The 121,896-nt window shown below is 36.4% G+C and overlaps 3 protein-coding genes and 1 long non-coding RNA gene across 7 annotated transcripts; 2 read left to right on the top strand and 2 right to left on the bottom strand.

The window, feature by feature from the left end:
* Window positions 1–971: 971 nt before the first annotated feature.
* Window positions 972–20,968, top strand: LOC6646155 (RNA-binding protein fusilli). Of its 4 annotated transcripts, XM_023177957.2 has the most exons (12): window positions 972–1,187; window positions 8,031–8,330; window positions 10,185–10,461; window positions 10,525–10,614; window positions 10,677–10,731; window positions 12,960–13,070; window positions 13,264–13,534; window positions 13,598–13,921; window positions 13,988–14,134; window positions 14,204–14,444; window positions 19,834–20,093; window positions 20,154–20,968. In XM_023177957.2, exons 1-12 carry the CDS (start codon window positions 1,059–1,061, stop codon window positions 20,655–20,657), a joined length of 2,709 nt encoding a protein of 902 aa, XP_023033725.1. In that variant the 5' UTR covers window positions 972–1,058; the 3' UTR covers window positions 20,658–20,968. The 4 variants fall into 4 exon arrangements, with proteins under 4 accessions (XP_023033725.1, XP_023033724.1, XP_046866301.1 ...); XM_023177956.2 differs by having other exon boundaries at window positions 13,598–14,134; XM_047010345.1 differs by lacking the exons at window positions 19,834–20,093; window positions 20,154–20,968 and having other exon boundaries at window positions 14,204–15,552.
* A 2,431-nt stretch (window positions 20,969–23,399) lies between these two features.
* Window positions 23,400–75,685, bottom strand: LOC111519070. The gene is made up of 5 exons (XR_002724231.2): window positions 75,615–75,685; window positions 54,670–54,730; window positions 40,843–40,886; window positions 32,593–32,668; window positions 23,400–23,683 (listed from the first exon to the last, which is right to left on the bottom strand). It is a non-coding gene; the product is annotated as an uncharacterized LOC111519070 (long non-coding RNA).
* On the top strand, window positions 61,773–62,540 carry LOC111519072. The gene is made up of 2 exons (XM_023177901.2): window positions 61,773–61,908; window positions 61,970–62,540. Exons 1-2 carry the CDS (start codon window positions 61,845–61,847, stop codon window positions 62,434–62,436), a joined length of 531 nt encoding a protein of 176 aa, XP_023033669.1. The 5' UTR covers window positions 61,773–61,844; the 3' UTR covers window positions 62,437–62,540.
* A 43,888-nt stretch (window positions 75,686–119,573) lies between the features above and the next one.
* LOC111519073 lies at window positions 119,574–120,429 on the bottom strand. Its single transcript, XM_023177902.2, has one exon. The coding sequence runs from the start codon at window positions 120,427–120,429 to the stop codon at window positions 119,623–119,625; it is 807 nt and encodes a 268-aa protein (XP_023033670.2). The 3' UTR covers window positions 119,574–119,622.
* Window positions 120,430–121,896: the final 1,467 nt, after the last annotated feature.

The raw sequence follows: 121,896 nt of genomic DNA, 5'->3' as shown, positions 1-121,896 counted from the left end.
CTGTCCCCCACACGTAGCTCCCTCACCTCACCCCAAAAAGTTTCCCCCATAAAAAGCATAACAGCGAAACCTCTTGAAAAATTGTCACAGAGTTTTTTTGTTGTTGTTTTCTTCTGTTTTGTGTTCGCTTAAAGTGCTTTTTGGTTTGTCTTAATTACAACAACAATGAGCAAAATAAAAAAAATGGTATTGCTTAGCTTTTGGCTGTGGCCTTTTTGCACGTATATGCATTATTTTAAAATTTTAATTACAAAAGCAACAAAAAGTCAATCATTAAACGCGCTCAACTACAACGACAACAACGAAGACGCCTGCGGACCTCCGATTAACCCTTTGAGAGCCATTTTGGTTGAACTCAGTCTGGCAGTCAGTCAGTCAGTGATTTAGTCAGTTAGTCAGTTGGTTCGTTGCTTTTGTTGTGTTTTCATTAAAAGTAAAACTTTTCACATTAAAAATGCTCATAAAATTCCACTTTAATTTTTCATCCATTGCGTCCATTGCTTTGACGTGTTTCACTTTTTAAATAACCACCAAAGTTAAGCACTGCTTTTAGAATTTAGAATCTAATTTTAATTTAAATCATCCGATTGATTATACATAAATGCAGTTTCATTGACATTTTCTGTGGGTTTTTTGTTTTATTTCACTTCATAGAAATTGCATTTTGGACTTTAGCTCTTTGACTTTGGCAGAAATTCGCTTTGTTTTGACATTTCTTCAAAATGCACTAGTAATTAGTTTTTGCCAAGGTTCAAGTGCGCAATATTGTGCAATCATTTTTGCTAAACATACGTTTTTTTCTCCACTTTGCTTTGCAGGCATAACCAAATGGCTTACCGGCGACCGTAAGATGCAGCTCTGAACTCCGCCTAAACACAAAAAAAAAGGTGCCCTCTTGTCGTCTAAACACGAACTACGGAACGGATCACGGAACTGAACGGAACGAAACGAAGCCGCCTAATAATAATTAGATAGAGAGTGAAAAATCTAAACAAAGATCGATAAATTATTAAACTAAATTACACGCTAACATCATCATCATAATCATAATCATCAGAATGCAGGTTCCAGAGCGCATTGTATCACTATATGTAGCCACATGTGGTCAGAATGGGCCCGGTTTGGGTTCAGACGAAAAGGAAATTATATTACTCGTCTATGTTTTGCTGGATGTGGCAACTGGACAGGTGAGTAAACAAAAAAATGAAGAAATTTAATTGCAATAATCAATTAGCTAGTAGTAGTAGGAAGTTTATGATTTTTATCCCCATCTAACGCTCCATTGGACTAGGCACCGCCCCTCGTAGCTTGTCCACCATTTTGTCGACTCTTAATTAATGAATGCTGTGCCCGCGATAACATACTATATATACATATATATACATATGTATATATATGCACTTTCAACTCGTTGTGCCAGCGTTTCGTTGATTATGTTACAAAAGACTCGACACAAATTTTGATTCGCCGAAAGCACAAACAAAAAAACACAGAAATGAAAAACGAAAGCTGAGGAGGGCTTCTGGGATTCGTTGGGGGTTTTTGTGTTGCTTTTTTTGCGCTTTGTTTAGTTGTATCTGTGTCTGGTTTATGCATAGAGGGTTTAGGTCTTTGTGTTTATGGGGTATCTACTCCTCCTTCTTCTCCTCGTTTTTGCTCCACCTTCTCGATTCCTAAACCTTTTATAATGTATGTGCATATTTGCATATTTTCAGTTTACCCAACGATTGACACTAATTGTTTGAAAAAAAAAACATTCGAGAGGAAGATGGGCTTAGGGCGAAACCCATTGGCCCATTACCTAATCCCTTCTCAACAAGCACACAAAAACACAACAACAACAACAAAAAACTCTAAAAACAAGGCGTAAAGTTTCATCTTGAGAAGTTTGCCCATAAAAATGTATTTACTTAGCTGAAAAGCATTGAATTTCCAAGAAAATGCAAAATGCAATAAAAAAACTAGAGATCCAACTTATTGAAGCTTGACTTGTGTATGTAAAATCTAGTCAGACCTTCAAAGAGAACTGCATATCAATCTGGCAATTACAATTCACCAACCATAAGAATTTGGTGGTAGACAAAATGAAGCTGCCTTTTTGTATATATTTCGCAATTATTAATAGCAATTTTAGAAAAGGTTCCGCCTATTGGCGTTTTTTCAAATAAACACTATTTGTTTTGGAAACAATACGATATTGAATCTTAAAAATTTTGTCAGTTTAAATGGTAAAATATTCTTTTCTGAACCTCTCCGAAATGTCCTCACATTTTGTTTATTTTCTTTTACTATGCCTAAGCTTATATTTTGGTTGACTTCCCTTCGCTTCACCTCAATAACTTTTCTTCGAGATTTATCAACTTTCTTTAGAATTTTATTTATTTAAGTTTATTAAGGCGTTTCTAGCAAATTATATAGACGCAAGCTTTAATAGAGGATTGCCAACTAATAATCATGAATTTATCAATAAAGATATATTGTCTGTGAAATCACGTGTATATATAATGTAATCGAGTCATGACTGTAAACTATGGAAAAGCCCCAAAAAAAATCTAGGCTAATTTTGAAGTTTAAATTGATTTTCTTCTTATCTTGTATTGTCTTTCTTGATTTGATTTGTCGTTCTGTATTTAAAGTCAATAATTATTTATTCCAGATTTCTTTAACTTTGATTAGTTCAAGAATTTGTGTTTTCTACTTAGTGGATTTTTGAGATTGTTTAAATATATTGTCGATTGTGTGATATATATAAAAGAATATTACTAAATCATCAAAACCTAATGTGAAATGTGGAATCAAACAGTCTTAAAATGATAAACAGTGTCAATATTCCTTTTCAAGTCTTATAAGTAATCAGCTGTCTGATAGCAATCATTTAACATTGATTAGATGTGATTTGATTTATTTCATATAAATTAAAATATAAATGGGTACAGCCCAAAGTACTTTGGATTTCACGATTTAAATTCATTCTTTAACTTTAATATTTAGTCGAATATATTAATTATATATGTACATAAACTTCCACAAACTCTTGGAAAGTTTTTTAAGTACAACTTTGTATGGGGAAAAAATATAAGTTTGAAAAACATTTGTTTGTCAGGAAAATCCATCAACTGGAAATTTCTGTTTTTTTTTCCCAAAGGGCAAAACATATTTTAAATGTCTTTCATAGTAACTAATTTGGGATTTGTCTATTTAAATTTAAATTCTCCAAATGAAATCGGTAAACAATTTCACTAAAAAATGATTGACTAGACACTATTTAGTTTTCTATTGTATTCTTGAGTTTTTCAATATTTGCAGTAGATTCGTTTGTATAGCTAGAGATATATATGTAAGTATTTCCCAATTATGAACTAAGCAATCTTAATATAGCTATTAGCTATGGCTATATACATCTGAGTTTTTTTTAAAAACAAAACACAAAAATTTCCTCAGTTGTTGCTGTTTGCATGCAAAATGGCAAAAATAAAAAATAAAAATTTTTGTTCAATCATTATCAATATACGCAATTTTATTTGCCAAATGCTTGACAATTGTACACAAAGTCCATGGTTACGTCGTTTTTCAAGCTGAGGCTTAGGCTTAGACCTGTATATATGTTGGACACACGAGAGAGCTTGACTGATTGACTGACTGACTGACGGACGAAGTGACATACCGACGACTTACTTACTGACTGTCTGATTGCCAAGCTGTTTTCATACTTAGTAGACCTGAGGAAGAAAATTGTTTGCCATTATTAGAGGTTTATACACCCAATGCAATAACTCTTCCCCTCTTTCTCCATCTCCCTTCTATCATCTGCCAATAGATCCCATAGAGATAGATATAGTATACATATTTACAAATGTATTTACCTCATATTTGCCTGTCTACAATGAGGGTTGACATTGTCTCAGCCAAAACACGCAACATTTTCGTGAATGCATCTCTCTTTAAGAAATCATCCGAGACTCGTACACTTGATGGTGATGGAGGGAAAGAAGTTGGCGGGACACAGGTCGCGGTCTACGACTTATTTAAGTGGCATTTAATGGCTAACCGATTACGTTGAGCACCAGAAACCTTCAATAGTTAAGGTTCGTGGGGTGTCCGAGAGTAGGGCACTTTAGGCAAATTATATTTCTATAATTAATTTTATTTTCAAGCAAAACGAAACGCAAAACGATTTAAATATTTTTCCTAATACCCTCTACAAACAAAAGGTGAAAGGGTATTGTAAGGTTATAAATTTGCTTATAAAAGAGATTAGGAAGTGGCGACTTGTTAAAATTTTTTCTTCGAAATTCGATTGTCCGTCTAATCTTACTAAATAAATCATAAATTTGCTTATAACATACATTTTCTTATAACAGACATTAGGATGTGGCGATTTATTTCCACCTTTTCTTCGCATTTCGATTGTCCGTATAATCTAACCATAGAAATCTCAGGATCTATCATAGGTAGAGCCAAGTAATTCGGGATCTGAATACATTAAGTTTTTGAGCAAATTAAGTTTATTCTACATTTTTGTCATTTTCTCCTTGGCCATATTCCATCTAATACTTCTTTTAATATTTTAAAAATCGCAATCTAATTTTGATATCTCGATATATATGGTCAATTGCTATAGCTGTACCAAATTTCTTAAAAATCTGAATGACAATATGTGAGTTATGCCTGGAAACAATGGAAACTTAATGCTAATACACCTAACAGGTATTGCAAAGTGGTTTTGTGCTGAAAAGTTCATGGGAAACAGCTCAATATCCATGATATGCAGGGTATCCTCAAGTTGAAACCACGATTTGCTTAATTTATGTTGGCCAATTTTTATGCTAATGTTTTTTCGGTGAGTCCCCGCGCTGAAGATTGTCATTAAATTGCTAGACTTTGACTGCTGAAATCTGTGGGGGGGAATGGGAGGAGGGTTCAGTTAAGTTCAGGTCAGGTCACAAAGCTTTTGCTGCTGCTTTCCCAAATGATGATAAATTTGAATTTTGTTTTCTTAGTAAGTAACTAATATTTAGAAATACATATATATATAGATATGTAGGTATATGTATTAATTAAGACCAGACCAGTCCAGTCTGGTCGTCCAGACATTGGAAACTTTCTGTATAAAATTAAACAATATAATCCATATGCATATTGTATACTGTTACTTAAAAATAGATACATAGATGCCTTGAATTTTTTGTGTTTTGTGGTCTGCAAAATTTATGTTAATGTTTGTGCAAAAAAAAAAAAAAAAACACAAATGAAACACACAATAATATACTACAAATATATAGCAGCCGGACCTAACGGTGAACTATGGAAAGTGGTTCATCGTAACAAACGAGAAATATAACATAAATTGGCTTGAATATGTTTCAAATTAGAATTGGGCTTTTAGATGGAGCAGAGAATCATCATTTACCAATGATGATTATTCTGGCACTCATCCATAACGTCAAGTTTCGTCACATAAATCTGTATTACTACTGTTTTTTTTTTTTTATATGTGGGTACTTTTATAATTTAGGCATGCCCCGGAGAATGTCCATGGGCCCCTCTTCCCACAAAAATAAAAAAATAAGAGTCATATGCAAATTATAATTGGATTTTTATTTTATTTTTTTCTGAGCGACGTGCGGCATTGACATGACTTCTGATTCTGAGCACCGAGTTGCAATTAACCTGCCTAATGGAGCGCAATTCATATCATACATGTACATATATGAGTCTATGAATATGAATATGTTTATATGTGTACATATAACGTATTTCTAATGTCAACCAAAATGAGTTAAATGTTGATTAGAACTCTTCAATTGTCAAAATGATAAAGTATCTTAGGTATACATAAATACAGGGTGACCCAAAAGTTCTTTTTAATATAAAATTAGAGATTTCATTTAGAAAATTTTTTTTTTTTGAAACATATCGGTTTAGCTTAGCGAGTTTTTGAGTATTTGAAAGTATTTTTAATATCATGAATAATACTCTTTCATAGAGTCCTGAAGCTCCCAATTTTTAGCAAAGGGTCCCAGGAAACTTGAAATCACAAGCTTTTAACTCCAGACTTTACATTCGAATGCGATTTTGGAGTTTGTCCTTCTTTTTTTTTTGTGTGTTTAAATTATATACACATTAAGGAATGGAATTTGGAGTAGTTTTAGAAATAAAAAAGCGTTCTTGTGAGATGAAATTAAGTTTATTTCTTTCCCCGAGGATCCGCCGATGTCTAGATAAAATTTTCGGTCTGCACTTCCCTCTCTTTATGGACTCACATATCATAAAAACCCAGCACTCTCAGCGAAAACTTCCCTAAAAAATCGAACACTCTTAACATAAAGACATAAATAAGGTATAATTAAGTGCTTTTAGAGTAGGAAATTACCCGTGTTTTATGCCCCTTAGATCCGCAATTGTAAATATATTATAATTTTAAGGCACAAAATATCTTTGGAATGCCTTTTCTTGATAAGCGAATCGGTGAGAGGTAATTTAAAGGCACTTTATGGGTAATTGTAGATAAAAAACACTAAGGGAAACCTTTTTATTTCAGAAAGATAAGTATCAAATACATTTTTCCCAGATTTATCAGAGCATTTTAAAGTTTGGCCAGATTTTATGGTAAACCTAAAATCTAGGTTAAAAAGCCTAAAAGTTTGCTAATCAGGTTAAAATCAGAGAAAGAAAGCAATACAAAAAAATATGTTAAAATTTTATGCCCTTTTGAGCGTAAAAATTAGTTGCTAAATTTCAACAAATTTCAAATTTTGATCAAAATCTAAAGATCAATCAATCAACTTGTTGAAATGTTTTATACTCCAGCCCAGAGATTAGTCATGGCAATTTAAAAATGCCCAACATTCTAAAACGGCTAAATTTGAATTTTAAATTTTATTAAGCCCTTTTAAACTAAAACGTTATATTACACATTCCTGCAACAACAATCAAAAACTTTTGAAAATTAACCCATAATTTGATTTTAGAAGGGAAACACTTAAGTTTAAATCACACAATTTAAATGGATAATATCCTCATGGATGACTTTCTATTACACTATTATGTATTGAGAGTTTTGTTTCCTTTCCATCAGAATAATAATGCACACAAACCACATACATTTCCATTTTGCAGTTGCAAATTGAGTTTCACTCGTTAAAAATAAATTTCTTGAACGAAACAAAAAAGCCGTAAGAGAAAAAAAAAACTCACTATAAAGACAACGACAAATAATTGGCATGTTAATTATAGGATAGTTATGACTCGAATGGCAACAATTAAAGTTAATTAACATTCGAATGTTGCTCTGTCGGCTTGTATACCTGCCTGCCTGCTCCAAATCTCTTTTCTATATAGAACTCGATCGAGATCTCGAACTTGATATCTCTGTCTGTCTCAAACTAGATTTGTATTCGATTCTTAATTTCATTCATGACTAGAGATTAAGATTGTTTGTGTGGTTATATTGTTGTCGATTGCCATTGAGCTACATTTTCTACTGTTTTTTTTTTGTTTTTGTTGATGGAAAACTTTTCTTCTTTTGTTTCGCATAATTATTAACTTCTTCCCCAAACCCCTCCACCCCTCACACCAATTGGGTAGTTTTTCTTTTTTTTTCCTTTGTTGAATTTAACATGAAACTGAAGGCTCTCAAAAACTCATAAATATTTCATTACCTACATATGTACATCGACAAAAAGGAATGAAGAACAGGGCTGGGGCTAAGAAGGAAGAGGTTAAGGGGGGGTGGCGGTAAATGTATTGTCTAGCTATATGTATATATTCAAAAGGTATGCAAATCAAATGCCACAAAAAAAAAAAGAAACAAAAATCAGCAAATCAGAGAAACGCTTTAGTTTTCTTTTGCTTCTACCCTTTCAGAGACCCCTTCGAGAAGGGTATGAGGCAATGGAAGGTGGTGTGGGTTCATCATTTGCATAGCCCTCAACACAAAAACTACCTGTAGTTCCTATACTCCTATATATAGCTTCCGTTGACGCAAGTTTCAAAAGTCTCACCCTCTCTCTCTCTTTTTCTATTTCCAGATAATTGGCACCAAACAAATACTCGTCCGACCCGAAGGTTATTTCATCAAAGATCGGACCATATCCAGCTCATCGGATAACTCGAATGCTACCACAAATCCGGCCTGTTCACCCACAAATAATACACCTGCTCCCCTGCTGGCCATTACGGGGGATAGCAGCCAAAGCAGTGGGAATGGTGGAACAGCTCAAAATGGTAATTCGATTATTAGCACCACTTTGGAAAATAGTAGCGAACTGATATTACCCATAGCCGAGGCTCAAGCAAATGGCAAACCCCTAACGGAAGCCATCGAAGAGGTGAGTCAAATGCAAATCTCTTATAATCAGGTGGAACCACCAACCACCATAACCACCAACCAACCATAAACGATAAGATTAGTCTTGCTTAGAGAGTGTGAGGAACGGAGGAACTGTCGGGGTGGCAGAGAGTTAGAGGGGCCAACATGTGCTCTACTATTTTTAGATTGCTCATTGCCCCCATTGAACCCCAACCCTTGACTCTCTCAATCTTTCTCGTTCCCTCTCTCTTTCGCATCGTATTTTCCGAGATCAATGATAACTCTGATAAGGACTTTTATTGGTGGGGGCGAGAGGGGTACTTTTATTTGGTTTTCTGTCAGTCATGACAATTGGACTATTTTTGTATTATGCTCAGTCATCCAGAATTGCACTTACCCGGGGGGGCACCCTTTGAGCCAGAAACCATAGTGTCACATACGTCTTAAGGTTTCCCCTCTCCCAACAAAAACCAAAACGTACCATTTTATTCAATCTTATCTGTAACTCGGTTGAGCCGATAAGACGACGCTACTTGAGCATATTTGGAGACAAGCCTCATCCCGAAAATTTCTTCATTCTCAGAGCACATGTAATAAGTGTGATGTATTTGACACTTTTCTGGCCAGATAAAACAAAGATGATGAAGTGGAAAAACCATAAGGTCGACTGATTTATACCCTGCAGTTTAAAAAATAATGAAATATTCGAAAATCACTTTTCAAACATCTTTCTTTACTTTAAAATTTTTGAATTTCACAATTTTTGATAAGGCTACGTTTAGTGGAAGGCTTTTTTTTAGAATTTTCTCGGCTATTTCTTATTAAATTTTAAAGAAATGCTGTGATCTGTGATAGTTTTTATCACTTTTACTATTGTCTAAAGTTTTGACAACAATTCCTTGACTTTTAGGAAAGTTGTTCTTGATCTTCCGTGATAATATATCACATCATATACCAAGATTTCTACCTCTACCTCTTAGAGACACTGAGATATTAAGAGTTATGACAGTTCAACAGGAAATTCTTTATAGACTCGCCTTTCTCAATTGCCTCGAAATCTTTATGAATCTTTGCCCGAGACTTATAGAATAAAATGTATATATTTTGCTTTTTGGGGATAAGTGCCGATTAATCCACATTATAATGCATTCCTAGAAAAACACAAAGAAAGTGAGGAAGAGAGAGAGAGAGAGAGAGAACAGTTTTATTGCCTTGAGGGTAATTACATGCTATATTATATATGTATATTGGTAAAGTGCATCTTTAGGACTTTGTCCACGTTAAGATTACTTGAAGCAGCTTTCAAGTGACGTAATCCCTAAGAGGTGAGGAGAGGCGAGCACATCTACTTGACCACCTGTCTGGCATACTAATTTGTTGGGTAAATAGAAAAATCTAAGAATGAATGGGACAAGGTCTTTCTCCTCTATCCTCCTCATCCTACCTCTGACGACATTAAGCTTGTAATGCGCGACATTAAGCCGCCTGTATTTGATCATGATGACTTGGCTAAAAAAAAGAAGAAAATAAAAAAACAGTGGCAAATCCATTTTGATTATTCTATATCTCTCACTGCCTCTCTTTCTCTCTTTTTATCTCTGTTTCTGTCCCTCTCATTTAATTGACAATAATTACTGACAACTAAAACGGGTTTAAAATACACACAAATCACAGCATTCGGGGCGTTGTTATATACTCGAAGTCGAAGTCGTAACCTACAAAAATGTTGCATTAACATTAACCCGGCAAACCTTTGTGGTCGCCCTCCACCTCCCCCGTTACCACTCAGCTCCTCTGTCTCTCTCTCTTGAGACTAATTGCCATCTTTACAGTCACTTCTATAGACAGTTTTTTTCCCTCTTCTTTGTTCCAGTTTGATGCCTATTTGAGATCTCTGTCACTTCATGATACTGAGATCAAGATAATCACCGATGGCCAATTGCCATTGCGTCAGTGTCTACATCGTGAGGCCTGTGCCAAAGATGTCGAACTTCCATCATATTATAATAAATTCAGTGATCTGCGCAAAGAATTTGTGCGCTATAAATCGGGAGATCTATCTAGAGCTCTTGTCCCGGTTAAGGATATTAAAAAGATGCTCCAATCGCCAGTTATGCCCATGCCGCAATCAATTGGTGAAATGCTGAATGGTAAGTAACGATTATATAGATTGTATATTCATTCATTTAATTTATAATCTATAATTTTTGTAGAGCTCAATACAACCTCTGTGGAGGATAATGACTTTTATATACGCGAATCTCGCGATATGATCACTGTGATTCAAACATTGCTCCAGGCGGGTAAGTTCAAATCTAATCAGTTTTAAATAGATTTTCTAAAATTAGTTTATATATTTTATTAGGTCATGTATTTGCCACAAATGAATTGGTTAACTTAGTACTGGAACCTGGAATTTGGTAAGTTTATAACATTTTGCTAAAATTTGTCTCTAGAAGATGAATTGATGTCCCAAAAGTCAGTTTGTTAGCAGTGTTGATGTCTCAAAGTTTTGATTTAATTCGTAATAGAATAAAAAGTAAAAGAGTCTAAAGGGTTAGAATATGACTACTTATTAAACTCTTCTTATGAAGTGCGTTTTCGGTTTGAAGTCTTTCAAATTTTTCTGGAGAGATTAATAGATGGATCAGATTATTGTTCTTTAAAGAAGAAGGAGCAGTTAGAACCCAATAATAGTTCTTAGTTTATAGTTCACAGTTCATTATAAAGAACTTATAATATCACATAAAAATTCAGGTTCCGATCTAGGTGTTGATGTTCATAGAACCCATAATATCATTTTAAAAGTTAGTTTCCGATCTATGTAGGTGTACATTTTGGAAGGCAAAATCGATCATTAAAGTTTAAGTTTTTAAGTCGGTATTGGATGTCAAAATTTTAGAAGATTGGAAGGAAATTCAATATAAGATCGTTTTTAGTAGATCCACAAAGTATCTAGAAATGTCTCCAATAAGTTTTTATTAGGTCTAAGAGTATTAATAGAAAGGGTTTAAAACAAGGCTTATAGAGCAAGAACATCGAATGAATGAATTAAGATTTTCACTAATTTAGTCAAAAGAATACCGAGAATATGCTAAGAAACATACAGATAAGAAGATAAATATTTTAAAATGAACTTTAGTCTATTTCATTGCCGTACAGGACTTCCTTTTGATTATGCCAAGTCATTATCACTAAAAGCAACTGAGTTCAATAAAACTAAAATAATGTAAAACGAAAGATTTACAATTGTTTATATCTTATAGTACAACATAGCATAGCATAGATTTCATAACAGGTCGATTAGTTTTCTAGAGCGAAAGAAACCGAATTCAATGAAACTAAAATGACTTTTCGTTCTTTATTATTGAAGAATTTCCAGGAGATGTATGCAGATTTTAAAGGCTCTTACTAGGACTTTACATTGCTTATAAAGTTTATAGTCGTAGCATTTTGAAGAGATCTTTCAATACGTTTAGTTTCGTGCTACGTCCGACTTTCAATTCTTAAAAGTATTCTCTAGTAGATCTAATAAACACTTTGATTTTGTTTCTACTAGAAACTTCAATTCTGCTTATTGTTCATCACGTCATTTGGTTATGATTTCAAAGTCTGCTTTTCAACTCAATTTCAAAAGCCACTCAAAGTATTCGCAATTTGTCACACACTTGCATGTACTCCATATGTATGCTCCAATTCTTGACAAGGTCTGCACTATTTTCGAGTGCCCCAAATGTTTAAGAAAGAAATCGAGAGCTCACTCAAAAATATATGGTAGAATACCAAAAAAACACTACAACAACAACAAAAGTGGGAATGGAACGCGCTGAATCTCAATCCCCCAGAGCTCGTGTTGTGTCGTCGGGTTTGTCGTCAGTTTACTTTTGGATCGAAAGGCGATAAGAACAAATTCACTGTTTGAGCGCATCTTTTTCCCTTTTCACGTTCGGTTGTTCGGTTGGTCGTTGAGTTGTTGTTTTTATGTATTGTTGTTGTAGTAGTTTGTAAGACGATCAGTGGAAACGTCGACGGATCGTAGCACGGTTTCATATTCGTCTGGATGAATGCATTGGCTGTGTGTTCTTGTTATCGCCTTTTGCCTTCTTGCCTTGAAAACTTTACTTTGCTTTACCTCTGTCTATATGTACATATATGTATGTATATACTGTGGCGAAACCAACAACCAGATCGAGGCATATAATAATTAATTGCAATTTGTGTTTTCTGTTTTTTAAAAAATAAAGGTAAAAGCAAAATTTGCTGCCAAACTTTTTTGCCCCCTCATTTCGTTTGCCAAATGTGATTATTCATGTTTCTATTTGTTGTTTTGTACTGAGGCGCGGAGGAGTATCTACATATGTATGTATGTGAGAGGGGTCTTATTTGTTTGTGTTTGTATGTGTATGATTGGCAACAGTCAGCAGAATGATTGAAACGAACTTTGTGCGAAACGTGACTTGGACGCCTTTTTGTGCCAAGAAAATGAGAAACAAAGACTTGACTCCCAATACCGTCTCAGTCGTCACGTGTTGCATAATCGACCACCACCCTAATTTCAATTGAACTAACTTTATCCTCACTAATCCACCGTCCATTGTCTTTTATTTTGTTTATGTGAAATTCTTATATGGGTTTATTTTTCTTTTAGCTCAATTGACGACGAAATCGACGGGAATTGCATTGTGCGAGCTCGTGGTTTACCCTGGCAGAGCAGCGATCAGGATATAGCCAAATTCTTTTGTGGTCTAAACGTTGCCAAGTAAGTATGAAAGATGAACACGACGTAGTAACCCATTGATAAGAGACAAGAGAGCTCTCTCTCTGTGATACTCACTCTCTGAGTTCAGGCGGCAGGTCAATCAGAGATTACAAGCGAATGACCCACTTTATCATCTCCTATTCTCTCTCTCTCTCTTTCTTCTCTTCTCTCTCTCTCTCTCTCTCTCTTGTAGGGGCGGCGTTGCTTTGTGTTTATCACCGCTGGGCAGGCGCAACGGTGAGGCATTGATACGTTTTGTCTCTCAGGAGCATCGCGATATGGCATTAAAACGCCACAAGCATCACATTGGAGCACGTTACATTGAAGTGTATCGTGCTTCTGGTGAGGATTTCCTTGCCATAGCTGGCGGTGCCTCCAATGAGGCTCAGGCCTTTCTTTCCAAGGGGGCCCAAGTGATTATAAGGATGCGTGGTTTACCCTATGATTGCACTGCCAAGCAAGTGGTAAGTTGGCCCATTAGACTAATGGCATAATGTGACTTTAACTAATTCTCTCTTTCCGTTTAGCTGGACTTCTTTACCACGGGCGATTCACCGTGCAGTGTTTTAGATGGCACTGAGGGTGTATTATTTGTCAAGAAACCTGATGGAAGAGCTACAGGAGATGCATTTGTTTTGTTCGCTTTGGAGGCAGATGCCCCCAAGGCATTGGGAAGGCATCGAGAGTCGATTGGTCAGCGTTATATAGAACTGTTCCGTTCGACTACGGCCGAAGTGCAACAGGTACTTAATCGTTCGATGGATCCCAAGACCTATGAGGCCAACAATAGTCACAGTCAGCCACCGTTGATAGCCCAATTGCCGCAGATGCAGTTGCCTTTGCTGCCGCAGGTGGGTGCCATAGCCATTGCTGGCCATGGCCATGCTAATCCACTGTGCCCCATTCCACCTCCGCAGCATCTCATCACCTCGGGCACAATAAAGAACTGCATTCGTCTGCGGGGATTGCCCTATGAGGCCATGGTGGAGCACATTCTGCATTTTCTCGATGACTTTGCCAAGCATATTATCTATCAGGGTGTCCATATGGTAATCAATGCCCAGGTGAGTGTGTTGAACAGTTTCCCCAACCCTCTCATCATCTTTAACTAATGTCTCTTCTCATGCTAACAGGGTCAACCCAGTGGCGAGGCTTTTATACAAATGGATTCCGAGGATTCGGCTCGCCTGTGTGCCCAGAGGAAACATAATCAATTCATGGTCTTTGGCAAGAAGTTTCGCTACATCGAGGTCTTCCAGTGCTCCGGCGATGACATGAATATGGTGTTGAATGGTGGCCTGGCATCGCCAGTGGGTGCCCCACAGCCCACTCATCTCGGCCATGCCCACAAGCAGCCGTCGCTGCTCTCTCCGGGTATGTTAGCTCAGCCGCCGCCGCCACCAGCCGGCGCCCAGTCGGCCATCTCCAGTTCCCACTCACACACTCCACATTCACACTCACACTCACATACGCATGCGCACGTTCACGCTCAGGCCCAAGCTCAGGCCCAGGCTCAAGCCCAGGCTCAAGCCCAGGCTCAGGCCCAGGTTCAAGCTCAGGTTCATCATGCCCTGCAAACGTCTCCAGTGGCTTCCGTTCTGCCTCCTCTAACGGCTTCGTCATCGGCCAATAGTTTGTCCCAATTCATTCAACCTCAGTCCGCTGCTGCAGCCGCCGCCGCCGCCGCTGCCCACTCTTCGCTTCAAAATGCTGCAGTTCAGGCCATGTCTCAGGCTCCACCTGGCTATCCCTTCAGTCATCTATCACTGCCGCCACCCACTTCTCAGTCCATGGCCACGACCAATCCCGTACTGCTAGCCCAACAGCAGGCTCAATTTATTGCCCAGCAGAGTCTGTTGGCTCGCCAACAGGCGGCAGCTGTTGCCGTTGCCGAGCAGCAGCAACAGCACCATCAACAGCAACAATTATATGCGAATGCAATGTTGCAACCTTATCCCCTCTATGCCATGCAACATGCTACCGCAGCAGCTGCCGCTGCGGCGGGTCAACCACAATTTGTGGTGATGCAACGACCCTCCTATCTGCAGCCCTTTCCCCTGGCGGGATATATGCCGGCAGCAGCAGCGGCATCAGCTGGTCAAGGCTATCCATTCGCAGCCGGTGGAGCAGGCGGTGCCGCCGCTGCCTCAGCGGCTGCCGTTGCGGCCGGGGGAGTTGGAGGTACGGCCGCCTCGTCGGGAGCAGCTGCTGCCTTGGCCCAGTCTATGAAACGATCCTATGATAATGCCTTTCAGCAGGATCATGCTGCAGGAGCAGCAGCTGCTGCCAGTGCAGCCAAAAGAGCTCTCACCCGACCACAAAGTAGTGTCTATTCCTACTACAATCCCGGCATTTAAATAAAGAGGAGGGCACATATCCATAGACTAGAATAACGACAACAAAAAGTCGCTAAAATCAAACTCCAAGCACTTCAAGCACATTCCATTCAAAACGTTTCGCAGTGAGTGGGCTAACAGTTTTACATAGAAACCATATGCATATACATTTACCACAAACACAAACACACACACACACATACCAGACATATATATTTCTAGTGCTTAATATTGTGAAATAATTATGAAAATGGATTATGATGAACTTTTCTTTGAAAAGAAAAATTATCATCGGGATGGAAGTACTTTTGCCCTAGATAAACAAACAATTGGGTAGTACTCTTAGTGAACTAAGTATATATGTATGTCTTAAGGTTTAAGCATTATCTTTATTTTATATATACATATATATATATATTTACATATATGTATATATCACGCACAAGTACACCCACACACACAGAGACACACACATACACATACAAGCTTATAAACGACTAAATTGGTCACAGTACAAGTCTAAGCAATCTGGAAAAACTAGATACAAGAAATTTAAATTGCAAACTGAAAAATATGCATTTCAAAAACAATAACAACTAATTTGAATACTTGAAATATGAAAAAATTATTTAAAAAAGTCAAATTCAGTGAATGATCAATGTTTTATAAATTTCTTGTACATAGCTTGCTTTAGTTTTATTAGACTTGTGCCTTAAAACTTTGAAAATTTTGTCGCATTGTGTAATTCATCATTTTGTACATCACTTTACATCATCAGCTATTGCAAGTATAAGGTAATAGTGACTGATGTTAAAGATGATGAACGGAGTTCGTACATTCTTACCATACTCACACGCACACACACACACACACACACATACATATGCACTTAAGCAAATAGCTAACCCTATAAACTGAGGAAAATGCCTTAACAAAAATTGTACAATATGTATGTAATTTCTATGTGTGTGTGTGTGTGTGTTTTTGGGTGAATGTATGTATGTGTGTGTGGGTGTGTGGAACATTGGAGAGATTGGATAATCCTTTCTGCTAATTTTCTTGGCAACAACAGAGGCTAACGTCATTGATAAAGCGAGTCAAAAATGGTCGGTCTACAGTTTTTTTTCCCCCTTCAACGTGCAATTTTTACTCTAAACATTTTATTTTGATCATTTAAAACTCTGCTGATTCGGCTGACTCTCTTCATCAATGGCGTCAGGTGTTGGCTCATGTCAGAATATTTAAAAAATAATAATTGAAGTAATTGGCAAAGCAATCAAAAAACGCAAAACATAAAAAACAATCTGTTCTTTAAGACATTTTATATCTTACAATCTATTTCTATTTTTAACGGAATTAGAAACATTAGCTAAATAAGAAGAACGTACAACAAGTTGTAAAATTACTTCTTTTGGTTTTGCATTATTATTCATACATTAATTAATTAATTTCGAAAACTAAGAAAACTTTTCCCTATGTCTCTCTTTCTCTACTTTTCTTTTGTGCTTTAATTCGTTGTGTATGTGGAGACGAAAAAGAAAATTGGTTGAAAACTTTATCTTAACACCAAAAAACAAAAGAAAATCGTTTTCTGCATAATCTCATTTATATTGAATTTGAATATCGTATCTATATATATATACATATATCGTATTTTAAGTGTGCGTAAAACTGGTGTTAGTCGCAACATTTTTATGGGAAATTGATGCAATATTAGTTCTCTCTTCTTTCTCTCTTGTGTTTGTCGTCTTAAAATAATAACTTGGGGATAACTCTGCTTAATATATATAACTTCCTTACCACCAATCTATCCTTTTTCCCTTACACCCGACCCCCTCATCCATCGACTGTAAAGAATTAATTACATTTTTTTTTTTTTGGTAATTGGTTTTAGCTTTTGTTAAAACAGTTTAAGCCTAACTAGTTATTTGTCTGTCCAGTGAGTCTCGTATTTGTCCACTTGTTTTGTTGGATGGGGCTTAAGCGAAGCGGGAAAGGGTTTGGGGATGAGGGGAAATCTTTTTTTCTTGCGTCTAACACTTGAGTTTCGCATTTCGACTTCTTTCGTCTCTCTCTCTCTCTCTCTTTTTGATTCGGCAAAAACAAATTGAAATTGAACATGGGAAAGATTTTCATAGCTTAACGGAGAAAAAAACAATAATAATACCTTTAGCTTAATTGTTTTTAACTTTAGTTTTATAAATTATATATATATGGAGTTATTATGTGTGTGGTGTAGCACCCGAGAATGGGTTTTGGACTCAACAAAAAATTTCTCATCAAACGCGCAGCCACTTTAAAGAAATCAATAATTAAAATTTAGAAACATTTACTTAATTAGTTTTTAGAAAAACAACAAAAAAAAAAAAAAAAAAATAACGCACAAAGCAAAACAAAATATTTTTGATATTCCATTTTTTGATACTTAAATAAAATTATACATAACTACAACTACGCTCGACCTCGCTATCTCTCTCTCACTATTAAAATTACGCCTCTTTCCCCCTCTCTCTCTTTACACATCAATATTACATTTTTGTCCGAATCATTCTTTAAAAAATATTCGTTAAATTTTTCAAAAAAAAGTTTTAAAAGATTGTTTTTTTTATACTAATCGCCAAATCATCTGAAATTTAAAGAAATCTTTTTCTCATAGTTTGCCCTATTTCTCATACCTTTTTTCGACCCTCTCTTTGGTTTATTTATTTTTTAACTATATTTAATATATACTATGTGTAACATTTGGGGTTTATTTGTGGGCTTGGTTTCAGCTTTTCGTACGATACTTATGTATTTTTTCAGCTCATCTTCCCACTCTGGCTGCTGCGAATTGGTTCGGAAAACAAAAACAAGAAAAATTGGAAATTGGCTAAATAAAACGAACACACCATACATTTGGGAATGTAACTTTGGTACACCGAAGTTTGGTATATCCTTGCATTTATGTAGTTTAATAAAGTCTCACTGGTTATCCAATATATTGTCGTCCGTTTTGAACATACTTTGTTATCAGTCAAAGTATTTGGTTTTTAGTGTATAAATCTTTAAAAATCTTTATATTGATCGCTTAATAGTTTCTACTAAAAGAAAATTTGTAACTAACTGTTTTCCATTCATAATAGTAATCTGTATTTTTCGGCATTCTAAAACTTTAAGTCACTTTTAATCGAGTATTTTTAGTTTTTCCATAACTTAAAGTTACATGAAAGGATATTTAATCTATAAAACCAAGTTCTAAATCAAGTTTTTAAAACTTTTCTCACACAATGTAATTTATAAATTTTTTCATCATCTTACATCATTGCCTATTGCAAGTGCAAGTGAAATGTAAGTGATGTAAAAAGTGATGAACAGAATTCATAGATTTATTGTGAACATCTATGTACCAACTTGAGTTGAATTATTCCAGTTCCAGTTAAACATTCACTTCTTTTTAACAAAAGTATCGACTTTGACTGCATTTCTTATTTTCTTTCAAATATCAGCAAAGAGTTTTAGTTAATATGTTTAAGTTATTTCATCACTGCAAGGGTATATATTTCGATATATTAATCTGATAATTGTTGGTTTCTATCTGTTGTCGGGGATTGTCCATTATATAGCTATTAAATATATAAGTATATACTAGATAATGCATTTTGTATGTAACTCCTGTCCGCTGGAAAGAAGCAACAACTACAACAAATTAATTTAATTAAACTAGTCACTTGGCACAGCAATAGCAAAAGCAACAACAACAACAACAACAACAACAGCAATAAGAAACAACAATAAACAATTAGTTGTCTTTGTCTATCTCTACCTATCTTACTCGCTCGTTCGCTCTTTGTGTTTATCTCTCTGTCTCTCACTCTCTATTAAAAATATAAATACATCTTTTAATCCCTTTTGCATACTCAGATTTTATTTCTAAAAGGTTGGTGTTTGGTGAAAAAAAAACCGGTAAAAAAAGCCAATTTGTTTGTGCGCCAAAATTGTTTCATGGTCTCTGGGTAAGGTGGTAAAAAAAAACAATTGCAAAAAAAAAATTAAATATATATGTATGTCTCTCTCCTACCATTATGCAAAATGTCTAAAATCAAACTGGTGAGTGTTTTTGAATACGATTATACTTTCTAATCCAATACCAAACCCCGCATTAAACTGTTTTACTCCTCCTCTAACTAACTAACTAATGAATCTAATACTAACCACAAACGAAAAGCAATAAACAATCCACAGAAATCCAATGTATATAGGTTTATAGTTATATATCTAACATGATTCTAGTCCCTCTTGATCTTTCTCTCTCTCTATCTTTCTATTCTCCCAACAAGTATCAAGCCATACTCACAACACTGACCTGTGACCCATGCCACGAATTTATTGTTTTTAAGCTATTTTATTGACAACTAATTGGAGTTCGTTTTCTTGTCTCTTTTGTTTAGGTACCACTGTGCTGGGCGCCCATTTTGGTAATCCTTTCGCACCGCCTACGCCGCATTCACCGCTTTTGGCCACACCACGTCCGCCACCGCCACATCATCATAATGGACATCATGGGCATCATGCCCATGCTCATCACCATCATCCGCATCAACAGGCTTTTTATCCTCCGCCACTTGTCTATTGGCCATATCCCAGTCCGCCGGTCTCCCCCACCACCTATTATAGCCAGCCGGGTGCTCATTCACCATCACAGCCATTGGTAAGAGAGGACAGTGAGATTATATAGAATTTTTGGCTTACAATTTTTTTCCATTTATAGTATCCTTTGGATTTCTTTCCCCCCTCGCCGCTATCGCCACCGAGTAATGGCCTGATACTCACCACAAGCAAAGCGGCAACAATGTCCTTTGTGCCGCAACCGCCGCCAAGGCAAATCTCTCCAACAACAACGCCCAGTGCGAGTGGTAAGCCGCAACAGGTCGCCATAGTGAGTTATTCGAATCAGACGACAACGACAATTCAGCCGATGCAGCAACCAACAACAATTGTCACTGTAACTCCAGCAGTGGCCATACAAGCAGCCACGCCCACACTTACAGCGGAATCCTCATCATCAGCATCATCATCGGCTTCATCCGCGTCATCAACTTCATCGACATCATCATCTTCCTGTTCCTCTACATCTTCTTCGGAGTCGCAAAGTTTGATTAGTTTAGACACAAACCAGTGTGCCAGTCCGACGCCTACGCTGAAAAGTGGTAACCAAGGAACCACAGCCACATCCTTAGTGAGCAACTCCTGTGTGGAGCTTTACTCTCTTTGAAATGCTCTCTCTCTCTGTTTCTCTCTTGTATCCCCCCTCTCCTGCACCAACGCAAAGTTTTTGTCTTGCCAAAACGAAGAAACTTGTCTGTAGTTTAGTTTAGAACCCAATTGCTTAGTTGGTACACAAACCATTTTTGATTGACAGCGTGCTAAAAAGTCAAACACTGCAAAAAAAAGGACCTCAAAGGAATCTCGCCGCTGTCTAAAAGTAGCCGAAGAAGAAGAATAAGGGCAAGAGGTCCACCCAGTGCAATTCATATATAATAATAATGAAAACTAAACTATTTCTATTTATTATTGAATATTCCAAAAAATATTAATATATAACTTTCATTAGCAAAAGTAAAAGCAAAAAAACAAACAAAAGAAAAAAACAACAACAAATATACCCCTAGTCAATAGTAAAATTATTTATACAATTCTATATACAAACATACATACCATGACATATATATATATATATTTAATTGTTATTATGCAAATTTTTTGTGTAACGATTTGTCAAAAACTTTTCAATTGTTGCGACTTAGTCAAGCGATTTTCATTATATTCTTTATGTTTTTAGGCTAGGCCATCAATTTATGAAAATATTTTTGTTATTCTCTGAAAATTCGTTACACCTACACACGCACACCCACACAAACACACACACACACACACTGCAATATTCGAGAAATTAAACTTGGAAAATGTGTGTGTTTGTATTTGTTATATCCCCATTTTCAAAGATATTATTGATTGTTTAAGCAAAACAAAAAAAATTATAAATAAATAAACAAATATTTAAATGTATTCAACAAAAACCAAAATGACAATAATTTTATTTCAAGTTTCAAAATTCTTGAAATATAATTGCTGAATTAAGTCAAGTTACAAACCCAAGGTGACAAAATTGCTTAGTCGCGACGCAAACCATGTGCCATGAATTTATGGGTTGGCAACAAAATCAAAAATTATTTCAGAGTTTAGAAAACACGCTACAAAAGGTAGCAGGCAGAGACTGTTTAAAATTAAATTGATATTCCCAATTTTTCAATAAACGTATTGACGTTAATATAATAATATGTATATATAAATATACTTATGTATATATATATAAATAATTGGAACCTCAACAAATTCTCAGCCAACACATAAACCTTTTACATTTGCTTGCTTCCAGCCAGTTCTTTAATATTTCGGATACCGTTTTTATGGAATTATGAGCTGTTGTACCAACTGTTAGTCAACTCTTTATAAAATTGAACAATTTCTCTGGCAACTTCTTAAATGGTTCTCTGTTACTATAAAGTATGCAAAATGTAACTATCTTTTTGAAAACCATAAAGAACTTTTTAAATGTTTGGAAGCTCCAAAAATTATCCTCGTTCCTAACATACAATTGAGATCATTCTACAAAAAGAGCACATTTAATAAGAGGTGACAAAATTAATTCGAGAGCCGTTTGCTAATTCGGAAGAAAAATTTTCCACAACTTTACTTTCTTAGATTCTGTTTTGGTTGATTTCTAATACAAAAGAAAAAAGGAGATACACTCTTCTTCTTACAGAGTACCTTTCCTACAGCGAAACGACAATGCTTTTTTTTTGATTCATTAGACTCTAATGATTAGAGAAATCATGGTAAAAGAAATGAAAAGACTATACCTTTACTTACCATTTTTTTTTTTTCATCCCATTACAATATTCCGTACTTTATTTACGAAATATTTGGATTCACCATAACATCGATCTATTAAGCCTCGAAAGAAATGTCTGCACTAACGCATTCTAACCACACAGAAAAAAAGAAATCAAAAAACAAATGCATCCAGAATATTAATATACTTTGCAAATTTTTCTTTTAATTTTCTGCTTTTTCCTTCTTATATACATATGTATATTTTACACAAAACTTTTTGAAAAACAGAAGCAATTTAATTGCCAATAGTGTTAAACGAAAGTCGATTTCTTGAACTTTCAACTAATCTGACAGGATTGTATTTTCCGCAATTTTTAACAAATAAAAAACAAAACTTGCAAGTCAACGAGCTAAGAAAAACTAAACAGAGTTGCCATAAATATTTAGGTTAGCGATGAGCGAGCTAAACTATTTGGCTTGCCGCTAATTTGTACAACTCTGTAGAGTTCAGCACAGACAGATAGAGAGAGAGAGAGAGAGAGATCGGAATTACATCTGTTAGGTAGACAAGTAACAAAACTTAATCTTCCTCATAAATTTTCGGGCCAAATTGTGTAACCATTTTCTTATTATTTTGGTATGCCATTTGAGTGGTAAGAGGTAAGAAACCTGTTTATTTATAGGAGAGATTTTAAGAACTTCCACTCTGCTGAGCCGTTATTTCTCATTACTACTCGTTACTTTTTTGATTAATCAGGTTGATCAACTAGAGGAACAATCCGTCCCGGAAGGCATTGACCCGGTGTTTTTTTCCCAATAATTGGGAATTCACATTGAGTTGATCTCCTTTGAAAACTTGGAATTATATGTACATAGGTATTGAATAAAACAATTAATTAATTTATACACAATTAAAATGAAATAAAATATTACATTTATTTGTTCAGTTGGTTTCATTTAGTCACATGACAAACTGCTTAATTTATTTCACTATTATAAAAAATCGTACAACCTAGAGATTATGATAAATCGTTGACAAATGGCGTTACAAACGGACGAAAGTCCCACCGACCAGTAAAATTGACACGGTCGTTGTGAACCGTCATCCGGTCGCACCGTACCATTACCATTATGGGGGATCTCCCCTTATTTTTTTTTAACTCGTTACACATTTAAAATAGATTAAAAATCTGTTCTGTGGGCGGTTGGGTTGAGTCGGGTTGGTTAAACAAGTGGCTTAGTTTTTTTTCCCTCTGTTTTTATGCACCGTCAACATCATTTGCTGCACCTGCCAGCGGCATCCTCACATGATAATTTATCAATGGCTGCTGCTTTGGACATTTTCGTCCAGCTCCTCCAAAACCCGATTATCAAAAGGACATTAGAAACTGTTGACAAGTTGGCCTGCAAGCAAAAAAAAAAGAAAAATATTAAAAAAGAGTTGTTAAAGTGCTGAAAAAAATTGGACAGGAAAAGGTGATGCATTTGCATTCATTTTTTATGGCCTCGCAGCCGCATTGCATTTGCCAGGGAATGGCTGATACATAAATCTCATTGGTTATATCTCACTTGATCGTACGATATATCTACGGATGGCACTATTTTATAATAATAATAAAGAAAGTGGTAAAGTTTTCTGTATGCAAAAAAACAAGTTTCTTTTCCCGTCGTTCAGCCACTCGAAAGTAAGTCAATAAAAATCTTTCTTTTTGTTTGGCATCGGCATATTTTATTTTTTGCTGGCTTAGCCAACTGTCGCCATAGTTGCCATAGAATGAAGTATGAACGGGGCTTTTCCGGTGGAATTTGTGGTTACGTCTCAATTGTCTAGTCCTTCTTCTTTTTCTTGTCGCACTCCTCTTTCCTCCTCTAGTTGCAATAAGCAGCTTTTTGTTTGATTTTTTCTTCTTCTTATAATTCCTCCATTAAACTTTCTTTTTTGCGCCGCCCTAAAGTATGCTTTAAACAGATGAAACACCTGCGCTTTACAAAATTTTTGATGGCTTACAAATATTTATCTGCCCCTCGTCTTAAGACCCATTTCAATTGTTTTCTTTTGCTGTCTTTTCGTCAACAAAAATCAATTTTCGGCACATTACAAGTACACACACACACACACACACACACATACACAGAGAGAGTCTCAGCAATAAGTTGATTTTATTATTTACTCGTATTTGCTGTTTGACAGATTTACTTGGCTGCCCTTTCTTAAAAATGAAAGGGGCGTGTTAGGGTACGGTGTGGTGGGGTGGGGTTTGGCTTTAAAATTGCCTCCTGGGGGAAAAAAAAGACTGCAGTGCGACGTGGCTGGCTGGCTGGCTGGCTGGCTGGTTGGCTGTCTGTCTCACTGGTCTGGGCTGGGCATGGCAAAAGGGATAAAGAGATAAATCGAAATAAGGCAAAGGACTTCTACTCCCAAGCCCCATTGTGCTTCACTTCTGTGTCTCTTTCGTGCATGTTTGCTCAGAAATCTTTTGGGCAAATAAAACACGAGTGAGCCAAAGATTTTTACGTTTTCATTAGAGACATAGAGACGGAGAGGGAGAGCGAGAGAGAGACAGAGGGAGATGGCAAGTTTACTGCAACTTTATCTTATTTTACAAACTACTTTAGGCAATTGATTGTGAGTGTATAAGTGCCTCATAGCACCAGTTGTGTGCTGTGTTGTGTGTGTGTGTGTGTGTCTGCTAAAAGGTGGCGGCAACTGATTCAGAGCTTTTTGATGTCTGCTTCAGTTTTTTCCTCTTTTTTTTTTGTGTTTTTTTTTATCGTTTCTCTTTTTCCATTTTCTTTTGCATTCAGCACAAAGCCTAAGCACTTTATATATATGCATGTATGTGTTAGGTGTGTGTGTGTGTGTGTCTCTGAGGCAATGAAGTGCATTTGAAGCACACTTGATGCACGTACAGCACGCAGCGCCTTTTTTAGACGTATTGTAAATGACTGCAAAGAGCAAGGAAAAGAGAGAGTAAAAGAAAAGAGGCAAAAGGGGACACGCGGTTCGTTAGTTCACAGGCACAGGACATAGAATAGGACACAGGACAGTTAAGGACAGACAGGAAGTGTATCTGTATATGTGTGTCTGTGTGTGTGTGTGTGGTCGTCTGTTTGATAAGTGGCAGCAATTTTTTGTACTCAGTTGCTTCTGTTGATTCTTCTGCTGCTGCTGCTGCTGCTGCTGCTACTGTTGCCTAGTGTCACACTACGTCATCTTTTCGCTTGATACATTCTTCATTCAATTTTTTTTTTGTCTGTTTCTACTCTCTGTGTGTGTTCTCTAATGAAATTGTTAATTTTTGTTAGCAAAGTCACGTACACGATGTGTTGATGAGAGCTGAAGAGCCACGTTGCTGTTGCCCACTGGCAATTGGCAGAGTACATCCAACCAAAGACAAACTAGAGAAGCTTATGCTGATGTATGTATGTATGTAGGTGTTCGTTTTTAGGCTTCAAGATGGTTCAGTCACTCAGTCAGTTTGTCCTGCTTCTTCTGCACACTCATAAGTTAAATGGCCCTTGTTGTTTTTATGGCCCCGTTTTTTTTTTTATCCCCCACCCACGCCCCATCTTCGACGTATTTATGAGAGGAGAGCAACAGTTTCAGTTTCAGTTTTTGTATTGAAAAGTTGAGCGTGATTTGTCTATGCCATCACTTCTTGAAGGCATAATGTTGTTGCTGTTGTTGCACGTGCAACGTGTAACGAAATGAACCAAACACATCAACACACAGACCGAAAAGGGAAAAAATCGAAAAAGTCGCATTGCAGCAAATTTTTTCTGTTACGCTTGCCAAGAAAAAAGGGAGAAAAGTAAGAAGAAGCAGTTCCCTGGTTTTGGCCATTAATACCATTTACCCCTACTAGCCACCCCTCTCTCTGCCTCAGGTTTTGCCTGGCACGTAGCCCATTCTCGTTTGCTATGTGTAGTAGTGTAGTTTTGCCCAAAATACATATTACGTATACGCCAAGTGGCTCGCTCGCTAGCTGAACTGACTGTCGCGCTTCACTCCACTCCACTCTTTGTTTGGAATTGCATTTTATTCAAGTTGCTTCATTTTTTTTTTGGTTCCTTTTTCCTCTCTCTCTTTTATTGTATTTATGCACAAGGGCAGAACGAAACAAAACTCCAAAAATGGCAAAATGTCTGCGTGGCATGCATATTCTTTGCTCTCTCTCCTGTTTGACTCTCTCTCTCTCTCGCTCTCACTCTCTGTTTTCGTTTATTTTTTGTTGTTTTGCATAAATTAAATTGCCTGAAAATTTCATTACAACAACAATTAAGTGGAGATTTGTGGAAGAATTTGAATTTTTATGGCAACGCAAAAGACCAAAGAACCAAAAAAACCAAAGAAAAGAGCTCAAATGGAAACCAAGCAGAAAAATAAAATAAATCCTTTAAAATTGCTACAAAATTAGTTAACATTATTCTACTAACTCTACATCCTTAACCCCACACACCTCTTTTATGCCCTTCTCTAGGTTTTCATTTCTCTAGGACAACCGAAATACAAAAAAAAGTGTTTTCAATAAAGGCAGAACACACACACACAACACCCAACAAAACCCCATCATCAGCTTTCATCTTTGACAAAGGTACACATGGCGTATACGTAATCTGTTTAAATACACAATAAATAATCACAACAACAACAAGAAAAGCAACAAAAGGGCAGCAGCTGCTCCATATGCAGCAGCAAAAAAGAAATTTACATAAAAACCAAAGCCGGAACAATGTGCGATATAATGCAAAGTGGATTGGCCAAGGGTGGAGATGTTGGAGAGAAGAGAAAGGAGCTGCACGTTCTCTAGATGTTTGAGTGTATGCCAGCAAGTGTGTGTGTGTGTATTTTGGGTGGGCAATCATGAACATGCCATAATGTTCTGTGACCACGACTATTAAATCAACACGCGGCGCCAAGGCTTGCAAAACTCTGGCCACACTCGGGTGCGGCACGCACACACACACACTCACACACATACATGCCTCCCCTGCCTCCTCTATACACATACAAACACATTCACACACACATATTCTAAGGGCTGGCAAAAATATATATTTCCATATGATTTATTATTATTTCGTGCGGTTTTTACGCTATTATTTAAATTTTAAATAGCTGTAAAGTGCACACATACACACACATATATAATACACGCGCGTTCTCACACGCACAGAATACACAAATACACACATATAGACAAGCAGTTACTGAGAGAGTCCTACATACACCCACTAAAAAAATGCTTTATAGAAGTTACGATGAGCGTTTGTTGTTGCTGTTGTTGCTGTTGTTGTTTTTGTTGTTGTGTCATTATTATTATCGTGCATTGTTTGCTTGTTGTTGTTGTTGTTGGTGCTGCTGTTGTTTGGTAGCCATTTTGTGGTAAATAGAGTCGTTTAAATGCATACACAGAATGCATCCACTCATATCCTCCAATCCCACCATTTGCTCTTTCTCTCTCTCTCTCTCGCCATCTCTCTCTTTGTTTATTTGTTTGTATGTGTGTTTGTGTGTGTGTGTATGCGAAGTAGCGAGATTTTATAATAACATTCATAATGCAACGTTTGCATGTCATTGGCAACAAGCAGCGTCAGTGGCAGCAATAAAAGCAACAACAATGAAGACACGCAAATTGCAATTTTTACATAGCATACTTTTCAGGGCTGCTTGCTGCCTGGCTTCCAGCAGCTCCCTTCTTTCCTCATTCGCTTGCTCGCCACTCTCATCATAATAATGTAATAAAAAAATAAATAAATAAGTGAATGGCTCCCTACATCCCATTACTCCCCTTCGCTAGCAGTTAGCTCCAGCTCCAGTTCCATCAACAACAAACTGAACAATAACTAATGGAAAATTTACCTAAAATGTTTTTCAATTTAATTTTTTCTTTTTCTTTTTTTTGAAAAAGTTCAGCTGTAATATTAAGAACCTTTCTATGAAGACGTTAAGTTTTTAAAAGGATTTTTCATTCGATTTTTGCTTAATTTATTCAAGTTATCTTGGCTAAAGGTAAAAATATCACCTCAATATTATAAAGTTCATCAAATTGGTATTAAGCTGTTTCTTTTAAACTTAAAGTAAAATTGGTATATGTAGACCTAAATCAGAAATCTTACTCATTAAAGCATTTGAAACCTTTGTAAAACTCTAGATAAACCAAAGGAACCAAAAAGAAATAGGAAAATTGTGTATTTATGTATTGACCTCGAGCAGGCATATGAAAAGTTTGATATAAAATTATTATACTTATTAAGAAATTAAATGCAAAACTTTGTTACTAAAGCATTTGAAATTACTTTAGTTACACTTTTATATTATTAATCAAGAAATAGCTAAAAAGTTACTATCAATATTATCAAAAACAAAAGAATACTTTTCCAATAAGTTTACCCTACAAATATAATTCCAGTCAATAGAAATCTCACCTAACATGAACTTTTCTTTCAATATTCTCTGCATAAGCAATAAGATTAAGGAGGAGGAGGAGGCATAAACATGTAGCCAGTTGTTGGACTTAGCTGCGAATAATCCCATGCTTAATGAAGTCTCTGGAGGTCGAACAAGAACGACAATAAAAGGCGGTCTCTGGCTCACTTTCTAAACCATAGCAAATGGCATATAAAATGTTAGATCAAAACAAAGTCCAGTTGTAAAAGCGACAAGTTATTTTTATGCCCTAATAATAAAATTGGTCAAAAAGTGCGTAAGTGCAGAGAAAGAGAAGAAAAGCTGTTTTTTCTTTCAACCCCATAAAGTACATAATTTTCTCATCAGCGTTTTAGCCAAGTTAATCGACTGTGGTCTGCATTTTTCCATGTTTCTCTAGGTTGTTTAACTTAGGTGTCAGTGATTGAATTGAAGGATATATCATTGGTTAGTGAAAAAATTCTAAGGAGAAAGGTATGTAGTTCTATAGAAGATAGTAAAAAGAAAGGTGAATTAACTATTTACTTCTTTTAGTTTTAGAGAACAAAAGTATTGAATAGTATTAGATCTAAAATGATTTGAAATATGTTTTATCTGTTTGTTAGCTTCAGTCAGAGCTTAGGCCGCCACGGGGTCAAAATTGGGCGTTATTTGGCCAAGACAAAGGAAGCCAAGATTGCAACTAACATTTTATTTTCAACTTTAATCTAAATTTAACAATTTTTCTACTAAAATTAAAAGTTAAATTTAATTTCAAATTGAATTAGATATAAAAATGAAATGATAATTGATATTTTCTAATCAAGTGTTATATCTCTATCTTGTATGTTGTTTAACTGCCATCAGTTGCTTTCCTCTGTGTGTTCAAATATGTTGGCTACTATTCCCATTTTGGCCATTATGGGTTAAAACATTTCATGTTCGATTCGAATGGCCAAGTTTCTGGCTCAAGTTTCAGGCTCATTACTTGACACAGCTCTCACGATAAGCGTGTGTGTAGAGCTCGAATTGCTCCTCTCACTCTTCGTCACTCTACCACTCGGTGTGTCTTTGGCGCTTAGCGGATTTTGTGACAAGCCAAGGCAAATGGCAGTGTTCCGCCCCACATTTCAGCTCATAGTCTCCCCCTCCCCCCCCACTCATGTCAAACCAATCATTTGTAATGTGGCTCATGTTGAGCTCTATTGATTTTATTTCGTCTTCGTTTTTCCTATTCTAGCCAAAAAGACAAAAGTTATTAGCAGCTGAAAGACATTAAGTGACAGAGATAGAAGATAGAAGACAGTCAAACTGAATGATGAAATTGAAAAATTCCGCATACAAAAACAAAACCAAAAAGAGAAGAAAAAAGATCGGCACGCGGCTATGCAACCGAACAAATTAAGCAAATTAGCTCCGCGAAAGGAAGCTGCCGCATAAATGTTACTCAATGTCAGCATGGCGTATACTTAATATTACAAATGTGAGTGGAACACAAGGGGAAACTTTTCTTGCGGTTGGTTTCGGTTTTTTTTTCTTCTGTTTGGCCTGCAACATAAAGCAAATAAGAAATTTTTATTGTTGCCACGCTTCGCAGGCATTCCACGCTGTGTTTCATATTTGTGGCAACAAAATATATGCAAGACACACCACAGAGAGGGCTAAAAGGAAGATGGAGGGAAAACGCAGAGGCAAGTCCTGGTAAAAGTAAAACAAATAGAAATTTATTGCCTGGAATTTATGACAATTTATTTTTGGCATTCCTGTTTTTGTTTCCATTTTTTTTTTTGTTTGCTTTGTCGTTGTTACTTTTGGTTATTGTTTCTTATGCAGTTGGTTGCATGTGGCCAAGTTAGTGGCAAGTGAATGTGGCATGTAAAATCAAATACGAGAGTAAATTGATTCAAGTACAAGTTATTGCATTTAGTTTCTTCATAAAACTACATGACTTAAATGAATAAAGGAATTTGACTTAAACTGTTTAGTCTAGTCTAAAAACTATTTGAAATTCAATTAAATTTTGCCGCAGTAAACTTTTTTCAACTTTGGCAACTTTTGTTGTAGCATTGAAGAAATTTAAGGACCCAAAACAAAAATTTTAAACGGAATGTCAAATATTTTTTCAACTAGGTTGAAAAAATGAACTGAAAATCTGTAGTTTAGTTAGGCTACAAACTTGGCTAGGCGCAGATAACCAAACTATACCCTTTCTCGTTCTGTTTTTTTATGTTTGGGGCAGAAAAATGTTTTCGATATTTTATAAGAAAGAGGAAGTAGCTATTGGGAAACTTTAATGCAGAATTTTTTCTAGTGGAACTGAGGAGAGACCTGCAGAGTATACGAAAATCGGTTAGCTGACTTTATTTTTCACCGCACTAGAAGTGTGGGAAAAAAGGCTACTATATCCATTTTTTCGTTCACAATGGCTAAAAACAAGGCCTTAAAACAATCCTCCATCTGTCCTCTTCTCGTTTTTTATGCTCTGCTACCACCTGCCACGCCCGCTCCCACCTAAGCCTCCTTTCCATTCGTTCCCCACCCATCGTCGAGCTGGATAGTTGGTTAGGTTTTTCTAATTCTTTTTTTGTTTTTTGTTTTCTGTGTTCACGAGGCCAACAAGCAATGGCCATGGCAAACATTTGTTGGCACATGTTCAAAAATACAAGCTACGAGCCCTTTCTCTACCTCTCTCCCCCTTCTCATTGATATAACTTCTATCTCTCTATTTCTCATTTCTTTCTCTGTGTGTGAGTGTGTATGTGTATTATTTCTATATGCATTTATTTTTTTATTTTTCTTTTTTTTTTTGTCTTTTTGCCGTTGGCACTTACGATTGCCAAAAACTTTGCCAAACGCTTCGAAACGTCGACTGCAACACTTAAAATACATTTTACTTTTGGCCCAAAAGTCCTTAGGACCATCTCTTCCTCTTTCCCCTTGTTCTGGTCTGCGTCTAATTCGATTAAAATGTTGTAAATTATTGCACTCACATGGGGTGCAAGTGTGTGTGTGTCTGTGTGTGTGTGTGTGTGTGTGTGTGTGTGTGTGTGTGTGTGTGTGTGTGTGAGGGAGAAGGATTCTTCTGTTGGCCATATTACATAATGCTTTATTGAATTTGCAATTCTTCTTCTCACTCTCTTCCCTCTCCTCGCTCAAGCTCTCTCTCCTTGTTGAAGTGGTGGCAGGAAATGTGTTTTCAATGAACGTTTTGTGTGCGTTTTTCGGTCATAAATCTCTGGGCAAATGCCTTGAGTTGAAATTGAATTGCAATTCCTTGACATTGCCAAAAAAAAAGAAAACGAAGAAGAAGCGTTTCAGCATACTAAAATTTTCTCCAAAAATAAATGCGTATACGCCTTGTAGTACCTACTCCGACCCAAGCAGGCGGCGTCGGTAAGGCATGCATAATGGTTTCCATTCATTTAGTCATTTACGCATTCAAAGTATGACAGGACTAAAGAGGCAGAGACAGTATGGTATCCTGGATGGGGCATGCCACATGGGGAATATCAATGTGCAATCAAATGTGGTAATTTAATTTATTGTTTATTTGCCATAAATCGAAGCAAGTCCAAGTAGTAGATGGAGAACAACAACAAGTAAGATGGAGCGAGGAAAGATGAGGGATTTTGGTTGCGGCGGTAGGAAGGAAGGTTCGGTAGAAGGGCAGAGGCAACATCTGCCTGCAGGCAAGTAAATAAATAATTTGTGTCTATGCAAATTGAAATTAATGTTTATGCCTCCAGTTCCTTCTGATTTCCTTCTGTTTGTTTGTTTGCTTCCTTGCTGGCCCACCCCCTTCCCACATATCCTTCGCCACCACTTCGATTTCTGCTTGCCATCTTCTTCATGTCCATTTTCCTTATGTCTTTGCCTTCTAATTTCTTATCCTGAAATCACTCACCTAAGAAACACCGCCCAGCCCAGAGTCACTTCAAGAGTGTGAGAAGTCTTCTCTGCCTGGTTCTTCTTGTTAGTTCCTGAAATCAAATTAAAACCGAATATTAGTAGGAAAAATCGTTAGTTGATTTTTTTTTGTCTGGATTGTACAACTTAATTAAAACCATATAAATAAACCAATTTTAATTAAAAATCAATCAAAAGAGGCGCGAAAGCGCAGTAAAAAAAAATACACAATGGGCCAAAAAGCGTTACCAATTGACATGTAAATTAAATTTTCTCGAAACACTTAAAACTCGATTCGATTATGCATATTTCATTAAACACAATGTGCAAAATGAATGAAAAATGGCCAGAACACACACACACACAGGCACATACAGACACACACATCTGCATACATAAATCATTTAATTGTTTCTAGATTTTTGCACCTGCCCAATTTTCACACACGTCGAAAAAAAGTTTATGTGGGTGTTTAAGAGGGAGGTGTGTGGTGGAGGGGAGCGACAGAGGTCACTATGTGTGTGTGTGTGTGTGTATAATTGTATGCGTGGACAATATTTATTATTTATGGTCCTTCGGACAGGAGCTCGTTGTAACTTTTAATTGTAATTTAAAATGCAGTTTCGAGTGCGTCTCTTTTTGTTTGAGTTTCGTTTTAAATTAATGACTTCTGATTTGTGTTTCGTTTTTCTGTGTTTTTTTTTTCCTTTTTGCATTTACGCAATGTTAAGTTAAAGCTCAGTTAGTGACTTATGCCCCATTTTCACGACCTCTCTTCCTCTCTCTCTCCTTCTCTCCGTTTCTCAAGCGAAAACAATTGAACTAATTTCCCACTAGACTCACGAAATGTAACTAGCAAAGGGCAAAAGGGCTTTTCGTATCTAAATTGCAAACAAATCAATTGCAGGAAAAGCCTGAAATTACATTGTCTGCATATGTGCGTGTGTGTACACGTATGTATGTGTGTGAGTGTGTGGGTGCGTATGACTCTGTATGCCATTAAATATGCAATAAATGTTTTTCGGACTGCAAAGTGCAAATGAATTTGGTTTACATACACATTTTGCGTTGCCTTGACACTGCTTCTCCTTTTCTGCCTCTCACTTTGTCTCTCTCTCTGTCTCTCTCTCTGACTCTGTCTCTGTCTCATTTGAAATTCTAATTGCATTGGCCGTGTCTCTGAATTTCAATTTGTGGATAATAAACTGTCAATAAATTAAATTTTCCTCTATTGTTGTTAAGCTGATTTTAGACTGAACGCCCACCTCCTATCTACCTGTATGCAACACATTTTCTAGGCTAAAAAGTTTGTGAGGCTCAAATGTCACGCATTTCCGTATGCGGTTCCATGGCTTAATGGCCGCAGGATCTAGTATCCCCTCCACCCCTGACACCAAATCCCTGTCCCAGTCTTCAAAGTTGACAGTTTTGATGGGCGGGCAGCAAGTGTTTGGTTATTAGCACGAAATCATGGCGTGTTGCATGCATCCAGGCGTGTAAGTATGACAGCCCAGACAAACGCCTTTAGGGAACAGAATAGTGAGAGAGAGAGAGAGAGAGAGAGAGAGAGCGAATACAAAGACAAAGAAGAGAGGGGCGGTGATGGTTGGTGGTGCCACGCCCATGCTTTTGATGGCTATAAATCAGCTTCCGTTTCCTTTTTGCCTTGGCGCATACCAAAATGCTGGAAATCAACATTTAATCAATGACGATGATGACGATGATTTTGTTGTCGTAGTTAAACCATGCGTAAGAAGCATTGAAATTTTCTTTGGTAGACACGCCCACCTAAAGGCTCCCTCATTATTTATAATCACTCACATCCGGAGGCAGTTCCTTCAGTAAAGACTGCCTGCTCATTCACCCCTCTTATGCTTCAATAGAGAAAAAGCAAGCAAATAGGCAGAAAAAGCAAATAACTGAAAGTTAACTTTGATTTTAAGATAAAACTTGTATTCTTCTCTCAGTAAGAGGCAAGTTTTAATAAAGCTATCTATATATCGCAAAAGTATGTTGTGTGTTCCGATTTTGATTTGTTTAACAAAGAAGCAATAAACTTTTATGTAGCATACTTTTCGTGTCTCGTATGCTATAGAGGAATAACTTAGAGGACTTGTAAAGGTAAATTAAAAAGTATTATCAATAAAATCGAGTTGATTTGCTTTAATTATAATCAAAGATTGGTAGTGCTTAACAGCAACATTAACAACTAGAAATGTTATAAGATAAAATAATATTATAGAATACTTATTGGATCATATATGCTTTCAACTGTCTTTGAATCAAATGTATTTATCGTGGTAGTAACTAATAACAGTAAGTTTCGTATGAAATAAGTAAAAAACAAGCAAGAAATCTAAAAGTCCTTTATGTATGTAGCATACTTTTACGATCGAATATTCTTATTAAACTTCGCTAGATTAAAGCCTTTACTCTATTTAAAATATTTCAGTACAATTAATGTCATGTCTTATGAGATCTTTAATATGTTTCGCTGGTGTAGAAAAATATAACAGAAAATAAAATATATCTATAGTATACTTTTTTGAGCACATGTGCTCACTAGACTGTACTGAAATGAAATCTCGACGTCAAGATATACACATTTTTGGTAAAGTTAATATCGGTACGCAACATTTCCTCCTGCTGAAACCTGAAAGAGCAATCTTTTATTCTGCTTTCGTAACCAGAAAAGGAACCCCAAAATGAAATCTTTATTGCCTACTTTTGTGGACTGTCGACAGAAAAAAAGGGAACCTTTTTTTTGCAACAAGAAAAAAAATAAGAAAAAAGGAAATACATGCGGTTTGTTTAGCCTTCTTACTTTGATTTTGTTTAACTTGAGTCCCAAAATGGGCAAATAGCCTTTAGGGTTCTTTAATTTGCCTGTTGTGCCAACGAATCTCACGGTTAATGATGCGACCCAAGACCAGATCAGCAGAGCACAGAAAGATGTCAAAGAGGAATGTTCTGGCTCATTACAAAAGGAAAAAAAAGTTATCTTTCAAAGGGAGATAAAACTGATGGAGGAGTAGGGAGGAGAGTGTGAACGAGCTGTCGCCAGCAAACGGCGCCAGGACTTTATGCAATTATCATAATAACAATGAAGGCGCTCAGCTTACAGCTCACACAGCTCTCAGCGTCTCGTTCAAAGTAAATTGTAGAAAGCAAAGCAAAGTAAAGTGAAATGAGAATGTTGCACAAACTTTTCGAGTGCATAATTTCTACAGTTTGTTTTTTGTAGTCTCGCACACACACACACATATAATGAAATAATTGCTAAAGGCGGGGTAGAGTAAGAGAAGTGATGAAGAGAAAGAGAGTGCGAAAAGCCAAAAAAGATTGCCAAGAATTTTCATATTTTTGCTTGAAAAGCAAACTTTTTACTTCGTACATAATTTAATAAGTAATCTGGTTGTGCACAGGCTCCTTCCATTGCAATTTATGCGCCTTGCAGAATATTCAATTTTCACACACACACCCAAGTACACACACACACTAGCAGAGAAAACGAGAGAGATATATAGAGACTGAAATAGTTAAAGTTTTCTTGTAGTAAATTCTTTTGGCTTAGCTTAGCTTAATTGTGAGCATAAACTTGGGCTTATTGGCAGGCCAAAAGATAAATTTCGAGCCTTGTAATTGAGACCGACCCTGAAGCAGAAAGAATCGCAAAGACCATTTGCAGCTAATAAATTGCAACACACTTCTCATCCGCCTCCCCGTTCCCATCTCACACATACACCCTCTTGTATTCACTTTTTACATATGTATTACATGTGTAATTTGTGCTGAGAATGTAACGAAATTAGAAGTTTTACAGGCTCAAAGTACATACATATAGAGAAATGAAATGGATAGAATAAAGAGCAAAAGATGTATCAAAGAAGATTACCACGAGGTGTATATACCCTTTCAAATAGTTGATTATTATAGGAGTTTCATTTGTTTATTTACCACACCTTCTTTTCATATCTCTTTTACAACTAAATCGATTAGGGAAATTCTATACTTTGATTCAATCAAGTAATCAAACCTTAAGAAGTCCTTTGTTAATCACTTAGTAGTCACACATAGTCTATCTCTTTCGCACACATACTTCTTATGTAAACCATATAATGTAGTGGCCATTTCTAATTAACCTTAAACATTTAATATTTGTAATAGAAAGCGAGAATTTCAGGGTTATAGAAACAGAGAGACATATCTTAATATTAGTGTAATAGAAAGAAATTGACGAATAACAGAAATAGTCAATCTTATAAACCTTTTTTTCACTTTAATATCCCCATTCACCCATTCAAGTGCAGGGTATTAACATAAAAAAAAAAGAAAAAAAGGAAAAAATAAATAAGTATAAGAAACTTTTTTTGCAAATCTCTGGAAAAGGAAATGAACTGCATGGAGCAGGAAGAGATGCATGCCACCAGGCGAATCTACACGTCCCTCCTCACTCACTCTTTTGGTTGCAACTTTCACCCACACATTGAAGATAGATAGCAAGTTGAATCTCTGGGCAGATTAACTTGTAGCAGAGAACACAAACATCGTCGTCGTCGTCGTCTTCATGGCTCGCTGAATGCCGCACAAAATGCAGTTGAAGAAATTGAAAAAGTTGTCTCCCCCCTTCCGCACCCTCTCTCTCTCTTTTCCTGTCTGTGTGCAAAAGGAAAATTGCTGCATGCACACATCAACGCCCTTGGCCACGCCTTTCTGCAGCTGCCCCTCACACATTCACATACATACACGCTGGCAACATGTGTTGCTTAACGCCCTCCGCTTGCTGGGCATGAACTGGAATGGAATGGAATGGATATCCTTTTGCCTTAAATTACACAACTTGACTGCTATAAAATTCAAATTAACTCTCTCGCTTGGCAGAGGCCAACAGTGTGTGCAAATGAACGGGATGAAGGGAGGCGTAAGAGGGGTGAGAACAGGCTTACTCTAATATGAAAAACGAAAACAAATCTTAATTAAAAATTATTGTTGACATTTTGGCACAGCCTCGCAGTAGCAGCTCCGTTCCCTCCTCTCCATCCCCTTGCTCTTCTCTGAAGTTGTGCAGTTTTTTTATGCACTCGGTCTGTCGGGTTTTTTTATACATTTTTTTATAGCCAGCGTGTGTGTGTGTGTGTGTGTACTTGTGTGGGTGTAAATTTGAGTGTGTACATATGCGTAATTCGCATGAGTAGGCGACTAACGAGCCAAAGTCTCGGAACTCGGGTGTGGCAATTAATACAAGTAAAATCCAACTTCAACAAGTGTTTAAATGTTTAAAAAACAAAATGAAATAATTTATACCTTCTCCCTTAAGGCACACCCCTTTTTTGTAAGGGGAGTGTGTTAAACAAGAACATTTAGCAAATATTTTGCTTCTATATGGCTTTTTTTCAAATGAAAAATGAAATAGGACTTCAGTTAATATTAACATTAACCCAATTAACAAATCTTATGAATAGAGTTACTAACACTAGAGAAAAGCAAGCAGTCCTAAAACTACCTAATACCTAAATGGGGTGTTTACCAACACTTAAGCGTATGAAAAAGAAGGTGAGTAGCAAGTTTAAGCCTCAATTTGTTGTGAAATTCCTCTAAGTAGTTATAAACGGTGAAGCTAAATAAATAAATAGAAGACTTTAAATTTGAGTTTTGAAAACTATAAATTAATAGAACACTAATAGAAAACTAATTAACAGTGTTTATAGAGAGAAACAGAAGAATTGATAAAATAGAAGTAATCCGTAATCCTTAAATTTCCTACTTCAATTGCTTTTGGAAACCATATGATAGTCAACGAGAGTTAGAAAAAGGAATTTACTTAAACAACAAATTCGACTAATTAATGTTCGATAGAGTTTTCTTCCGTTTATAAGAACTCACCCAGTAGTTTTGTCTCCCAAAGTAAGTAAAGTCACATTTATTTTTGACAGTCGCACCAATTAGTGAATATCTATTACTTTATCTGTGTACCTTTTCGAATGACTTTACGAAAGTTTTTACGCTTCTGAAGTAATTTCAAAAAGTTGAGCATGAAAAAGTGAAGCAAAATTATCTTTTGCAGGTGACAAAGACATTTTCACTTTGCTTTCGCAATTCGCAATGCGGTGAACCACTTTTGCCGCAGTTAAGTGACTCTGACTCATATTTCTTTGGCCTTAATCAGCTACTTGAAATGCTTTTCGTACTCTTGTGCAACATGTACACACACACACTCACATTGGGGAAACACACACAAATTGCCCAAGTTTTTGTGGACATAACAACAGCAAGTAAGAAAATTAAAAGCATACTTTTCGGCGACTTTGCTGCAAGCAACCGCACGACAATGCAATAAAAGTAAACTTACTTGTCGAGCGCAAACAATTGAGCAACTCATTGAAGAAGAAAATCAAAATGCAGTGATAAAAACCAATTGAAAATGCAGAAGACAGTAAGACATAGAAGGCGAGAAAGAGAGAGAGAGAAAGGGAGATAGATAGATAGCGACAGAAACAAAGGAGAAGTAGAAAACTTTTGCCCAGAGAAACATGTTTGTCTCTTGTATATTGAATGTTTATTTGCATGCGACAAGTAGAAGGAGAAGCGTGTGTGTGTGTTTAGTGTGTGTGTGTGCCACTGGTGAAAAACTTTTGCCAGGAGGTTAAAAACGGAAAACGGGTCGTTGTTGTCGGCAACAAGGGGTTAAACGCGTTCTTAATATCACATAAAAAAAGAAAGTAAAGTGGGAAGGAAGCAGGGAAAAAGCTAGAAAGAAGAGTAACAAAGTTAAACCAAAAACTTTTAGCTGCAACAAAAGTTTGGAGTTGGCTCACTAACAGAGCGAGAGAGAACTCGAGACTGAGGGAGAGAGAGTGGGTTGGGGGAGGGAGACCAACTTTAAATTTCAAAATGGCCGTTCCCACAATTGACTTTAAGTAAACTTTAATAGAAATTTAAAAAAGAAATCAAATTTCCTTTACCACGGTGAATTGTTGCTGTGGCACGGAGACAGCAGGGTCGAGCAAGGGAAACACCGTTGCCTTGGGGGAAACAAACGACTTGGGGGTGAAGTGCTCCCTGCCCGGCCTGCAAGTTATGGCCTAAAAGGCACTTATTCTAATGCCTGGCCATAAAATATGCATTTTGTGTAGGTGAATTTCATTAAAATTACATGGAAAAATCAAAGAAAATGCGAGCGGTAAATGCAAATCAAAGGAAAACAAAAAAATGCCTAACAAGGCAAGGCAATAACTAGAAAGCAGTTTATTGAAATTTATATGGCAGTTTTTTGAAAGGTTTCCACCACCATCAGCTAGACTGTTGGCTGGCCAATAACCATTTATGCATATATTATATATTCTTGTTCAGCATCGACTTGCTACAATTTATTGCTAATTTATCTGTTCTTTCTGTCTCAGTTTTTCCTTTTCTAATTCAATTAATTGACTTTTGCCTACAGAATATGTTAAAGTCGAAAAGAACTAGAGTTCTAAGTCATTTAAGTCTTATTTTGTTATATATTTTAATGGTAATATTTAAGTATTTGTCGTACAACTTTATCTAGAAATATTTATGGTATTTTCTCACATTGATAATGATGATGAATTGAAACAACACTTTAAATCATTTAACTAAACAAAAATACGACAAGATTTTCCTTGAAACATCTGTTTTTCGTTTTCGTTCTCAAACTTGGAGTTCCTTCATAAAACTTAACTCATTTAGTCATTAATAAAAATTGCATTTCCTAGTATTCTTTTTTGGCTACTTAAACCATATCTTAGCCCTCAATGACACTAAACAAAGAGTAAAGAGTACACTGGCTATAGACATTTAATTTAATTCATTTAAAAGTTAAATCTCTTGCCATATAATGACTAAGTGGACGGGGGACTGAGGATAAGGCACGTTGCAAGCTCATAAAATTAGTGAGAAACTTGTTTTAAAACAACCAAGCAAACAAATGAAACATTAAAACCGAAATTACTATACAAAATAAAAAGAAAAATTGAGGCAAACAGAGATTGGCTTGATGGTAAAGAGAGGATAAGGAAGGGGCGTTCCCCTTTCCGTTGAAAGGGGACTACAGGGGTTTCAAGTGTCTGGCCACGCACACGCAATTTCAGTAATTAGCTCGTTGAATCTGCTAAAGTTTTATTTATATTTAATTCGTTTTGTTTTGGTTTTTTGGTTTTTAGTGCGAATTTCCTAGCTAATTAAAACTAATTGTGAAATAAATGTGAAATTTTTGTATATATGTATTTACCTGAAATAAAACCATAGAAAACTCTGGTTTAGAATCATCATCATCTGCAATAAAAGAGAGGGAGAAGCATAAATATTAATAATTCCAAAATGCATTTGCATAACCAATTCTTGGTATAATAATAATTTTTAGTTTTTTTCAAACATCGACCATATGACTTTTGGTTTGAGTTTCGGTTATTCTACGGGAATATTTTTGTGTTGTGTGGCTTTTTGTCTGTTGCCTGCTGCCTCGAGGCAGCTGGCTCGACCTTCAGTTCAGTTCAGTTTTGTTCGTTTCGTTGTGTGTGAGAAAATGTGCACCTTTTGCCAAGAAGTTTTTTCTTTGCAACGAGGCACGCAAAAGGAACGAGGTTAAGGAAAAATAGGCACAAGGCGAAAACGGAAAATGCCAAGGAGAAAGAAAAAAAAATGGTGAAAGCAAAAAAAAAAAAAATACTTAAAGACGCCATAGGTAAAATATAGTTTTCCCTGGTTCGATTTAGTATTATTTAGAGCTTCGGTTTTTCGGGGGGTAAATAAATAAATATAAATGCATTTTTGTTGCATATTTTACATAACAATTGGCAATAGCTTCAGCTTCAGCATCAGCATCAGATCCGCTTCTACATATCCCTAAGGGGGATCCTTCAGGCACAATTGATTTAAATGTTTGCGCACATGTTCAGAAGGACGACAAAAAAAGAATATATATATATGTATACGTGTATGAAAACGAATGGTTGGAATTGCAAAGAATTTCATGTAATATTATGCAAAATGGTAACCAGAAGGCGACAATGCGGATGTGGATGCAGATGCAGATGCAATTGTCGCAACATGTCGCCCAAAAATTCCCGATCCAATCCCATTTTGGCCCCCCTCTCGCCACATAGTCACGGCGACGGCGTCAACAACATTTTTCCAACTCAATTACCAGGCAGAATCCAGCCAGCCAGCCAGCCAGTCAGCGAACGAGCGCTGCAGAACGTGTGCGGCATTTGAAAAAAGGCAAATCTCAAGCGGCAAAAGTTGCACAATATTGACAAGGGGCAGAGGGATTTTGATGTCAGAGATCCCCTCCAACCGCCGTCACCATTCTCCTCACTCTCAATCTCTTGAGTAAGCTAAGGCACGTGCTGGTTGTCTGCTAAGGTAGCTTTCGTTTCTTATTTGCCTGCCACAAATAGAGAGAATGAGAAGGAGATGAAAATGCGGACTTAGCCACACGAGTTGTGGATGCAGATGAAGAACAAAAAAGCAAACAACACCTTGCACTAATAAATAAACACTGGAACGAGCTGCAGCACAAGGTAAAGCTGAGCTAATCACTCATATAAATAAAATTCACCCCAAAAACCAAACAACAAAAGCACCAGCCATTGCCAACCTGTCATGCAGCTGCAATTCATCTGCCTCTCACCTTTTCCTCTTCCTGCTCCTCCTCATCATCATCTGGTTGCTGGTGCTGTTTGGCATATGTAAATTATGCCAGTGCCAAGTCAGGCACTTAACTCGAATGTGTCTGCCAGTCAGTCAGTGAGTCAGTCACTCAGTTAGTCAGTCGGCAGCCTTATATCCTTTTGCATCGTTTGCATCCTTTACATCCTGCTGCTGATTACAAAAGTCAACTTGCCCCACTCATACGGACCTTTCTCTCTCTCTCTCTCTCGATGTGTTTTTCTGTTTGCTACTTGCAGTCGAGTGAGCAAATACTTTATTAACACAATTTTTCAGCCCTCATACTCTCTCCTGCTTCCCGTATCTCGCTCTGGCTTTTTGGGGTTTTTGGCCACAATTTACAGTGGACTAAAAGTTATTGAAGTTTTGAAGTCATCAACTGAATAGTTTGCCTACTGTCTTTGGGCTGCTGGGCCTTGGGCTGATATCTAATGAGCAGAAGACATCATCTAAGCCTCTTTGCATATAAATATATCAGGACGAGGTTGGCTCAATAAACTTTAAAAGAAATATTCTCTATAAATCTCATGAAAATTTTCATCACTTCAGATGCAAGAACGAAGTTTAGCTTGATACATTTAACTTTATTTCTTAACATTTTCCCCTCTACCTAATAACAATCCTGATTACAATCCTCAATATTCTTTCAATTTCTTAAACTGCTTTTGGAAAAATTTAATAAAACTCAATTTCCATTTACAATTTCTACTATTAAACAACTCCAACAATTTTAGTTAGCTGACTTTATGTAAAATTAATTGAATAAATCTTTACTGTAAACAAAACATTTTATAATCTTGAAAATAAATGATTAAATATGTAATTAAATATTAAACTATTACTTTCCTTATACAAGAAGAAAGGCACTCGTAGTATTATGTACGGTAAGAAAAAGATTCTATTTACCTGATTTGTGAAACTAATAAAACCTCCCTCGTTTATATATGTACATTTGTGTCACTAGACATACTTGTTTTAATTTTGGTTTACAGCACAAGTGTTCTTTGGCAACTTAAATATTATGTTCTCAAATCTCTATCTGTCTTTTTCTTCCTCTCTCTATTCCTCTCTCTTTCGAACAACATGACGTATGAGCAATGTGTAAGCGGAAGCTGTAATTGATATCTGAGTAAAGATAGTTGAGTGGGGGAATGAAGGACTAATAACCATATTATGTTGCCCTGTTGTAGCAAAATGAACAAGTCAACAAATTTCAGTGCAGGATACATAAATAGATAGATGGATAGATAGATAGATAGATATGTATTTGACTGGAGGAAGAGTCAGTGTCGTCATTGTTAAAGTATCCTGGCAGTAGGGGGAAAGAGTTTACTTTGTGCGGTCTAATCCCCAGTAGAGCTGTCAAATGCAGCTGGAACGTGTCATATTACTTCTGTCCCTCCCCCATTTCTCTTTTCGTTTTTTTTTTGGTTCCCTATCAGTCTTTAGTTGAAGTATTTGTTATTTTTGATTGCTATTTAAATGGCCTGAGTTTCATTTTTGCATATGACCACGCCCTTCCTCTCTTTTCGTTTGGCATTCGTGTCATTTTTTTGGTCGAACATTCTGTTTACTGTCGAAGGGCGAAAGTTAATGGCAGGAACATTGCCTGACTTAGTGTCGGATGTCTATCTATCCATCTATCTATCTATTCATTCATCCATCTATCTATCTAAATATCTATCTATCTATTCGCCTGTCTGTCGCGCCTTCGTTTTTTTTGTCTTCTTTCTGCTTTTTGGTTCTTTTCTTTTTTCGTCTTTCATTCCCTATTTTTGGCCTTCCCTTTCATATGTCAAACACTCTCATGTTGATTTCTGACATAATATTGACAGCTAAACAAATCCAATTATGCCCAACTCCTGCTATGGCCTCTATCCCTCAAAAAAAAAAAAAGAAAAACAGCTAACAAAATATGCTAAATGCTGTTAGAATGTTGGCTTAAAGTTCTCTGCTTAGCCAAGCGCTTTAAATGGTTGTCAGAGATGAAGAGGATGGTGTGGGAGACTGGAATGAGAAGAGCCTTTGCTGATTGCGTAGGTGTGCAATTGAATTATTGCAGTCAATGCACACACAGAAACACACACACAAAAATACAACTCTCTTTCTCTCTCGTTCTGCTCTGACTTCTCCCTCCTACCCTTTGACAACCATAAATATGAAATTTTCAGGCAACCGACTGTTCTGCATTACTCGAATGCAACATTGCACAGTGGTTTAGGTGTGGCAAAAAAATCCCTTAACCGTTTCAAGTTTTGGTTGGAAATATTCTTTAATATTTATAGAAACCTTATTACATAAGAAACGTGATAATGATTGGATGGTTATTCAGGCAGACGATCTGCCAAATTTTTGTCAATTTTTTTTTTAACTTCTTTGTAAGATTCAGCTACATCTAAGTTTCTTCTCAAACGTCAAACGTTTTCATTTCAATTGTTATTATAAAAGGTAAAAAGTAAGATTTACTAAAAATAATCCACTTCATACTTGACTCTAGCAAGACCATAAATTCTCTTATAGAAAAAAGAAAAACTTTCTATTAAAACGAATCACTTATTACAATCTACTTGTATTGAACATTCGGCTAAAATAAAACCACTGTGCATTCTGTGGTTCTGAGTCTAGGAGCCTTCTGCTACTGATACTCATTGGTTTTACTGGATCCCTTCTTGTTACTGCTGCTGCTGCATTTTACGGTTTATTTTTCGGGCATTGAATGCAAATATTGGCATAAATTTGGTCAGTTGTGGTTGTTGGCAAAAGTTCAGGCGGAAATGTGCCTGTCTGCCTTTTGCCTCTTTCTCTAGCTATCTCTTTCTCTCTGATGGTGGGTGTGTCTGACAAACAATACTGACTACCAGCTAGCCGTTTTACTTTCTGGCTATGAAATCGATTGGCTTTCATGAAATTTACATAGGCCACAAATTTATTATCAAACACACAACACACACACATAACAGAAAACCTGGCCGAGAAGCATCAAGCTCGGAAGATAAAGCCCAAGCCGTAGTCCTGTCATTCCCATATGTAACTTTAACTTCTTCTAACCAACATTTCCCACTACACACGGCCACCCCATCCTTTATATTTCTTGTGTGATTTATGTGCTTGTTTTTGGTAGCTCTGTCTCTCTCAGCTGGACATTTATCAAAAAATAAAAATAAGAAGGCCAAAGACAAAAAAAAAGCTTAAACAAAGGAAAAGTTTTTCTGCCTCAACATTTAAATTTTGTTGCAAGAGCGCGGTGGTGGGTAGGAGACCCTTAACGATTTCAGTTTCAGTTTACAGTTCAAAGTTCAATTAAACCTTTTGCACTAAATATTTTCTGTTTATCTTTGCGGCTGACCCAAATCAATAAATTCAAAATGCCTTCAAAATGAGAAAAACTTTTCGGCAGCCCTTGGGTAACGGAAATTTTTTGGCAAAAACAGCAGAAAACTTTTGACGAAAAAACTATGCTAATTTTTTTAGCGCCGTCTTGTCCTAAATAAACCTTGAAAACGAGCAAACCAAAGGAAAATTTACGCTAGCAGCATTTAAACACATTTTAATTAGCCAAATTCACAATCAGTTGCCAAGGCATTGGGGCAAACAGCCTCAAAGTAGGCTATAGATTTTGTTTTATTCCTCTTTTTCTTCATTGGGGTTCTTTATTTTGCGTTGGCCCAAAAGCTACTTATGCCAAATGAAATGATGAAAAGGCATTTCCCATTGATGTTTAGTTGGCAAAACAATTAAGCTGAAAGCAAAGCTGTGTATTGAAGTGGCAGCATGAGAATGAGAGAGCAGTGGAACGACCTACCGCCCCCCTCTCCGAAAAAATAGGGAATAAAAGTGAATAAAGGAAATGAGAAACTCGTAAGTGCCTGACAAATGCAAAAAGAGAATGATGGGTCTTGGCTTCTGACATTTCTCTGTTAGCATTAATAGTTTGGCATTAATTTACGTAGTAGTTCCATGGCAACCAAAAAGGAAGCAACCTCTATTAATTTTGCAAGTCCCTGCTGTACATGGTGGGTGTGGGGCGAAGGGGTATTTAGGGGGCATTAGGCTCACGTTTAAAATGTATGTACACATAAACGCATTAAGAATGTCTGTCATTCACTTGAAGTCCCCCTCTAACCACCATCTTCATATTCCTTATGCCTAATGTTTGCATATGTCTCCTGGTTTTATCTAAGGAGGGAAAGAGAGATCACATTCTCAGCCACTTCTTACCTTCTTGCATAAATAATTAATTTAAAGCATCCTTTTAGGCACTGCTAAAACTGTAGACAAAACTGCTTAAATATGCATAATTACCTGGCCATGTAGAACAAGACAGAGAGAGATAGAACAAGAAGAAGAGGAGGAGGGAGGACAGCAAGTCAAGTAAAGTCAAGTCAAGCCTTAAGATTCAAGTCCGGAAATGTGTGTTCTGCATAAATTTCACTTGAAAAGTCATTGAGAAGGAGCAGTAGCTAGGGGAGCGTCGTTTTGGCATTTCAAGGAAATGTTTCTGGAATTTTCCACAATTGTTGCATACTTTTAGGCCAATTCACCAGCTAAAACTAATTGCCACGTTAAAATAATAAAAATCAGTTTAATGTGCTGCTAATGCGCTTTAAGTCGCCAAGTCAACAACTCGCTACAACAAAAATAACACGCAACATTGTCATAAGGCTAAAGCACACACACACACCCCAAAACACACACAACGCCCTCCTCCCCTTCTCTCGCTATGGCACATACTTGGGCTGGCTCTGAGGCCGGCAGACATTCCCATAAATATAATTACAAATAATAAAGGAAATATTTACAACAATTGTAAATACCTCAACAGCTCGACACGCACGGCCCTCAAATTAATAAACTCGAAATTGGCCCTCCTTCCATCCTCAACCCCTCCCATCTATATCATAGCACCCCGCCCGCTCTTTTCTTTGCCCTCGCATCATTTCAATTTTCGCAAAAAAGGGTCTCCGGGTCTAATTGCCGGGACGACTTCCTGATGATGAGCCGACTCCTGCCTCTCATGACTGCTGTGTATGTGGTGGGAGAGAAAGAGCCCATAAAGACTTCCTGCTTCCCTCTAGGCTGTGTGTGTGTGTGTGTGTGTGTGTGTTTGTGTGTGTATGTGCGTGTATGAAAGCGTGTGAGCCTAAAGAGAGTCACTATGGAAAAATCACATCAAATGTTTATCATAAAGTTATTTTTTCCTTCATAATTTATTGTTAAATCTACAATACGATTTTTAAACAAATAACAAAGCCCAAAATATGCACCAACAAAAAAATAATTAACAAGAGTGTGTTTTTTTCTCATGGAAGTCAATCGCCCTTCGTTTGTTCATTAGGATAATGGGTCCTTAATATGAGATAGTGTTTGAAAAAGTATCAAAAAAGAAATTGTTAATTTGGGAAAATAAGCCTGAAGCTGATGAATATTTTTTTCTTGGTGAATAAGAAAGTAAATATCCCATTTTTTTTATTGCAGCAGGATAATAACTCCAGCATTTGGAAATTCTTTCGTTTGATCTTTAGTCAATTTTTGTTTAGAGAAATAAACTTTAAAGTAAGCCTTTTGAGCTTCAACTAAATTCAGAGTAAAGAAGTTTCGGAACTATCCCGTCGGTAGACATTAATTTAAATTTACTTTACTATGAAAGTATCTATCCACATAAAGACAAAGAATTGTTCATATGCCAAAATATTTGCCTGTTTTGCCCATAGTACATTGAAAGGTCTAAACCACTCATAGGTGGCCAATAAAAAGGCCATGTGACATCTTTTTAACGCATTAGGAAATTAAAGTGTGTGCCTATTTGCATCTGACTTTAACTATTTGATTACTCTATAACCATCTGCACGCAATCGAGTCATCATCAAAGACACCGAGAGAGAGCTTTAGTGAAATGTTAACTCCACTTGACTGGCCAGAACAAAGAATAAATGCACGCCACTTGAGTCCGAAATGAAATTTATGATTAAACCAGACAAAAAAGGACTCAAAGTCTTCGGCCAGAAAGGTAAATCCAATGCAGATCATCTCGGTAAGTAACAGAGTGAGACTGAGAGGGTAACCAACAATTGGGACAGCCATGAGAATGGGCGCAAACGTTTACCGCAGGCCAAATGCCACACTTAAGTGAATTACAAAAGCAGAAACTCTATAGGAGTGGTCGGTCGACCAACCGGGTCGGGTTGGTGGCGGTTGAGCTGGGTTGGATGGGGGGCGAAACCAGTCAACGCGTTGACAGCCACAACAAGCGGCTTAATCGCATTAGTGTAGCGCCAAGCCACAGTCAGAGACCAGCGGCCCAGGTCCCAGGACTAGAGAACTGGAGATTCAAGAGGCAAGTGCGAAACTGCGATTGTGTGGAGGAGTCATTCCAGTCGGCGGCTTCGTCGTCGTCTCCAGCTGAGGTTGTGTGTCACTACCACCACCACCACGTGCTAAGCTCAGCCATTGTGAATGCCACTATTTATACAAAAAGCCGAGAACGAGAGGCAAACGGTAGGTAAGTAGAAAGAGAGAATTGTGTGGCAGGACCACCTCCGGGCTAAAAGTTCACAGTCGAGCCGTGGCCAAGGGTGGGGTGGGTGGTAAAAAAAAAAGAAAACTAGTATTTATATTACACAAAAATGTGCTCAACCATTTTTTTTTTGTGTGCCTCACCCAAAAATACAAAAAAAAAGCAATTAATCTACGACACAGCAGCAAGGACGAAAGACCTAGCAGCAGCAGCAGGAGCAGCAGTTGGGGGCAAAAGTGCTTATGCCTGCTTCCTGTGCCCCAGCAAATCCAATAACTTATCTTGATTTTATGGTTATTTCAACAAAGGCCGGAAGTTGTAGGTGCAGCCCGGCACACGACAAAGGACATAGAAGGACGAAAGCAAGGAGAGCAACGTTTGCAGAGAAAGAGAGAGAGAGAGAGAGAGAGCAAGAAGGCAGACGGTTTCATTTCGCAATGTGTTTTTGCATTTTGCACTTGACATGTCATTGTGTGTAAGGACACTACTAAAAAAGGATAAGAGCGACAGAGGGAGAGCGGTATACTGCCCACAGGATGGGATTGTCTGGTTGCTGCTGTTTGTGACTGCAATTGACATATGGTTTCTTTTCATTTTCATGCTTTTGAATTGTAAATTTTCAATGAAATATTTTATTTGAAATGTCCTGTCCAATTCAAATCACCTCATCTTACCTCAACCCTCTCTATTCGACCACTATTTGTCTCCCTTTCTCTCAAAGTCAAATGTCAAGATTAATTGTCTTAAAACCACCTTTTAGCAGGTGTATATCCTTCTGTTTATGACATTTATAAGACAATGCATATAAATCTTTGAATAACATAAACTCTAATTGATTTTGTCATAAAGAACAGACACAAAAGGATTCCCCTTGGAGCATTTATACAGCCCCCTTCCCCCATCAAAACACACTCACAATTCTTCTCTCCCCTTCTCGAGGGATAAATTGTGTGAGATTTTCAATTAATATTTAAATTCCTATGGCAAAAAAGTTAATAATCAAATTATTTTTTATGCAAGAATTTACACTTGACTTGCCCGAAGGGAGAGAACGAAAAAACAAAGTTAAAAGAAAAAGAAATAGGCATGACTAAAATACGAAGAGGTGTGAGAGAAGGGCGTCTGGTATGTAAGAAGGAAATTGGAAAGTTTTCTTTCTTTTTTTTTTCTCCTTTTTTTTCGTATTCTGCGCCGCTTACATATTCATTAAATTGTGCGAGAATGGGCAAAAAAGCTGCTGCTGTTGCTCAGTCTCTCTGGCTTACGGCATATAACCATTTTATCTAATTGGTAATGGGGCACACACACACCCCAACCCACCCCCAAACTGCCAACACAGTTGCCCCCTCTGCCCCAGCATAGCTATTTGCTTTTGTTAAAAGTTGAAACACGCTCAAAACTCGTTTATTGGCAAATCTGTTTCAAGTAGAGAGAAAAGCAAAAGCAAATCAGCCTGAAATGACGCAATTTCATCTTTTTTCTTCTCGAAACTACCAAAAATAATAAAGTATACAGTTTTATGAAATTTGAGATACAATTCGTAATAGTTTATAATTTGGCTCCCAATTTCCCACTAACAAGAAGAATTATCGAATGCAACTGTATCTTTCTTTAATGTTATCTTTATCGTTTTTCTTTTTCTTTAATCTTGTTGATACTCAAAATCTATTCCCTTTATGATTTACCGAATGTTATCTCCCTATCTTTATACATCTCTTTGATTTTGGAACAAACCAAATACATGAACTTTAACATTCGTGTAATGATAGCTATAGACTTCAAAGGCATAAAAATCCATCTCTATCTGCCTAAACTCCTTTCGTGACTATAGTAAAAATATTTATTTTTTTCAGAAAGCCAATTTCAGGGTATGCCATATCTGTTGTCATTTAGATGAAAATCAATTGTAATATTATCTAATTAAATCAATTAAAATAAATTGGCGATAATAATTTGCATATTGCCTGCATGTTGTTTACTTGCAATTTGATATAAATATTTTATTGCGTGTGCAAAGGGGCTTAAATGAAAATCAAATAAAAATGCAAATAATATAATGATATGACATGCAAATGATTTAAATGCTCGATGACGAAAAATCAGCAATGCTAATTTGTTAACCAAAGAGAGCAAAAAAAAACAAAAAAAAAACAAACAACAATAAAATATATATTTTAAATTATATATACATATATGACAGGATCAAGCGGAAACAGTAAAGCAAAATGGCCGCAATTAAACAAACACCAAAAAGAAGATGGATAAAGAGAGATGGGAGAGAGAGGAAGGGAAGCATCAATTACAATTGGTTGATAGGAAGTTGATATCGCTGACAATGTTCAGTTAGTTGGCATTAATTTATTGCATTCTCTCTGGCAATTAACTTTTCAATAAACTCTATGACAATTGTTCCAGAGTTTAAAGGATTTATGATGTGCATACACATACATCACACACGGACACATCGATTCGCATACATTCATTGTTGAAATTGCTCAAATGTTTGCACAATATAAAAGTATCTGTATCTGTTTGCCATGATTGATATGTTAATATAGGTACAACATGGCCACCACGACAAGAGAAAGGCAGAGACAGAGAGAGATCATGGAATGGGAATGGTTGGGGATATGAAATGGGACGTCATCTTCATTTCCTCTTATTCACATTTGCATATAGACATAATATGCAAAGTATCTGCCAACTTGTGAGAATACTTATACCCGTACAGTAAGTCATAAAAGTATTTGCCGTTTGAATATGCTACAAGTTATTTTAAAGATACGCTCATACATATAAAAAGTAAGCCTGGTATTTTATGACTGAATCAGAGAGTCTCTGATTTGGCTCGTTTTCGCTCAATCGAATAAAATTTGTTTTCAATGTTTTAGATTTTGCAACATAAGATCCATATGTATGTGAAAGAGATAGACTTGTTAACGTTAGAATTGATTTCTAAGAAAACTTTTACCATAATTTTCACTTTTGTTCTTTAGAAAAGGAAGCCTAATGGACTTAAAAAGATTAGAAATGAACACTTTTAAAAGTTCCAGGTTCAAGTTAATAAGGTAACGGCTTACTACCCGTAGTTCTCTAAAAAATCTTGCACAAGATGATATAAAAACCGAGTGATCACACATATGAGAGTTCCAAAACTTAATGGCTGTAATCTTTTCAATAGGTCCTAGTTTTTATGCGAAATGCTTTCTAGAAGCAAAGTAGAGGCAGGACCTTGCAACAAGCCATTTGAATTAGCATAATGTTTTATGGACCACCTGCATGAATACTTTTGTAACTGACTGTATATCTGCATGAACATAGTTGTATATTTCTGTAAATTTATGCATATGTTTATATGTGTGTGTTTGTGTATCCACGCATATATTTTTATATTCTCTTTCTTATACAGCTTTTTTCCTTTGGAAAAAAATTGGTTTATTAGACATGCGAAATCTTCTCTAACGAGCTGCCTCTACACTATACGTTGGTATACACAAACTTAGGTACATACATGTATGTGTATCCCTACAGGTCCCTCTTGCTTTGTTTGATGTGTCCTGAAATGTTGTTGTTGACATCCTTGCAGGTGGCAGGCACTAGGCATAGGCACAAGAATATATGAATGGCAGGATGGGGATCCTTTGTTTGTGCGATTTGTGCACTGATTTGTTGCCTTGCCTACATCTACAACCATCCATCTATCTGGTCCTCTCTACTCTTCTCTCTCCCTATCTCTCTGTCTTACATTGCCTTGTTTTTTCCGGCCTGGCTAACAACGGAACAGGTCCAGGTCTTTGGGTCAGCCACACACACACACACACTCCCTCTCTCTAACATCTATGGCAAACAAAAAGCCAAAGCCAGACATCATTTTTTTTGTGTGTTAACGTTTTTTTGTTAGCTCCTTTTTTTGTAGCTGCTGCTGTTATTGTTGTTGTTGTCCTCTTTTTGGCATATGTCCTTCTTTTTGTATCAATTCTTTGTCATGCGGCGGCAGCGGCGGCTATTGGCCTTTTCTAAGCTGATTTTATTTTGCTTTTCGGGTTTTATGTCTATCTTTTTGTCATTTGTTTGGGCTTTTTCCCTTTTTTACGTTTTGCTTTTTGTTTGTGATTGATTGAATGATTGATTGAGCGTTTTGTTAAGTGTTTGTCAGTGGGTTAAGCTCAAACTAAAGTTCTTCTTAATCAAAGCAAAAAGGGATGAAAAATCTTTTCAAACAAAAAACATAACTGAAGGGATTATGATTTTTTCCGGTTACAAAATGTGCAAGTATTGGCATTGTAGCATTAATATCTAGCCTTTTTCCGCCGCTTTGCGTTTTTCAACACTGGTGTTTTGAGAAATACCCATTGATGGAATATTCTAATTAATACTCGATTCTTGGGATTTAAAAGGGATTCCTTTAAGGTCCTCGAGGTCTTTCTTTACATTAAAATTAGTTTTTACCTTAAATCGGTAAAAAAAAATTATGATATTTTGTAGAAAAAACTTAATAAAGGGTTATGAGAATATGACCTAATAATAAATATAATAATAAAATGATCTAAAACCCAAGTTGACTGCTCATATAACACTCGACCCACACAATTGGTCGACTGGTGAAGTAATCAGGAGAAGAAATACAGTAACCCACACCCAGAAAAGGCAAAACCAAAGTAACTTAAGGCAGACATATGTACTCGAATCGAGTTGGTAGTCGTTGGCACTTGAGTTTAAGACAAAGAAACTCGACTCCTCTCCACCACTTGCCACTCGAAGCGGATTTCCTTGTTGGGCACACAGTGACTGAAAGAGAATGAGTGGAGGAGCAACAAAAAAAAAAAAAGAAAAGCCTTGCAATTAGCACACATCAATAGACACGCTCTGGCACTCTACTATTACTGGCAGAGGAAAGCTCGGGGAAAATGCTAATCAAGTGCCTCACACACACACTGACACACACACGCCAAGTGCCATATATCATAGTCAGTTGCAAATGGCCAACACAGAGGACAGAATGGCTAACAAATGAGTTTGGCAGTAGAAGCAGCAGCAGCAGCAGGTGCCCTGTGGGAAGGGCGATGTTAGGTAAAGTAAAACTTTTTTGCCCCGAATATGTTTAATTGTTGAGAGTACAAAAAAGAAATAAGGAGTCAAGAAAATGCTGCTGCTGCAGCTTTTTCATCGTCCTAGTGCTTGCCTCTTCTATATTTCCTGTGGGAAAACTTTGGTAAAGTTTTCTTCTAGACTCTATTTTCATGCTTATAAGCATAAAATCATATAAGGGAATACAACGATGCCTGCTTGGTAAGTGAGTGAGTGAGTGAGTTTTCTTGGTCCTTTTGTTCGAAACTGTCCGACACATTTAAATGCAATTTAATGCAATTTATGGCTTACACCGCAGAGAGATGTGTGGATGGAAAAAGGGTAGAAAGCTGGCTCACAACAAGCTCTTATTAAAAGCGGAAACAATGCGCACTTCCGCTTCAATTGTGCGTGCGTGTGTGTGTCAGTTTATGTATGTGTGTGCATGTGTGCATCTGTGTGTTTGTGTATTGGTGTTGTGGCTTTTTGCCTCAACTCGATGCCTTTTGCAATGGCATTATTATTCATATTGTTGTTTTTGCTATGGCTTCTGTTTCTGCTCTCTCTCTCTCTCTCTCTTTCTGTTTCTGTGCGGCTGATAAAACTTAACAATTTATAGCCCGTTCCCTCCTTTTTACACACAGAGTAGGCTGGCTGGTAGTCAGGACAAGGCGTGTCTGGTTGCCCATAAATAAGCACAAAAGTTCAATTAAAGCTGGTCTCAAAGCAAAAAAAAAAAAAAAAGAAAATTTGCCAGAAAAAGTTGTCTTCAATTCAATTCACAAAAAAAAAGCACACAAAACTTACCTCATTTGGGCCACACACAATTTTCTGGTAAACCCTCTTGTCTGAGAATATCTTGTTGTATCTGCAAGAAAAAAACCAAAGAAAAGAAGAAAATTTATGAAAATCAAGTTGTATTACTTTTTGTAACCATTTACTTAGCATAAATAACACATTTGTCATCCCAAAAAAGAGGAAGTAAGAAAGTTTCAACTTTAAATCCATACATATTAGATAAAATATGATAGATAAAGTAGAAGGTTAACAGATGAGTTCCTAACAAACTCGCTCATAATATCAGCCAAAGCGACGGCTAATAAAACAACAATCAGGAAAAGAAAAAGATTTATCAAACTTGCTGTAGAAAAAGGAAACTATTTATAAAACAAACATAATAAGTCAACTTTAAAAAAACTCAAAAGTCAAGTGCGACTTTAACATAGGAACTACTCAAGAGAACTATTAGTAACAGAAATAATCTATTCTGAATCGATTAATTTTTGTTTTGTTTTGTTTTAAATATTAGTTATTTCGTATCAACAGATAGGGATTGAGAATCAATATGTTCATATACATATAATGGGTTTACTTTCCTATATCATTCTTTATTTTAAACCAAATGTTGCCAATTTTGTAAGAAAAATATAATGGTCGTAACCAAACTCTTTTCTTTGGATAAGTTTTCATTGTACTCGGGGGTATAAACACTTTGGCTTAGCTAAAGTTTATATTTAAATGTCATTAAAGAATTTGCCATTTAAATATATTTTTTGTTAATTATCCGTTTGTCATTCGCAATGTTAAATTTAAGCAAAATTGATTTGGTTATATCAAAATTGGAAAAAAAGCGTACAAATTTATTCGCCATTTTCATTAAATAGAAAAATTTGTTACGACAATTCTTTCAAGCTACAGTTATCCTGCATTACTAGCATTCTTCAAGGAACCAAGTTCCTGATATGCTGAAAATACGATAAACATAGCCAAGAAACAAAGAAACAGAATATGGAAAATAAAAATGCGCTAACACAAAAAGAAATTAACTCCAATTTCTATAACATAGCTTCAACTTTTGAACTCCTAAGAGTATTTATTGAACAACTCATTAAAAAATTTTCAAAAACACAAACGGCCAAAGCCATTTCCTTCCCAAAGAACGCGCCCATACAAAACTTCATAAACAAATTTTTTGGGAGTACTTCTCTCCAAGTGTATAATAATTTTGGAAAGATGATATTCCACATGGAGAGCTTTTCAAACTTCTACAAAACATTCTTACTTAATTTTTACCCGTTTGAAACTTTGTAAAAAGTTTGCATTAGTATTGATTTAACATTACAAACACTCTTTAAATCATTTACTTTAAATGAAAAGCCAGTGGAGCACACCAATTCATCGCCCACATATATTCTATATACACATACATTTACAGGCCACGCCCACTTGTAAACCCATTGCCATGGCATTTGCTCTCCCTGTATTTGTCTGTCTATCTGTCTGTGTGTGCGTGTATGTGTGTGTTGTGATTTATTTGATATATTATTTCAGATCAAAGTGTAAGAGGGTTAAAGGGCAGAAGAGAAGAATGATTCGTATTACAAAGCCGAGAGGGGTTAACTACGACTGAGATGTCTCAGTTACGAAATTTATTTTGTTGGTTGGCCAGTTTTAATGCCATTTTAAAGACAAGAAAGTGACACATGACCTCCCCAACTCGGCCCCCTCTCCAACCCACCGCAGAACAACAAGAAGAAAAAACGGAAACCCAGCAAAACTTTTCAACCAAAGAAGAGAGAGAGAGAATGACATAGGGTGAGAAAGTGGGAAGCGGCAGAGGAAGGTCACAAAATATGCTGTCATCACGATTATCCTTAACGTTGTCCTCGTATGGGGGCAACTGCCAATGCCAGTTGTTTCCTTTTCCGTTATGACCAAAGCCAACACACACACACACATACACACACTCGCACACACATATATGCGGATGTTGTACAATTTGTAAAACGAGTCAGTGAGAAGAAAAACCAACAGAAGACACAAAAAAAAAACCCAAAAGAAGAGAAGAGAAAAACACAACGCACAAAATATTCTTCGATAAAAGTCAAACAGAGGCACAAACAACAGAAGGCAAAAGGCATCTCTCCTTCACCCCTTTCTCTCCCTCTATTTCAAGAAGGGTGCAAAAAAAAAAAAAAATAAAATGGAAAACTCTTTGTTGTCTGCCTCAACTAATTTAACCAACTTTGTTCAGCAAATTGAAATTTAAATTGTATGTAAATTTTCGCCCTCTTATTGTGGGTATTTTTTTCGTTTTTTTTGTTTTTGTCGGTTTTTGTGTGTAACTTTAATTTGATTTGATTTCAGTTTTAATCGAAATGTAGATTCAACCCCATTTTACAGGGAACCACGCCCAGTTTGTTGGTTTATCTGCACAAAATCACCACATGGCATGCCTATGCAGTAACTAGTTACCCACAGTCTCCCCTCGCCGCCACCCCCTTCCACATCCTAGTAACAGTCGCTTAATCACTGTCCAGCACGCAGGGCCCAGGACTCATGTGAAGTCTAGCGACCATCGCAATGCCGCGTGCAATTAATTAAAAACAAACAAATTTCAAAATGCACGACACACACACACACGGAAAAGGGAAAGAGAGGACCACGGGTCCATTCCCTTCACCAAAAAACTGTCAATGGGAACACAATGTCCAGTCCTAGCCGAACAGCGAATCCGAGAGTTCTGTCCAGCCGCCTGCCAGGCGACAAAGTTGCTGCCCTAAGCGTTTTTTAATGCAGAGCACAGATTTCCTGCAGTCTCCCGCCACGGCCCCCTTCGCCCAACCAACCCCTCCTTTTCATCTACCTCTCTGCCATCTCTCTTGTTGAGTCCCCAAGTGTCTCTGGTAATTTCGTTTTATTATTTTGCAGTTTTCTCTTGCTCTACTTTGTAAATATTAAATTATGAGAGCACAAAAAAAAACGCGCCTCGAACTTCTGAAATTTCCCAAATGGAAGAGACAGGAAAGAGAGCGAAAAAAACCGAGATAACCGTTATGCTTACGGCCATAATAACTGCAGTCTACACGAGCACAACAGCAGAGGACCAGGTGAGCTTCAGGTAAATGGCCAGCAAATGGGTATACTCAGCCACTTGGAATGGAGAAAAAAGACATCCACAAACTAATGCAAATAACACATGGACAATACTCTGAGTCAGTAGGAAAAACTTATACCATTTGATTTTATCTATAGTTCTATAGAGAAATGACAGTTTGGTGCATCTTCAAGGGAACGAAAGTTTGTTAAAAACATTTTACATTAACAAAATGGAAAGAAATTTTCAGCTATACAGCTAATTGGTGAACTTTAGAGACATTTCTTTCTTCTCTTATCCTTATACATTAATGTAAACTCTTTTTCTATGTCAATAAAAAGCTCTATGAAGCGAGAGATTACTATAGTAGTCAAAACTGATTTCTAAAGGGTATAAAGAACTTCAAACATTTTTTAAGAAGGGAGAAGCATAACTTTTATCCAAAAAAATGTTAGCTCAGGAATTGAATTATCAACTAAATAAATCGAAATCAATCCGAATATAAAGATCGTATCCAAAAACCAAAGATTTTATTCACATCTTATCTATATTGGAGTTTATGGAAATTAATTTTTATCTATCTTCGGTATCTTGGCAAACTGTTTCCTTCAAATTACTAAGAGCCAACTGAGTAATCTTGGCCATATCAATTTTACTTAATTGTTTTTCAACAGGGTATAGATAACTTCGTGTATCCTGTTTAACTTTTCAGCTATGGTCTTTCTCTCTTTTTCAGTACCTCCATCTCTTTTTGTGTTTGTTTTCTGGCTTCACGGCCGCTTAGGCACTACTGTGAAAATCCTGAGGACAATGCTGACTGCTGCGTATACGTAATATGTGTAGGGTAACGGCGAACATACATATGGACCGTCTGCTTTTGGCTGCTGCTGTTGCTGCTGTTCCTTTTAACAATTACGTGACGGGGTTTCTCCTCTCTCTTCCTCTCTGTCTTTGTCTCTCTGCAATCCTGGCGTCATGTGCAGCAAATGGCACTAAAGAGAGAGAATGCCAGGGTCTGAAATGTTGAAGACGAGGAGAAGAGGAGGCTGGAATTCATACATGGATATGCCAATGATGGTCATCGTGCTAACTGCTTTAAGTGTTGAGCCACATACACATACTCACAGTTCAGGCACTTCAGTGGAAAAATTGAAATTGAAAAAACGACAAAAAAAAAAGGAAAAAGTTGCGGCCGCATGCGGACCAGAGGGAGAAGGAGCATGAAAGAGGGATAGAGAAAAGTCCTCGTTTCGTTTGTCGTTTGTCGCATGCAATAAGTGCTAGTTGAGTGGCAGCACTTGAAACCAGAGCCAGCGACAGAGTCACACATTCAATTGGCCAGCTCTAGCTAGAGCTCTCTTTCGCTCGCTTTGGATTTCACTTTTTGGCCCTGGGTTTTTGGTCGTTCTGGCGACCTGACGCCACTATTTCCTGTAGCCTCCACTGCGCTGCCCTGCTGTAGCAGCACGGAAGTGACCCACCTCAGACCCACCACCAACCGCCAACTATCGCTCCTCTTTTACACATGCTTCTTCTTTAGCGGATTTGGCTGTGGCGGCCATTGCATACAAAATGTGTTGCATACATTTGAGGGCAGCAGTAGCAAAAAGAAAAAAAAAACCGACCAAACGAAACGAATCCGTAGAACGAAACGTCCAGCAATCAAAATGGAAATAAAACGCAAGAGAGCCAAAACGAGTGAAAAAAAATGGCAAAGAAAGAAAGAAAATGTTGTAGGTATAATAATGGGCAGGACAACAACAGGCACGAAACAGGACACTGAACAGGAGGACATCAAGCGCTTAGGAGTTGAAATGCCGCTTTATATGCATATATATATGTATTTGCGGATTCTACCTATATAGAAATATATATAGTAGGTACTAGTAAAGAGGAGTGTAGTGTAGTTTTGTAATGTCCTTCGCCATTTGCCAGTTGCGGCTTCCGTTTCGCGTCCCTTTTTATTTGCTTGAACGAGAGACGGCGCAATTTCAGTTTTAGTTGAGTTTTTAGTGGCAGCGGCGGCCATTTAAGCACATTTGTCGTTGTCCTCCTAACAGTCGTCTCCGTCTCGCAACCCAACAACCATTGTCCTGACCACCGCTGACAGTGTGCTAATTAGAAGTCCTTGTTGCTTGTGGCCACAACAAAACAGACATCGTTGCACATAAAACTAAGGCAGGGAAAACAATGAAAACTACTTTCAGGCCAAAGTCACACAGAACGAAGGCAGCAAAAGGGACGACAACTAAGATGTGGGGGAGAGGAAGAACTTGTAGGATGACCATAAAATGCATGAATGTGTCCTGGGCTACTTGAATATACTCGGCACGTTTTTGCGTCAACTGCACATTTTTGATTCCTTTTCGTTTCGCCTTCATTTCATTTCCTTTTCTGGTTTGCTAGCTGCCCCTTTTTTAATGTGTGACTTTAATGTGGTGTTGGTGGCTATTAAAAGGGGTGTGCCCGAACCTCCCGTCCACTGGCCATTCCCGAAAAATCCACAAAACACAAAAAAATATATAAATAATTGCCTTGCTAACTCAACTGTATAAAACACAACAAGAAGATGAAGAAGAAGCAGCAACCCAAAAAAGGATATAAAACTGTTTCATGTGGCTTGGTTTAGCTTGACTGGGCTTCAATGGGGTTTCTCCTCTTGGTATTCGGTTTGGGGTTTGGGGTTTTCGGGGCTTTTCGGTTGCCTCTTCCAGTGCAACGCACATTAGTTTACTCCATGTGAAGAATGAATTTCCATTTCTACATACCAAAAGCCCAGTCGGTTTATTATGAAAATGCAACGATGCGAGGATAAGCAAGTGCCAAGCAGAATAACAACTCTTGACTGACTTCCCCCACCTCCTCTAAAAACTGTGTGGAGTCTTATATTGTTAATTGCTGTGGTTTTAATGCCTTGGCCAAGAGTCTCACAGAGTGTGAGAGACAAAATAAATGCATTTATTTATTTTCTGGCCAACTCTTGCCAAGTTTTCAGACACTTGTAAGTATTATCTATGCGTCGTGTATTTCGACAAAACAAATTATGCATTTTGCCAAGAAAACCAAAATAAGAGCAAGAGAAATGAGAGTGCAAGGGAGTGAGGGCGGAGGCCCTTTGAAGGAGCATACTGAGTAATTGCCCAACACATAAATAATGGCTCCAAGTGTGTGTGTTTGGGGGTAGGAGAAAACTTCTTTTGATAACTTTATACATAGTTTGCAAAAAGATTGGCAACGGAAATATCATCAAGTTATCGTAGCAATTTGTTACCATTTTTATGGCTCTTTAAACAGTTTAATCAAACAAAAGAAACCAATTTGATTTATCTAAGTACATATATAAGTACATACATATACATGTATATATTAAAATAAGTAATGTGACAAACACTTAAAAATTTACCAGAGATTCCCCTGGCAGTTCTTAGACTGGCTTGACCCTTACTTTTGTAGTCCAAAAGTGTGCTTAAAAACTAATTTGGGGTTTACTATAAGACTTTCCTTAACTGAATTTATGGATTCCATAAGAATATGTACGACATAGACAAAATAAGTGCAATAGCAACAGTTTAGCTCCTTAAATATTTGCTGTCCCAAGTACTAAATATAAATTCTGTTTGCATGTAGGTTTATGTTTTTTCTAACCTTTTAATGAAATTAAAGTTTTAAACCTGTTTGAAGCAATAAGAACCTGACAGGATGATTTTGCAAAGAAGAACTCGTTGCCTTCTAATGGTATAAATATAAGTTCTATGTCCTAAATTATAATTTAGAAGACTGTGGCTACCAGCATTCTTAAACTAAAAAAATAATTTGATTTAAAGTATTCAATAATTTAAAGTAATTTTAAAGCAAGGTTAGATCCAGCCCAGATTCCTTTATCTTAAGCATGCCCAGATCGACGTCTAATTCAATTAGTTACTAATAGTCGCTATTAGTGTGGCCAATTGCCCTTAAAGATGCCAACATAAATTTATTCAGCAACAGTGTTGGTTAACTTACTTATAGTAATGTTCCCTTGACAGTTAGACAATTAGTGTTTGATATAAGTATTGTCAACATTTTTTTCATAGGAAAATTGAATATTAAAAAAAGATCTAAGAACATGCGAAGCTTATTCTCAAATCGCTATAACAAAGATCGTATAATTTTCTATGAGCGCTATGAAGGTAAAACAGAAAATTAAATAAAACACATTTCAACTAATTTCCTTTTTACTCTGCTGAATAGCCATTCGAAGGCAACATCCTAGCCTACCCATGTACGAACGACCCGTTGAGCCAACACAATTGGAAGTCCATGAGTTTTATAGTCGTCGACGTTATCGCAGCTATCGTGAATTGGCCAAACAGACTCGCGAACAACGTGAAAATGAATCCTGGTTAAATAGTGAACGTATTCCCATAACTGTGCGACGTATAATTGAGGAACGATATGATCGTGAGATTATGCCATTATATAATTCAGAAACTGCTCAACATGTCTTTAGTCATAATGCGAGACCCAAACGACGAGGACGTCGACCTGCAGCGACCACAGAGGCAAAAATAGCTGCCGATTTTGCCCTACAGGTAGGCGCTTACAATCATAAGAATATGATAAATAGAAAAGAGCTTGAAGAAAACCAAAATGCAAGTACAGAAGATGTGGAAAACGAGAAGTCGAATGCGAAAGATGATGATCAGAAGGAAACATGATAATGACTTTAACTTAATTTTGCCATTTTTGGCAACTAAATAAATTGAATTTCTAAACGCTTTAGTAGAAGAAATAAAACATTATTTCTTGAAGAAAGTGTTGATGAAGGGATACTTCAGATTAAAAATATAAATATACTATTAAACAAACAGATAGAAAAATAGATTTGAGTAACCAAAGGAAACAGCAAAAATTGCAAATCAATTTGGAATACAAATGTTTTATCTTCCATCAGTTATTCAATATTTCAAGTGCAAAAGGAATCTTCAAAGTCCTTCAACTAAAACGAAGTAAAAGTTCCTTGATGCATATCAATTTGTTTGCTTGCAATCTTTTCAACTCGAATTCCTATCAATTTATCTCAGCTTGAAATTTGCAATTTGTGTTTAAAGTGCCTAGTTTTTCTCTGTCACTCTTACTTATTTTCTTATTTCTTTTTTTACCGATAGTCTGGTGAAATTTATGACAAGACATAACTCTCTTTTTTCTTGAACACACAAATAACTAAAGACGGTGACACACAATGTGCATTTCATTTGCAACTCAGCTGCATCTTTTTTGGGAATAAATCAGATAAACAATATCTTTTCAGAAACGAGAGAAAGAGAGACACTGAGAGAGAGAGAGAGAGAGAGAGAAGATATTCAGCATTAAAGCCAGCTGCTGCTATACTGACATTTACATGTGACACATGCAGAAGGAATTCTTCCCTCTTTCACTTTGGGGCTGCCATCAACGTTTGCTGTTAATTTCATTCATTATTTATGGCTTACCTCAAAAACGCATTGGTGCAGTGGGGCGACAGTTGGTAGACTTCTCTTTCATTCTCTCTCTCTCTATCTCACTGAGTGTTATTCCTTGCACTTTTAATTAACAAACGCACGAAAATGCTATTTTACATGTCATAAGGGAGGCCGCAGCAAGATAAGGTGGTGGGCGAGTATGAGTGAGAGGTGAGGGGAGAGGAGAAAATGTGGTTGGCTATGCAACAGACAGGCAACAACAGCAGCAATGAACCGCATTTCATATGCAGCCACTCACATGTTAAAGCATGACTTTGGTTTTAGTCTCACATTACGTATACGCCAAGTGTACGATGGCACAATTTTGCCATAGCATACTTTGTGGCGTCGTGAGAGTGAGAGAGAGAGAGAGTAAGTGCTGAGGGAGGAAAAAGTGCATTGTGTTGTGCTCTTATGCAATTAAAAGCTAGCATTAATCAACAGGCAAAAAACCCCTCAACAACCACACTCCTCAAGAAGCTGCTGCCCCAAACCTCCACCCCCCTGCCATTTAATTTATTTAGACCAAAAATACAAAACGCAAGCGAAAAATGGCAAACGACAGAAAATTTATCTCTTGCACGCCTTGTCGCATAAATTATGTCGAAGAAGAAGAATAACGCCGCAGTCGACCCCTTCCCCCACCCAGCTCCTCTTGCAACCCCCTTGGAAATTGCGGCGCCTGGACGAAATTAATGAAAGACAACAAAACAGAGAGAGGGAGTCAGAGAGGGAGAGATAGAGGAAGGGAATGAAAAAAAAGATGCCGAAGCAGCGTAAAACAAAAGACAAAAGACAGTTAAAATGAACTAAAATCAAATGAAATGTAGCTAAATGGTGGAAGGAAGAAGAGAGGGCTACGGGTGGCGACTAATGACAACCACAATGAAGCGAGACAGAGAAAACGGAAATGAAAGCAGGCAGAGAGAATGAGAAATGACAAGAAGGCGTTAGACAGAAGGAGGCTCGCTTTCCGCCCTCTCTTTCTCTCTGTGGAGTTGCAACAAATCACACGAGCTCACTCGCTCTCTCTCTCTCTCCCCCACTCTCTCTCTCTCTTTCCAGCTAAATGCAATTGTCAAGCAATGACCTCATTAGACGCATGAGACAGAGTAAAAAGTTAAAGCATCCTATAAAACCAACGACCAAGTATAACTAAGGGCCCGCAGGCCAGCAGCCTGTCAACAAGCATTCAAAGTCATATACGTCAAAAACGAAAAAAAAAACGAAGCAAAAAAAGGATAAAAGGTAGAAAGAGAGAGAGAGAGTGAGATATAATCAGTGTTAACAAAAAGCGACAAGATCAGCCCTAGAGCCACGCAACAGAGAGACATAAAGGTGACAAAATGTGACAGCTTGCCGCCAGCAGCAGCAGCAGCAGCAACAGCCATCCTACAGGACAATGACATTCACCCACCTGGCTGGCATCATACGCCCACCTGTCAACCGCATGCAACTCTCCGAAATGTAAACTGTCATATCCGCTTAAAACCGAAAAACAACTAAAAACAAATTATGGCGCATTTAAGTTTCGTAATATGCTTAAAATTATAAAATTTGCACGCGTATGCACAATGAATGGAAAAACTAAAACCTCAACTTTTACCTGAGAAGAATACCTAAAATGCACCGCACTTTCCTTTCCCTTCCGTTCCTTTCTCCCCCTTTACGTTTCTTTGACTGCTTTTTGTCTAAAAATAAAAGCAATGTTTTCTTTAGAAACTAAACCAAACACAAAAAGAAGAGAAAGGAAAAAAGAAAAGAGGAAACCAACCAAAAAGCAGCCAAGACAATGGACTGCCAGGAGTCTATAAAAACTTTAAGGGACGTCATGTAGATGGGGGGCAAGAGAAAGACCTGCCCCCAGACACCAAAAACTAGCAAAACTTGCAAATGCACAACACATACACAGACCTATACACACACATATAACTTGGAGTAGAGAACAAGCAATGCAGAACAATAAGAAAAACCGCATGCTCAACATGGACAACAACAACATAAAACATACAACAGACACACACACACACACAACCAACACACCAACACTAAGAAGCAAGCAAACAAACAGTCAGTCGTCAGACATTTTCTGCCACAGAATTTGTGGCAAAATGCTGTCCATATATATATGTGGGTGACTGTATGTGTGTGTTAGAGTTTGGTTTTCTTTTTCAGTTGGTTGCATTTCAAAAGAGGTGACAGCTGGAAGTTGGGACACTGCTTGATGCTGCTACTGCTGCTATACAAAAAATAAAAATCCTGTCAAAAATTATATTCGATTTAAATGAAATGAACTTAAAAGTTTTTCAAATGTAATAGAAACCTTGCAGATATCATAGACAACGTTTAAAAGAGGAAAAACTAGTAGCAAATTGCTAAAAATAAGAAACTTTAACACTTGCTTAGTTCAAGATGTGACACAAATATCAAGCTCTTTATTAAACACTGCTAACATCATAGTATTTAGTATGCACTAGAGTTGAAGTAATCATACTTTATCTATTATTGTTAATTTGTAATAAATAACTGCTGAACTTAGGAGGTGATCTAATAGAATGCTAAGAAAAGAATTGTTCTAATTCTTTCAAATTCTTGATACCTACAGAATTATTTCTATAAAGATTAGAAAAGCTTCCTCCGTTGATGCATATTTGTATGCTTTATGGGTATTCAACACTCTCTCTGACGCACTATAATTTGATTGATAGAACTCTTATGTTGTCACAGCGTTTGACGTAATCCCTCACATAACAGCTGCTTAACTTAAACAGGTTACGTAAGCAAAAAGGATGTATATATGATTATGCTACTTTTATTACGCAAGCAAATGTGTGTAAGGGCATAATAGTCATACATACATAGTTATCACACCCTAAAAAATAGTAGACAATAAAGAGAAAATAGTGATAACATTATTATCCATAAAAGAGTTAGAGGGTAAAATAAAAAACAAAACGTTGTCTAATCAGTTGTTTAGTAAATCTTCGCTAAGCTTTATGTAATTTAAAAACTAAAGGCTATTTAAAAATGTTCTCCGAAAAAAACAACCTCACAAAACTCTTTTAAATCCGTTGAACTCTTTATTCAAATAATTACTTCTTTTTAACCTAATTCAATTGTGTTTCTCATTATTGTAAGTCTTACTAAGCTAATATTTTCTTCGAGTTCAATGCGGTCAAAGTCAAATAAATTTATTTATGCAATTTTCCAATTATTTCACTGGACAACTTAAAGTTTCCCATGGAATCGCATATATGTGTATTCTAACGACCCATTTTCCTAGAAAATCGATAGCACCTATAAATCAAATGGCCACATTAATACTGGGCCAAGTTATCCTTTAGTCTTAACCTTTGGGCGGTTAAGAACAACTTGGCCAATTCGAAATGTTGCTAAGAACTTATCAGTCTTTTAGTATAGGACTTGTTAATTATGATAATGAAAATAAAATCAAATCTATTTAAATGTAATTTTCCATCTTTATGTATTTACTTTTAACTTGAGGCGTAACAAAAATAATTTCTGGTTTGTTAGATTAATTAATTTTAGTGCTGCGGGCCAAGAAATATTCATAAATAAAATGTACTTTGAACTTTTAGACGGTAATTTGAGCAGGGGCTGATGATAGTAAATTAAAATTCTTGTGTACTTATTGCCCAGGTAACTTTGAAGGAGGTGGAGTAGATGGCACAAGTTTGGAAATAAAAACAAATTATGTATGCTTGTAGTTCCAACTATAAATCATCAGGGAAACTCATTGTGGGCGTGGTCCATTGAATATCCTTTTCTTTCTACATGTTTGTGACCACATGCTGCTTTTGGCTGTCTGCTTTTGCTGTTGGGTCACTTGGAAATTATGACAACTCGGGAGAATGCAAGAGAGAGAGAAAGAGATCCTCAAAAATCCTTGCATTTTTTGGCAGTTAGCCCAGGTTGCTTGAGTTTGGTTTGGTTTTTCGTTTGGTTCGTTGCAAACAGGAACAACAATTGAAGCAGCAGAAGCAGCAGCCTACGCCAATTGGCAGGAAAACAAAGCAGAAGCAGCATTTGTAGACTGAGAAGGTTGAGAGGCAGGTGAAATAGATTGCCAAAACTGCAAAAACCCTTCTATTTCTCTCCCTCTCCCTCACTCAATTCTCTCACCTTTACCTATGAGAGGATGAGAGGAATAGAGCGAGAGAGACAAAGGAGCTTGGCACAGTTTTTGCCAAAGATTTCTTGCTATGCTTCTCCCAAAGTCTCTGGCTGTTGTTGTTGGTGCTGCTTTTTTGTTTTTTGGCAATCAGTTTGGTTGCTTTCCTCTTTTGATGTTTGCCAACACAAAATCGGAACTTTGGCTCGTTAATATTTTTGCACAGCGGGCGTAAAAAGGATTTTTCCTTAGCCGCCAAATACACAAACAAAAGCTGTAACAGAAATTTTCTTTTAGATCTACAAGATTTCTTTTATTTTTTGAGCCCAGCTGTTGCTATTATTGCATAAATTCAAAATTCATTTCAATTGCTGCCGCCCCCTGAAAAGTAGGCAATGAAAAATTATATGCCCAATCATGCTAAATAGGGAAAGTCGTCCTTCCGCCTTCCTTTTGCGTTTAAGGGTAAATTTAAGGCTAACAAATATAAAAATACGGCATAAAATTTTAATGCATATCAAATGATTCAATTGGCAGACTGACCCCCAAACAAAAAAAAAAAGTAAATGGAAACGAGAGATGTTTGTTGGGTGTGGATTAAGTGGGCTAAGTAGGATTTTGGTAGGGTGGGGGGAGGGTTAGGCTTGGCCTGCGTGTTTTTGCCCAGCGTCTCGTAATTACTTTGATGAAAAATGGCAGTTTCAGTGATTAAAGCGTGAGGAGTGTGGACTGTTTGTTGGGAACGGTGAAGGGAGGGGTACAAACACATGGCTGGCAATTCACTTGATTACACATACGCCATGTTGCTGGCAGGAAATTAAGCCTGGTCCAAAACGGAAGTAGAACAAGAACAAGGCAATACACACACACACACATGTGATGGTGTGTGCATGCGAGTGTATGTGTGTGCCACCTAATGATGTCAGCTTTATCAACAGCAACAACGACACGCAGTTGCCACATTAGTTGTAATTGCCGTTCACTACTTTTTCTCCTTCACTCTCTCTCCACCAAAAGCTTTCTTACTATTTTTTGGAAAGCCTTCTTTTGGGTATTTTTAACTAAAAATGTGAAATATGCCATGTCCACGACGATGACATGAAAAATCTTGTGAGAAAAAGTTACCCATTGCCACATAAAGAATGCAACCAGCCAACAATGACAATAAATTGCAACAAAAATGAGCTATGAGTAATTCATATTGTGGAGACAGAAGCTGAAACTCACAGGCCCCAGCGAGCTCCATCGAGCGCTCCAGCAATTCAACGGACCATCAATCTTGACTGGCTACCCCCCTCTCTTCACATCTGCTTCTTTTTTGGTCTCTCCGGCGCCGCAGAGTCTACATCAATTTGGCAGGGACCACAAGGCATGCCACGAATTGTGGCAGAAAAGTGGGTTGACGCCGGGGCTTGTGTGTGGGGGGAGCGCGGACATGACGCGCTTTTATGTGGCTAGTGGGAATTGTGAGTTTTGTGAGTGAGCAGCAGCATCAGAACGTGAGCGAGCCAAGGCAACACCAGCAGCGCCAACAGCACAAGGAGCAGCTTCAGCATTGAAAAACGAAGCGTTTGTAATATGCTTGTAAATGCAATAAATTTTCCGAAAATTTCTTCTCTCACTCTCTCTCTCTCTCTGTGTGTCTTCATCCTTTATCATGACGCCGCCTTTGTTCTTCGCTCTTGCTAGTAGTGGCCAGTAAACCATAAAACGCGTTTTTGATTTGACCTCCTCCTTCTACTTGCTTTACTCTCCTCAAGCTCCTTTCTAAGGGTTCAAATTTATGTGAGCACATTAAATGGCAGAAGCAAGAGTCATGAGCAACCAGCAACAGCAGCAACAGCTTGCTCTTATCAGTCTTGACAACAATCAGCGACAGGTGTTGTCGTTATGCTCCATAATCTTGCATATTAAAAAAAAAAAAAAACAAAACATCACACACACCGCATCCTCCTCTTACTACACACCCACACCCACACCCACACACCTACACACAGCAAGTTGACAACGATGACAAGCTGTTGCTGCTGTAGCTGATTGTTGCTGTTGCTCTTGATGTTGTTGCTGCTGGTGGCTGCTGGTTGTTGATTGTTCCTGTCATGCGTTTATCTTCACAATTCTTATTTCTGTTTATATTTTCACTACCTCTCTTTGCATCTCTCTCTCTCTTTTTTCTAGTCATCTTTGTTGCTCTTTTTTTGTTTATGGCAATTTTTGGGCAATTCGCAATATGCAAAAAACCAAAATGAGAAAAAAAATCGAAACATCTGTGTATATATTATACGTATATGTATGTACTCAATGTTAGCTGTTGACGTAATACGCATGAAAATAACCAAAAAAAAAAAAACATTTTTACGCATTTTGTGTTATTTATCTTTATATTTCTTTTTATGGCTTTACAATTGGATTTAGCGATGTGGAATACGAAATTAGTTTTAAGAACTGACCTCAGGCGATTCATATATATATATGTATGTATGGACCAATCTGAATTTGTTAAAAATCTACTTAACCAAATGTCACTACACTAGAAATTCTTACCATTGTTATTTCAAGTCAATTTTTTTAAAGGAGTTATAAGTTATTGTAGGAGATTATTTTTATAGATAGTGCTAGATTAGGTTTAGTTGAAGAAAACTTTAAAAGGACTAAATTTACTAATTTTTATAATAAATATTTGAGTATATAGTGAAAAAATTCCCTAATTTAGGTCTCTGTCAAATGTTAAACGGATATACATAGGTATTCTCCAATATTTTTGTATATAATTTGGACATCCCTTTTTTCTTGGTTACCAAGTAAACCTTATCTAACAAGAAGTTCTATTCTGATAGTTTCCTTGAAATCCTGTTTTCGAAAGAATATTATTATTATTATTATTAAAGTATAGGATATAGTTGTAAACTATAAACCTAACTATATTTTACAAGCACTGGCAAACTACGGCCTTCGGCTTAAAATTAGACGAAAACTACATCCATACACTAGCCTGGGATTCGAACCCGGATCCTCGTTGTTCAGTTACTAAATGTCAGGGCCACTTAGACAACTCATCTACCGACGACTGCTTTCGAAAGAATAAATTATGTTTAAGCAGAATAAACTGAAATATTGCTATGAAATATGAAAATATTGGTCTAAAATTCCCCTCTCTTTTATTTTTGCTATACATAAAGTCGATTAGGGTCAATTACTTGTAAGTAATAATATGACAAGTAATAAAATTTGAAATTTAAATAGGCGTGACTTTATATATCTATAGTTATTTTTGAATAAAAAGGCAACCCAAATAAAGTCCAACAAATTATTTCTAAGCAATTGATTTTTGGAAAAAACGTTTAAGTACTGTAGTAAATAAAGTTGATGAACAATTTAAAAATATCAAATATTTGTATACATATTTTTCAATCATTCATACGAAATGCTAGCTCGTTAGTCAAATATTTTTGCAACAACAAATAATAAATTGTGGAATAGAAGAAACAAAACAAAAACTTTATATCTATGCATGGATTTTGTTATTGAAAAACTTCAAAAAAGTAAAAAAAAAACTAACTAAATTGGTAGCTAAAAGAAAAAAAATCATACAAATTGTTCCAAAAAAATATATATTATACGATTTTTATATATATATATGCTATATATGTAAGCCCAAAAGGCAACGGAATTTGAATTCTGGTCAGGGCAATAAATTGCAGCCGTGGCATCGGGGACGAAGGATTTTGTTAGCCATAAATATATGTAGCAGCCATTACACACACACACAAGCGCGCACACACACATAGAGAGAGAGTGGGAAGAGGTGCAGGGGGGCGGAGTAGTTGGAAAAATGAAACTATGAATGGCACAATAAATAAATCGAGTAAAGCAGCGCATTTTTCTACTGTTTTTTGCCTTCTTTTTTTGTTAAACAAATAGAAGCAAAATGTAAAGAATGAAATACACAAAAAAATGGCGAAATAAAATTTGCATTTATTTCATGTTGTTATTGTTGTTGTTGAGTCTCTTTTTTTTTGTATTGCTCTTGTTGTTTTGAAGCAACGTATCAGCAAACTACGAATATAAATACAAAAGTCAAAGTCAGCAAAATAAAAAAAAACACCAAAAAGAAAAGAAGAACAGAGTGAAACGAAACAAACGAAGCGAAATGTTATCGGTTATTGAACAAGTATCATGACAGTCACAAGAAGAATGGGAGACGGTGTGTTGTAGGAGTGAGGGAGGGGGAGTAGTAGGTGGACAAGTCTATATATATATATATATATATGTATAGGTGGTTAGATGCCAGACCGGGACCGGGAGCGGTGCTAGGTGTTGTTAAAGATGCTTTTTATGTGCATAATTTTGTTTAGTCAAAAAATAAGAGAGTGCCGGAGAAGGGCAATAGAGGGTAACAGTGAGGGGAAGAAGGTGAAAGAAGAACCTCAAGCTCATCTATATGTATATATATTTGTGTAGGTGCGGCGCATGTTGAATATTTTTTGTTTGGCTTTTTTTTTTGGAGAAGGGGGCACCCTATAAACCAAAAGGTAAACAGGGTATACTCTAATTTAACTAAGCCTAGACATAAACATTGCATGGAAAAGGATATATTTTTTTCTATATCTATTTTAGAAAAGGATTTGCTACGCCCACCACTTAAAATAAGCAAAACTTTATGTAAACTGGAAGTGAAATTATGTCAATATGTAAAAGTTGATATTTTTTGCCTATGAAACTTGGTCTAGTTTGCATCGGAAAGGCAAAAATGCAAGCTTTAAGCAACTAATGAACGCTAGGGGCGCACAAGTGCCTAATATAACAAACAAAGTGGACAATATTGGCCTAAAAATTGCATTTGTTTCATCAATTATCTATTGTAAAAATGAAAATCTATTGTAATAATGAAACCTTTGTTGCCAAAGCTGTTAACTCTTGCTGACTACCATTTCTCCCTTTCTACCAATACTAACTTGTTAAAACCAAAACTAGCCCTCTAATTACTTTCATTGTAAGTTAATTTTCTTACAGGGTAACTTAAAGTCGCTTGCTTAAATACTTGTGCTTTACTTTTCACTTCTCGGCAGCTTTCCACAGTTGTTTGTCTTTGTTCTTTATTTCGGCTTCTTTTTATACGCTTTTAATCAGATACAATACGAAAGCACAAAAAACAAAAACCAAGACAAAAATAAGAAAGAAAAAAATTGTTCGTTTTGCCTAAGTAAATACAGAATTTATTTTGTTTTTGGGTTTCTTCTGTATTGTATGACAGCTGACGACAACGTTGCGTATGAGCAATATGAGCCAGACTATGCACCGAAAATGACTCACACAACACTGACCCACCACACACACAGACACAAGCACACACACACAAACTCCATGGACTATTATCTTGCTATGTGTATCTGTATCTCATCACATTACAAATCATTTTATGTTCTTGCTTTTTTCATTTCTTTTCAACTTTGGCGAACTTTTTGTGCAATACATTTGATTAAATCGAGACTGTTCTAGCCCCTCCTACTCACTCCTATTCTGTCTCCATCATCATGACGACGACGATGATGATGATGATGAAGATGATGGTCATCATTGATGATGGCCCTGCTATAAAACGTTTATCTCCTACACTAACCTAGAACTTCTGTTACCTCCTCCTTCTCCTGTCTCCTTTCCTTATCGTTGTATCAATAAATTAATTCAAAAACTTTGTCGCTTCTATTTGATTCTTGATTCGGTGATCTCCCTTATCCTTCTCTTACTTCTCCTTTCTTGTCTTTCACTATGTGTCTGCTTCTTTTTTTTAAATTTCCTTTTTTTTGCAAATTTTGTCTGTTTCAAATTCTCGTATCTAAAAGTCTCCTCCACATCTCTTCACACTCTTTCTCTGTCACTCTCTCTCTGTCACTCTCTCTCGCTCTCTGCTGTCATTTTCTGTCCTTGTATGTAATTTGGTTTTATCTTCGCTTCAGAGTTCCCTGCCGAACAACTAGGACAAGTACAAGGCAGTTACTCGACAGGCAGTTAACATCCATCACCTTCCCTCTCTTCAACCTAACAACCACCTTCTTTTTGGGCCCTTCTCCTCGTTTTTTGGCTATTGAATTGGTTTCATGCTCATGCATTTTATATGAAATTGTCTGCATGTCTGTCTCTCTCTCTCTCTCTATCTCTCCCTCTCTCCTTTTCTCTCTTACACTGTCTGACTGAGTTTTTTTTTTTTTGTTCATGCCACGCCTACTCTACCAACTGCAATCCGGAAAAAAAACGAATAGAAAGAAAAATTTACATCGCTTAATTTTTACACCCGAAAATGTTTTGGCGCCTGCAATTAGTGGACAACATTTGTTAGCAAACTGAAGGAAAAGAGGCTCTGGCAGAGGGGGAGGGGAGTAAGTGGGTGTCACTGGGTGGTGTGGGATGTAATAAGGCCATAGGCAATGCAGGTAGCGGTAGCTAAAACTCTTATCTTTATTACAAACGAAAAAAACAAACGAAAAACGAACAAAAACGCAAAAAAAAAATGCCAAAAAGAACGAAGGAAATGAAAGAAAATGTGGGCGAGCAAAAAAAAAAGAAAGAGAAAGAAAGAAGAAGGAAATGGGAAATTTTATAATCCCCCTCCTACCGCCTTACTCTCCATTTCGTGGACTCGTATGGTTCGGCTTTTTATTTGAAGTAGAATTTTAATCCATGGTTTTTTAATGCGGGCGATAAACTTTTACTACAATTGTCGACGGCATTAGCCATGGCAGCAGTTGGGAGTTTTTTTCTCCCCACTCCTAAGGCCAGGAGGAGAAAGATGGGGATGGCGTAGAAGAGGAGCCGGGGTTGGGGGGTGGGTCGTCAGTTTTGTTTTTTTTTTTCGCTAACTCGTTAGTGTCATTCAGGTGCTTGACAACGAACACCGAATAACGCTTTACATACAGTTTAATTATTGCTCCCATCGACGTCAGTTTTCGACGCTTTTAATGCTTTAATTAAATGTTTCATTAGCACGCTCTTTACCATCATTGGGGGGTAGTTGCAAGGGGTTTTGGGACATGGTCGTACTAGGATTTCTCAGTTAGGCCTCGTGGGAGGGAATAGTTCACACATGCGGGTCCTATATAAATACATATAGATGTATATGTATATGAACATGCAACTGAAACTAGTTGTCGTGAAAATGTTTAACATTTGCGTTAAAAAAAAAAAGAAAAGAGAAAAAACTGAAAGAACAAAATGCAACTTACCCAGTTAGAGTTAGAGTTAATAAACTAGAATTAATTGTTTCAATTACCAGAGATTGGGGATATAAAATGTTTTTTATGGTGCATTTAAGAAAATATATTGATTTTATATAGAAACACAATTTCACCTTAAGAACTTTCATTAAGTTCTTTTTGTTTATAAAAGGATTATAAATGGTTGAATTTAAGCTTAAATTTGATTCACTTTTTGAAGCTGATGATTAAAGTTTAATATAATTAAGACTGGAAAACATTATCTCATGGCTGATTAAGCCATTTCTTACAGAAATTAAAATTTTGCTTGAAATAGTTTATATTTTTTCAGAAATTTTAAAATTTGATATAACATAGAAAATATTGGGATTTCGTGTTTAAGAAACTCTTCGAAATTCAACTTGATTACCAATTTAAAATCTTAGCTTATTTTAAAATCATTTATAATATCTCAAAGAAACATATTAAGTTATAAATATGGTTTAAATTTTAATACTCAAAGATCCATTCAATCTTGGGCTTTGTCATGTAATTTATTAAGTCATAAAATGTGACATTTATTTGATAAGCAAATAAAAATTAAGAATTCAATTTAAATTTTCTAAATTGTCATTTTGATAACTAATTTAGTTTAATTAAATATATGACGAATGTAGTCTTGTTAAATGATTTTTAATACACGTTTTATTGTAATCTGGAAAATATTTCAAAAAAGTTTGGAATCTTGATTATATGATTGAATCATTTCAAAATGTTCGAAAATTTAAACTTATTTGTCGTGAGAAATGATTTAAATATATAGTCTAGTTTGTCCAGTTAACAATTGGTTGTTAAAAATGTCAATATATCGCATTATATTTGAAAATTGAGATAAACAAGAATGTAATTTTATATCTCAAGGATTGCCAATATGTCTCCCATTTTATAAGTGTGTATTTCATATATGCGATAATGGAATAACAAACTCGTATGTCTTATTTCCATTTTGTATAAAATCTTATGATCTAAGCTGATCTATATTTTGTTTATATGGAATTTGATTTAATGCTTACCAAGAATACTTGTTCGATCATTATTTGAGCTCATTTCTGACTTTAACATTTTTCGTGTGTCTCTCTCTCGTTTTCTCATTCCATTCACAATTATTTTGAAAATTTTTACGCTTGATTTTTTTTTATTGTTTTTTTTCTTGGCATTTGTTTCTTGTTGTTGTTATATTTAAGCCATAAAAATCCATTTTTTTTTTTTGGACGAAACCAGTCGCAGAGCAAAAGAAGGAGATAGAGAGATGTATTGGCTCTTTTTTTGCGATTTGTTTTATCTTTCTGAGTTAGGCCAGAGTCGCCGTGTCTAGCGCCGAAAGAAGAAGAAGAAGAAGAAACAGACTGAGACTGAGACATGGCGAATCTTGCAAGATGGAGATACATTGTATGAGTAGTTGAGATGTGTCAAAGATGGCTGCTGCTGCTGCTGCTTTGGCTGAGATTCATCTGAGTCGGACTTGGTGCAAGACAACATCCGGTTTGCTTTTTGCCATATATTGCATATATGAAATATAAATACACAGACACAGAGATAGAAAGAAAGAGAGGGAGAGCCAGAGACGTCCACCTCCTCAGACTGTTCCCCTATGTGTCCGCTGTCTGGCGTTGGCATTTCTGATAACTGTAGACTCACTCGCCGCCGCCGTCGCCATCGCCGCCTTTCCCTCCATGGATTGGGTGCGTTGTCTGGGCCGGCACTTTGTAACTGTAATTGTATCTGTGTAACTGTTTGTAGCTGTGTGTGTGTGTGTGTGAAATTGACTGACAAGTTGTGTCTCGCTTGAATTTTTCTTTTGGTTTTTACTTTTATTTTGACTAAATGTTCACTTTGTATATTTTTTGTACACATTATTTTTTGCGTTGTTGCTTTTTGCACTTTTACTGTTTTTTTTTGGAATTTATTTTATTTTTTTGTGTTTTTTTTTGTTGTCTTGTCTTTGTTTAACATTTTGCACTGTGAGAGATTGTGGTTGTTTGTGTCTCTGTCTCCGTGCGTGTGTGTGTGTGTGTGTAGAGAGAATGTGTGAGTATAACTGAGTTAGAAACAAGTGAGCTCTGGAGACGAGAACCGGCACAGGCGAGACGCGCTCAACGAATGAATGAAGTTTTTTTTTGTTTGCCAAAGCAAAAGCTAGAGATAAACGATTGCAATCTTCGTGTTTTTGGAGTATATTCGTTCGGCTATGGTCGGCGGCAGCAGCAGCGCAGCGTTGGCGTCGTTTGTCAAAGTGGGGGGCTGGCTCTCTCGCTGCTCCACAATGTTGGGTCTCTGGCGCTCTCTCTCTATTTCTCTGTCTCTTCGTTTCTCTCTCTTTTTCTCTTGGGCAGGTTATTGCTCAGGCGTGTAGGTCGTCTAGAGGCCGTTTGTCTCTTCGATGGCTGTTTTTTGCTGTGTGTGTGGGGTTGGGGGGAAACAAACAAGTTTTCTCTTCATTTCGAATGCTGCCAACGAAATTCTACGCTTCGCTAAAAACTGCAAATCAAAGTCGAGGTCGTTGTACGAATGAAAGAATGTCGGCATGCTGTCGCTGCCTCTGCTGCCGTCGCTGCCAACAGGCAACTCTGCTCTGCTTCTGCTCAGCCTGAGCTCTGCTGGCACTGATGATGTTTAATGCCTTGGCTCTCTACCCCCCATCTAACCCCCCATTTCAACGATCTGGCATTGTATGGTTGTAACTTCAAACTCCCAACTCCCTCCCAATCCCCCACTTACCATTTACTCACTTACTTTACTCTTTTCTCTCTGTCTGCCTCTTTCCGTCTCTCTTATGCTCTTACTGCTGCATTATACCGCCTGGTATCTGTCGCTCTAAATGTATGTTTCACTGTATGTGTGTGTGTGTGTGTGCTCGGCATGCCTTAACTTGGCTTTCTTTTGAATAATGTTGCTTCATGCTTTCGCAGTCTTGGTCTTCATCTTTTACCCCACTCTCTAGCACCGCCCCCTCTTCCCTCTTTGGGTTCGTTGTCTAGGCAAAAATGCTGTTACTTTTTATGTGCAACCCTTCTCTCGCTCCCCCTCTCCATACCACACACTGCCAACAGCTCCTTCCCCAACCCCCGCTAGTGCGCACCTCAAATGGAATTCAGTTGGCCACTTTTTACTTATTTTTACTACATTTTCGGCTGTTTTTTTTTTTTACTTTTTTTTTGGGCCTGGCGCGTTTGTAATAAAAACTCGTTATAAGTAGAAATTCTTTTTCTTTCTCTCTCTAACTTTCTTTCTTTCTATATATTATGTTTTTTTTCGGTTCTTTTCTGCCACCTGTACCCCTTTCCTTCTTCCCGCTTCTCCTCTAACCAAACTTATGCATGTAGTTGGCACTCATCTATTTCCATTTTTCTAGGTTTTTTTTCCTGCCTTTCGTTAAGCACTTTTGCGGCCACTTTTCTTTATTATGATTCTACCTTATTCCCTCCCCCTCCTTTTTGTCTTTTCTTTTGCTATCGTTTTTTTTTTTTTTCTTTTTTGGAGCCCATAACAAATGTGAGAACCGCCTCTGGCAAGAAAGAAGTTTTTGGAGTCGGCTAAAGCTCTTAGAAGTTCTACTCCTCCCACCATTATCAAGGTAGAGCTGATCTGAGATATTATCTGTTTCTTTCTTTTTTTTTCGTTTTTGTTGGGGTATTTCCCTCTCAATTATAGGCTAATTTACTTATCACTAGTCACTAGAAAATGCGCGCCAAATGAAATTGTTGTCATTGATGATAAGAAACCGAGAAACGATTCTCTACGCATTCCCGAACCATCAAAATGATAAGATACGACTCACGTGTAAAAACCGTTTTCAATAGAAAAGAGCCAATTCATTGACCATTTAACAGCATTTATCATGGGGCCCAAAGTGGTTGGGGTGAAAAACTGTCAGCCATGATTCGCCAAAATAAAAAAAAGGGGGAAAAAAAAGGCCTCAATGTGTTATTGACCAGAATTTGCATAAAGATATTCGGAATGAGTAGTGAGCGAGTGAAGTAAATGACTAGAAAGAAACCTAGAAACCCATAGATGATAGATAGATGGGTTGAGATGAGATGAGTTGACTTGTTTTCTCTGTTCATTGAGAGCGGTGATTAGGTGAAAATTTTGCACAATGTATTAATGCTGATTAAAGCAGTCTGTGGCATAGAAATCACTTGTGAAAGGCTTTGCAAAACTTTAATGTTAAGGTTCAGGCCTGGATTTACCCTACAAAGCAGTGGGGTCAAATGCCCAAATTTGAAAATTTCAAATTGTATGCTGTGTTTGCTGGGTTCAACTATTCTAGTAAGACCAGCTATTTAAAGGTTGCAAAAATTAAGCCAATTTTGAATGAATGGCTTGAGATTTAGGTCAGAAACAGTTTATATTTCTTTGCTTGCCACTTTTAAGGTAATAATAAATGACTTAGAAATTTATCTTTACAATAACATATTAACGATCGTTATGACGCCTTCATCTCGTGATATTTTAAGGCTTAAAACTAGTTATTTGCCTACCGCACCCTTGCCCTAACCCCCTTTACCCATTGTTATCTTTAACTCAGTTTTGATACAATAATATAACATTCACTCTTATCTTTGTCTCTCTTTCACTTTAGCACTCACCTGTCATTTTATGAAGCAAATTTTATTGCATAACTTAAGGAATTTCCAACGTGTTGGCAATTTTCCATATTTTTGACTTCTCTCAATATACAATATATGTATGTATGTATGTAAATGTGTATATTTTGCGACGCGACGTAAAAAATGTTTTGTATACATATAAATATATACATATATATATTTTTAGGTACATACATTTGTGAGGGGTTTTTACTGCGAATTGATTAGCCCGTTTCACGTTTCACGAGATTAGCATATAGAAATATGAAAAGTCAGCATTTTGACACTTTTTTGTTTTCTTTTGTGTGTTTGTGATTTGTAAATTTGTTTCGATTTTTTTGTTTTTTGTTGTTGTTTTCTGTTACTGGTGATCACATTGATTTGAGTGCTACTTGGTCACTTAGAATAGTTAGTTAGAATGAGGGGGATAAAACACACAGTGCGTATGCGCAACATTCCTTACAGTTGAACGTCTGTGCGACAACTGGTCTATGGATGACGATGAATGTTGCCAATGATGGATAACTGGGAAATGCCGAAACTACTGTTACTGCTGTTGCTGCTGCTGCTGCTGCTCCTATCGATGATGTTGATGGTGTTGGCTAGTTTTAGTTTTTTCCTATAAGGTTGGCCGCTGGGCAACCGCAGCTGGCGGATGTTCCGTTTCAACTGAATGCCAACTTCATGGGGACTTGCCCAACGAGAACTGCTGTGTGCATTGGACAGCAACGGCAGCGGCATAACTCCAAAGCAAGCAGTAGCAGTAGCAGCAGCAGCAACAGCAGCAGCAGCAGCAGCATCGAAGCAGCAGCAGTAGACTGCAGTAAAAGCCGAACAGCTGGTTCAGTGGTGAAGGTGAAGGTGGCCCCCCAAAACACCAATCAATGAGAGCAAAAGAGAAAGAGTCCCCCGAAGAAAAAGAGCAAGAGCTAGTGAGAAAGAGAGAGAGAGCAAATGTGAGAGAGTCCCAGCGAGAGAGCTGCGTCGGCGCTGCATTTGCTGCAGTTAGTTCTGTCGCTTCGATATTGGGGTGGACAAGCAGTTGGGCGGGTGTTCGGCGGCGGCGACGACTGGCTAAGAGGCGTGCCAGACAGACGAGTGCATTGGCATAGTAAACTTTATAAACGAGGCGCCATCGTCGCATCGTCGTTTCGTCTCGCGTCTCGTTTCGTTTTGGTTACTTTACGTTGCGTTTCCATTCCGTTCTCTCTTTCTCTCTCTCTCTTTTATTTCGCCGTTAGATGCGCACTTGATGTCGTCGTCGTCGTCGCATTTTGCTCATCAACAAGTCTGCAGCAGCGACGCCAACAGCAACTCATAGCCCTTCGGCTCTCAGTCTCTGTCTCGTACTCTGCTGTCTCTGCCCCTTAGCAGAAATATATATGTATATGTATGTATGTATTCCCAGCATATATTGAGAAGGCAAAAATTATTGTAGAATAAAATTATTTATAATTTAATTAATACTTGAAATAAAAATTTATGCCCAAGTTAAGTTAAGTTTGCAATTACACTGCGATTACAACAATAGATACAACTCTGTGGATGGATGGGCAGTCAAGGCAGAGGACAGTTGCTGCGACAGCGACGCCAACGCCAACAGCGGAAGTAAACGGAAAGCTTCAATTTAGCCGGCATTTTGCAGTGCATCCGTTTCGTAGTCAACTTCGTTTTAGGGTTGTTTCACCAAGCGCCGAACCAAAGAGAGTTTACAAAATTCAGGACTTAAGAGAGAATTCCTTTTACCGTTTTTAGGGCAGGTCAGTTACAAAGTGAGAAGAGATTGAGTGAGAGAGAGGGAAAGAGAGAGAGAGAATGACGGCCAGCTGACAGTATCTAACGACGCTTATGTATACGGCGCCCAGCAGTTCATAGCTAGCAATTGAAATAACGGAAAAAAACGAATGGCCCTCCCGAAAAAAAGAAAAAACACGACAGTCAGCAGCAGGACTACTCCTGCTCCTGCTCCTGCTCCTTGGCACATTATTAGATTTATCTTGTTTAGCGCTTAACCAGCAGCTGCCTTTGGCTCTCTGCGCTGTGTCCTGCCTTTGCCTGGAACAATCCCAACTGACCATAAAGTGGCATCTCTTTTTCTTTTTGCCTGGTTTATGAGCAGGTCCTTCAAGAGAATCCATCCCCACCCTCCCAAACACCCTCTACTTCCTTTGGCTTGACTCACGGCGCAACGCTTTACTCATCATTATGCCTTCTTTTGGAGGATTTTATAGTCAGCATCTGGCTTTTCATTATGATTATTAGGCAGAGGAGAGGCACAATCTTGAGTGCAGGATAATTCGAGATTCCTTCTTCGAGTGGTGTATATGAGTTTCTCTTTCTCGTTCTGTGAGTGTGTGTGTGTGTGTCATTGGCTGTGTATTTACGTGTGTGTGTGTGTACATGCAAATATTTAATTAGCTAGATGCCTGCTCAAGCTGACGCCTGATTAAGTTGAGTGGCCTTTAATTTGATTTGAGAATTTTTCGGTTTCAAAGAATAACATTTTTGCCCACGATTTCTGTTTTTGTTGTTGTTGTTGCTACTTCCTGTGTGTCCACAATTAAATTACAAACCAATTTGTAGTTTGCCAAGCCAAAAAGCCACACTAACCCTCAACCACTTCACCCTCTTGGTTTTTTGGCTGCCTATGAAATTATTATTAAATTTGTTCAGAAAATCGCAAAAATAATATGTATAGAAGGGCAAAACCATTAAACACAAAACAAGTAAATATCTGTATAAATATATACATATAGATAGATGCAGATATACATATATAATCTCTCACACCCACACCCAATGGACACACACACACACACACACACATTTGCATGTCGCCTATTAACCGCCGCGCACAATTTTCATATGCAAAATTCGCAAAATTTTCGATATGACCAACAAATATGGGATTGCAATATCTAGCTGATACAGGTCACAGTGGCTAAAATGACCAAACAAAACTTAATGGGCAAGGAGAAAAAGGGGGAAGGTCACATGTAGAAAATGTGGAATTATTTAAAGGATATACGATAAAACTTATAAACGTTTCTACAGCTGTTAATACCTTCAAAGACATTGTAGATCCCTTTAATGGCAACTCCTTTAAAGAAGTTAAAACTATCAACCATAAGTCCTTGTCTAATTTTGAGGTTCATCAAATAAAATCTCTTGGTAAATGCTAATTTAATAAATTTATTTTTCTTTTGCCACTTAAACGATAAATAACGATAATTGTATTTAAATTACCTGTAAATATAATATCTGAACACATAATGTGTCTCAACTTTGTAATAATTTAATAAGTTAAGAAGACATTTAACAAAATGAAAAAACAGCTAAAGACTGCATGGCCAAGCAAGGAAATTTATGGGGGCTATTTAGAGTTTCTTGGGCCTTATAAATTCAAAGCTTTCCCCAGATATTCTCATAGGACACCAATTTATTTTACCGGCATTAGCTAAGACATTTGTTATAGAGACTTTATACTAAACGAAAACTTAACCTAGCCCTAGAAAGGCTATGAGACGCAATTTTTGGATCAATTTATGAAATTTGTCTTATCAAAAGAGCTCAAGTATTGAAATTAGCTAAATTTTTATAATGCCTTAAAATCACAGCATTAGTTGCTAGCAAACCTTTAAGACAACTTCTTTTCGGTATTTACCAATCCATTTATATATTAAATAAATAAATAAAATAAATGATTGCCTTTGGAAGCTTCTACAATTACAACCTAACAGATAAATAAAATAAATGATTGCCTTTTGAAGCTTTTAGAACTCTAGCTTTAATTTAAAAAAGTTAACAATGTCAGATGTTTATAATGGTTTTTGTGTCTCAAGCAAAGTCGAGTGTTAAATCTCTTAATATAAGGATAAAAATCATAGTTTATACAGATTTCTCTAAGTGACCAACTTCTTTACAAGCAATAGAGCATCTATCAAGAGAATCTCAATGTTGGAGGTTTAAAAGATGAAAGTCGAGTGTTAAATCTCTTAATATAAGGATAAAAATCATAGTTTATACAGATTTCTCTAAGTGACCAACTTCTTTACAAGCAATAGAGCATCTATCAAGAGAATCTCAATGTTGGAGGTTTAAGGTGTAGGTAGGCTAATTAATAAACTATGCACTGATCTATCCATTAAAAAATTTAAGACACAGGTATTAATGAAAATCTAGAAGTTAAGCCCTTTAGTTAGCCTGACGCGAAGAGTTCAAAAACCTTTCCAAAGGAATTCAAAACCTCCTTCAAAAGTATTTTACGAAGTTTTCATTGTTAAGCAATTGGGTTAAAATCATTTTCAAAAGTTTAGTTAATCTTGAAACCTTTTGCATAATTTTTGTTTTACACAATCCTTTAGTAATAATTTAGGCATATCATGTTTATGACTTTTGTTAGCGTATCTTTTTTTTTTTCTATGTATTTTTGTATTTTAGCAAGAATCGATTCACAAATCATCTTAACAAAGCTTTTACCTTAACATAATGTAATACGCCAAACAGTTATTACTAATAGTGAATTTTTAATCTTATTTACATAAATCTATATTTTTATTGGTTACATGTTTTATATTTATTTAGTTATACAAATCAGTCAGCAATTTAGCGTATTATTGTAAGATATTGCCTTCTCTTTAGCTTGTGGATGGTCCTTTGGCTCGCAAGGTTTTGCTCCATAATTGGAGTATCCTGGTATTAGAAAACTGTCTGAAAAGTCTTTAGTTACAATTCCAATATCAGTGTTAGTCCATATCAAAACCTTTTTCGATCCTTTTTCGTTATGGTTTACTGTAATTCAATGTGTCCTGACATTGGCGTTGTATCAAACTGCATTTTAGGCATTTTGTCGCTAAATTGAGTTCCGGTTTTAGATGGCTTTTGTGTATGTGTGTGTGTGTTTATCGGGGGTGGACAACCACCTTCAACTTTTGCTGCCCCTCCGCCTAGGCCTGTTCCCCCCTTGGTCCATCGAAGCCATCAACCCTGTCTAAGCCACAGGCAAATTTTTTTTTTTTTTTGTTGCTGTTTGGATTTTACGTTCAAAATTTTTTTGTTGTTACTTATTTTATGGACATTCTTTTTATTGTTGTTTGTGTATAGAAATATTCGCACAATTTGTTGTTGTTTTTTTGTGTGAGTGTTTTTTTTTTCGTTTTTTTTGCCAAAAATTGCTTGTAATTAAACCAGAAATGATGCTGCCAAAAATTGTGTTGCCACTAGGCAACCAGTTTTTAACAAGAAGTTGGCAGCAATTAGGCTCGGGCCAGAAAAATAAATTATTGAAAATTTGCATTTGCCATATAAAATGGCAATAAAATAACAACAACAAAAAAATGAAAACGAATACAAAAAAAACACGACGTCTGACCAGCATACCAAAAAATATGTATGTATAATATTTAATGTGCAAACTAAAAGCCACCAGAGCTTTAATTAAACATTAAAATAGATGCTAATCAGCCGAGAGATCCCTTGACAATATCTCATTCTACTGGCTATCAGGATGTTTAAAAACTAAAAGCCCGGTCCGACAGTAAACAGGACACAAACAGCAACAACAAGAATAACACAAAAAAAATAACCCTTTACTATAAATGTGTAAAATATTCAAATGCATCTAAATAAATATGAAAATTTTATACATAGATATAAAGCGGGCAAAGAAAAAATCTTTGTTGGCCATATTGAAATGGATTAACGTTGATCAAATGGAAACTCTGTTTTGAATTGGCCTTGGTTTGGGAAATCAGGGAGGGACATAAGGGCACAAATTAAGCTAATTGCGCGCTAGATATGCAAAACGCACTTGGCCATCAGCAGGGGGACTCGAGGGAGAAAGAGAGGTGGTTGGGAGGGGTCTGGATAGCATTAATAGCCGCATTTGCATAGTCATTGTCAGTCTCTCTGGGACAACATAGTGCAGAATGATGATGATGATGATGATTATGTCAATGATGATGATGTCGTAGGGACCCCGAGACTCAATTCGCCTCAACTCAACGTTGAAATGTTCTGTCAAAATGACACACAAGAGTGGATAAACCGACCCTCTAAAAATCTAAAATTCAAACATATTTAGAGGATATTACAAATGGTCTGTGATTGAGTATGAAACTCAATGAATGCAAAAGGATTCGAGTGGTTATTGCAGCAGTCACTTGAGTTTATACAAAGCGTTGCAATGTTGCATAGTCAATTAGGAGCACTTGTGGTGTTAAAACATATCAAATTGGCTAAAATTAACTTTTATCTAATGATTGGGGTTCTTAAAAGAGATAAAAGCTACCCTAGTTGGGCAAATTTTTGTAGTTTTGTGTAACAATTTCACACAAGAATCGATTAAAACTTAATTCTAAGGGCAAACAAAAAGCTAAAATGTAGTAAAAATAAAATCAAATGGTCAAAAAAACTCAAAGATTTTTTCTATATCTGCACTGAAAATTGTAAAAAGATTTTTCCTTAAGAAATATATTGCCCTTATTAAGTTTTGAGAAATGGGGTAAATTGGCCCCTTAAAGTATGCACTAGGCAGTCTTAAATTTCATTTTTATTAACCATAAAAAACTTTTTAAACATCTTTTAGCTAATTTAAGCCAATGTTTGCTAAAAGTATCGTTATTTAACTACAAGCTTTTTATTAGTTCTTAAAAAAGTGGATTTTTAACTGCTTTATGCATACTTTAAGGGGCAATTCTCATTCATTTCGCAATTTGAAATACACCAATGGGCTTTCTACCTTAAGATTGACTTACAAATGTTTAAAAAATCAATTTTATATATTGCTTCCCATTGGTTTTCATTGATATTTTAACAAAAATTTAAAGAATAGCAAAGACAAACCATGAGATAACTCTTCAATTCTTAGCATAATCCCAAAAAAACAAATTCCAATTCGTAAGCCAAGTTTTTTTTAGTCCTTGGAAGATATAAACAACTGGGACTTAAAGAATTACACCTCATAACTGAAAACTACAGTAACCAAGCAGCTTTTAATTGACTAAAAATACTTGGAAAAATTTGTTCCATTTAAAGTAAATTAAAATGTGCGAAGATTACACTAATCTTACACTGCCAAAACTTTTTGAAATCTTCTACCATTCAACCAACACCTTTGCCTTTACCTCTCAATATATTCAAGTCAAAGTTAGCACTTTAAATTTGTGGATTAGTTTGTCGAAAATCCTCTTAAGAATTGCCATAAATTTAGTTGTAAGACTTTTGTGATGCCAACTAATTGATTTCATTTCCTTTACTTCTAATACGAAAACGAAAAAATAAAAGAAAAGTTTAAATCAAACACAAACTCTTCACTTTTCAGTCGGTTTGCAAGTTCAATTCATTTAAGGTGGCAGAGTGAAAACTTTTAAGCTGCCAAATTAAATGAACTGTGTGTGTGTGTGTTTGTCTGAGTGAATGGTATGGAATGAAATGGAATGGTTGGCCCTGACTCTCGGTGTTGACTTGGCTGAGACTTCGACTCGTCGACTCCTAGACTCCTTGACTCGATGATTCTAACAGGCAGGCAGCGCTTAATGACAGCGCTTTGTGGTTGCCCAACAGCAATAGCAACAACACCTGTCAAACGCAACTTCAACTTGAATCTAACAAAACACGCACAAAACTTCCCTAACCCAGAGATGGTTAGGGCTGGCAGAGAGAGAGAGAGAGAGAACGAGAGAGAAAGAAGGGGCCTTCAGAAGGACAGAGGAAGCTAATTGAAAAACGTAAAGCGGGGTGCAACTTGACGTATACTTAATCTTTTCAGCACACAGCGAGTAAATGGGGGAGTAAAAGCTACCTCCTCTCTCTCTATCCATCTATTGGTGTGTGTGTGTGTGTTTTGGTGTATGTACATCAATGTCAGGACATCTCAAATGGGTTAACAGGCAAACCTCAAAAACTTGACACACACTCTTGAGCGAAAAAGAGAGCCAGAGAAAGAGATTCAATGCAAATATAAACAAATCAGCAGCGCAACAAGAATGAGAAAAGTCAGCAAAAATTTTGTCATCGGTAAAAGGGGGGCAATGAATGGGGGATGGAATGGGGGGTTAAACTAAAGAATTGTTATTGTTGTAGTTGTTCTTTAGAAAACGGCAACATCAGCAGCAGCTGCCACAGCACAAAACATATGGAAATTAAATTTCAACAAACAAAAACAAAAAACCAAAAAGAGGAGGTAGAAAAAAAAAGAAAACCTAAAAATGTAAAATTTTCGTTGCAGCATTTTTGGCGCAGACGTCCTTTGCATATATGTGTGTGTGTGTGTGTATTTAAGTGTGTTTGTGTAGTTGTGTGTAGGCAGTTTCTGTGTACGTTTTTGAAAATGAAACTTTTGCAACGGCATCGCATCGCAACCCATCGCATCGCATCGCATCGAGTCGACGTGGCTAAAAAGGCTGAGAGCCTTCTACTTGTGCCCACACAACTGCGGCTACCAAAGCACTTAATCATCTTAAACCGTTGTTTGCACGGTTTGCCGCAGATCTGGGTTTGAGAGGCTTGAGGGGGAAGCTGGTAGCCTACCCCCTACAGTCATCTACACTACCACCCACACTGCGATAAAAACAACAACCAATGCACACACTTCCGTCCTTCTACATGTGTTTTCATATGCTGCGTGGCCACGCAGAAAAAAACCCAACAAAAAAAGCAAACCAAACTGTAAAAAAACCCGATTGGGAAAAAACTAGGGGCTCTTTAATCGAAATAACTTATACCCTAAAGAGTTCTTCATTTTGTCCTTCTTTAAGGGAGTTAAAATAAGGAATGAATATTTTAAAAGGTAAGAAAAAAAGATTCAAGGTGAGATAAAAATCAATTTCGGCTTTATGTTTGTACCTGAAAAAGCTATATTGATAGTTAAATTTGTTTAAGAACAGATATGGGAACATGAATGATCTGGCATAAAATGATCTGGCAACTCTTGGTTGCAAATTTTAAGTAAGAAATTGTTGATTTTCGACTAGTGAATAAATCTGGTAAATCTTGTTTTTAAAACTATTTACCTTATGAATAGATCTTCAAGCTTTGTGATTATTATTTCCTAAACCGAAACATGAAATTCATTTGAAATTCAGTTGAGTCCTTAACTCAGAAGCTTAACAAATCGATCTGCCAACACGGCTATGCAGTTTTCAAATAATAAATTATAGAAAGATATGGCAGCTAAGTTTTTTAAACAATTCTAAAATTACAAGTCGATTGGAGAAGTCTGTTTTGCAATTACCAACTGAATACTTCACTTTCGTAAAAATGTTCAAGTGGGTAACCCCTTTCAAAATTAATGTGGCAACTCTGTTTTCTTTGGTTACAAAAAATTTTGTGATTGCCAATAAAATCCTTATGCTCTAAACTGAGAGAGAGAGGAAAAAAAACAGGACAAAAACAAAAACGTTAAAAAAACCAAACAACAAGGAAGGCAGAAACAGAAAAACGGAAATAACACGGGATGTTTTTGCCTTGGCCCGCTCACCCCTCCGTCACTCTGCCTACAGTTAGTTGAAGCTAACCCACATTGACCACCTGCGCAGCTAACTAAACACGTGGCAGCACCTGTCTAACCGAAAGCCCCAGGAACCAACCTCTCATATTCTTTCCATTTCCACATCCCCACCCCACCCTCTTTTACCCTCTGGTGACCACATTTCATACAGTTTCCATAGCTAAACCGCATTTAGCGCGCGTTTAGTGGTCGCCATTTTGTTTGCTATCATTGCCATGTTGTGTGTCTCTGTGTAAGTGTGTGTGTGTTTGTTGCCCAGATTTATGCAATGAAAATATGCCACTGTCTAAAGTTTCAAGTGCCATTCACAGTCACCCACTCACATAGACACACACACCCACTTACACTCCTTACACATACGTGTGTGTGTGTTGTGGGTTTTGGTAATTAAAAAAAATTTGTTCCTTATATGCAAATCAATTAGTGTGGAAGCAGCCAAACTCAACGCAAAGGGCAACGGCAAAGGCAAAGGCAAAGGCAATATATGAATAGGGTTTTGTGATAGACATGAACTCATTTGCATCTTTGGCAGCAGCTTGATATGCTAGCAACATATATCCCTTATTTGTCCCAGTCACTCTTTCCCTTTTGCTTGTTTTGCAAACTTTAAGTGTTTCTTAAAAATTTTTGTTAAATTTCATACACTTTTGCCTGCCAGGCTGCTTGCCTGCCTGTCTTTTGCCTAATCAAAATTCGGCAGTCTCGTTTGTCCTTATTTATGGCCCGCAGCAGCAACAGTTTGCATTGGCATTGCGGCCATGTCCTAAAGGGCTAGGACTAGAAGTAGCTTCTCCCCCTTTCCAATCCCACCCGCCCTTTATATTTTTTGCATATTGTGTACTTAACTCTTGTTTACTTGAGCCTGTGATGGAATGGAGGGCGCAAAAAAACTTGCAGGCAACTACGACAAAAGTTCCCTTCGCTCTCTAGCAACAACTCTTTGAACCCAGGGGCAGAAACTTGAAGCTGGAGTCGCATCGCATCGCATCGGTTCGGAGGCAAGAAAACAACTAAAAGTCAAATAAACAATTCAACTTTGGCGCTGTCAACGGTGGCAACACAAGCAACACCAGAACTAAGAAGGAACAAGGCATAGTTGCAGCACTTTTCCAGTGGCAGTGGCAGTGGCAACAGCAGCGCCATCATCATCATCGCTCATAATACACACAAGCGGAGAAGCGAAAAGCAGCAGCAGAAGCAGTCTGCCGACTCCATAGTTTCTTATTTCTTATTTCCTTTCTCGCTTTGCATATTTTATTTATTGTACGTTCTTCTTCTGTTGCTGCTGTTGCTGCTATTGCTCCTTCGCCTGGAGGTTACAACTCTTGACTTTAATTGTTAACAAGTGACTGCTGCTAGCTTAAATTATTGAACCACTAGAGCTCGTCTGGTGCGTCTGCTGTTTACTTTCAGCTACTTTTTACCACCTATGAAAAATGATGCACTAATATTTCAAAATTTTCCGACTGACTTTAAGTTTTTGGTTTTTTTGCAACACATATTTCACACATTCAAATATATGATGATATACGCAGACTTTTTGATTAAGGCGACACTAAGTACACGAGCTTACAAAGGGCAAGGAGGGTGGAAGCCCCAAGAATGACTAAACGAATAAGGTCAGTCAGTTGAGTAAAACACTTAAAGAAATTTTAGGTGAACAACTTTTTGCCTTTTTCAAATAGTGATAAACTTGATAAAAACTTATAGAAAAGAGTTTGTCAAGTTTACGAAGCTAAACAAGCGGCTAAAGATACAAATCTTTGGCTTTTAAATAATTTTTAATGAACAAATAGATTTATTATTTTGTAAATCATGGTTTGAGCTTAAATCTGGACCCATTTACATCTTTGTCTAAGCTATAACCTTAGCTTTTTCTTACGCCTTACAAGACATTTCTTTAACTAAATAGATATAACTCATATTTCTATAAGGACGGTAATCCTATGAGATATAATCAATTAGAATAATTTTTTTGCTAAGAACTCGAGGCATTTTAAAATATTTTATTCCTCCAATTTCAGTTCATAAATATGTAACAATATTTTGTTTTTTCAAATATTTTATTATTCGTTAGAAGCTGACTGCAGCTGAGACAACACAAAGGAAACTAAAGAAAATGTGCTTAAAAAAATAAGAATTTTCTATACTGTAAGATATTTCTCGTTGAAGTAGTAATGCTTCTATGGCAGCTTTATGTTATAGTAGTCTGCTCTTGCCATTTTCCATACTCTATCTTATATGGATCTATAATTAGCAAGTTTTAAAGATATGATAAGACTACGAAAATCTGTATTTGAGATAACTTCTTTTTTGTGAAATAAAAAAATTGCAAACAGAAAAAGGTCATTCTTTGAAAACTGCAACTGAAATTTGTTTTTAACTCATTAGATTTCTTTAGTTAAGTACTTTAGCCCACAAATAGTAATTAAGTGATAAAAAAATGCATTTAGAAGTTTACATTTCTTATTGTAAATCATTTTCAGATAAACTCTTTTACCCAATTTTCACTTACTGAATTTATTATGAATGTAACCTATTTAAATCAACATAGTATTAGATAAGTTGATTTCTCCTAAACGTAGTTTAACTTAAAGAGGTACATACATATTTATCTCCTCCTTTTTTTTTCAAGGTATAATACATTTCAAATAAATTCTTGTGAATCTATGTGACCAAACACTCCACAAACTTACCTCAAATACTTGAAAATCAAAAATACATAACTAGAGAGAAGTGTATCACTAAGTCTATATCCCACAAAACCTCTGCCAATTAAGATTTTTCGATTTCTAACTAGTGAAATCAAAACTGGCAAACGAATTTGTGTGTGTGAATATTTTAAGGAAAACTTTTTTGGTTTTTTTTTGGAAAATTACTGAAAATATGCTAAGTGCATTGTAAAGAAGAAGGTGGAAGAGAAATGTGGAGGCATTGAGAAGAGAAGTATCCGCATGGCAGCATTCTGTCTCGCAGCATCATTTGTCTTCATCTCACTTCTGTCTGGGCCTACACTGCGTATACATAACTTTGCAATTTTTCATGTGTGCTTCACGTGTGTGACACAATTATCACTACAGAGAAAAGGAGAGCAGAAATTGAAGAGGCGGCACGAAGAAGGGCTCTAAGGCTGAGGACGAAACTGAGGCTGAGGCTGAGCCTGAGTCTGTCAACAAGACTCAAAGTGGAAGAACAAACAATCAAACAAAAACAACAAACAAACAAACAAGTAAACAAAAAACGAAAACGAAAAAAAAAACGTTACCTTCAATTAACTTTGATGTGTTGAATTTTTAGCCGCAGGCTTGGAAAATAATTAATTGTCCTTGTTTGTGCTTGAATAGTGAGTTAAATTTACCAAAAGCCAGCCGAAAGCAAAAAGAAAAAAGAAAAAAAAGAAACCACAATCAATGAATCATGAATGGAATGGTAGAAAGATGTAAGAAGAGGTAAGTTTTGAGGGAGAAATGAAGAGAGGGGGTGGAAGTAGTGGGGCGATTGAATGCAGTGGTGCCTCACCACGATATCAATGCAAATTGAAGTGGCCAACTCGAAGCACGGACAAGTCAGGAAAAGTCACATTTGAAATTCAATGAATTTTTGACCCAGCCATCCAGAGGACAAGAAAAACGAGAAGCGAAAGAGGATGAATGGACAGACGGAACGGTATGGAACCGGAGACATGGCCATGTCAATTGGACGCCACTTGAGGTGCTGCAACATTTTGCATTATGAATGACTTTGGTCAGTGGCAGCAGCAGCAGCAGCAGCAGAAGCACCAGCAAATTGCCACAAATATCGTTGGCAGTTTTAGTTCAAATTCAATTTGCAACTGATTTTCTAAAGTTGAAAGAAAAGTTGCCATAAATTTCCGTCGACTGTCAGGCTAATTACCAAGAGTGACCAAAAAAAAAAGCACTCTGAGAATCCTTCTCCACTTTCTAGCCAAATAATTTATTTAACTAGTTTTATTTATGGTCCCCTCCATCTTCGGACTGTGTTTTTAAAGTGGCTTAAAGGCCCAAAACAACACAGACCAAAAACACATTATGCATGCAAAATTCACTTGAAATTTTTAACACCAAACGAAATAAAATTTTCAACAAACGGCAATAAGACAAATTGGCCAAGACAAGACCAACTGCTGCTGCTGCCCTTTTGATTTTCGGCCCTCAAGGAATTGTGAAAACAAGCTGAGTTCAACAGGCCCAAACCAAAGCCGAATCCGAAGCCAAAGCCAAAACCAAAACCGTAACTGAAACAAATGCAATAACAATTAGCCAAATGCTGCCTGCCAAATTCTGCATTCTGTCGTAGTCAAGTTTCAAGGCAAAATTCCTTAAGGAAATGGTATGAATGCGAATTTCATACGTTGAACAACTTGAAATTAATTTAATTTTCTCGAGAAAATAGTCAACATGTCGAATGCATCCATATGGATCCCCCAAGAGGCGTCCAGTGATATGTTCTCAGACAGCACAATACAACAATTAATAAATCAAATTTGATTTAATTTCATTTTCCTTTATCTTATACCCTGTAGCCTTTCGGAATAATAGAAGTTGATTAAAACATGATCTAAAACACAAGCTTCTGAGAATTGTAAAAGGAAACAATGTACCATTTGCATTGAAATACTTTGATGAATACTAAAGATGTAAGCAAAGTCTTTATAGCAAATAAATTTAACAAATTTGGGTTTGTATTCATTTAAAGGTCTCAAAAGCAAACTATATGGAATGAAATAACTCTTAAGACTGAAGTAAATGTCCCAACTAAACACTCTCTGCTAGATGGTTATGATATAAGTTATGATTAGGCAATTATATAAATTATATTTTACCTAATTTGTATAGCTTCCAAAAAGGACATATCCTTCAAACTATCTCCATGTTATTAATTCTTCAGAGCAAGGGCTGATCTTCTATTATCTTGTGGCTAGAATGTTTATGTAAGTCTGCCAGAATGAAGACCCTTCTTAAGTTTCAATAATTCAAGAACCAAGCAACTGAAATCTAACTTACTAACAGTAGGCTATCCAATCAATCGCAATCCTTTTCATTGTAACCAGATTATTGCCGTCTAATCGTTATTAGTAGTATCAGATCCTCAGTGATATATTTGTTTGTATAGAGTTACCTAGGGTCGATATACTTATTTACATACACACTCAACTAACTTAAAACGATCTTCCCAAAGCCGCGTTTTGGTACGAACTGTTTTTGAATTTGCTTGTCTTAGCCATATTTTTCGGCCTCTTAAAATAGCCGTATCAAACTACTATTGGTAATCCCAATTAGAGTTCAAAGTGGAGCAAACAGCGGACCTTGAAGCAAGTTATATCTTATTAGAATGGCAGCAAAGTCAATACGATATGGAAAAAATTCATAAAAAGTCTGTTATACAATCATAAACTTTGATCATTTTAAAAGTTAACCAACACTTGTTATTTCTGTTATACTGGTTATTTATTGCTTACAAAAGTTGAATTGATGTTTATTAAACTGAAATTTTTTCTATACTATTCGTTTATGAAATACAGAAACGACGATGACATATCAAACCCAGTGTTAACAACTTTGGTGATCAAAACATACCTTAGCTAACACTGTCAACACATTTATTGCACCTTGAAATATAATGCCATTTTCAACACTTTATTTATCCTCCAATTATGTAAATGAAAAGTGAATAAACCTAAACATCTCTCAATTCCTACAGGGTATTTCAATGCCGGTAACTTGTCTTGACTTGACGAGTTTCTTTCTTCTTTTTTTTTGCAACAGGAAATTCAATTTGGCAATCAAAGTAAAACGGTTTTTTTTTTTCTTATTTTTTGGCTTATGTATTGTTGGTATCATGCAAGACACGCGCAACCACAACTACTTGATGGAGGGAAAAAGACGTGATGAAGGAGGAAGTAGAAGTTGTGGAAAAGACATAAATCATGCGGCTATTTTAAGATACTCCAAAATAATATGAAGAAGAAGAAAAGGTGAAAAGCAGTTAGGTTTAACTTCAGGTAAATGAACCAAAAGTGCGAAGCGGCGCGTGCAGAGAGCAACAACAACAACAATAACAACGATCATCGTAGAGCGAAATTAGATTGCCACACTTTCAGTTAAAGCAAAGAAGCGTGAGACTGCTGAGGGGGGTGGGCAGGAGGTCGGGCCAGAAGAGAGCGACATTTGAATGAAGCTGGCCCCAACGGCTACGCCTGCGCATTCATTCATACAAAACAGCTGACTGTGACTTTGTGCGGTCGACTTGGGCAGCGCTGCTTCTGTCGCTAACTCTCTTGGCTGGTGTTGGTGTCGCTGTCATCGTCTTCATTGCCTGTTGTTATGCAATCGCGGCCAAAAAGACGAAAACGGTAAAAAGCTCTAGCCATTGGCCAGCCATGGCAGCAGCAGCAGCAGCAGCAGCTGATAATCCAAGCTATGGCATATCTACGTCAAGCTTGGCCGAAAATTGGCCTTCTTCTTCTTCTACTCCGCGTTTTCAATGTGCTAAGTGGCACGCCTCACTTGGCGTTCCTCTAAATACATATACATATGTATATATGTATATCTATATAAGTTGTACTCGACTCAGCTGAGAAGAACTTGCGGTAGTTTTAGGTTAAAATGCAACAACGAAAAAAATAAAGCACCACTCTACACCAAGAGAAATTGTCGTTAAGTTGATATAAAAGTTATCATTTAGTGGGAGACTACAAGAACGATACGTTTGTTTTGGCCTGAAATAGTGATTATAAATTCGCAAAGGCAACATTTCGTGAACCCCTTGTAATTAGGTCCTAGAAGCGCATTGCTTTCAAATTCGACATTTTATTGTTAGATAAATTTGATTAAATAATCACCGAAATTGGCTTTATCGAAATTCATTTTCTACCTTATATACAAAGTGCCGCCTTTGACCTAATACTATAATACTAGTAATCTGTATTTTAGCAAAATTTACGTTAGATTTTTTGAAAATTTATAGAAAATCTGCACCCTATTATATCTAGCAAGGTGTTCATTTACTCGAGATATGAGTACTCAAAATCCCTTTCGATTGATATATCATTGATTTAGATCGTTACTTATCACCGAGAATACTTTCTTTGTCAGTTCGGTGCACTTTTTGTCACAGTTTCTTTTTCAAAAACCTATGTAACACAGACGTATTATACCGATCATAAGTTGAAATATATCTTCGTTAAAATTTTCCGAAATTTTCTCAAAGTTTGCCTTTTTTCTAGATTTTTCTAGAGTCTACATATAGTAAGTGACGAAGATTTCAAATACAACATCTCAACTATGTTTTGGCTATGGTCGCTATATATTATAAAATTTTCAAGAGTCTCAGGCACTTTTTCACATTTAGTAGACATTAATACACAATTATTTATATATTATTTAGCAATATTTGCCCTAAAAAGTTAAAAAAGGGCCCAAAACAGACTTATGATATGGTACTCTCCATATAATTTATTGATTTAAATATATTTTCCTTACAGAGTCGTTATGATCCAATAATTTACACAGTGTTTCAAGTTTTTGAACTATTTTTGGCTGATTTCGTGGAATTTAAGCAAAACTTCTAATAGATATTTAAGTTTACTATTGATTTGCTTTGCTTTTGGCCACTTTTGCTTTAGTTCTTATGAAATTTGCATTTCTCTCAGTGTTTTAAGTAACTGGCCACATTCACTTACTTCCTCAGTGCTACATTTTGTGGTTTGTCTAGTTTGCCGGCTGCTGCTGCTGCTGGTGCTGCTGCTGGTTTGGCTGCACAACTTGGCCAAGTCAGCGGCGTAGTTGTTGTGGTGGTCGCCGTCGTCATCATCATTGGAATGTGGAGAAAGTAGGCCGCGATCATCGTCGTTGACTCGTCTAGTCTTGGCTCTGACTCTAACTCTAACTCTCTGGCTCTTTCTTGGGCATTCTCATGGAGTTGGAGTTGGAGCTGGAGCTGGAGCTGGTGTTGTTTGCTGTTGTGCCTGTGCGCTTGTCGCGTGCATGCAGCATTCCATGATTTTGCTATAGTGTGCTTGGCAGAGTAACAGTTAAACACGGGCCCCCGTTGCAGTTCCGTTTGTTGCTGCAAACGGATTTCAGAGCCACTAATTGGTCTCAATATGTCTGAGCCAGAGAACAAGCCATAGCCAAAGCCAGAGACCCAAAGCCAACGCGATCATCATTGCAACGGCAACGGCAATGGCAACGGCAAAGACGGCGGCGGCGGCGTCGGCGGCGGTGGCGGGCAATAGCAGTGGCAAGGTTGTTGCACGTATAAGTTATTAGCGCAACATTGTTGCGGGCATAAAGCTAATGCTTTTGCCATTAGTCTGGGCCCCAAAGATAGACGCAGCAGACAGCAGAAGAAGCAGCCGCAGTCGCAGTCCGTCGACGTGGCAGCGACTTGAGCGCACGTCATTGGGAAGACGTTGCAACTGGCTGGAGGAAGGGAGTGAGGGGCGTTAGGGAGACAGGAGCACTCTCTCATGTGACGGCCGCCTTTCATTTGTTTGTGTATTTTGGCTGATATTCAAAGCGTTGCGCTTGTTTGTGATGCATGTTGCATTGCATGTGGGTTGCTACTTAGCTATTTCTCCACCGAGCATACAGTGTCAGACAATCGCCCACAAATTCTACTTCAATTTTTTTTTTTTTTTGCTTAACGAAAAATGAGGAATTTGAATGGTAATGTCTGATGAATTTCAAACAGGTGCGTTTCAAACTATAACTTATCATATGTCAGTTGTAAATTTTGAAAAGTTTACTACTTATCTATCGTTTATTTAAGCAATTTCACATTTTTAAGCTGCTCAGAGAGAAGGATTCCCTTTGTTTTTCAGACAATCCTCATTTTAAAATTTCATTAATATCAAAACTTCATTAATTGTACAACAATTGCTACCAAAATATACCTTACAAGGTAACCATTTTATTTTATAAAGTTGCTCTGCCATCTGTATCAAAAATTTATTTTAGCTGCTCATATCTGATAATACAAATTAATTTGATTAAAAAGCTTCTGTAGTGTTTTATATCCTTTTTGATAGATGCATTAATTTGATATGAAATCACAATTAAAACAAACTAAAAATGTGAAATGTTTTACTTAATATTAAATCATCGGAAAATCAATAAATCATTTGAAAAATGTCGCCAATATAATTTAATGTAAAGGCAAAAACGTTTAAGAAAAAATCTAAAATTTCCAATTTTTTTTAGCTGTTTCTTTTAGTATAGAAAAGTACTGAAAGCGTTGTTTGATTAAGTAATATATTAACTAACCAACTCGACAAAAAATAAGGACAATTTAATCAGCAATTCTCAAGGTCTTAACACATTTATGATTCTCTTAATCATGGGATTTATTTCTAGAAAGAATCTTTGGAACGTTCTTCCAATATCAACTATATATGTAGGTCTTATTTGCATCACGCCTTCTAAATCCCTATATTTTAATCTAAATTGGAACAATTTTAGAAATTTTGAAAGAATATTATGAAAGAAATATCATTATAATCTTACTTTGGGTTTATTGAATATATAGTATTTGTTGGTTCATTTTGATTTATACAGTGCTTAGTACGATTCTATGAACAAATGACAACTAAAACGAAATAACAATGTAATGTATACTTTAAAACAAACTTTGATCTTAACAAAATAAACATGTAAAGAATTCGATACCGACTCCATTAAGTAAAAGATTAAGTCGGAATAGTCACTTCATAAGACTATAGAATTAAATGTGAGTTATATTTATTATTAATTTAGAAATGGTTAACAATAAATGTTACCTAATAGAATTGAATATGATAACTAACACTTCTCTCTGTCATACCCAAAAGCCCTTGCTAATTAGATAGCCTCCACATAAGAAACTCCGTTTAAATAATGGATAAATCAAAATGATAGTGTATAATTTGTTTAAAATGAAAGATATATGAGCTAAAGAAACTCGATAAAAGAACCATTTGTGCTATATGCTGATTCAATGGTTTTTATACTCAGTAGAGTGGCAAATATGTTAACTAAATTGAGTTGCTTATATCAAATTTATGCGCAATATGTACACATTATTATGTTTTCCCACATTTTCCTGTTTTGAAATTCTCTCTCTCATATTCTTATTTGCTGATGCAAACCTACAAGTACAAATATATACAGAATTTGTATAAATGTACAATGTACACACATACATCTGTACTGGCACCTACGAGTAATGTTTGTTTACAACTTTATCTTTAGTTTTTGAGCTTCCCCCCTTTTTATTATTATTGTATATTGTGTGTAGTAATGTGTGGAGAAGCGAAAATTTAATTTGCGCAGCATTTTTGCCAATATAATAACAATAACAAATAATAATAAGAGCAGTAGGTACATAACTACTTTACTAACATGGAGTTGGCGACTTTAATATACTCTTTCAGTGATTTACTGGTAAAGTATTACCTATATGAAGCTTTAATAACTTATTATAATGTAAACACATTCTTCCAATCAATATCTTACCTCTGTTGAATTGAAAACTAATCTTGTCTGGCAATTCTCTGCACTGCAATTCAATTCCATAACCATCCAAGTTTGTTTTTACTATTTTTCTATTTCATATATTCATATTTCTTGGAAATTGAATTCCTTTTCTATGAAAAAATCTTAATAATAAATGAATAAATGTTAGCCCTAAAATTGTGGGTAGTAAACATGATATTGTTTTTACAATGCATTCCACAATGGATTCCAACTGAAGACATGTAATTTCAAACCCAGGAATTTTCAAACTTTTCAGCTATTTTCTTTGAAAGTAAAGAAGTCAAAAACTTACAATTAATATGGAAAGAAGTTAAGTAATCACAAATATAGACTTGTCTGATACAGCTAAATACGTAGTATAACGAAAAGGAAAAGAAAAGAATTTAAATCTTGGATAATTTGAAACATGAATAGGATAAAACTACAAATAATCCATAGTACTAACTCGAGTTCTGTTCTAATATAGTAAAGTACAAAACTGGAAAGGACTTTTAACTTCCTACATGTATAGTATAGTAAAGTAAAGTAAAGTCATGTCCTTTTGAACCTTACTTCACTTACACGACCTGTGCGTACACTGATCTGATCTTAGATCACCTATATCTTACTAGACAAATTTACTTAAAATATATTCATAACCGTTCGAGAAAAAAAAAACTGTTCTATTTTAGGCCCCAAAAACTTAATGCCTAAGCTCGCATTTTATGAGCTTTGGGGTTTTTTTTTGTCTATGTCTAAAGTAAGCGTATAAAATAAACAGCAATAAGAATAATAATAACAACAACAAACTATACTTTGCTAATATTCAGCATGTTCTCACAGTTCCCCTCCGTTGAGTACACCTCTCCGCTACCAAACAAGTCCCCCTCATCCATTTGCCCAAGCCCAATCACCTTGAACAGCTGTTGCTGCTGCTGCTGCGTAGAAAAGTGCGAGAGCAAACTTAACTGTCTTACCCGCTGCCCCCTCTCAAACCGCTACCCATTGCCATACACGCCCCCATATCAAATGGCAGACAGACAAAAGTACTTAAAGTTTTCAACTGTTCAGAGATATCTGTGTGTATCGCGGGTGTGTGTGTGTGTGTGTGGGTAAACCAATTGTACAAATATAGAGATTGCGTTACGATTTTTATTTTTTGTTTGTGGGTTTTCGTCTTTAGACTTAAAGAGAGGCACAGATACATACGTACATATATGAACAGAAAAACGAACCGGAAGTTCATTTACCTTTTCAAAAAACTATCTCCAGTTTGAATGAAAGAGAGCAAAGAGAGTAAATCCAAAGAGAAGAGATCACCTTGATTACATGTTATACTATAAATGGCAATGATCATAGGTGATGTCTCTCTCTCTCTCTCTCTTTCTCTTAGTTAACCACAAACGAACTTGACACACTGACGCAGTTTTTCTCTCTTTCATGCCCGGCTTGCTTTCCTCTCTCTCTCTCTCTAACTGTTAAGTAAATATTTGGCTTACTACTAGCTCTAACTGCAGCTACGCTTTCTGTTTGCTATTTGATTTATATGCCGTTTGCACTTGAATTTTTCCTCTCTCTTTTTTAGTATTTGTACGATCTCTCGCTCTCCCACTAAATCTTTCTCTTCGTCTGCATGCATGTCTAACTGCACTTGTCGGCATTGAATGAACAGTTAAACATGTCTGTTGCCCGCACGCCTGAGCTAAGCTTGATGAGAGACAACGCCAACTGATTACCTTTTCTTTCGTTACTTGGATTTAATGCGAAATCGGATCTAAAAATAGCTAATGAACCGCATTGGTGTCTTATTTGAAATGGTGTCTGCCAGCTACCTAAAAAGATCCATTAATGGTTCGATAGCAATAAATATCACTTGTTACTCACAAATTGAGTGTTGCAAGTTGAAGATGCATATACAGCAATAACACCCACATTACGGTGCATTAAGCTGGACCCATAAAATACAATGCAATTAATATTAATGAAATCTTTTACTTTGTAATTGCATTATTATCGAAATTGGACACGTGAGGCTTACAGATTTTGCAATATTCAATTTGAGTGTCCTCAATCTATTGTAGATCCCGTTTATTGCTTACCCAAAAACAGTGTTGGTAACGAGTATATGCATATGTATATACATATAACGATAGCCAACACTGTCTCTAACTTCATAATACTAAGTATAATGCTTACTTGCTTACTTGCCGTATGTAAGAACTCTCTTAATCACTAAATAACTATACTGACCTAAACGTTAGACAGTTCTTCGATTCTTAACGTTCTTTTTCACAAGATTAAGAGACGGAAACAGTGTTGGTAAGCAGGGTTTGAAAACTGTGAATACTGTCAACAGTTTTGCTGTGTGCTGTTGCTTCTGCTTCGAAAACTATGAACAGTCGAAGCAAAAGCAACAGCAAAAAACCGAAATCAGAAAATCTGACAGCAAAAGCAGCAGCAAATAACCGAAATATAAATTTTTGACAGCAGCAGCAAACAGCAAAAATCCGAAAGCAAAAAACCCGACAGCAGCAGCAATAGCAAAAACCCGAAACAGATTGCTTTGATAGCAACAGCCAACTTATACATTTTAATACTAGGAACTGTTCCGACTGTTGCTTTTGGCCAATTTCGGAAGTCGACAAAAGCAGCAGTCGGAGAAATAGTCGCAGCAGACTACTTGATGCTTGATTTTTGGCCTACTTTGATTTTACCTATACATTGCTGCTGCTGTCGGGTTTTTTGCTTTCGGATTTTTGCTGTTTGCTGCTGCTGTCAAAAATTTATATTTCGGTTATTTGCTGCTGCTTTTGCTGTCAGATTTTCTGATTTCGGTTTTTTTCGGAAGCAAAAGCAACACAAAGTATTCGTTTTCATATTTGCTAAACAGTCACAGCAACGAATAGCACAAAATTTATGACTTTTGCTAATTCGACTACAGCAATTTAAACCCTGTTGGTAAGACTACCTATTAGATAAGATCTTAAGCTATCAGCAAACAACTTTAGCCATAGTTTAAAGTAAATATATATTTTGATATACGTACAATCCACTAGTTGTCCGTATTTCATTATGATTTTTTATCCTGTTGCTCATCGATCTATAAGTAAAAAGAAGTGTTGAGAAGACATCCATTTATTTATAAGAGGATAAGCAAAATTGTTGGTTTGTTTACTTACGAAGTAATTCTAAACTGATGTAATCTAAACAAATTTCAAACCAATCACAACATATTTCACATATTTTAATTTATTTTCAACTCAGTAAAGCCCTTCTTTAAACCGATTTTTTTTAAAGAGCTTCTTAAGTCGAAATCCTCAAACTGTGGTCCTCAATTTAGAATTTATGAAACTTTTGGCGTAACCAAAATTGACTAGTTAAGCCAAGTTTCCGGTTTATACTTTGAAGTCACCGCAGTAGCTTTCCTATATCAAAAATGGTTCTTTCTTTTTTGGTTAATCCCCATCTTGTTGCTATTTATTCTTTTTTTAGCCATTTTTCTGTCATTCAGTTAACCCCAGAAAGAATGCGTAAAACAACAACAGGGAGAGGGAGACAGAAACAATGAGATAGAAGGCGGGAGAGAAAAAAAAAAGTTTGCTACACCAAAAACTTTCCACATAATTTACCGTTTTTAATGACAACATTTACCATAGCATACTTGTAGGGACACAATACCGCCCCCGCTGTACACAATTCGCGCGAAAACAGGATGTGCGTGCTAGCCTTCTTCAGCTCCAACTCTTGCTCGTTCCAGCCGTAGTATCCATATCATGGCCCCTAAAGCTGCCAGTGGACACATTGTTGTGTTAATTAAATGTCATACGTGAGAAAATTGGCGCCATATTGGATTTTATCTGCGGTGAGGCATGGCACTGACAGAGACACAGAAAGAGTATAGGGGGAGAGACTGGAATGGGGTAGTGGCACTTTTGCATGTTGTTGGCAAAAGTGCAACTGGAGCACTAGCAGTCCCTGTGCTTATCTGCCTTTGGCTTTTGGCAAATTAATGAGCCACCTTCTGCAGCAGCAGCAGCAGCACCACCGACCACGGACCATGGATATAACCCTTACTGCTTTTGCTCTTGCTCCACCTTCTCCATCTCTATCTTCTTTCTCATTTTTTTTTTTTGTGTCCTGGTCTCAAACCAACCAACCAACTTATAAGTAAAACATGTAATTTCAATTTTGTGGTTGTTGTTGTTGTTGCAGTAGCACATCACGTATGCAGCGCAGGTTTTTGGTGGCCCTTCGAAACGAAACGAACCAGCCAAACCAAACCAAACGAACAGAATGAACGAACAACGAACGTCGACAACAAAATTGAAGTTGATAATAATGCAGTGCGATTTCTTTTTGCGGCTCTCCCGCTCATGATGTAAGCAAACACACACACACACACACTCACACACAGTGCGGGCAAAGGATTGAACGGAAAATGGGGTGGGAGTGTGTGTGTGTGTATGGGGTAGGCAGTTTGGAGGCGGCTGCAGTTCATATGTCAAATTTTTGGCACATGTCCAACACCAAAAACGAAGCAAAAAAAGAAAAACCTAAAGGAAACCCCAAAAAAACAGAAAACAGTCACCCAAAAAAAAAAAGAGAAAAGAAAAGTGGGCGGCAGACTCGTAAAAATCAACGAGCAAAAGGAACAAGAGGTAGCAGGAGTGATAAGAGGGAAGGGGGTGGGAGGGGGGATAGATAAGAGGCATCAAAGGGGTATTCCTCAGTTCTTAGTGAGTGTTGGAAAACGACGGCACTTAGAGCCAGAGCCAGAAAACGAAGGCAGAACACCAAACAAAAAACAACAAATGGACAAAATAGTCCAATTCTCCCTTCGCCTCGTTGCCTTCCATCACCTACTCTTGCCATTCTTGGACTCTTCTTACTTTTTTTTGTGCTCTTCTCTAAATTCAGTCTTTTTTTTGCTTTTTTGGGGTGATGCAACGGAAACGGATGTTCGTATTTGCACTTTTGCATTTTCGCTAAATGCGCAATTTTGTTATGCGCCACTGGCTAACGGCGCCACGCCCACCTGTATACGCCCACCATACTTGGTAGGTATAGAATAGATAGATACATACATATACATATATATTTTCCTCTTTTGTTGGCATATGCGGCATATGTGTAATTTGAAAGAACAACAACAAAAGGAAAAACAAGACACGAGCGAGAGCGAGAGAGAGATACGCAAAAAGGTTTTTTCCTAGGCACTTTTCTAATTACTGGAAAAGCCCTGCCAGAACCGACATACAAACGTAGGGACTTTGGGGACAGATGGACGAAGGAGTTGTCATAAGTTTTTATCGCACAGTCTTTTTGGGCTAATGAAGGAAGATGATGATAAATGGACAAAGGCAAAAGTTTTGACTCCCCTTAACCATCCTGTCTTCTATCGCATGCAACCGACATTTTCTTCTATTTTGGAACCATAATCAAATTGCATTTTGTTGCAATCAACAAAAAAAGGGGGCACAACAGTCAGAGAAAGCGAGAGGGAGAGGGAGAGGAAGAGAGATAGAAGAGGCAGAGACAAAAAAAAAATTTAAAATGAAATACAAACGTTCTGGCTGAATGGCTTGGACATGGACTTAAACCGGAAACCGGAAACGTAAACATTACTTTCAATATTTTTCGGGGCCCAAAAGTGGCTGTTGTCCCCGTCCTGTGTGCAATGAGCGTATGAAAGCCGGGGCAGGTCCTATCCTATCCGTGTCCCCTGCTCGTGTCCTGTCCTGGCATGTCCTAGCATGTCCTGTCAAGCTAGCCAGCCAGCCACAGAAACGCAAACTGCATACCAAATGCGTGTGTGGCAAACAAAAAACCCAAAGAAAAAAAAAAAACTATGAGCCAAAAAGGGCGTGGTGAGAGAGGGGCACATGAGATGGTGTCTTGACATAGGCCAGTTGAACATTACAATAAATCTTAAATAAATATACAACACAGAACATTTTCCACATTGTGTGGCTTGAGGAAAATTACTTTTTACTTTTGGCCAGTTCTTACTTTTCATCTTTATAGCTTTGTCCTTTTTCGACTCATTTCCTCAAGGCTTGTTTCGCAGAAGCAAAAGGAAAAACGAAACGAAAAGAAAATTAGGTGCAAAATGAGCACACAAAATAAATTTTCAATTGCCCTGGCAGCGGCGCCATGAGTACCCCAAATGACCCGCCCCCTTCCCTCTTCCAGCACTCTATCAGCCACACCAAAAAGTCAGAAAGAAAGAATGCACAAAAGAGGGTAGAGGAGGCTCATAAAAATAAAAAAAAATCAACTGACCAAAAGAAAATATTTATATACAATTGTCTGCTCTTGGTTACCCTTACATTTTTGATTTTCAAGTTGACTTTCTATACACTTTGCCAATTTGAACAACTTCATCCAGAAAGTCTTCATAACCCAATTCGCACACACACACACACGTAAATACCAACACCCACACAGACAATGAAAAAAAGGTTCTTCCCTTTGACCTTTTGTTATTTGATTTTATTTTATGTTCATTTTATGAGTTTTCTTTATGTTTTACAACCTTAACAAACTTAAAGCCACAAAAAGGAAACCAAGACAGCGCCAGCCAAAGGCCATTGCGATTTTTATCTCTTTAAAAACTCACCAGACTATTCAAGAAGAGGAAACATTACTTCAATATGGCGCATACATTTTCAACTTAACACCAATAATTTAAAATATTTTGTTATTGTTTAATTGAAACTCCAATTTTAATTTAGTAAAAATGCTTAGGTCTAAAACAATTTAAGTTCTTATGGCTACACTCTGTTGGAAACAGTTGATCATGGTGTCTACGAGTAGAGTTTCAGTGTTGGAAAACAAAATGTGATCGATAAGAACAGTATATTAACATATCCATTTACATGTTGCGTTGGCAAAACACTTTTTAACTTTTAATAAATGCACTTTGCTGAGCTTCCAGCTGTTTTAACTAGATATTAGATTAAACTGCTAAATTGGAAACTTTTGTGTTGCGAAATATCGTTAAATATCGTGGAAATATCGTGCAAATGAGTACCCGTCAACATTAGTTATTTAAGTATAATTTCCTATTACTGTTCTGTCTGAAAACATCCTTTTACTTATTTTTATTTTTTTATTGGATTTGGTATGGAATTTAAGAAGGAACTCCTCTCTGTATATTTTTGAATTTTCAGACTCATTGTTGAATTTTTTAACACTGGTTTTTTAAAAAGCAGTTATTTATTTAATTTTAAACATTTACATTTAATATTGAAAATCAATTGTTTTAATAGCGTTAATATTTTATTTCTTGTTTCACAATTTCGCTTGCCTCTAAATCACTTTTCTATAGTTGATATGGCAACACGTTTTAGATAATTTAAAGTGCTGGAAAAGCACTTATGGTGCCAAACGGCAATAGCCCATACGTAAACCCGTTAATTTCAAAAGAAACTCTGTAAACCCTTAATTAACCAGTTTAAGCAATTTAAAAGGTGTTTGCATAAACAAAATTTGCCATGGGCCACACTAAATGCATGTCTTCTTACGCCCTTGGTGAAAATTTTCCAGGTTTGGCTTTAATCGGATAAATACATACGCTTAATATGCATAATTGTTTATCGAAAGGTGACGCCCCTTAGCGTATAGTTAGGCAGGTGGGTAGGTACACAGATACACCATGAATTTGCAACATAAACCACAGAGTCAGCTAGTAGTCAGTACTTTGTGCTCCTCTGCATACAGACGACAGACATCTTTACGGGTGCCACACAAAATTTATGCGTACATAAACCAGAATTGTGCTAACAGTGGGCTCCGACCTGAGAGCAGGGGCATGGGTATACGAGTAGGTATGTGGGCGTTACAGGAATCTGCACACATACACACGCATACAAATATGTATGCTATGTGGCAAGAGCCTGGATTTGCAGTGTAAATGCGTTAATCTTCAGTTTTGGCATCAACCTGGTAACAAAACAATTAAAACAATATGCAATTTTGATATGTTTATTTGTTGCAGCTTGTCTGCCCCCGTGGGCAAGGCGCTTTGGGGCGGGTAGGGGGCAACGAAACGAACTGCAGTTAGATTACATTAGAGGTTTCCTTCTAAGTGGGGGGGAGAGAAGGAGGGGTCTAAAGGACAACAGCAGCTGCAGCTGAAGCACGACCAGGACCAGTTGTATAATTGCATTTAGTTTTGTGTCTTTTGTTTTTCGAGTTTCGAGTTTTGAATTGGGGGAAATGCAATTTTCGGTAGATCCTTTTCATTTAAGCAAGAGTGTCTGTAAGTGTGTGTGTGTGTGTGTGTGTGTTGAGAGAGGTAAACGAGGGGACTTACTTTCACGGAGGGTTTATTTGACATAATGTTTAGCTCAGTTTTGAAGTGCTTTTCATAAGCAAAATTTAGCATTTAGCCATGTACAAATGTTAAGGGAACGCTTAGAGAGATTTTAGGCCTAACCTGTTTGTTAAAGTTTTCTTCAAAACAATTGTCGGCATATTGAAATTGATGGCACAGTGGTACGGTTTATGAAATAAGTAGTCAAATAATTAAAAACTATACGTGATTTAAGCTCTTAATGACCAGTGTTACTTATAGGCAACATTTTGTGAATACTTTGTGTGGAACTATTTTAATTCGGTCCTGAAATGGTTAAACAATTCGAAAGTCCATGAGTTAATGACCACTCCGACTATATATTAAAGTCGGTTTTAAGGTCGTCGTACATCTAAATTTTAGAAGCTTTCATTCCTTAGTTAATAGTTCGTCATATCCAAAGCATAAACAGTCAGTTTCACAAAGATAGATTTACTAAGCCAAACAACAAACTGAACCTGCGAATATAAGCTTAAGAAGCTTCAAAATTCTTAAGCTACTTAGACAAGTATTTTATAAATTAAGATATGGAGCGCAAGAAAACAAAGTTCCTTTTGGCCAGATTTTCCATAATTTTCCCTCCTTCCACAGACCATCTAGAAGTATCACGTGACCTTTTTATTTGATACGGACCTGACTTTGTTTAAATCTTACTCTAAAGTAATCAAACTAAACATTTATGAAATTTTAAAACCATCTGTTTCAAAACTATATTCTTACTCCTACTTTCTAAGTCATTTATGAAGCAATTAAAGAAGCAATTAAGATGTCGATCAAATTATAATTCTATACACTTTATCTTTATAAAGATTTCTTCACTAAGATTTATGCAGATCTATGGGAATCCTTAAGTTTCACAGAATGTGAGGTCCTACATACATGTTTTTAGCCTTGTTTAAAAACTTCACGGAATAAAAGAAACTTTTATTTATCAACCCAAACTAACTCTTAAATCAGTAATTAGAAGAAGATATTGACCATCTGTTGCTACTAGAAATCAATTTTGTTAGTTTTTTATATCTCTCTTAACTCTAAAATCATTTAAGGTCGCCATAATTTTCGTTTAGTTTATCCCTTTACACTCAATTCAATTCGTTTTCTCTTTGATTTGCAAGATAAACTTCAACTGCATTGGCTCATTAGTCATAAGAGTGCCTCTTTCTCTCTAATTAGGTATCGCAGAATCAAGAGTCCTTCTCAATATTGATTTCCTGCTTCGTCATCATAATCAGTCACATGAATCAGAAATCATGTCTATATTAGTTCTCATTAATGACAAATTATGTTGTCTCTGCTTGTAGCTTGATTAGAATTTCAATTGACTGTCCACATTTTAGACAAATTGAATTCAAATTAAAACATAATTATGCAAATTTTGTCTAAACTTTAATATGCACTAGATTAATTAATGCTTTTGTGTCACTGTTAAGTAAAGTTTTTGGCTATGAAGAATACGAAATTAGCAAAAGCCACTAAGCAAATGCAGCATAAGCTTTTTACCCCATTTGTCGAATGGGTCCACCCACTCAAAAGTCATTGAAGAACAATAAATTTGACAGCCAATGCATATAGATTTAAAGGTGCATCGATGTGTGTGTGCGTGTGTGCAACTGCATCGATGCAATTGCAATTGAAATGCTAAATGGCAATTGCAACTGCAACTGCAGCAAAATATACAAAATTTTCAAACAATTTGACACATAATTTTTGCGGTTTTGCAGACCAATGAATGGCCAATGAAATGTGATTAACTTTTGATTTGTGGTTCAATGGTTAATTGTGGTTCCATATGTATTGATGTGTCTGTGTCTGTGTGTTTATTATGGTTGCTGACGCCTAAAAGTCTGCTATAAATTCATCTTGCTTGTTTTAACTTTTCTTTTGTTTCTTTTTCCTCTTTTTTTTTTTTGAGGATGTTTCTGTTTGTTGGCCAAGCTGTTGCCTTGTTTTTCTTCTTTTTTTTTGTTGTTGCTCTCCTATTCTTTCTCTACTGGCTCTTGTTGGCAATTTAACAAACATATCCGCATTACGGTTAAAAACTTTTAATTGTTTGCTTGTTGTTGCGAAACACACATTCACAGGAACACTCAGTCACATACACACAGGAGTCGAAGTCACCAGGTACTATGGGACATCTGGCCATAATTATTTGAAACAATATATTTATAATTTGTTAAAGTTTCTTATTATCTGCCTGAAAAATTTCTTAACTGAAAAGTTTTTAGAAATCAATATAAAACTCAATAAATTTTGGTCTTTAACAAGAAATTGGTCAGTTATCGATAGTACTAAATGTATGCAGTTCGTCTATTAACATACTATATACCTACTAATTATAAAGCGTGACACTTAGTTTCATTAAGAATAATGTTAGTTTAATTCTTGCTTCGTTTAGGTATAATTCCTTACTAGTTTTAGCTTTTAAGTCAACAATACTTTGTGGGATACAAACAAAAATCGATTCTAGACCTTTTTTCCTCTTTTATCTTGAAATACACCAAAACCTCGCTTTGCGTCGGGGTTACGTTTCAAAAAAACACGACGTAAAGTGAATTAAGATTTTCTATAGGCAACCATGGAAAGATCAAAGATAGGTTCCCGGACTATGAAAATACTAATTTCTAAAAAGAAAATTGAACAAAGTAAACATTTAATAACAAAAATTTTATTACATTCATTCATTAAAAAAAAACTGTTCCCATTAAATTAAAATTAACCTATTCAATTATTTTATCTTTATAAGTTTTTAGTGGCTTCGTTCACCAAAAATTTGTCCAGAGTTTGGTGAATAGCTTTTTTTTGTAAATTTAAATAAATTTCTTGGCAGCAGTTGATGTTTGCAGCTACCTTCTAACTTCTGCTAACTTCTGTCATTTTAAGGATCGTTTTTTATAAAAATCTCCATTGCTTCGTCAATCAAGCAAATCGCTTTTTAAATTTGTTTAGAGGTTAAACACTGTTCTTCGAAAATTTTTACTAAAGCGTCCCCGAGTTTTAATAGCAAGACGCAATTATAAACGGAATTAGGTAAGGCAGATGTCAATGTTGGAAAACGTAAAACTGCAGTTCTGAGTAACACAACAGTGTTGTAAAATTACAATTAATTCAAGTAAGTAACAAAAACTTGACCTTTATTTTCACTTCAATTTCATTTCAAAAAGCTTTTAGAATATCCACTCTAAATTAGGCGATCAAAGCAGTTGACAATTAAATGAAGAGTGTTGGAAAATACAAAAAAATCATTTGATTTATGCTCAAGCTTGTTTTGCTATTTTTCTTTTCGTTTACTCAATTAAAAATTTAACACCGCTGTTTCCATGCTAAAAAGTCTATTTTCTGCATTTATTCAAACCAAATATTGTCAAATGATCCCATAGTCCAAAAGGGGTCACAGCTGGTAAAGAGAGAAGAAAAAAAATTGGTCCACTAATTAAAATTCGCGCGCATTTCGCGTTGGTCAACCAAGAGGCCAAAAGCAACACCCAACAATAACAACAACCACAGCAGCAACAACAAGACCAACATTTAGTACAAATGGCATTTCTTTTTGGTTTGTTATTGGCCAAAAGGAGCGAAGAATGGAATGGGTCACGACAAAAAAAGGTCATCTACAAGTGCCTGGAAGCATTTTTTTTCGGTCGGCTTGTTATTAATTTTCCTTTTTTTGTTTTTTGGTTTTCTTTTTTTTTTTTGGTTCATTCATTTTTGTTGTTAGAGACTTGGAAAGTTGACTCTGTTTGTCTCCCTTTTGCTCCTTTGGTCGCTCTAGGAGACTTGTATGTCACTTGTGAAAATTTTTGTTGTAGCCTGGCCGCATTCTAATGAAGTTTACCCACCAGCAATTGTGTTTAGGAAACGTGCCTTGGCCTGCGTTTAAGCGATTTTTTGTCAACGCGCGCACAAAACTCTCTAGAGAATGGCAGAAGGGAGGGCGGCCGGGGCCAAGGGTCAACTAGAGGGGTGGTAGATCATTGTTTGCATTTGTTTTGTTGTAAATGTAGTTGGCTTTTGCCCCCCTCTCCCTTCCTTCCCGCTGTGTGTGTGTATGTGTTTCCTTCTCTGAGTTTATTTCTTGTTGTGGTAAGCGTTTTGCGTTGTGTCAGGAATTGGTAGATTTTTTTTTTTTTTGGGGGGTTTTAGGGGACATTGGCTACCCCTAGTTGCTTGGGGTAGGAGCATGGTTTGGGTTTTTGGGTGGTTACTGGGCAAACCCACTTGATTTAATAGAATTTAAAGCTGCCAAGCTCAAAAAAAACAAAACGAAGGAAAAAAAACAACGGGACACATTTGCCAACTGGCCGTAAAAATAGTTGAGAGAAAATTGAACAAGCCTGACATGAGTGTCCTTTCATCTTTTTTGTCCCCCCTCACCCGAATCCTTTTTTGATATTTTTTGGCTGCTTTATGTGCGACAATAAACATGAAAAGAGCCATAAATGTGTGTGTCCAAGTGTCTGCGTGTGTGTATGTGTGAGTGTCCAGAAAATCCATAAAAAAGAAAGGCTTGAAAATAAATAACATAAACGTAATGGTTGATTAGCTGCAGCTAGACGAACATTTAATACTCTTTCAAAATTTAGAAACTTTACAAATTCTTAATAGTTTAAATATATACATATGTATGTATAGTAAATCTGTGGTTGTTAAAGTTTATAATTTGCATCTAAATTCTGTTTAGAGTTCAGTTCTAAATATGGAAACCAAAGCGTTTAGTGTAGAATAGCGTATTAGTCTTTAAAGATTAAGGAAAGACTGAAACTAAGATTGAAAAATCGGAATATTGTGATTAAGTGTAAAATTTGCAATATCTTAAAAAACTATTTTCAAACCCCTTATCTATATTTCAAATGTTTCTCTAATTCACCTTAAATGTATGTAAAATAATTTATCATATGAAGTTGAGTAGAGTTTTTGAGTTCCTTTACGTTTTAGCTCTTGTTTTGACATCTAACCCTGCCAAAAATTAAGTATTTATTTATTGTATAAGTATATTCAGCTAAAAGAACGAAATGCTCTTATAAAAATATTAATTTTTTCTGAAATCTTCAATCTTTTTCTGATTATTTCCTTCTCTGACCTTTGCTTAACAGTTCAATCATAATTATCATTTATTTTTTAAGAATTTAAAACATTTGCCTTTAAATTTTAAGGTTTATACCTAATAAGTGACTTGCCAATTTGCTCATTTGTGATTGCTCTGACTATGCATACATATATAGCTATGATTTCTGAATTTTCTCACATATCTGCAGATTTTCTAAGATTCTGTATCTCTTAATTAATTTTTATCACTAAAAATGAATTGGGAGGAAAAGCATAAAAGAAGTTTTAGTTATTTCGTCTCTCTTCAAAGTTAAGCTATAATATTAAATAGTGAAAAAAGACATATAAAACCATACATTTGCGATTAAAGTTTATGATTATAGCTATATCCTTCTAGTTCTAAAATGGATTTATCGGTCTAGAGATCTATAAACTTGTCTTGTTGAAGCATTAGATTATAATCTATTCATATTGGTCTGAAAATGTATTGGGTGTAGTAAAACTATTAGAAAACTATATGCAAATAATCTTCAGAATACCCTAAAGCATCCTTTTAGTATAATCCTGATTTGACACATACTAAATCAGTAGAAAAACGAAAAAAACTTAAAACAAAATTTCGAAAATGTAAAGAATTTCACACCACTCCATACATAGCTAAAAGCCATTCAGCAATTCAAAATTTTCAATATTCCAAACTGTTTCTCAAAAAAAAAGTTTCCTCCAATAAAAAGAAACTATCAAAAGGATATAAATTTCTAACCACATTCAGCTCAGTTAGCATAGGCAACGATTTTGGGGTTGAGAGAGAGAAAGAGTATAAATAGATCTGACAATAAGTGAAGACATATAAATACACTCAAAAAAAAAAACCCCAAACAGACAAACAGTCATACACACAAAAGTATAAACATTACAAAAAACCCAATAAAGTGTAAGTAACGACAATGGCCAAAACCGATGGACGAGGAGACGGTTGACTGGTGGCGTGGGGGGGTTGATGGGTGAAAGTAAAGTAAAGTCAAGTGTTGGTAATGGGAATGAGAGTGAGGGTTAAACGCGGAAATAGACACAAAATATTGGCAGCTTGTTTAAGCTTTTTGGCCATTTGGCATTTGCCATTGGATGGGCCATTGCTTCCATTGTTGTTTCTGTTGCTATTGTTGTTGTTGTTGTTGTTGTTATTGTTGTAACTGTTGTCGTACCATACACGAAAATGTTTGCGGTTAACAACAGTTTGTGGTCAGTTTTTAGAGGCAAAAAGTTTCATTTATTAAAAAGTTTGTCACGCGTGTTTTATTTTTCTTTTGTAATGAGTGGCAATTTTTCACGTGTCTGCCATGACAATTGGCTCCAGTTAGTAAACAGTTTTGGCTGGTAAACTCATTTACTGTTTACATGAGAAGAAGCAGAAGATGACCAATTTATCTTTAAAGTCAGAGTGTTCAATGGGTAAAACATGGCCGCAAGTTCATAAATTTCTTTGGCAATGGCTGGCTGCCTGACTGGGCTGTACTCTGCTGGGCTGGGCAAAACGCAGCTGTAAATTTGCCGTCGAGCATGTGATTTATAAAAATGTTGATTGGAATTTTTGCGAGAGCCTGCGCCAAAAACGGCGCAAAAAAAAATAAAATCAAGCAGCAGCGAGAGAAAGCCCAACGCATATCGATAGCATACTTACTGGCGCCCCACACACACATACAATACGATTTTCCATAATTTTCCTTTTTTGCCGCACAGTGTGACATTTGTAATAATTTGTTATCAAAAATCCTAAAGATATCGACTTAAGTTTTGACTAAGTTTTTTATTCCAAGGAATACATTTTTATATAAAATGTTTTATCCAGACTTAAAAATATCGCAATTATTATGTAGTAAAATTGCTTAAAAAGGAACAAAATTTGTTAGCCACGCATCCATATGGTGCTTGGCTACATCAAAATTTTCCAAACAACATTATAAAATCTATATAAACAGAAGAATCTCGAGGACTTATAGAGCTAGATCTTACAATGGAATGTAGATGTCCGAAGATACATTTTATATTTCCATATTCCGCACTTGCTTAAAAAAAGTTGATTTGTTATGTATCGTAATTTCATTTGGCACACTCATTGGGCTATTAAAATCTTTCGTGTTATCAATTTTTATATTGAGATCTGATGCTTAGCCGAACCAATTGACTTTACACATTGCATTCCGTTTACCTTTATGCATTGTCTTGTATCGTAGAATGTATTTCATTCCTATTTATTTATAATTTTAATTAATAATTAGTTTAATACTGTCCTTAAAAAGGTAGCTCTTAAATGGGGAAAAAAGCAGTAAAAAATGAACTGCAATTATTATTTCGAGTATGATAAATTCACTTATGAAAAAACTATAAAAATTGTTGTAAACATTTAGCCTTTATCTAAATTAAAGTGTTTAAAGTTTTGTTTGTGAATACAAACTTTTTTATGAGCATGAATTCCTATGCAGTGTCTAGAATTTTCTGAATGTTTAATGTTATTAAATGTTTTATCAATATTTCATTTCATAATAAAACAAATATTAAAAGTTGTTTATTTTTCAAAAGTTGTGCTAAAGTATTAAAATCAAGAAAAAAAAACATGCCAAAAGTGACTTTAACTCAAATATTTATAAAAAAAAGGAATGTCTTCAACAAAAATACAACAAAAAATTAAATATAAATATAAATTATAACACTTTTTAAGCCTTTCCTTCTTTGTGACCTTTTGCCTAAATGGAGGCCCTTATTATTAGCGACTGGTTTAATCAGAAAATGTGAAGTCCTTTATCTAAAGACACTGATTTTTTATCTATTTTATTGACATTTTTAAATAAAATATATCTAATATAGCAGAAAGAATAATGTTACTTAACTGTTTTGTTTGGTTTTACAAAAATATTTAATTCTTGGTTCCTTCTAAATAAAAAGAAAACATAAGAAAAATATTGAAAAGTTTCATGATTTGATACTTTGATTGTTACCAAATGTAATGCCATTAACACGTTTGTTAAACGAGCCACTGTGCGTCGTTTTGGTCGTTTTTAATGTGCAGCAGCTGAGGCCGCACAATGCGGCGTATGAGTAATATTTGTTATTTATGCAAATGAATTTGTTCTGTTCAGTTTTGTTCTCTGTTTAACTCTGCTCTGGTTAGCAAGTGAGCAATTTAAAGTGACGACAATTTCTTCTCCTATATTGCCCTCAATTGTTAAATTTCAAAAAGTGACAAAAACCTTCTATCTATCTTTTTCTGTTTCTCCGCGACAGTTTAACATTTTTTTTTGTTTTTTTTTTTTTTTTGCCTGACCTGGCTAGTTTTATGGGCTGCCACGTTTTCTTCTCTTGTTGCTTGACTTGCCTTTTGTTTTGCCGCCTTTAGTTATGTGCTGCAGATGCACTAAAAAATGCCAAAGTAAACACGAACCAACTACTACTACTACTACTACGCCCCCCTCTCTAAAGACCCCATTTGCTTTAGACTATGTGCAACATGCGCCACGCAAATGGAACAACTAACTCCTTGCTGCATGCGAAATTGGCGGCGTATCTGCAGCGTTAAGTGGGTCGACTTTGTGTCCTGTACAGGACACTACAACAACCAGAACGACACTCTACTCAATTCCACGCCATTCGACTTTTTGGTAGGGCCCCAGGATGGGACCATTGAGGCGTTAAGGATGCACATGCCAAAAACAAGAGAAAGAGAAGGAGAGGGAGAGAATAGGGAATAGACGAAGGCAACGAAGATACCAAGTACAACTTTCAACTGATGTTGTCCATTACCCAAAAAACAAAAAAAAAATACCAAAAAAGAAACTCAAAAAGGTCCCAACAGCTACCTCTTCCTCCCATTTCCTATGCCACTCTTCCAGCTCTCTCTCTGGCGACTTGCCGCAACGATTTATCAAGCGAGACGCAAATGTAGTAGGCAATGCCAGTGAGCAAATTGATTATGCTAATTATACCCTGGTCGGTTATCAAAAAAGTCTATAGGACTGCACAGTAAGTACGCTCATGTACCAAAAATTTAATTGAATTCTCATAGAACAAAGCAAACGAATATGAAATGAATTAGCAATTGGTTTTTGCATTACACTGTAAGAAAATACCAAAACATATATGAAACTTTTTGAAACTTTGTTACCTTATGACTTCCTCCATACTTAAATAAGCGAAATCTAGATTAATCAGTTTTACTTTTCATAATTCTAAAGTTGTTTATATGAAGTCTGCTGATGATAAAACTTGGTGGTTCTTAAAATAGCTATACAGATAACCGCTCAAATTTTGTGTAGTATGGATTTATTGACTTCAGTTTTGATTAACCTCAAAAAATTTCTAGACAAACATTTCTAATATTTATTTTCAATCATCCTTATTTTTGTAGTAAGTATGACCTTTTATTTCTACATTATCTGCATCAGCAGTTTCCAAGCATTTTTGTTTTGTAAATTATTGCTGTTAATAAGAGCATAGAAATATTTCTAAAATTGAATCTCCTGGTGACTCTTCCTTAAAAATCTACACTTAAAAAGCGCTGATGTTAAGTGATATTTAGTGGAAAAGAATTTGATCTTAGTTTGGTAATTGATTCATTGTTCTCTAAAATGACGATTCTGAGAAAATCAAAATCATACATCAATCATTCAAAACTTTAACAGGGCAAAAAGTCAATCGCACATTTGGTTATAAGGCTGAGTAAATGTCCTACTGAAAATTATCTGTGAAATCTGATAAAAACTTGTATCATGTCATTACGCCTCCAATGCTGTATACAAAATGTAGATATCTCAAAGAGTAGAAAGGAGGGAGGAAGGTCTATTAAAATATTTGCTAAAAGCAAATGTAAATGTGATTTTTTTAATAGTCCCTATATACAGGGGATCACATTAATATTCGGTTTTTTCTTTTTCCAACTTATAACCCAAGTAACTTTATTAAAATAAGGTAACAGAAGCAAAAAAAAATGTTAAATTATACATAGGTGGATTTATTACCTTTTCATTGAGTTACAGCATCACAATCTTTATTTTAAAACAAAAAAGATAATTAACAGAAACAAAAAAAGGGCAAAACTCGTGCCAAATTAATATGGGATATGTAAAGCATTGCATCGATCGGATTAGAGCTGCCACATAGAAGAATCCTTTTATTGATTGATTTCATTATAAGAAAATGTATAAAAATTTTTTGGATAAAAAAAGAAGAAACACAACAAACCTTATTTTCTTTGAGTGTTGCAGTTCCTTGTGTCCAATACCTTTCAAGGGTATAGAAACTTCGGCACTTTTATGGCAAATATACATATAATTTGATGTACCCTTTTTTTCCAATGCGCCTTGGTTTACACCGTCCCGCCCCTCATTGCTGGTAAAACAACAACAGTTAATGACTGTCATTATGTAATGACAACGTTGACTTACCCAAAGGAGCTTCGTCTTTTGCTGCTTCTCTTCATCAAGCCAGAAACTACTTGGCCAACTCAAAATGGCAGTCAACATGCAAAACAGGAAGAAAAAGACGACGACGACGAAAAAAAACCAGAGAGTGAGAGAACACACAAAAGTAGGCAACATTAAATTTGCATACAGCCCAAGAAATTGAGAATTTTCGTTTCAGAGAGAAAGAGTAAAAGAGTGGGTATTTAGGATGATGGCAAAAAAGGGAGAAAAGAGGAGAGGGAAGTTGGTTTGGTTGTCACAAAAATTTGTTGACAGTTCGCAGTCAGTCACACGAAGTTGACATGGTCCCATCCAAGCCCCAACGTCATGCCCGTCAATTGTTTACTTTTCACTTGCCACAGCACAAGTTGGCCAAGAGACGATGACAACAAACGACGACTACGATGACAGCAGTTTTGTTTAATTTCAGGCAATAGTTTAGGCCAAAGCGCTCCTCACTCCCCCCACCAACCGCTGGCCCATCAATTTTCCCCCTCAAACCAATAGGCAACTGCCTCCCGCATGCCATAAACAAACGCCATGCCAAATGCTGGGCTAACGTGGCGAGGCTAGCAAATTAAAAATTTGTGCACAAATATAAAAATCGGTAACAAAAGTTTTTTGCATTGTTTGCTGCTGCTGCTGCTACTGTTGGCTGGTTGGATGCATGGCACCAGCACAACGAACAGAACAGAAAAAAAAAAGAATTGTCAACTTTTATTACAACTTTTTTCCTCCATTTTCAGGGATTGTTTTTGTTTTTTCTTACCACGTTGACACTTAATTGATGGTGGCAAGCCGTGATTGGTGCCAGCGGGCGTGGGAAGAAGACACAAAATGAGCAGCAGCAGGAGCAGATAAACGAGTAGGAGGAGGAGTTGGAGCTGCGAATAGGAGGCGGAGAAGTTGACGCAAAGGCTATCAAATGGAATTGGCGCGATAATCGTTTTAGCGTTTGCCATAGCAAAACATTGTTTACATTTTTTTTTTGTTTTTAGACAACCAAAACAATTGAACAAAGTGATAAATCGAACAATTTGAGCAATTCTGTTTAACTCTTTGAAAATGGTAGAGCATAGATTAAAACTTATCTATTGATTGTTCTTTGATTGTTGATTTATTGTTCTTGTAGGATTTAACATTTAGATTGCCTTATGGTTGGAGTAAAAATTCATTTAGATCCGACAATATTTCAATAAAATGTTATTATTTAAGAAACTTCTCGCTTTTAGAAAAAGAGTAACACAAAAACCTTGAGGAGTATTTAAACTTCGTTTTGCGAGCACATGCTAGACCAATTTTTTTTTTAATTAAATGACGGACCAGGTGTCCTTTTTCGTTAAAAATTATTTGTATTTTTAGACAGGTACATCTATTGGTTCCTATAGAGCAGATCCTTGATGGCTATGTATGTATATATGTATTTTGATCTTCATTCGATTTCGTCAAAAAAAATAACAAAATGTTTTTTAAGAGACATGAATATATTTTATTGATAAATAGAGTTGAGTTCGAGTACATCTTAAATCTTTGTCAACTTTGGCTTGTTAGTTAATTAATGTCGTAAACGGGGTTTTTTGGTAGGTGGTTGAATTGTAGTAGTTGCTTTAACAGGATATGGATTAAATGATGCTGGGTCACAACAATAATAATAGCCTTTTACTGCAATGTCTTCCAATTCCAAGGTATCCGGACAATTAAACCTCATGCATATGGCAGGCCTTGGTGGTTTTAGTCTTGCAAACGGATTATTTGACGTTATGATGGCAAATATCGGTCTGTTCGGCATAATTTTAACCACTTTGTACATCCAAGCGGGTACTGGGAATTTGGTTCCTTGCAAAAGATTTGCCTCGACTTGATTACCCGCGGTATCAGATAGCGTAAGGACACCATAACTTCCGGTTTGAACGTAAATGCGTGGTAAATTGTTTTGTTGATCTGCCAAACTACGTACAAATTTCTCAATTTTAAACCAATTTCCAGTTGCTTGAATGCTATTAAATTGTGGAATCACATTGACCATTTTGAATGTAGCCACTTTTTGGTCATAAGTGAGAAAATCATCGGCTGCTATTAAATGACCTCGATCTATTCGGTTGACTTGCATTGCCTCATCATATTTACCATTATACAATAAGGAGAATGTATTTGTTACATTTATTTTATGTATACTTGTTTCCACATTACCACTCATGATACCATCTTTGGTAAATGTACATTTAGGACGATCCGCATTGATGATATTTTTCGAGGGATAGATATAGGCCTCCGCATAGCGTGTTATATAGTTTACTTTGTCATAACAAGAACGATATAGTTCTAAAAATGTTCCATTGATCTTATAACCAACTTGATACATTTGGCCTTGGCAATCGGAATGAAATAATAATGGCTGAACAACAACATTATCGATTATAGGACAATAAGCTTTAGCATTTAATTTCCTTTCAAAACTTGGAATATCTGGTGTAAAATTGCCATAAACTGTGCATTGAACTGAAATTTTTGTACCAGATGAAGGATAAATATCTAAAGTTTCATTCGTCTTTATATGTGAAGTTCGTAAATATTTCCCATTAATGGTTATAACAGCTTTAGTTTCATTGAATTGCGCTTTCGTTATAAGGCAATCAGAATACACTTGAGACACTAAAAAGAACAAATTTGATTACTTCAATACGATTTAATATGCAACTATTTACCAAGTAAAAAAAATAGAAATAGCAAATTTGAGATATACAGCTGCCAGCTATCCATTTTGATGGCAAAGTAGAGAATAACCAATTATTATTGGTATTTTCTTTCTTATATACTGACAACGCATCTCAGGAGGAGGGGTTTGTAATTTTCCCAAAACTAATTTGCCTTAGTTTATGGATAGTTCCAATTAACTTAATTGATATTAAATGAAATACTAGCCCCACGGGGCATTAAAGGGAATTAAGGACAGTTCTCATAGAGGCATTTGCATTCCATAATTGGCTCTTTCATAATTGCAAAATGGTTTCTTAATTGGATGGACAACAGTAGCCGAATATTGCACGGTGTTACCGAACAAAATAATGTTAAGAACGCCGAAATATTCAGGAAAATCTGACAACTTTAACGGAAATAAACTATTTAACTTCAAATTTAAAAAAAAATAACAAAGAAACTAAGCAGTCACTTAGGCCATAATATTTTTACATGTTCGAAACTCTTTTTCTGTATCATCAATTCATTAATGCACAGGCAAAACCTTCCAAATATCATTTCCATTTCTTTTTCTTCTTCTTCCCCATGCTGCATGCTGCGATTGACACGCATACACATGCAGTTTACGTAGCGTTGCCTCTGTGTGTGTATGCGTGTTCTGTGGATTTCAAAGCAATGACGTAGTACAGCCGATTTATATTGACTGTAACTTGTGTTATATTTATCCGATCTTATTGAAATTTCTGGATCTGATGTTTTATATCTAAAACTATCATATTAGTAAATTTCATGGGGATACTCCAATTTTTATGAAAATGTTTCTTCTAGAGCTAAATGATATAGTGGTCCGATCTTGACAATTTTCATACTTTATCTGCTCCGCGCTAAAAGTAGCTCAAATATAAAGTTTCATCCCGATAGCTCGCGGCTGTAGATGTTGATCAAGAATATACATATGTATATACTTTATGGGCTTCCTTCTACCTGTTACATACATTTTGGCAACTTTAAAATACCATTTCACCGTATGTGTGTATGGTATAAAAACAGACCGGACAGAACATTTAGACATTTCTAAAGGTCCGACTTCAAATACCTGTAAAAAAAAGAGAAATGTTCTGAAGAAATCTTT

The sequence above is a fragment of the Drosophila willistoni genome (genome assembly GCF_018902025.1).
Source record: "Drosophila willistoni isolate 14030-0811.24 chromosome 2L unlocalized genomic scaffold, UCI_dwil_1.1 Seg72.1, whole genome shotgun sequence".
Classification (NCBI taxonomy): Eukaryota; Metazoa; Arthropoda; class Insecta; order Diptera; family Drosophilidae; genus Drosophila; species Drosophila willistoni.
The sequence above is the reverse complement of the archived record's forward strand: the minus strand, read 5'-3'. Positions and strand labels throughout refer to the sequence as shown.

Coding starts and splice junctions, on each gene's coding strand:
- LOC111519073 (XM_023177902.2), bottom strand. CDS start 120,429: ATGTATCAAGTTGGTTATAAGATCAATGGAACATTTTTAGAACTATAT.
- LOC111519072 (XM_023177901.2), top strand. CDS start 61,845: ATGCGAAGCTTATTCTCAAATCGCTATAACAAAGATCGTATAATTTTC. Junction 61,909..61,969: donor TTTCTATGAGCGCTATGAAG/GTAAAACAGAAA, acceptor TCTGCTGAATAG/CCATTCGAAGGCAACATCCT.
- LOC6646155 (XM_023177955.2), top strand. CDS start 1,059: ATGCAGGTTCCAGAGCGCATTGTATCACTATATGTAGCCACATGTGGT. Junction 10,732..12,959: donor GTACTGGAACCTGGAATTTG/GTAAGTTTATAA, acceptor TTTTTCTTTTAG/CTCAATTGACGACGAAATCG. Junction 13,535..13,597: donor ATTGCACTGCCAAGCAAGTG/GTAAGTTGGCCC, acceptor CTTTCCGTTTAG/CTGGACTTCTTTACCACGGG.